Source organism: Amblyomma maculatum, chromosome 3, assembly GCF_055883805.1.
Source record: "Amblyomma maculatum isolate TAMU_Amacu chromosome 3, ASM5588380v1, whole genome shotgun sequence".
Lineage (NCBI taxonomy): Eukaryota > Metazoa > Arthropoda > Arachnida > Ixodida > Ixodidae > Amblyomma > Amblyomma maculatum.
Genome location: NC_139346.1, coordinates 212,778,686 through 212,922,864, shown reverse-complemented (window position 1 = coordinate 212,922,864; position 144,179 = coordinate 212,778,686). Strand labels below are relative to the sequence as shown.

The 144,179-nt window shown below is 45.5% G+C and overlaps 3 protein-coding genes and 1 non-coding gene across 4 annotated transcripts in view; 1 reads left to right on the top strand and 3 right to left on the bottom strand.

Annotated features, from left to right (window-relative positions):
* Positions 1 to 19,050, bottom strand: part of LOC146197644 (metabotropic glutamate receptor 2-like) — a 20,026-nt gene extending 976 nt beyond the window's left edge. The window contains exons 1-10 of the mRNA XM_084597218.1: positions 18,682 to 19,050; positions 16,322 to 16,483; positions 14,266 to 14,496; positions 13,381 to 13,749; positions 12,700 to 12,934; positions 8,509 to 8,655; positions 7,397 to 7,572; positions 3,787 to 4,202; positions 2,428 to 2,851; positions 1 to 177 (exon numbers count right to left, since the gene is read on the bottom strand). The exon at positions 1 to 177 is cut by the window's left edge and continues 976 nt beyond it. Coding sequence (XP_084453344.1) covers positions 1 to 177; positions 2,428 to 2,851; positions 3,787 to 4,202; positions 7,397 to 7,572; positions 8,509 to 8,655; positions 12,700 to 12,934; positions 13,381 to 13,749; positions 14,266 to 14,496; positions 16,322 to 16,483; positions 18,682 to 19,050 — 2,706 coding nt within the window. The remainder of the gene's footprint in view (positions 178 to 2,427; positions 2,852 to 3,786; positions 4,203 to 7,396; positions 7,573 to 8,508; positions 8,656 to 12,699; positions 12,935 to 13,380; positions 13,750 to 14,265; positions 14,497 to 16,321; positions 16,484 to 18,681) is intronic.
* Positions 19,051 to 47,625: 28,575 nt separating this feature from the next.
* Positions 47,626 to 94,481, bottom strand: LOC146197642 (Na(+)/citrate cotransporter-like). Its single transcript, XM_084597217.1, has 13 exons — positions 94,371 to 94,481; positions 70,684 to 70,833; positions 70,016 to 70,131; positions 66,416 to 66,582; positions 65,852 to 65,921; positions 63,326 to 63,511; positions 60,710 to 60,832; positions 59,225 to 59,302; positions 55,908 to 56,012; positions 52,631 to 52,811; positions 51,001 to 51,162; positions 50,558 to 50,695; positions 47,626 to 48,023 (listed from the first exon to the last, which is right to left on the bottom strand). Exons 1-13 carry the CDS (start codon positions 94,479 to 94,481, stop codon positions 47,862 to 47,864), a joined length of 1,749 nt encoding a protein of 582 aa, XP_084453343.1. The 3' UTR covers positions 47,626 to 47,861.
* TRNAL-CAA (transfer RNA leucine (anticodon CAA)) lies at positions 88,170 to 88,242 on the bottom strand. The gene has a single exon. It is a non-coding gene; the product is annotated as a tRNA-Leu (tRNA).
* A 20,365-nt stretch (positions 94,482 to 114,846) lies between the features above and the next one.
* Positions 114,847 to 134,068, top strand: pelo (pelota mRNA surveillance and ribosome rescue factor). The gene is made up of 11 exons (XM_084599548.1): positions 114,847 to 115,033; positions 116,641 to 116,733; positions 116,840 to 116,990; positions 117,990 to 118,080; positions 118,825 to 118,988; positions 124,166 to 124,226; positions 124,289 to 124,329; positions 124,519 to 124,639; positions 127,868 to 128,060; positions 131,477 to 131,583; positions 133,311 to 134,068. Exons 1-11 carry the CDS (start codon positions 114,993 to 114,995, stop codon positions 133,400 to 133,402), a joined length of 1,155 nt encoding a protein of 384 aa, XP_084455674.1. The 5' UTR covers positions 114,847 to 114,992; the 3' UTR covers positions 133,403 to 134,068.
* Positions 134,069 to 144,179: the final 10,111 nt, after the last annotated feature.

Below are 144,179 nucleotides of genomic sequence, written 5' to 3'. Positions count from 1 at the left end.
GGCAGCGGCGGCGGCAGCCTCGACGGCCATATTGTCGAGGTTGTCGGCCTTGGCGAGGTTGTTGAGCGGCAGCGACGGGTGCATGGCGCACCCGATGGCAGCGCAGCGTCCTCCGTGGTGGTGGCTCATGACGCCTTCGCGCGTGTTCTTGGCAGGCTTGCACAGCGCAATGTAAACCTGCGTATAAACGTGTGCCGTTATTATGAAAATCTGTGCATCATGGAAACCATCAGTTCAATAATACACTCAGTTGACATTATTAACATAATTAAAAATGAATTGAAAGATTTGTACCAGCCTCTGTATCCGCCATCGCGCTTGGAGGCATCGGAGCTTTGGTGGCGGAAACAGAAAGCAGACGAAGTAAAGGGAAATAAAAGAGGGCAGAAAGCGTCGACACCTGTTTTTTGCTTGTACTTCGTTCGTGAAGACAGAATTTGTCTGTGAATCGAAACGAAGAGAGGTGCCTTGAATGGAACACCTGCTAGGTTCTTTCCCAATAAGCACGCAGGGCCTTTCCTGTTTAAGTCGCAGTATTCAAAGCAACTTAGCTGCAATTATTCCCAATAGCAGGACATCGACTGCAGATACCGCACAGTTCCCACCGTGGTTCGAGCGCTCCATCTGTCTTTTTAGTGGTACTTTATTTTAGTAATTTGTGTCAAATATACAGTTTCCCGATTTTATTTCTGCGAACAGTTACTCCGTCACGTCGGCCGGCGACTTTAATATATATATATATATATGTTGGCAAACACTAACGAACAACATGAAAATGCTTATTGTATCATACGGTTGCGATAATGCAATCACATTACCGACCCGAATTACAGAAGACAACAAAACACTGCTAGACCTTTTTGTGACTAATTTTGATAACACCGACATCACAGCGGGCGTTATATCATGTGGTCTTAGCGACCATCTTCCGGTATTTGTTATGGCAAAAAAGCAGAATTTAGAGGGATGCAAAAAACGACTATCCTCCTTTTTTTTTTTTTTTTTTTTCAGCCTATTGCTATGTCAAATTTAGACAGCTTCAAGACTGAACTACAGAAGTCAGATTTTACACTGGTAATAGAGATAAATAATGCCGATAAAAGGCACGAAACGTTTATGAACCAGTTCCTGTAGATTTACTAGCAACATTTTTTAATAAAAGCTTTTAAGCTGAGACAAAAAAAAAAAAAATCCGTAAGCCTTGGATAACTCCAAAACTGCGTCGAAAAATCAACGAAAAAAATATGCTTTACCATCAGTTTATTAAAACAAAAGATCCTGATACCTTAAAGAAATTTAAGACGTACCAAAATAAATTAATGTTAAAATAAGCAGATCTCTGAATTTACTCTGAATTCCAAAGTTGCCTAAAGAAAAGTGATATCGTATGGAAAAAGTTGAACACTGTTTCTAAATGCACAAAACTTTCACCTAGAATCGAGAAGTTGTCAATAAATGACTGTGAAGTGTCTGGTTGTGCCCTAGCAGATTATTTTAATGAGTATTTACTTCATTATTCTGACCATGGTATACTTGAAGATTTTTACAATTTTATGTTGATTAGAAATAATTCCTTTGCTTTCCTAAGCCCTGTAACAGAAGATTAAGTTACATCAGTTGTTTCTTCTTTAGATAATAGTTCAAGTTGCGATGCTGAAGGAGTTCAGATACATCCGGTAAAATATGTGTTGGATGTTTTATTTCCATATTTAACCCATATTTTTAACCTTTGACTAACGAGTGCATGTTTTCCACAACGAATGCAAATCGCTAAAGTAACTGTGCTCTTTAAAAAGGGTGATCCTATTGCTATTAATAATTACCGACCCATCTCCGTTTTATCCATATTTTTGAAAGGCTTGGAGAAGCTTATCCATTATCAGCTTTGCTCTATCTTTGACCTACAGAAACTTATTTCAGATGCTCAATATAGATTTATGAATAACAAATCGACCGAGTTAGCTCTGCTGGAACGGAAAAAGTTTATTTTGTCTTCATTTAAAAAAGAATTAACAAAACAGGGACAGTATTTGGGACAAGAAAATATGTCATCTGCGAACAGTGTGAGAATTAATTTGCCTATGGCAAAAGCAAAACGTCAACGTGTTACGCAGTCAAAAATGCCTTCGAGTGTACTAAACGATGGGAAATAGAGTTCACTGCTAAATTTTTCTAAGTGAAGTGCTCCTTCTTGGGAGTTAGCGGAACAAAATCGGTGACGCTGATTGTGATGGCTTAAAATTGTTGTCAGATAGCGGCTTTCAAACAATACTTTCCTTAAACACGGCGATAATGACCCATAGTAAAGATTATTCCTTGCTCAATGGCCGGCGGTTCTGTTGGCCTACAGTGCGTATAGGTTTCGTGACTGTGAAGTTCTCGCTAAAGCTAGCGTCAGACTTCACGGCTTGGGAAGTGCATATATACCTTTGGCGCGAAGAGACAGGCGGTCTGGACGGCGCCGGACAGGCTGAGTAGGAAGCTGAGTGCCAGCGTGCGAATGGTGGGCGACCCGGAGAGCAGGAAGAGCGGCAGGAAGGCGAGCCAGATGACGCAGGTTGTGTAGTTCGCGAACGCCAGGTGGCGAGCCTCGTTGAAACCCTCGGGGCACTTGCGCGTCTTGAAAGCGTACACGGTGCAGACACCGATGAGAAGCGACGGGTACACGAGTCCCAGCAGGTAGGCGGGCCGGTCTGAGCCCTGGCAGACGAGCACGTTGCGCGCCCTGTTGGGGTACACGTGCGCCACAGACGGCGGCTCCAGCAGGAGCCAGCCCGTGGCCAGGGCGGCCTGGACGCTGACCAGCAGGCCCGCCAGCAGGAGCTGCGACCGAGGACTCGTGTAGCGCAGCCTGCGAGGGATGCGCCCCTGTTTGTTTGATACACATCTCCAGGTGATTTCGTGAACATTTCTGAAAGGAACCTATGAATCTCGGACTGAGAATCGCAAGCCTTGATGAACCCCCTTTTATCTGCATGCCACACCCTTCGCTGTCTCGCTAGCAAGTCTAAGCCCGGCGTCATGAAAACCAGTCGACGCCACTGGCCGTAGAGGGGTCTTTTGAGTGGCAAAAGACGCATTTTCCTTGAGCTGCATTGTATACCGCTTTAGTGGATATGCGCCCTCCTGTCACCATCCATATCACTGCGCATGCGTAGGAGGCATCCCGGAAGACCAGTATACGTCTATAATCTAGAACGTCTCCGTTAGAGCCTCTAATCGGGGCTCTTGGAAGCTCGAGAAGATGGAGGACGAAATTTCTCGTTACCTGCGAGATTACGAACGCCGGAGATGCGCAATGAGCATCGTTGGGCTTATGAGCAAACCCGTCGAGCTATATACATATTTCTGACCATTATTCAGTAACGTAGAACCAGATTACTGAATGCCTGCTTCGCAAGACTCGCTTCCCGCCTCACAGTGCGCCTAACCTCAGTGGCTCTCTAAAACTCACTATGTCCCCTTCCATGTAAACTAAAGTGTGACTGAGAGCAGAGCAGCTCGAAATTGATTCTAAAGTTGGCATACACGTCCCACTCGCAGGGACTCCGCACACAATGCAAGAGCACAATGCCAATTTTCCCAGCTTATATGCCTGTTCCAATGTTAGTTTAAGGAGGCTGCAAAGAGTTACCACGATCTAATTCCTCCATGGTGGCTTCGCGCCAATATCTACGTCTACATTGCGTGCCAAATAAGGTAATGCACAGACATGTACGATCGGTGTATATCTCCCCTGCCTTAGCGGAGCACTGTATTCTGGAGAGTCACTGAGAGAGCACCCACCTGCGGCGCCCTCCGCCGAAGATTCTCGCCGTGCGGATGGTCTTGCAGAGCAGCGCAGCGTAGCACACGGAGTAGCAGAGTCCCAGGAAGAAGCGCGTCAGAGCGCAGCTCCACGCGGACGGCTTAGCAACGATGACGGGCGTCAGTGCGTACGACATGAGCAGTCCGAAGAGCAGCAGGCTGCTCAGCTCGCGTCCCGACGCCTTCACCACGGGCGTGCCGGCGTACGAGCGGAACACGAGCGCCACGAAGACGACGGCCGCCGCTCCCAGTGCCGCGACTGCGAGAGCGGCCACGGCCCACGGGTCGCCGTAGCTGAGGAACTCTTCGGGCAGAGGCAGGCAGCGCGCCTTGGACTCCGGATCCGGCACTGTACCCAGGGGACAGTCTCGGCAGTGGAACTCGTCCGCAAGGTACTGAGCGCGAACGTGAACCGAAAGTTGAAACTGAAGCTCCCACTTGTAAGAGGGATTTTTTTTTATTGCGAAAGCAATACTACTCGCACTTTCAAGCCTTCGCGTGACCCGGCAGCAGTTACGTCTTACCCACGTGACGCTGTGACGTCGCACCCCACGTGACATACGGGGTGGCAGGAGCTGCCAACTTGGGTCTCTCGTTTCACATGGGGTGCTTATATGTTAGAATCAGCTAATCTACCAGGACCTTGGCATTTCGTTACCACTATAGGCCACTAAGGCACATTCATACGGCTTGGTCAAAGAAGGGCTTTATGTGTGGGCTGGGGAAGAAGAAGAAGAATGCTCGGTCACCCGCAGCTATTGCTTTCGCTCAATATTCGGTTCAGCAGTGTTGAACTTCTCTATTTTTTTTTTTGTAGCTAACTCTACACTACTGTAGGTTTTCAAGCCTTCGGCGTGGTACTGCGGCACCGTGGCAAGAGCTGTCAACTTGGGTCTTTCGTTTCACATGGGACGGTTATGTCAGAATCAGCCTGCTAGGACCCTGGAATTCACGTATCTAGTGAAGCAGCGCAACGGCACAAGGCCAGAGGAAGAAAGGAACAAACACAGCGCTGAACTGACAACAAATGTTTATTCAGGATGCTATTAGCATATATAGACTTTAGCACAATATAAAAAAATAAAAAAGAAACAGAGAGGAGCGGAAAGAATCAACCCTGTCACTATGCGCATGCAACCGCTTCGCATGTACAACGATTATTCGATATCAAATAGTTATGCTCTTTCAACGAGATGGCTATGGAAGGGATGCTGATACAATTATCACCCAGCTTCATGATTTCAGATACTTCGATAATTTCTCGTGTAATTTTATCCTTGTGCTTGGTAACTACTTGGCTGTTTTTGAAAACTGGAAAACATAAACAATCACGACAGTGAATACCTATGTGGCGGTCCGCGTTCTTAACGTTGTTTCCATGCTCCCTAAGTATATCATTTATACAACGGCCAATTTGGCCAATGTATGAACCACCACACGTCAATGGAACTGAATATACCACGTTTTCTTGGCATGACACATACTTCATCTTGTGGTTTTTCTTGCATTCATGACCAGATTCTGGTCTTTTATCTGGGCCATTTACCCTCGCACACAAGCCACTCAGTCTCACAGGTGCCGACAAAACAACATCAACTCCAGCCTTTTTACCTATTCTCTTCAAATTGTGGGATACATGGACATAGGGTATTTACTGCAACATTTGTTCCATGTTTTAACGCGGTAGCGTTAAAGGGCAACTCCGGTGGTTTTTTCATCATTTTGTGTTTTTAGTTGAATTACATTCCTCGGCATGTGCTGACTCCAACACAAAAAACCGTTTTTCGAAATTCCAGTTAGATGTATGTTTAAAAACAAAAAACAGCAAATCGAAACCGAAACTGCTTTCACGGCCAGAAACGACGTCCCAGGTGACGAAATGATGACGTCACACTCAGTATTAGAAAAACCCTCGTACTTGCGTTGGATGGTGAAAATAAAGTATAGAAATCATGACGCACTGCATAAAATGTCAGAGGTAGTTCAATATAAGCCTCACAATTTCATAATCACGCGAGAAGTGGACAGTAACGCCGGTATACTGTTTGTGACGTCAGAAACTCAGTGTTGTTCGCAGAAATAGTCTCAACTTAAGCCATGAAAACGGCATATTTTAAAGCCGTGTTGTGCGTGAACGGATTATCGTACGGCGCCCCAATTTTGTAGAATGCGTCAGGATGGAGAGGAACACCTGTGGTAGAATGTTTACTAGAATATTCGAATGTCAAAAAACCTCCGGAGTTGCCCTTTAAGGGCCTCGTGTCGCAGAAAAGTCGGTGTCGTCGTCGGCGGCCGCCGTCCCGCGTCATCCGGCATTGGCCGTGAGCGAAAAATCCCAGAAGCATTAATAAATAAAAACGTGTAGAAAGAATTGCCGACCTGAGGAATCGAGCGTGGGCCTCCGGAGTGCGAGACGAGCACGCTAACCACTCTACCACGCCAGCTATAGGGCTTGAAATGGACAAGGCGCGTCTATTGATCGCGGTGTTGTCTCAGAAATTTCCCTTAGAGAAGTGTATTGTGACGTATAATATTTATGAGCATGTAAATTACAAAATTACAGAACACGCAGTTAAGCGAGTGGCAAATTACTTTTCCGCTTCCTCTTCGCTTGGCGTGCACGTAGCGCCATCATGCGTGTGGCGCACGGAATAAGATAGACAGCGCATGGCCTCCGAGATCTTCATCGCGCCGGCTCGGATCGAACTACGACTGCAACTTGAGACCCGCGGGTTTCGGCAAGGTGGCCGGCAGCGCTTCTACGTCCCGGAAGGATTAATAAATGAAAATGAGTATAGCAAGTTGCTCTATGTAGGAATTCGAAACAGAGCCTCCCTTCTCAGTGCACGCCTCAGCCGCATTGTAAGCGAAGGAACGCTTGTACGCGCGAACTGGAGCCGAAAGGCTCTCTCGCAGAGGCCGCTAGGGGAAGCGATGGCGTCACCGCTAGGGCATGAAGCTTCGGAACAAGAGCTCGCTCTTGAGAGACGTGTAATGAAAGCGGTTGCGTCTACCAGTGCCGGGCGCACTACGGTGTCTCTTGTGCTATCGCGTTCCATTCCTAAAGGCAAAGCTTTAAGCCTCCTCCAAATTTTGATCGGAGTTTCCTTTTGTATTATGTCGTGTGCCAAATCCAGGCAATAAAAAAAAAAAAAAAAATCCGGGGCGTGGCGCAGTGGTGAAGCGCTGGGTTGGGGATCGAAGGGATGGAGGTTCGATTCCCCGGTGGGAGAAAATGTTTATTAATTTATTTTTTAAGTATCAGCACCGCCGCAAAAGCGTGACACTTCTGCTGGCGACGACGACAAGCCATTAAAGGCTTTCGCCTTAAAAGTAATCCGCCGTGCTTTCCTTGGTTTAGATTGCCAGCTAAGCCTAGGTACACCTTTTTTCCCTCCTCTAAACCGTCATCCTTGCGTATACGCCGGAAAAGGTCTTTTGCAGCTTATCTTTAAACGATGCTGGGCGTCATGGTCCACGTGACATATATGTTATGTTCATAACGCATAACTGACTAGTTCTTGGACACGGGAGCACCGCGAGAAATGTCTGATTCTTACCGCTCAAAAGCACCGTCACGCGAGCATACCTGGTATTGTGAGCAGTTGCTGCACAGCCAGCAGCAGGTGTCTCCCTCGAGCTGAAGCTTGGCCTGTCCGCGGCGGCACGGGGCGCTGCAGAATGAGTGCGGAAACCGCGGCTCGTCCGCCTTGAAGCGGAGGGCCTCCAGGTCCAGGTCCAGCTTGGCCTCGCCGTCGTCGCCCACTGCGCACATCGGAGTTGGGCTGTGGGTGACGTTTTCCTCGGTGGGGCGTGAGGCTTTATTTCTGGGCTCGGTTTTCTTGCTGTACGCTTCCTTCGTTCTTTTTAGCCTCTCGAATGAAAATGGGAACAGCGGCTGGCCAGCAGCTCTGGCTGTACGTTTTAGGCTGAGTATCTTGTTAGCCTGGGAACAGTGCTCGACGCCTTTGACAGGTCACATAAACTATGAGAGGCCACATAAACGCGATCAGGAAGGACACACGAGTTATGGAGCAGGTAAGTTACCAAGGCCACCTTAGTAGCTCAGTGCTGACCGTAATATGCAACGACAGCAAAAAAAAAAAAAAAAAAAAAAAAAACTATCTATCCTAAACTTTCAAGCGATCGCTGTAATCACTTCTTTAAATGAACAAAGCTAGGAGGAAATGTTACCAATTGCAACAAAAGCTATCTGTTATCTTAATGATCGGAGTTGACGGCGTATGTAATAGGTATAGAGGGAGATGCCAGTGAGGTGAAGTAGAGGTGAGAGTGATAGCGGGAAAAGACAAGGAAGACCTCTGTACTTACACTATACGTAGCTATAGCAAGTACAAAAACACGTATGTTTTTTTAAGTAAAAAAGAAAACATATATGTGTTGGTCGCGCGCGAGTGTCGGTACATCGCTTTGAGGCTTGAATACAGCAACGGTCGAGCGGCCGCTACAAATATTTGCAGATAATAAACATACACTGTACAGTAAAACCGCGTGGGTGTAGTGTTTTGTCATCGAAGAGTAAAGTATACAGCACAGGCGGAGCGGTCACGTCACTAGTGACGAACAATGGGGACGCCGCGAAAAGCACGAACTGCGGCAGCTGATACTGTCCTTTGGTTTCAAGTTTTGCTAAAGGTAGCCAGGATTTATAGAGCCACGATGCTTTTTGCCGCCACTCACACGAGTAGCTTCCCACGTGTCGCCAGGCGTAGCGAGGCCGGCCTCCGTCGGAGCCACTGTCGTTGTCGATGCGCTGGAAGTTGAGGATGCTGTAGCGTGGAGGGGCATCTCCGCTCGGCAGGAACCGGAACGTCTTGCCTCCTTCATCTGCGGTCACGTCGACTCAATACTAAGGCACATGACATGTAGTGAAACCTCTGTGTAGTGTATAACAAAATCCCACGCCTCTTTTAAAGGGACCATGAAAAGCTCTCTACTTAAACTAGGAAACGAGCGCGAGCAATAGGTATTCAAACAGTCCTCGCCGCGACGCGACTATTTAAGCTAGCTTCACTAACATCGAACATATCGGGAGTCGAAAATGACGTACGTCCCTCGTTTTCACACTCAGCGGACGCTGGCGATCAAGAAAAATATAAAAAAGTCGCGACAGCATCCCATCACATCCGAGGCATTTTGGAGCGTCCAATTATAGTGGGCGCACCCAGAATGCCACGTTCACGTCAAAGCGGTAGGAGGCACGCGTGGAGATCCGACTGCGAGCGGTCGCCGGAACTTTTAACATATATTTGTATATTGCAGGCTCCTTGCAGAGCATTTAAATTTGACTCGAGTACTCACAAAGACCACCTCTGTGGATTTTTTTGCATTACAGTACTACCGCAATTAACGTATCAGGGCCCTTTGAGCCCTGTACAGTAAAGTTACCCACGGAGTTTTGGAGCCCAGTCGTCTCGGGCAGTACTTCATACAGCATGTGTTACATACGAAGGGAGCCAACAGCCACTGACATCAAGAAAGCGTTGGGAGGGCGTCTTTTTTTTTTTTTTTCATTCAATCAGTGCAAAATAAAGATAATTTTTGAGGTAGCCGACCAGAACGTAGAAAAAAAAAAAAAAAAGCCCATTGCCACCAGTGGGATTCCTATGCTAGATAGGAACAGGTAGATTCCTATGCTAGGTATGATTTCATTACCTTTTCTTTTCCTTTTTATTTTTTCCAAATTCTAGTTAAACATCCATATTTATCTGAATACTCCAGTCCTTAAACGTATATATTTACAATCTACAATGCACCCTGGCCAATCCCCCGCCGTTACATCGTTACGCATCTTTTCGTTTCATTTTTTACTTAGTGGCTTATTTAAGCATAACCAAAGCTCGGTTAAACTTAGGAAAGCATAATTACAGCCAGTGTGCGTTCAGACAGCAATGTGATACTTTATTGTGACCTTATACAAACATCTAGGCATAGATAGGCATATTAGGCTTAATTATAAGCCCAACACGCTCAATTAGGCTCAGGAAGGCGTAGGCTAATTACATCAATGTGATTCAGACACGTACACATTTAATTCCCTAACCGGTGCTTGGTTAATTCCAATTGGTGTCAAGTTTAATTACCTTTGCCCTTCACCTTTGGTTATAGTCATGATAATCATGGTCACTCATTGCAAGTCATAGTATAAACATGTATAGCAAAGCTAGGTTAGTCGTTACCAGGCCCTAATTGAAGCGCATGAACTGAAAAATCACGATTTTCATGCGCCAGAACCTTCGACTGCCTTTCGACGGCCTTTCTCCTTGGGTTTGTATGCAGTCGAAGGTTTTGGCTTCCGAAAATCGCAATTTTTCGGTTCATGCGCTTCAATTAGGGTCCGAGTCATGTCTAATAACAACTGTTGTGTAGAGAGTGCCCTAACAACTATAATATCTTCCCGAGAACGCTATTCTTTGTTTCATGGCGGGCCTTACGAGCAGGAGCAAATAAAACAGTGGATTGTTACTGTGCAGAAAAAAAAAAGTTCTAATCACGTCTTGTTGCTTCTCATTCATTTTATTTATTTTTCCTTAAAGGCCCGAAGGTATTACATAGGAGAGGGGGGAGGGGGGAGGGGGTCAAACTCAATATACAATGCGAACAAAAACAGGAAAACATTGAAACAAAAGAAAACAGAAACTAGAGAAAGAATGCATGAGTTAAACGAAACAATGTTAAAAACAAAAATAGCAATATGCCATAAGTAAATGACGCCGAAAAGGCTATACAAATCTACGTGATATGCAAAACACACGCAAAAAAGAAAGCAATTATTTACTGCATTGCTGTTATGGCGCTGCTGTGAAATGTTAATTTTCCCATAATGTGTACCCCGTCAAGCATGCATCAGTTCGTTTTCACTGCTTTTTTCTCTAGTTGCATGCGAAATTACAGTTGCACTTCTTGCCACAACAGAGGCCCCCATCATGTGCACAGCAATATTTGTCAAAGTGAATGCAGCACGGAACGGATCATGTTTCAGGCGTGGCTTTGAATCGTTTCTGAACTCACGTGCCTGTGTGTTTAACTGCGCGCGAGCTGGGAAGCGCTGCTGCCGTACGCACGCTACTTGTTCGAGATTTGGCACAGCTGACGGAATTTCTCGCCCAGCTGCGGAAAGACGTGCTGTAGCTTTTTATTTGCGCAAATATTGCGGTCTCTAGCTGGCATGAAGTCGGCACATTCGTTTACGTTTAACAGCGTTGTGATTATTTCATTCTGATGCGAAACATATGCCAGGATTGTGACATTGTACTTATTTTCCCTTTTATTTAGCATCCCAATTGTAATTAGAACAGCGCCACACGTGTAGTTACACCTTTGCGATGTTGGTTACTAACTCTACGTCCAGAATGGGACTTTTACTTAGTTTCAACTCAGTCAACCTTTCTTTTTGTATCTAAATGGGACTCTTTCGGCAGGAAAATTATTTAACATCTGTGATATTTCATTGGCCGGGACTCATTTCGGAACTAACAGCTCTTGCAGCATCGTTTGCTTTGTTTTCCAATTTAGTAAAAATGGGAGTTCGTGGGAACCAACAAAAACAGCAGTCTGCAGCCAGAATTTTGTTAACGACGACTAGTAAAATGAGCTGAGGAACCCAGCATACGTATATCTACAATATTTCAACAGTTTATAGATGGCCTACTTATAGAACATATCCAAGAAGTAACAAGTGTAAATTTATACCCCCCTTCCCCCCTTTAGATTGTTTTCCAATTCTTCATTTCAACTTGGATACTGCAAGTTAGGTGACTGCATAACACAAAATTTTCAAATGAAGCTTTTCGCCTGTTACAGATAAAGCAAAAATGTTGTGATGCCAGCTTTAAAAAAAAAAAAAAAAAAAAAAAAAAAAAAAAAAAAAAAAACGCGTTTGAAATGTAAACTTTAGCATGCGAATTGAACAGGTTAGACAAATACTGTATACATTATATCTGTCTTCATGTTTGATACCAAGCGCGACTTGTGATATGTACAAGCTACGCGCGTAGGTAAAGCGAAAAATCGAGGTAAACAGCTAGCGTTGGGACATGACAACGTAAGAAGGTACCTCTGAGCGCCCAGGGCTGCCGCACTCGCGTCTTAAACTTACATTCAAAAGCAGTAACAGATAATGCCACAGTCGTGATGTCGTGCGCGATTTTAATTCGCCGTGGTGGCGGTCACTTTATGCGAAGCTCTCCACCACAGTATCTAACGGAGCTAGAGTGGGGACAACATGCGGTGAACCAGTCGCACCAAAATCTAGCACTACATAAAATATTCCTGGCTTGAGCTACGAACGGTACGCTGTTATATTTGAAGGACGCAGTAAAATCGTGTCGAATTAAATAAAGATAGTGCAAATTATTTCCGATTAGTCCAGCACGTTTTGCTGCTCTCAAGCATGCCGCCAATACGCCTGTCCCGCTCACCTCTCGATGGCCGCTTGATCGGGCGCGCCAAACAGCACCATGTTGTACTCTAGGAAAACAAGCTGGACTTATCAGGTTTTTCTTCAAAGTGCAAACGTGGTATTGATTTTAAAGCGCAAAAAGAGGGATAATGTGCAGGCGTTGCACGGGGCACTGAAAAAACAGCAGAAAAATCATTTACAGCGTCTACCGCCGGGGAAAGAAAAAAGGTCCTCTTTGGTTGGTGGGCGCATTCGGACTTCTGGTGCTAATCAGGAACGCTACGTACCACCTATACACTAGGCGCTAAATGAATAACGCGCTGCATAATGCGGGTGTAGAACGGCACATGTCCTGTTGCCTATTCTAGTCATATTCTTGTAGATTACAGCGCCATCCAGTACGATCAGGTAGTGTCGGGAGTCTGGACGTTTTAATTAACAGGCGGAGCAGCAAAGATAAGAACGTGTACCTTTAAAGGAGACTTTCTCCAGGTAGCGCTTGAGTGCGTCGCCCTGCATATCGCGCGCCATGGTGGCGCACACGCCCTGGTGCTGTGGGCCGCATCGGTCGCGCTGCATATCATGCAGTGCGTGGGCGAAGGCGTAAGCCGCGTCGCGCACGAACTGGAGACCACGGTAGCCGGGCCGGAGGCGGCGGCCGCCGCTGGGACACCACAGCCGAAACTGGCTGTTGAACGGTGTCTCCTGCGGTGCCAACAGAGACTGTTTGTGGTTTGCAGTGTTTGGCATTTCTTTTATTCAGTCATCTATCTTTGCGCGTTGCCTTCGAGCATATAACTTAGCCGTGGAAGGCGTGGAGTACGTCTCTCCGGCACGGTTGTGACTGCTGGTATCTGGAAGGACCGTACGGAAGGACATTTATTCAATGGTGTTTGTCTAAAGAAAACTGTTTCTTGTGGCTATTAGTCACTGTCTATTGATACTTTCGGAACCAGCGTGACTCAATGACTTCGTAGGCCCCCGCCAAAAGAATATACTTCCAAGTCCAGAAATTCACTTACGGTGAGAGCTAACAAGGCCAGCTGCTCGAGTGTCACCCCAACGCTTGCGTCGATTTGGTCAAATTTAGAAAAAAAAAAAAAAGACTGGCTAAACTTTGCACCTTGGAGTGTTAAAAAGGGCTCATATACCTGGAAGTCTGGCAGGCGACACTGGAATTTCTCCTCCCAGTACTCGGGGAACCACGGGTTGAGCACGTTGTTGTCAGGCGTCAGCTGGCTGAAGTGGCGCTCGAAGCCCTGCAGCGGCTGCACCATTGGGGACACGGTGATGGAGCCTTCGACCACCTCCTCGTGGCCCTGGGCGACGCTCTCGAGACCGCTCCAGGCGTCCGAGCCGATCCACACGAAGCGGGCCCGCCTCCGCCACGCGGCGCGCATCAGGCTTCGCGCGGCACCCTTGTCGGCGAACACCACCACGACCCGCGCGCTGCTGCGGTGCGTTAGGCTGCGGATCACCGCGTCGTAGTCCAGGTCCGTGTAGTGGTCCGCGGCGATGCTCTGCGGGGGCCCTCCGGTGAGCGGACGCACACAAATCACACAGCGACCACGCTGAACGGCTCTTACATTAAATCGGAGGCCACCGCGGAGAACTGCCCCGTGGGCTTCGAAGATGGGCCGCTTTAGATTTGATAACATTTGTTCGAGCTTTCGTCTCTCATGCGGGAGTGGTGTGCCTTTGCTTTTTGAATAGTGCTTTACTACATTAATCTTCTGTAGATCTATACATTTGCGCAAATGTTGGTGTCGGAGCAGCAGCTCATCCAGACCTTTAACTTTAATCGCTTAATTCCTGCCTTTTCGAGTTGCGGGCCAGGAACTGGTAGCTATACCTTCTAGCTACAAAAAGGACGGATTTGACTTACAAAGCATCTTGTCGCCATGGTTCAAATGAGTAATTTTTCTTACGCAAAAGTAAGGGCATGCATGAGCACGGTATATTCCTTTTCAGTAAGGATCGAGCTAGACTTCTGATAGTTGCGGTTAGCGAGTTATTTATTATGCATTTGACCGTACCTGTGGATTTGAGAGGCATATGCGGTAACGGGCGGCGAGCTCCTGCAGCTTATCGTATCCCTTGTTGCCATAGTCGGTGTCAGAGTAGACGACCGAGACGTACGTCCAGTGGAAAGCGCGCAGGAGCTCCAGGATGGCATGCGCCTGGTTCACGTCCGACGGCACCGTGCGGAAGAAGTAGCCGAATCGGTGCTTGTTGCTCAGCGTGGGGCTCGTAGACTGGTAGCTCACCTGCGCGTGTAGTCACAGTTTACCACTTCAGAGCGTACCAGCTGGACCTCGACGACCTCTGGCGCTGCATGGTTACACACAAACACAACACACACGCACACACAACACAGCCCGCTCGCAAGTACTACTCAGCTGGACCTGCTGGATAAGTGCCCGGGTCCGTTCTTTAAGGTAAAGAATCCACTAATCGAAAAATGACAACGCCCAAAGATGCCTGGAGAAGGCGATGTTCCGATCTATTCGCCTGAGTATTTAAAATGCTCCTTCGCTCTTCACTTAGGATGAAAGTGGCTTGAGCGCGCAAGTACGACGCAGCATGATCTACTAAGTAAAAAGGGTGATTGCTTCTAGTCAACGTCCCGAAGGAGGATCTGTGGATATAGAGATGGTGCAGCCTTGATATGCGCGAAAACAACAACAACAACAACAACAAAAAAAAAAAACCTCGCTCATAAACATCTTTTCGTCCAAACAATGCGCTTGTCTTGAATTTCTGGGTATAGGTCACCACTGATAGCGAATGCTCATGTGGAGTTTAATAATTTCAGTGGTTGGAAATATCTCTGGTCGCAATGTAACAATCCAAATCCAATGAATGCGCTTAAATTAAATGTTCATCGATTTGATGCGATGATTCTGGGGAAGAAGCACCACCCTTCCTGAGATGAGATAGAACAGGAAAGTAAAACGTAATGAATCGCGGGAAAGTGGCCCGCGGCACTTGTCGCGTAGACGCCGGTGCGGGTAACTGAGTTGTGATGACGGTGGAATATTTACTGCACCAGTTAAATGTGTCACTCAGGACTCAGCTTTACCTCTGACCCATATCTGTAATTTGGCTATATTCACAAGCATTTATCCAAGTAAAATGAAGATAGCCAACTTAATAGCTAGTTGTAAGAAAGAGGAGACAAATTAGACGAAAAATAAGTAACAGAACTATCTCTTTCTCTTACGCGTATTTTCAAATCACATCTATGCTTTAGAACACTGAACATACCCCATCTGCATCCATTGGACGAAAAAACATCGTGTTCAATGAAAGAAACATTTTAATGCAACTGCGGTAAGCAGCACTGGAGAAATGCGAAAGCATCCTTATCATATCATTTCCTCATCACTGATTTTCTTTTCACTAATTTCGTTATCACATATTTCTTTATCATTAATCTCCTTAACACTGATTTCCTTATTTACCAATTTCCTTATCACCAATTTCTCTATCAATAATTTCCTCAACACTACTTTTTTTTTTATTGTGAAGTTCAGTATCCGGAGACGCAGACGGCAGCTCAGGGTATAGACTCTATCTACAACAGAGAGTGTGAGCGTGTGATTTCGAGAGAAGAGAGAGAAAAGTGCTAATGATGGTAGCACTGAATATAGGGAAAGTGAAACCGAAACTTGTGCGAGATACAACTGTTATCACTAGTTTTTCTATCACTAATTTGATCATCATCTATTTCTTCTTGAATTTTATTGTCCAATTTCCATCGTCCTCCAATTTCATTATCACCTATTTCACCCGTAAAATTTTGTCCATGACTATACATTACCAAGTTGACCCCATGTGTACTAGTATCGGTGTGTCGGCTATAGCCTGTTCGGTTCCATGCACATGTTCAAGTTGACCTCCTGAATCATAATGCATGTGCTCCGCTGTCTCGTTTAGGACACACGTTCGAGACTACCCCCAGCAGCGAACAAGCACTGTTTGGTGACGAAGTGTGCTTGTCGCGACTACTTTGTTTTCCTAGCATGGTTGTAAGAAAAACGAACGGTAGCCTTCATCACCGCGGCCTTCGCAGCAGCATGCACGGCCTACCTGTGGCACGCGGAAGAGCCTGAGCAGGTTGGCCAGCTGAATGGAGACCGCACTCGACTGTCCGCCGATGACGCCAACGACGCGGTCGAAGGCCCCGTGCCGGTAGGCCGGAGACGATCCATCCACGCAGGCGAAGCCCAAGCTGCTTCGCGCGATGAATCCCTGCGTTCGCGCATGTCGCACATTGTTCCAACAACGGTGCGTCGTTCCTGGGCTTTCAATTCCGGGGGCCAATTAAGTGGCGCTTCCCCTGACTCGCGTCGTCTTTACTGATTGAATTTGAGCACCATGAGTTAAGCCACTCCAAATAATGCCCACAAATAGCCGCTCAATTTTTCCGAAGAAAAATGAGCAGTTTACAGGTGTATTTTTTCTGTTGTATGGCCGATATGTGCCTTTCTCGGTATGCCGTACGATGCCTTTCTGGAGCCGCGAATGCATGGTTCAGGTAAGGATCTAGCAGCATTACTTCAGTGGTCATATATTACTATACGAGCAGGTGGCACGTTATGCCACCTGCTCGAATAACACACCGTTAAATTCTAAAGTTAAAGCTCAGCTACTTTGGTCATCTGATGAGAAGAGAGGAGTCGCTGGAGAAAGATTTGATGTTGGGAAAGGTTGAGGGTCGCCGTAGAAGGGGTAGGCAGCGAACGCGATGGTTAGATGGCATCCTCGAGGCGCTGCAGATGAAGTTATGTGATGTTAGGAAGGTAGTGAGAGACCGGAAAGCGTGGCGTGACATGGTCCATAGGGTCACGAAGAGTCGGACACGACTGAACGCCTGAACTGAACTAAACTGTATACTTCATTTCGTATCGCTCGCCTTCCTCCGCTTTGCCGGTGTCCTTCGAACGTGCACGTCGTATGATATGTGTCACTAAACCAGTTCAAGAATTATAACAACAAACCATGCACCTTTTATTAAAAACATGCACATAGCCAGGAGCGCGGTGTGAGAAGAAAGAGAGGAGGGATGACAGGTTAATTGTCACTCAAGCCGGATACGAATGATGACGTTCTCCACCGACACACATGCATACGTGGTGAATATAGCGAATATAGCTAACAGCTGCATGGCATGAAATGCCCCCTGCTTATGTTGGCTAGCTTTTCATCATCGAGCTGGTACACTCTGTAATGCTTAGAGAGGTGACCTCAATGTTCATACGAATGATTACGCGGACTAGACGAGAGAAATCAGAAATAGGGAAGACAGCCGCGGCGTATGCAGAATACAGAACAGAAACACGGGAGAAGGTTGTTGAAGTTAGAGGTAACTTCCCCGTGTCCTGTTTGTTTCATCTTGTGTGCCCTCATCCAGCTTGTGCAACCATATCCTGTTCGAAATATATATATACATTTCCCGCTCCAGACAAATCCCTCACTGCCAAGCAGCTACGCATTCTTCAACGTATACATGCCTAAATACATTCCATGCATACTCTTGTTGGACCTTTCCTCCGTCGAATGAGACACTCTCTCGCATTCCCGCATCGTACTGGATCCTATGCTAATTTAGAACACTGCATTTTGTTCTGTCCTGTTGAAATCTATCCCCCTCATTTTCCAAACATTATTCCCCAACGTGGCGAGCTTGGATAGCTCAGGACCAGCTGATGGACCAGTTGGCCTTAACTGACCCTGGCTCAGGACATTCTCGGCACTTAATACTGCGTCCCAGTAAAGTTTTTTTTTTCTTCCTCTTCCTCTTACTATGTTATGAACCTTTTTACGACCCTCAGAACGCCTCATAACAACGTAATTTCTTATCGGTTGTGCGGGAAGCGCGGGGGAGCTTCATATAAAATTTTTTTCCCGTTCTACGAAGAGGCACCAGTGCCCAAAAAGGCGGTGTCCTTTGAACTATAGAATGTTAAATATAGCCTTGCTAGGGCGCATATGTGCTCGTCTGTACCGTCTGTTATGACTGTTCTCATGTCAGGTCGCCTTGAAGCCCTTAGAGTTTCATCGAATGCTTTCGGTGGATCCGGCTCTACCGGGATCTAAGCGAGCTGCTTGTCGTCAAGCCGTGACGCAGTGGTCACCCGTTTTCCGGGCTTGCTATCAAATATGTTGAACAGATATCACGAGATCTATCGCATATGCTAAATGATGTGTTAGACCCACGCTCGCGTGTAGCCACAGTGTGGCCTCGGACGCGTTGTTCTAGAAGCCTTTGTAAAAGGCAGTGCATATTTAGTTCAACACATGTAGAAGGTAATCGGCTGGTAAGTCACGCTTGTACCACCCTGCCAAAATCACCGAGGGGCGATTGCTGCATTATAAATAAAAACTAAAGACATATTCCCACTCAAGGTAGGCCTGTGTGTTCGCAAAGTGACAAGACATGGGCTTACCTTGACAAAGTCTAGGGACTGCTCGAGCGCGTACTCGGTGGAGTCACACGAGTCGAGGGCGAGCACGCCCAGAGAGACGCCCGGGAGGAGCGCCGAGTCGTTGTTGATCTTGTGCAGCGTGAAGAGCAGCGCCTCGAGCTGCTCGACGCCCTCGTCCTGGATGCGACCGCACTCGTACGTGGCGTTGCGCTCGTGCACGGGGAACAGCGCGCCCAGCAGGATGTCGCCGCTAAAGTTGGTCATGCGCTGGATGGGCCAGCCCGCCGCCACGCCGCTGCTGCCGCCGCCTCCCGAACACACGGGGCGCCACGCCAGCGCGGCGGTCACTGCGAACGCTCTTCCCCTTACGCTCTCCATTTCTCTGGCCATTCGTGCCGGAATAAAATTACATCCCGCGACCACACTTTCTGGCAGTAAGGAGGCAAAGCACGCATTCTCTATACTTTGCGAAATATAGTTTCCGCTTGTAGATGTTTTTGTATTAATAAATGGCATGTTGCCAATTTTTTAGTCATATTTCTTGAATAACTTCAAGCTTTCAACGTTGAAAGTCATGAAAACAAGTTTTCTTAGTTTGAACTATTTTTCTAGGTCACGGTCTCCTGTGGAGACCACGGCCAGCCACCTCTTGTTACAAGAAGCTTAAAAAAACGGTGTCAGCTGTTTTACGGTAGAATACGTTTAGCATGGACAGGGCAACACGCTAGGCTACGCCAGATGGGCCAGGCTCACCACCGTGTGTACGGCCGAACAGAATCAGTTACGGACACTGCGCCCGTGAAGCCCTCCCTTCATTTCAAAGAAAATCTGTCACTGAGTGGCGGCTAATGCAGCGGGCCAGCCAGTGCTTCTTTGAAGTCGAGTCTGGCGCTATGACTGTTGAACCTGTTGATAATTTAGAACGAGTTAAGATGTCCCAACCTCGCATGAGGACGGTTCCTCGCGTGCGTGTCTGCGATGCTCCGAGCACTCATCATGACGAATGCGCGTGTATCGCTTGGCCTGCTGGACTGAGCTGACTAATCGAAGGTTCCTTCGCGCCGCACGCTGGTTTCGCCTATCGCGAGACTGAGAAGACGCCATTGACGGATGTGCTGTCGCCAAATGCTCTAGCCTTGCGACCTCACTCCTGTTGCGCATTCCTGTGTTCTCACGCTCCCTTCAGTTGTCACCCTCCAGGTAGTTTCCGTTGCAACCGCTCTTCGTTGCGCATTTTTACGCTTTGGCCGTAACCCCCTTCTTCCACGGTACGGCAAGAGCGTGCCGAGAGAATTGCCCTTCCAGTTGCACGTTCATTGCATTCACCATTCTTTCCATCTTTCACATGAACCCCATTCTCCTTCTATAGTAACTCTCTCCGGCTGAGCATTCTAACGCTCTCTCCATATCGGTGACCTGCTGCCCTCTAACTCCCTCACTCATAGGTCTGTTCGCTCGTAAACCAATCAATAATCAATCAGATCGATTGATTGATTGATCTATCGGTCGCAGAAGTGCGTCAATTTTTGCAAAAAGAAGTTAAATTTGGTGTGAGGCAGTCGCATACTGTTTGCTAGGCAACAAGGACAGCACCTATGTCATTTAAGGTCTCATTTTTGCTTTCACCGAAAGTTGTCATTTAGGCTAAGCAGTATATTCGGGTCTTTGAATACTTACGGTTAGTCTTTTTTTTTGTGGGGGGGGATGCGAAGTCTTTATGCAGTCTCATGTTTGACAGACACATGAGACTGCATGTATGTATGTATGTATGTATGTATGTATGTATGTATGTATGTATGTATGTATGTATGTATGTATGTATGTATGTATGTATGTATGTATGTATGTATGTATGTATGTATGTATGTACGTATGTACGTACGTACGTACGTACGTACGTACGTACGTATGTATGTATGTATGTATGTATGTATGTATGTATGTATGTATGTATGTATGTATGTATGTATGTATGTATGTATGTATGTATGTATGTATGTATGTATGTATGTATGTATGTATGTATGTATGTATGTATGTATGTATGTATGTATGTATGTATGTATGTATGTATGTATGTATGTATGTATGTATGTATGTATGTATGTATGTATGTATGTATGTATGTATTCAGATATGTGGCGCAAACAAAGACAAACACGTGTTGTGGATCTTCTCCTGTGTTTGTCTTTGTTTGCGCCACATATCTGAATACGATGATGCACCAACTAGCCTCTCAAGCCGGTATTTTGAGGTATGTATGTATGTATGTATGTATGTATGTATGTATGTATGTATGTATGTATGTATGTATGTATGTATGTATGTATGTATGTATGTATGTATGTATGTATGTATGTATGTATGTATGTATGTATGTATTCAGATATGTGGCGCAAACAAAGACAAACACGTGTTGTGGATCTTCTCCTGTGTTTGTCTTTGTTTGCGCCACATATCTGAATACGATGATGCACCAACTAGCCTCTCAAGCCGTTATTTTGAGGTATGTATGTATGTATGTATGTATGTATGTATGTATGTATGTATGTATGTATGTATGTATGTATGTATGTATGTATGTATGTATGTATGTATGTATGTATGTATGTATGTATGTATGTATGTATGTATGTATGTATGTATGTATGTATGTATGTATGTATGTATGTATGTATGTATGTATGTATGTATGTATGTATGTATGTATGTATGTATGTATGTATGTATGTATGTATGTATGTATGTATGTATGTATGTATGTATGTATGTATGTATGTGCAGTTACAAAACACTATTTTTCTCATGAGCCTTATATAATTCCTCAGAAGAAATTATATTTGGCTCATGACTCTTTCGCTCGGTTGCACGGGTAACCACACCAGCGGCAACCGACACATCCGCCGAACGAGCGCATAAAGGCTATGAACGGGCGCATATATAATATCCGCGCTCGAAAATTTTACTATTCGTGGGAAAATATATCTGCAGAAAAATGGCTGGACGATGTGCTGCTCAGCTCAGTGTTCTGGGAAATTTTATTGACTGAGTTCGCTACATGCTATGAAAAAAAAAAAAAAAACATTAATTATGCGAAAGCATTAGTAGGATATTTTGATCCCGGAAGTGTCCGCAAAATATCAAAAGTTGGTCCCCTTGGGCCGTCGTCACAAAGTCATATCAGCAGTCAATGACCGGATGAGAGTTGATTATATGTCATGGCAGAAAGAAGTGCTGCATCATCAGCGAATCATAAGTCATTAGTCATATGTGGCATTAAAGTGCCGAGTAACGTAATTCATAAGTCACGGGTCATGACACAAAAAGTACTGAGTTATGCCGTATAAATAGATGTAGAAAATTGTCGACTAGGAGCCACCGACGTCGCGGTAGCGCTAATGCATTCGCATTCTCCCAATGTAGTTTCTGCAGTGATATCTAACTTATATACGATATCAATCGAAATTGATCTGATACACACAACTTACTTCTGGATGCATCACAGTGTTAGAAAAAAGAAGTGCGGTTAATCAATTAAGTTGGCAAAATGCGAAGTCCGTTCTCTAGCACGTCGCTTTTTATTTCGCTTTCGGTTTGGTATTGTGGTTTTAAGACCGGCGAATCCGATCACTAGGGACCTTAGTATACATTATAGCGTACCATATAGTTCTGTGACTGCTTAACGCACCTTAAGAGGGCAATGCGATAACGGTGTGTTCTGGATCCATTGCACAACGATGGCTGTTGATGAAGACGACTTGACATATATTTATTGTACAGCGCGAGAGAGCGGCAGTTTGAGCTAGTTCATAACTGCACCCGGTGTGCGGCAAGCGTGCATGGATGTCGGGCACAAGCATGCCGTTATATGCACTCCTCGACAATACTCTGTCGAGAGTGCGGTATATAAAATGTTTTTCTTGTCAAAAATGAACTCCTAAGTGGTTAAGTCTCTCGGGCCTGCTGAGTTCTAAGAAGCAATTTTAACTGCAGCGCACAAGACCGTGTCTTAGTGCTTTAGCTTCATGTAGTTTGTTATTTGAGTGTGTTGTGTTTGTGGTTGTCAAATAGGCGATAAATAAAAAATACATGTTGTGGCTTAGCTCTGCTAATCCCGGTTATGCATGCGAAAGCTTTGTTATGCTCAATGACGTTGTGTTGAAGAACCAGGTTGGGCTCACATAGATAACCCAGTTTACTGAGCTGAAGCTCTAGGGCCTACAGTGCTTTGACTTATCTGCGCCTGTTTACGAACGTCAAGGAAACACAGCCGAATCACTGGTTCCATCCAGCTCGCGACTGTCTGTATGAGAACCTCAAGGGCTCCACAACATCACGAATCACAACATCACGAGGGCATTTTGATGGAGAAGGTCCCAGAACACGATTCAGATAGGCAGCGATGGCGGTGGAGGGAAAGGGTACGCAGCGGTCTGAGAGGCAGTGTGGCATTGTGCCAAGCAATGCTGTATATTTGTGGAGATAAGTAATAAAGATTGCCAGGGACCCAATCACTCTTCACCTTGTCTAAATTGTTGTGCTCTAAATAAATGTTTTCATTATAATCATCATCGGGTGTGAAGATTATATGCAGCAGGTGTGCGAAGTAGAAGAAGCGAGCGCCGCCGGCTGCTCGCGCCACATGTGCGTAGAAGCAGAAGTGTAAAAAAAAAAAACAACCTCCCGCTTCCAACTACTCACGGTACAAATTTTTATCAGGTCGCTAGACCCGACCTCTGAAGTCATTCCACCCATTTTTGCATTCCAACCGACCTTATTCTTATCTGATCATTGGCCACGCTATAAACAGCCACAATTTGCTGTAACACAGAAGCCTTTAGCACCAATCAGTGCTGACTTGAGTTCATTGCAATGGGTTGATGGCATGCAGGCCGCAGTGGACATTATGACATTTTCCCCTTCCATGCGAAATATATGGCTGCAAACAATTTAAACGGTCTTCTTTCTGATCACTTAGAAACTTAACCCCATCACACTGTTATCTCTACAGATACCTCAATCAGCCGATAAAAAGCTGCAGTTGGCATGCTTTCACAGGATTTGACATCAAGTTATTCTGTCGGTATCCCATATTGCATTCCTATATTCTTTGCAGAATTTTCAGCTCTCGGATTGCATCTGCACAAACTTCCATGTCATGTATCACAAGTAATCATTCCTGCCAATTGTTTATCTGTGCTAATCTCGCTTGAAACCTTAAAAAATATTTTTGAGTCGATTCCTGCGTTTGTTTTTTTCGTACACTTTGAAAGAAGTCCGTCTTGTCTGGGTCCCTGGTCATGCAGGTGTTCATTCAAATGAGGCGGCTGATTACAGGACGAGGTCGTCAATGTCTGTAGTATATCCCGTCCCTAATTTTAGTATTTTGGCGATTTCCAGGTTCAGGCGATTCCAGCATATATCAGACATGCTGGGGGTCCTTTACTGAGTACCACGGATTACCAACATTTATTACATAATTGTAATGTCCGTTAATGCAAAACCAGTCAGGGCGAGGTAACATTGGCGCTGTTGCGGTGAGGAATTCCGGGCTTCAATTTATATCTATGCAGATATGGGTGGACACTAGCAAACCTATGTGCATCATGCGGAGAAGTGGAATCCATAGAACATTTTTTTTCATCTCATGCCGGTGGTTCACACTTCAGAGAAGGACATACCTGGAGTTCCCCCTCTCTAGGTTAGGGCTCCTCTTGTCACTACCTGTTTTACTGTCGTTTGGTGCGAGTGCCAAGGGAGTTAAGTTGGACACTATTTGTGAATTTATACACGACTATAATATAGCAACTGGTAGGTTAACATGTTAACCCTTTTCGAAATTCTTAGGTTTTTTTTTCTTCAAAATTACTATGAATGTTAGTTTTTTTTTTTTTTACATCCACAATTCTTATACCTGGATTCTTTTAATTCTTTACAATCTCGCTTTGCGACAAGCTTGTTCCTGTAATTGAGTTTGTGGACAACACCACACCTCAGTGAGGAGGAGATGAAGGAGTTGTGCCGCTTACTGTCTTTCGAAGAAGTTTGGAAACATTTTCGTATAAGGAGTGAACAGAACAGGAGACGTATCAGAGGTGGCGAGTATGTGCGTCAACCGCGAACAAGAGGCAAGGTTATCGAATTCCAAGAAGCCGTAACCGAATATCACTGGGGCACGAACACGTCGGATGCGTGACGTAACGCGGAGAGTTACTACGTCATAGATGTTGTGGAGTTGTAGCAATAGCAACCCGCCGCGTGACTGTGAAACAAGCAATGTGCCAACAATGCATTGGATTTATTTTCGCGTCCTGACATTGTCAGATCCTGAACAATCCGGTTCGACATGCGCATGTGTGCACTTAGCAGCTTTAATTCTCGAATCTCCGTGATGTTATATTGGGCAGTAGAAATTTGTTTGCTTTGACCATGAAGGCTGAAAACAAAATAGCCTTTTAACCATAATTCTTCTGTTAAAGAATGGTTGATTGTAGCTGTTTACTGATCTCGCAACGCAGTGCCCGTCCCTATCGTAAAATAAAAATTAAAACGATAAATTAAAATCACTTAATTCCAGGTTTACATAGAACTAGTTATACACCTTCGACTTTTATATGCAATAAGGACGTAATGTCCGCCGTATAGCCATACATGAATGCCATAATTCCTGCTCGCTCAAGCTTAAGTGATGGTGCAGTGGTTACGGCGCTCGACTACTGTGCCCGGTCGAATTCCGGTCGCGGCGGCCGCTTTTCGATGGAGGCGAAAAGCAAGGCGCCCGTGTGCTGTGCGATGTCAGTGAACGTTAAAGAATTCCAGGTGGTCGAAATTTCCGGAGCCTTCCACTACGACGTCTCTCACAGCCTGAGTCGCTTTGGGACGTTAAGCCCTACAAACCAAACCAACCAAGCTTAAGTCCGTTGAAAATGCTTGAAGAAACGCTCTTTTTCAACATATTGTGACGTAGTGGTGACGGTATAGTCCAGTAATCAGAAAATCATCTAGAGGCTTTTAAAAGAAGCCGTTTGGTTGAAATGGGGTGTGTCTGGTAAGAACTGTTCAAGTCGGCGGTGGAGATATCACCCATTATTCTCGGTGGTCTTTGAAGAACGATGTGCCTGCCATTGCCAGCCACACGTAGTTTAAAGCTGGCAAGAAAACATCACGATAAGGCATCAAAGGTAACCAAAACAGTCTGGGGGAACGTGGACGCAGTCGCACGTGGCCGCGATCTTTCAAGGTAAATCTCGGCTCATCTTGTTTTACGAATAAAGTGATGAAGCCATTTCCCGATAGCTTTGAGCGTTGACAAACAGTACAAAACTTCGCATTTATCGAAGCAAGGTTTAAGTCTCAGCTGCCAGCAATACAGAAAGCCTTCTGAAACACAATGCCACATGCAAGCAAAATATATAGCCGTGACGGAAAGACAGCCTAAAATAGACCAGGTGTTTCAAGGAAGCCGGGAGCTAATATTTTCTTTTAATATGCTTTTTGATATATGAAGAAGGTTTCTGCGATGCAGTTGTTTACGGACCATAGTTAGCGTACATCGCTAGACAAAAGAATGATGTTTACTAATAAGCCGTTCAGATAATTTCTGGCAATTAACGTTTTAAATATTATAGCTATGCCTTTTTATTTAAAAGTTTGCAGCCGGTCATTATTATTAGTCATATCAGTTTTTAAACACTTTAGCAAAGCATTAAGCGCCAAAAAGAAAGGGGTGTGAGAGAGACGGGACACAGAGTATAATTTGCAACTGAATTTTGTTTGGCCAAACATAACTCATTTGCAAGTTAGCTGTGCGTTCTGTTGACGACGCTTTTTTATTCATCTTTCTTGGCGCGCTGAAAGGAGTCATCATATGTTCACGCCATGACCATTCAGGATAGCGATTTTCTTATCAGACAGATTCACCGACGGAGTACTGACGCACACAGCTGTATTTTTGAGAATCAAACGCGCCTCGATTATTTCACTTATAACTCGATTCCTGGTCCTTCCACCAACAGTGCACTCACTGAAGAACGGCTTGCAGGTTTTATTAAGGCAGTCATAGCAGTGTTCAGACAAGTTGCCCTTCCTTGGTTGTGCCACGTTACGTTTGTGTTCTGGCAGTCTTTCATTTAAACATCTGCCAGTTTGCCCTATGTATACTCGGTCGCATGCAAAAGGAAGGCAGTTTACCGTTGTGTGAAACCCACAAATTTACTTTTATTCCTCATCCATTTGAGCGGCTTGGAACAGGGTTCTTCGTTCTGAACATTTGGGACAATTTGCCTGGGCCAGAGAAAAACAGCTCCGCATTCGCCTTCTTGGCCACCCTCTTGAGCCTGTGCAAAATTCCGTGCATGTACGAAATCACCGCGATCTTTCTACTGTATTTGATCTGCTCGGAACACATCATCTGATACTTCTTCACCAATCATTCTGCCACTGCGCGCAATAAGCGCATTTTTTTTTTGGATAACCAGCCACAGAAAGGCGAGATGATGAATATGATAGGAGTGGTTTGTTAGCCCTATAGGGTGGTAATACCAGCTCATTTGGGTAGCCGAGAATATTACCGTTAAATCAGAAAACTGCAATTTGTTGCCAACATATATGTAGCTCGTGGGTAGGCATGAGCGTGCGATGAGTCTCTTCTTACTTCTCTTTTTTGGTGCGCTTTCTCCTATGTATATGTGCTTCCGTGTTCCACATGAAATGCTCCACATGCTCCTGTGTCTCTGACACGTTCCTGTATTTTTTGTGCTTCAGGCTTCGTCAGAGTGAGAAAACTCTACCAACTAGTCCAAGAAACAGCTTTGCAGTTTCTAGAGTTGCGAAACGGCACTGCGACTTGACAAATTTTGACTACCTACAGCCTAAAGACGCGCGATGTCGAAAACCTCACGCTGTAAGCACCTCTACCGTCGATAAATGGCGCAAGTGCCAAGTCACCACCTCTGTCCCGCCTGCGGCCCTCACCACTGTTTGCTCTCCAAGGCACGCTGCACATAGAAGGCCATTTTACAGTTGCACCATTGACTGACGTCACTGTGGGTTGTGCTTAGCGTCAGTTTTACCAAAGCACGCTGTGTCTTCTGGCTCCAGGCAGTAAAAACTTCTTGACTTACAGCGCCTAAAATAATGGCGTTTTCGAAATTTTGCAAACTGATGGCGCTTTTACTAATGGCCAGTTACAAATCTTTTATGGGAACCGGAGGCCAGCTAGGGTAATTAAAAGTTAATTACTAGAAATTAGCTAAATAGCTGTTTAGCAGTATTCTTCTATTTTGCGCTGCAGAAGCCGTCTTCATATCGCTAAAAAGCCTGTTTTTAAAAATTAGTGGCCGGCTTTTTTGAAACACCTGCTATTTGATTCTAATGTTGCATAGGGAAGTGATAGTGTCATTTTGAGTTTTTATTTTGATTTACCCTATAGTTTTGCGCCTTTTCGTAACCACGTTTATGTCCCCAGACGTTTAGTAATCATCAGAATTAGTTAAATTTAATTACATTTTGACCATTTGTTAAAAGGGTGCAAGGATATAGTTTAAAAAGTGGCCGTCAAGTGCGTGCGTCACGTTGAGGCAGTTTCACTGAGAGTGCATGCCATATGCAAAAGCGAGCAGACAATATACAAAATACTTTTAAAAAATTGGGATATGAGACGTGGTGACGAGCGTCCGTCTGAGTTCGTCCCACATTACATTGTCTAGCGCAGGTCACTCGGCCCTTAAGGGTCTTTCAGGGTAAATATATGATGATGATCATGATGAGTATGTGTGTCATTTGGTGGTACCGTAATTTGTCTTTGTTTTGTACACAAGCGTCTGTTTGTCTTTTACCCATGCCTAGAGAGGGGAAGGAATCCCGTCCGTCAAGCTACTAGCACAGTAGCTTTTTATTCCTGTCCTAATATTTTTTGTGTAAAAAAAAATGTTGAATAAAGGATTTGAGTTGTTTCAAGTTTCAAGTTGTCTTTCCATAAACATACAACGATTTGGATTAAACTGCGCCTAACGGTCTATAACGTTTTTTTTTTTTAATTTTTTTTCACGGAGGCTTTACACGACAGCTAGAACTAAAATATTTGTGGTAGTATAATGGACGATTCAATATCTAGTCAGCACCATCGCCTGTCCTCACCCTGGGTGGATATTATTTCACTGCCGCTATAACAGTACTCCCAGAATTTCACCTTTGCGCAATGATCATTAGTGACGGGATCCTGGACGTCTGAACTACTATTCGGCGCTTTCAGTTGCTCAATTTAGAGTCTTAAATATTTTGACCAATTATTTCGATGCTTGGTATTGCGAATTGCCAGGTATGGTATGGCAAAATTTGCTTGCCACAAGTTAATTGGCATACTCGATACTCTAAAGTTTACTATAAACATGTCTGTTTTGTCTGCTGCAACGCTGTGTGGTGTGGTAGCTACCAGCGGCCTGACCTCGGGCTACACACCCATAAGGACGAGGGACGAGTTAAGTTCTGACCTGGGTAGCATTCTCTTCGGCCGCTGGTGCAGGAGTTTTGGGCGACAACGGACTACGACGCACTAAGATGACCCTGTCCTAACGTAGTCTACCGTGGATGAAGTGCAGCTGTCATCGCAATGCTTAGAGAGATGGGGATTATTTATGCCCGATGTGTAACACGCTGAGCGAAGTGCACGACGTGCAGCCGAGTCGTCGCACTTGCAGCACAGTTCAGAGAGGCTTGCAGCGAACTGCGCAAGTGGCGTCCATTGCAACCCATCGCGGCCGCGAATCAGATTTCCGCCCGTGTGGTTGGCGCGGCAGCCTCAGAGCTGCAAGGGCGAAAGTACTACGTGTGGGCTCTTCCAAGCATCAATCCTGCGCACCACCGTGTTCAGAGGTTCCCATCGAAGCCTTGCCCGCAATAGCCCGGTCCGATGGGGAGTTTTTAGGAAACACTGAGACCTACCCGCACAACTTATGGTCGGTAAAAATTGATTCTGTGTCATTATCTGACTATGTTGAAGTTCGTCCGGCAGCAAAAGATTCATTTATTGCCGAGAAAATTTAGAGTTGCTAATTTTATCTTTACACTAATTTCAGTGGAGCCAGGTTGGCAACCCGTAGGAAGTGGGATTGGGGGGGGGGGGGAGGGGGGGGGGACTGATAGGATACTGGTAGGATACTGCCGCCCTCTAGCGCTGCCGAAATGGTGTACAGGAGCAAATTGTCAAGTGTCTGCTGGCGAGTACTCTGACGGACAGGAGTCGTGGAGAAATGCGCATCGGTCGAGACAGAGTACCTCGGGAGAAATGACACGGATGCCGCGCCCTACGCTTTTCTAATTTTTAAGTTTCACTTTTAGTCAGTGCGTCCTTCTTGTCATCAGGATGCAGCAAGCTATCATCAATAAAAGTCAACTTCAATTTGTCTTGAATCACCCTTTAGTCTAAACCTACATTCACCTGAACAAACGAGGAGGTTGAGGTTGTATAGTTAGCGGCTAGAGGGACTTTGTGTCTGACGTCACAAAGCCCGACGACCATTCAGTGCACGACCATATCACCCGCCGACTACCACCTAGAGCCATGCACTTGAGACAGCGCCTATGCCAACGCCGACAACACTGACACCTGATTTTCTGGAGAACGGGACCGTTAACACCGTCGCGTTCAAACCTAATCTAACCATAGCGGTCGACGTTTCCCGCCCATTTCTGTATCCGGAAAGGGCGGCCTATGTACGCGAAAATCTGCTACAGAGCGCGAGAGTTAATACTGGGTGTAAATTTTGAGGTGCACTGCCGACATCGCCCACTGACAGGACGAGCATTCGAACGCCATGCAATGTTCCTAAACAAGACACAACTTGTACGACGCGGCACTTCTCTGCGTTTCGGCAGATTGCATGCAGGTTCGTAATTTCTCTGTTTAAGAATGGAACGCCAACAGTCGCTACGGGACATTCTTTCGCCCCTTAACTTTAACCCACACTGAACGAATTCGTATTCCAGCCAGAGTATGAAATTAATGGACAATCACCGACTAAGTACACTTCGTTGTCGTCCATATGCAGACAGTAAGGCAGATGAGTGTTTAAAAGTGAAAGCTTGTCCTAAGGAACGGAAAGGTGCAGTAACTATTTTACTGCCCGATGGGCACCTCAAAACGTGCGGCGTTAGAACGTTCGTGTGGAGGTGTGGCGCAAAGAAACGGAGGAGATGTACGTCATAAAAATGTACGAAACGATCAGACATCTAATGCAATAACGCTGCGAAGGCACTTTGATTCACCCTCGATGAATACCTTAGGGATTTTACTTCAATCCAAGGCTTCACAAAGGTGACAGAATTTATATGCAGGGTGAAGATGTGCACAGGTGGTTGGGTGGCGCTCCTGGAGGAATTTTATGACGCCGCTGGTCCTTGAAGGTGCAAGCTACAGTCAGACGCTAACAATATTTCTAACTGGGGCACTGGTACTGTTCTCGCAAAAAAAGGTTTGATAGAAATAATGCCTCGACGGCATAAGGCTCGCGATAAAAATTAAATAAAACGTAATGTTGGGTAAAACTACACATTTCAGCGAAAGGACCTAATGCGGGCTCCGCTACCATGAAACGTCCTTTTCTGCATGGTCTGAAAGAAGCGCTTGGTAGTCCTTTTTTTTTTTTTTATACGGCATGGCAAATATTTTTTGCCACCCCTCGCCTCTCCTTGGTGACGACTTTGCACATCAGCCGCGTCGTGATGAAAGTGAGGAAGAAAGAAATGAGGTAAGAGATAGGGTGGAGGGCTTCGGATAAATTTTAACCACCTGAGGTTTTTTACACCTTTCACTAACATCGCGCGGCACCTAACGTGTCTTTCCTTCCGCCGCTAAATAAGAGTATTGAAGTTTGTCTTCCGCGCATTAGTATCTTACGCATTAGTCTCTGTTGCTTCTTTCGAGATAGTTTTCTGCCTTTCATGTGAGGGAAGCTAAACTGTAGTGCTCGCTTCTGCCAACGGTGCCAACATACGAAGAAAAGGAGCAGCCGTCGAACATCGTGGCTCCTTTCGACTGAGTCGCGGTTCCTAACCTTTCGTACTCTCTTGCTACCGTCGGCCGAAGTTCGGTGCCTAATTTACCTCGTTGCTCCGCGCGAGCGCGTCGTCTCCGTGGGCACCATAGCCCGGCCTGGAGAATCTGCCTATCCTTTTCTCCGCAGGGCGACAACGCCAGCTGTCCAACGCGTAAACAAGTGGCGTTCGGGTCTGCCACCGGCGCGCGCGACTTCGGGGCGTCACTCGTGATTGCCGATCGTTGGAGTATCGTGTGCGGGGTTTCCCGGAAGCGGAAACCCTTCGCGACCGACGGCGCTCTCCGGCTTCTTCTTTCTCCGCCGCCAACTATTCCCTGGAGTCCTGGAAGGGCGAGGGCTCACGAAGGGCCTCGGCCCCTTTCCGGCTACGGCACGGATGGAGGCCCCACGTGTATGATGCTCATTAAAGGGCCAATAACGGATCAAGAAATAAGGGAGGAAGGCTCGTGGATAGAAGGAAGGACCACCAATTCCAGCGTTAAGAAGCCAAGGTTTGATCTGTCTGAACAGAACTTTGTTTTGTGCCGAAGAAATCGGATGAGAAATTTCTACCGAACAAGGGTATGATGTATACTGTAGAGTACACAAGACTCCTGACGCCATGCAGTAGTCGAGAACCACGTCTTCTTACTGCGAAGCTTGGTTTGCTCTGACCCTTTTAACTTCGACGGCGATGATGCTTTCCTCGACGACTTTTACACGCTGCCGTCTTTCATGGCATGTCATTAATTTGCGGCGTTTTCTAATAACAATGTTCTATATATGCTTACCACCGCCTTATTTTTTACATCAGAAGATTGTCAGAAGCGATGGTAGAAAATTGGTTGGGTGATATGAGGCACCGTTGACAGCTACGGGCGAATTTTAAGGGTCTCTTTTGCAGTACTAAAGTGCAGAAAAGGCTAAATCGCAGTACTGCCGATTTGCGGTGCAATATTTGGACCTAAACTGAACAATAAAAAGACAAAAATCATGGCATCTTGCCCTATCAAGTCCTGGAGCATCAAGGGACAAGAAGTGGAAGCTGTGACAGATTTTCTCTTCTTGGGCTCCAAGATTACCCCGGAAGGAGATTGCAGTCACGAAATTAGGAGACGCCTGCTTCTGGGAAAGAGAGCCATGGTTAGCCTTGACCGCCTAGTAAAGAGCAGAGACATTAGTCTGCCAACCAAGATCCATATAACTCGTGCTATGGTCTTTCCAGTTGTGATGTATGGATGCGAGTGTTGGACTGTGAAGAAGGCTGACCGCCGAAGAATTGACGCGTTTGAATTGTGGTACTGGCGGAGACTCTTTAGAGTTCCTTTGACTGCCAGAAAATCAAATCAGTCGATATTGTCGACCATAAACCCTGACTGCTCATTGGAGGGTCAAATTCTAAAGTTAAAGCTCAGCTACTTTGGTCATCTGGTGAGAAGAGAGGAGTCGCTGGAGAAAGGTTTGATGTTGGGAAAGGTTGAGGGTCACCGGAGAAGGGGTAGGCAGCGAACGCGATGGTTAGATGGCATCCTCGAGGCGCTGCAGATGAAGTTATGTGATGTTAGAAAGATAGTGAGAGACCGGAAAGCGTGGCGTGACATGGTCAATAGGGTCACGAAGAGTCGGACACGACTGAACGACTGAACTGAACTGAATTACAGGACGGGCACTGTGGATACGAAAAAGTACTTCGCCACTTAATTTAGAAAGAACATGTTCTCTTTCACCCCTCCCATGTCTTTCGTTGACCATAGCTATTAAATTGGACTGGTTATAGACATGATCATGCACTTTAGTGTCTGCAAATTGTTTTAATTATTAATTTTGTGATAACGTGACACGACATTACGAATAAATGGTGGGACAACTGTTCTGTATACAACGGCCTTACACCGGCATCTGGAAGTGCCAGCATAGCAACCAGGAAATCGCACTGTTCCCGCTTTTTGAAATTGATAGTATAAATTAATTCTGTTGCGTTAACATCCACCACTAGGTGGCAGTAAGTTAACTGCCATAATTGTCGGAAACATCGGATTAGGCCGAACGTTTATTTGTTGCTGTGATGTGTGAATGGAATATCCTTAATAGAAAGTAGTTAGTCTTCGGGCTTAGGCTCTCCCTGTAATTCCGAAGCTCAGAGTCTCGTGGTGATGAGAGAAAATACATTTGTCTTGTTCTAGAAATGTGAAATATGCGGCGTTCCGTAAATGTCCACCTGTACGCTGCAAAAGCAATCCTTGTGGACTCAATATCTCTTTCAGCGCTATGCATAAAAAAAGAAACTTCCCATTCAGCAGTCGTGTTGTCGTCTCACACGTGCCGCGGCGTCGATGCTTACCGGCAGCGAGTACCAGAGCTCGGCTAGCTGGAGAAAGACGGCCCGCAGCACTGCAAGAACTCCGTCGCATGTCCTCCGGGAGTCACGATGCGCGCGGCCCTGCAGTGGCCGAGTGAGCGCTTGTCAAAGTGGAAGGTGGCCCCAGAGCTGTTTTCGAACCTGAAGCAAGACTAACAAGAGGGCCTAGTTCTTTCGGTCACATACGGTCACGCTAAGAGCACTGTCACGGTCACATACGAGCAAACGGGAAAGCGTTTCATTTCTATTTTCACCCGCGACGTCGTAGAGGACTCAAGACCCTAGAAAGGAACAGACCCTTTTAGGGCCCTGGATAGTTCTAAATGGCCTAAAATGAACAATCCGATGTCCCTCTGTATATCGGCTTTAAGGGGATATCGGTACCAGATCGACATCCCATGAACGAAATGTTTGTCACGAGGACTAAAAAGGACTTCATAGCCCCTTTTACTCGTTTCCGGCTCGGAGTATGGGTTCTGTGTTTTTGGTTGTTCACCTCGGGGACTCGGGAGTAATTTTGGGAGCAGAGGTCTGAAATATATTGCGGTCGGTCGGAGGATTATACAAAAAATGCTAGTGTGTTATTACCTGGTTCTCGTTGCCGCGATCAGTGCAGAACATAAACATGAGCCGAGATCAGTTGTTAAAAGCAGTATGACTAAATTTTGGCGTTGTGGAGTCAGTATAGTCTCTAAACTCAGTGTTTGTCCGGCTAAATGGTTCAGCCGGAGTTCTCACGTAGTAATTAGACCTTTAGTGCGTTAATATACTCCGGCTGTAAGTCCGACGACAAGACGTTGTTTGCGTGCTAGTCTGAAACCAGCTAGACCCACAGAAGAATAAAATCAATATGGCCAAACTGCACCGGTTCCAGGTTTCGAACCCACGGTTTTGCAAACAGATCAACATCACTGGCCACTGCACGAGAGCAGTGTGCCACCGCTGCAGTTTTTTTCTTTACTGCATGCAAGCACAAGAACACTGAGAGTAGGGTAAAAGTGCGGGCCTGTTGGTGCTCCCTTGTGCATTAATATAAGCGAAGCACAGCAATAGACACGATAAAGACACGCGGACACGCAAGCACTGATTCATGGGATCCAGTGAAGAACAATTAAAAGCCCGAGGTTCTACAGATGAATTCAGCACGGTAAGAGTGCTGACTTGTTGGGGTTTCACTGTGTATTAATATCAACGCAACAGAGCAAAAGATACGACCAAGACTCGAGGGCACACAAGCGCCTATTCATGGGATCCAGTGAAGGACAATTAAAAGCCCGAGGTACTAGAGATGAAATTCAGTAGGCTCTGCCAACTTGGTTTGTCCGTTGAGGTGGGAGGATGACGAAAAAGACCCCTCCCCCCCCCCCCCCCCCCCTCCCTCCCTTTTACTCTTATCCCCTTCAGGGCGCACTCCTCTCCCATGACCTTAGACACCTGTCACACGGGCCCTTTTAAGGCCTTTGGAATTAGGTTCTTTGCTCTCAGGGCAGTTGACGAACAGTTGGACGACAAAGCCAGAAACCTTTGCGAAAAAGGCCCGTAGCGGGAAAGGCGGTCGTCAACGGCCTTCAAGCTGCATAAGGGAGCAGCCCAAGCATGAGCGCCTGTGACCATGCTTAGAAAACAAAAACGTTGACGCAAATATAATTTTGAATATTATATTTAGGCCTAATTATTTATATTTAGTGTTTATTTCGGATTACAATGAGCTTTAAAAGTCTATATTGTTTACGAGAAGACTTGCCTTTTTGTTGCTCGTACATTTTTTGTTTGGCACTATTTGGTCGCTGATTTACTATGTATTTCGTACTGCCACGCTTTAATTTAACTGTTTATTATATTGATTTTTTCATTTGATAGATGGCGCTCACTAAAGTTTCCTGAATAATCATCATTATTGCCATCTATCTCCTTTGCCCTTGCCGTATAGCGGCGCCGCTGCTCCTTGTTTTTGCACCTAAGAGCGATGAAGTTGCTTTGTCGTAAAGACCTCGGAGAAGTGCCGTGCGACAGGACTATTACAGCTAACGTGGTCGCATGACATAAAGCGGATACCAAAGGCGACAGGAGGCAGCCTTTTTAAACAGGTGATTTAAGTGGAATAGGTTCGGTATGGTTAGGCGTGCTAATGCCCGTATTTCGCAATTGGCCAGTTGCTGAAGCGGTTACAATGTTTTTTATCCAAAAGAAAATGCAGTGAGCCCTGAAAACCATACTCTCCGGAGTAAACAAGCACAGATATCAAGGCTTGTTCTAAAATATTCCTGAAATACGCGTTTTGATGTCGTTGACGGAAATCATATGGACATTTTCTGAGAATAGCTAGCGACTGCTTCGAAATGCTACAAAATTGAGAACAAAAAAGCAGCTTCCATATGTATAACTCACTCTTAGAAACACGAAAGCTAGTCTTTTTTTTTTCTTTTTTTTTTTTTCGCATGTAGCATGCGATTTCGCAGTTAATCAGCGCCAACGTGCACATTCTGATGTGACTTTAAGAGAACGTGGTATCTCGTTCTTGAGCAAATATGAAAACAAAGCCACAGTATATTCGCGCAAGTACATTAAGACCTATTCAGCACTAGCAGATAGAGCGAGGCGATAAAAAAAAAACATAGCTTCATTACCCACGCGAAGATCTATTTACTGTAGTAATTTATTCGCAGCTCTTTTTTACTTTACCACAGGTTGGGAATCCGAAGAGCCACGTTTTCTTGCTTTGATGTGTGAAAGAGCGCAGCGGTGCTTGCGCGAGGGGAATGAAAGTGAGGTCAACGGTATACTATATCGCTGTAGTCAGAGTAGTATATGGTTTAACAACACACAATATATGAGGTACGCCATAGTAGAGGGCCGCCGATCAACTTCGTCCACCGTGTGTTCGTCGCCGTGCACCGACACGCGGCGGTGTCCAATGAATCACGACCGGGATAAAACCCCGGTCCTCGGGTTCAGCATCCGAGTGCTGTAGCAGGCGATCCACCGCGGTGTTGTTGTGTTCGCGTACATGATGTCGAGTGGAAAAGAACGGAGCCTTTACCGCGTGTTTCGTTGCATTACCCAGTGGTTACGGCGCTAGACTACTGTTCCCAAGGACGCGGGATCGAATCCCGGCCTCGGCGGCCGCTTTTCGATGGAGGCGAAAAGCAAGGCGCCCGTGTGCTGTGCAATGTCAGTGCACGTTAAAGAACCCCTGGTGGTCGAAATTTCCGGAGTCCTCCACTACGGCGTCTCTCATAGCCTGAGTTGCTTTGGGACGTTAAACCCCACAAACCAAACCAACCAAACCAAAACGAAAAGCCGATGCACGCTATCATACAACCCATGCGAGATTCTTCGGCCGCGGCGAACACATGGGCTCGTTTTTCGCTGTGACAAGTGCACTTGGGACACTTTCCGCCGGGTTTGTTGACCATCATGCGGTACACGTGAGCGCAGAGCCTGGCGCGTGGATCTCTGCTTGTTTCTGCAGTTTTTATTTCCTTCAGTTAGCTTTCATTATTCAACGCAAATTCGGTGTATCTACAAATTATAACATTCGCGCTGTTTTTGACCCCTGTTTTAGGCACTGAGGTAAAGAGGCGCGATTCAGTTAAGGCGTTAGTTTCACAAGCTAATTCGAAGCGTGCTAAGCAGTAAAGAGCAAGACACATTTGCTGCAGCTTACTTTATTATTATTATTAATTCCGTTCGCAGAGCAATGGGAAATATGGAAGAGCGCTCAAGTTTCACTCACATGCTCATACAGCAGAGCAAAGTTTTCGGACTGCAGACCTGTGAAAAGTCTATACCTGCGACGCTTCGCCCCGGCACCGCCCTGAACTAGCAAGTTGCCATTACGATGCGATTCATGGTTGAATGATCAGAAAGTACAGACGTGATTTCTTTCGTCCCGCCTTCTCGAACTGTTAAGCGAAGGTTGCTTTTACTAGCGCGAAATAAAGAAAAATCAAGTACGTCAATGTAACACGAAGAACGAGGCAATGATATAACAAAATTTTTCTTGTTCCGTGTCTTCCTTCGAACCTGAGGTCGTTGCTACAGCCGTTAAAACGTGGTTTCATGTGCCACTTTGTTTTCCTCAAGAGAACTGCATGCAAAAAATTACAAGACACTTTGGCGACTAAAGCGGTGAAAGGCGAAAGCCTGAGTGCCGCATTCTGCTACGCATCTGTTGCGAATATGGCGGTAAATGATATTTAGTAAATAGGATGACTATTTTTTTCACATTCCTCCCTTCCTTTACGGCATGGTACCTGTGTAGGCGGAGAATTGTGACAGTTAATGCGCCTTTTCTATCCTGTAAATCAATTTCAAACGTCGCTGATGCCTGCTGTACTAACACCTCCTAGACATCTGGGTCTGCTTCTGTTTGCTTGGTGCGGCGTTCGAGGAAGTGGCAAATGAAAGGGCGCTCGGACGCCTGGATCGGACGCCCGGTGGGATCATGACCTGCCGTGACAGTACATCGCGCGCCCCTTGTTGAACACAACCAGCATTTCATTGAACGCATTAAAGTTCACCGGCGTTCTATAACTTGTCTACAGGAAAGGAAAGGCGCAGTATCTGTCACTCGCGGAATATCTCAATCATTCTCACTGTAGACAAGGGGGATTATGAAGAGCGTTTCACGATCCTTGTGTCTTTTTTCATATTTTGATGGGATTTTCCTTTTGTGTTATGTCATGGGCCAAAGCCAAGCAATAAAAAAAAAAAAGAAAATCTGGGGCGCGGCGCAGTGGTAAAGCGCTGGGCTGGGGATCCAAGGGATGGGGTTTCGATTCCTCGGTGGGAGACAAGGTTTATTAATTTATTTTTTTAAGTATCAGAGCCCCCGCAAAAGCGTGACACTTTTGCTGACGGCAACGATGAGCCATTAAAGGTCTTCGCCTTAATATTCTCAGATTAGACCGACGCGGAGATAACGACGGAGAGCAGCCTCGTCGTCACTGCGGCGACCGTGCAGCCTCGTTGTAAAAATTGCTGAGTCCGAGGACGCCGGTCCGATGCCTGCCGCATTTCGATTGAGGCGAAACGCAAGGCTCCCGTGTACTGTGCGATGTCAGCGCATGTTGAAGAGCCCTGGGTGGTAGAAATTACCGGAGCTTTATGGCGTCCCTCACAACCGATGCCGCTTTAGGACGTTAAACCCCATATGCCATGTCGTCATAAACGAAACGTCTTCGAGTCCCTCAGCCGCTCGGCAAGTCATGCCTATCAAACTTGGGCGACCGTTTTCGGTAACATCAAAGCAATCGGTCTCCTAGGACGCGGAGCCGTCACGAAATCGCTGTTCTGAAGCAGCGATCGATGGCACGTCTTCCACTTGTAACAATAACGCGAACCTTTACTGCCGGATTACTGACGTTAGCCCTTGGTACCGACAGAGCTTCGGTTGGGTATCTGCCGAGCTTTAATCGACTTTAATCGAGCGAGGATAAGTCCGTTTTGTCGCGCCTGCGTTCACCGCATGTCCTTCGGGACGAAGCGCAGAATTACGCAAGTGCGCGTGTCTCCAGTGGCGATTCTCTCTGTGCTGTCGAAGCACCAGTATGTGATGCGCCGTGGCGTAGTTGAATGTTAGGAGCTCGCAGCTTCCATTGGTCGGCCTACGAGGCATTCCGAAGTTCTTTCCGTTGTTCTTTTTGCGCTTCCCGACGTTAAGGTCCAACCTATGCATGCGACGCATCAAGCAATCTGGAAGTAAATACGGCATAATCTGCACCTGCATAAGATTCTGTCGCGTAGCGAGCAGTGTCATCTCAATTCTACAATCGAAAAGAAAATGTCCCGCAATCGAATAAATCCGGTATATAATATAGCTTCATTTGCAGAGCTAAATGCACGAAGTGCCAGTTGATGTATATCATTCTTGAGACAGGCAAACAGGTGCCTCAAGTCCCCACATACTGCTACGCCGCGTGTCTGTTACAAACGGCTCAACTAAAGAAATCCAACTGTTTCTGCGGTAGCAGGCTATAGGATTGTGAACCCTTGATTAATGGTTTCGTGTCGCTTCGCTATAAGTTCAGCTTGCCTTCCGCGTACGCAAACTTTTGGTTCGAACTGGAGGAGAATTCAATTTACCATTGCTCACTCAGTCCGTGCTCGAACTTTATTTCTAAAGAGAGGGGGATTCGCTCCTGTTCATGATTTCGAAACAGGCAAGGAAACTGCACAAGGTCTCGTTAAAATTGCTTCGTAATAAAAATAATAATGAGAAGGTCTGGTTCGAATAGCCTTGTTAACGACTGCACATTTCCTTCGTGTCTGTCCTACCGATGACGTCGTTAGCTCACCAGTCTCAGGTAATAGGGGTGCTTTTAACGTATTTCAGTGTTAGCTGAAGGATAAGTGCATCTTTAAGACATATCGTTTTTATAGTGTAATCTTTTAGTGTAACCATAAAAGATTGCACTAAAAGATTACCCGACACATGTGCTATGTCGTGCTCTATCCGTTTTTGGTTGGCGCTATACAGTCACTGATGTGAAAAGTTTTTGTCGTCCGAGTCGGTCGCTTGTCCGTGAACCACTCATCAGCGACGCGCGAGGGATGATTGACCAAAGCGGCGTACTTGCCTTGCGTGGAAGGCAGAAGTGGGCAAGATGCTTCGTCGTGGGTTCCGATTCACGCGCGGGACTACGACGCGCGTCCGAGCGGCTTCTCCTGTGGTCGCGGCGACTCTGGAGACCCGACACCCGAGGGGCGCTCGGGTCGCGTAATACATCTGTCGGTGGGCGGCTCCGCCTCCACCGGGGAGCTGCACTTGATCGAGGCGACCATGCGCGTCTCATTGACCGGAGTGCCGCGCTGCTGGACACAGTTGCCTCCGTCTTCATCCGCTCTCCGGGAAGAGGGCTTCTGCAGGCGCAGCGTTATTTCGCCGCTTTCCTGGAGCTTTTGTATCTGTAGCGGTTGCAACCGCTGGCAGCTGTCAGTGCTGAGGGAATTAGGATGCGGTCAGTAATCTCTCCTATTTGCTTTGAATCGATCAGTCAACTAGTCAGTCAATAACCTTCCCAAGCAGACAAAGCGTGAATCAAACGATCGGCTCGTTCCGTAATGAATCGGTCACTCGATCACTCGATCGATCAGTCGAGCGACCAACCAGTCAGGAGAACGACTAACAAGATTTGCATTGGTTTATACTTCGAGTTTGAACTGCGTCAACTCTTCCCTAGAAATCAGGGTACCCATTTAGAGCTTAGTTATAGAAGGTACATCTTCGAGAATTGACGTCTACAGAGCGGCCGCTAGCGCATTTTCACGCTCGCGTGCATTTTTGGCAGTTAGCGTTGCGAGAGTGACTGTTCCAACTCGTGTTTCTAAATATGAGCCGTCTGCAGTTGCAATGGCTCTTCTCATACCACTTAATAGGCGCAACCACATCAACGGGTAGATGCGGAGCGGGGTGGAGCGGAGCCGGTCGCGAGACGAGAGACAGAGATATATAGTTTAATGACAGCGGTTCTGCCTGGTGCTGAGCCTAATATGCTACTCCTGATGAGGGTGAAAAAGAAGGGAAGGGGAAAGAAAAAAACGAATGAAAGAAATCGGTGACACACGTTCACACACACATAACCATACACAGATGAATTTCAAAGGGTCTCTATCGACCCTGCGTCCTTAAGGAAAGTTATTAAAGCTTTTGTAGCTCGCACAGTCGAAGACCCATCGCACCAAGGGCCGAGAAGAGGACGTGTTCAAGGCGTAGGGCTGTGTCTTTATCTGATCCTAAATTATTACGGTATGTCCTGCGATGTGTGTAAACCTTTGGCAAGAGGTTACCAAATGTTCGAAGTCTTCACACACATCACATGTAGAACCCCGCTGGGGTGGGACCCCACCAGTAATATCCGCAGTCACCTTTCCTTCTCCTCACCTCCGTATCAACATCTGTCCGGTTGTCTCCATTCTTATTATTTTCCTTTTACTAGAGGCAAAGGTTAACCTTGTGCGGCAAACTACACAGTTACACCATTTTTGGTTATAGTCGGGATGCACAGCTGGCGTGCGCAGGACTATCTGTCGCTGTCCTGTGTGGTACCACTGCCGAACAACAGACTCACTTTGTGAATTTCCTGACCTAGCTCCTGCATAAGGTCGAAAGGAATGCTAAATATTCAAATTTAGTAAGAATTGTGTCGTTCGTATTCAACCCCATCACTCCCAAACCGATTCTTGGACATTGTCCGGGACTGTGTAATCCCCAAAAGTGGCTTTTCAGTGACAGCTGTAACAAGCTCTTTTCCTATGTCACAAGACGTTGTGGTAGTGCTAGTAATTGGTAGTAAGCAGCAGTAGAGCGTATTTGAAGGGTGGTTAGCCAGAAGGAGGAGGGTATGACGAGAGCTTGGGAAGCGACAGTTGAGATGGGTTGCCTCGGAGGATGGTTACCATGGAAGAAGGAGGCTTTAGTAGGAGCAGATAAATGCGTAACTCGTGAGCGTGTTTACCTCAGGAGGAGAAGGGCTGCCCTCGGAGGAGAGGGATACGGTGAGATCGCAGAAATCTATCAACCTTAGAGAGGTTGCCGTAGAATGCAGAGAGTGTGCCGAGAGTAGAAGGATGTGCAGTAGGAGGGTGGCTGCAATGAATTTTACCTTCCTGGTCGTAACCGTGGAAAACTCTTGCAGATAATCAATGCGATTTATGCGGAGCAGTCTGCGTAAGCATTAGAGTCCCCCCGGATGGAGCGGCCGCTGTCAATCACAGGATGACACGCTGTCCCCCCTCCCCACTCTTACTGTGTCTCGGTTATTTGAAGCCGTGGTTTCCCTCTCGCCACCACCCACACCTCTCCCCCTGTTCCCTTTCTACCTCTCTCTTTCATGTACTCTAAAGGGGAAGAGGTAATTTCCCAAAACCAATTTGCCTTGGCGAATGAAGTTTGGTTCATGGCGTTTAATGTCCCATAGCAACTCAGGCTATGGAGATGCCGAAGTGGAGGTCTCCTGCAATTATGACCATGCGGGTTCTTCAACGCGCACTGAAGTAGCACAGTTCACGGGCGCCTAGCTTTTGACCTGCATCGAAAAGCGGCAGCCACGTCCTAGATTCGATCGCGCATCTTTGGGCACAGCAGTCGAGCGCCCTAACTAATGCGCTACCGCGACGGGACTGGGAAAAAATTAAAAAGCACCGCAGAATCTGTATTGGAGTAATGCGAAAGCACGGATGCTGTTGTTGGTTGCTTCTGGTTGCTTATAGTTGCTTAATTCACTTCTTGTTTGCCCATTTTAGTCTTTGGTACTTTCAAATTGCGCGCCAATCTCTTTCTATGCCCTTTTTTTTAGGCTCTACTTTCGGTTGCGTGACGTCACATCCTTGACGTCATATACACTACAGCACCCCTTTCTGTCTTTCCGCTTTCACTTCCCCCTTCTTCCTTTCCCTTACGGCGCAGATCAGGCGTCCACAGAACGTGTGGCAGCTAGATATTGCTCCTTTCCTTTCCTGTGAACCAGTTATTGTAATTAATTACCTAATTAATTTATGACCCTAATTATTTTTTCGGCCACAACACTGCGTCACCCTCTATCAATTGACACCACTCATTAACCTCTACCACTTCTCAATTACTCACAACTGCTGCGGACACGTTCTGCGGATATGTCTGCGGACACGGTCTGCGGACAGAAATCTATATGAACAAAGCGAAGTAATGCTTTCGAATTAATAAGGCTTCACCGCCAACGCCGGATACCGGATACTTTCTGTGAAAATGACCGCTCTAATGCTAACGCATAAAACACTTCCCGATTTTTTTACCTCACATTATGTCCGTGATTCTCAGGATGTCCAGTGCGCTGTCCTTTTCCTTTGGGATCCACTTTATCTCTGTCTCTTTCACGGCAGTAATATATACTGCCGTTTCTGGGTTGGCAGCTTCTCTGGCCTCTGTTTAAGAAACGCTGGTGACACGATTGTCGATCTCCTTCCAAAGCCTGGGCCTTAACAATTCTTCAACAGTAGCCCAGTGTTCGTCTGTGAATGGCTGTCGAGTAAGGAACTTGGTATGGTGTTGCGTTAACTATGTGCTCAAGATTCTGTGAAGGATTGGGGAGTACGGAAGGGGAAGAGAAGCTTGAGCTCTTCCTGCCCCCCCCCCCTCCCCTCTCTCTGTGCCTACTCTAAATCGCTGTTCTTTGCGACAACAGTTTCTCCCATACAAAAATTTGCTATGGTAAAGCTATAGAAAATCCTTTGTATGGTCGGCTATAGAAATTTGGCCCAAATATCTATAGCCGCTTCTATGGCTGTCTTTAGGTTTTTCTATAGTCTGTTTTATAGAAGTTTTTAACCTGTTCTATGGACTTATGGCTCCCTATTTATTGCAGTCTTTAGCATTTTTTATGGTCAGGTATAAACCTTTATGGCCAGCTATAGAAAATTCTTTGTATGGTTGGCTCCAGATATTTGGACCAAAAAGCTATAGCCGTTCCTATGGTAGTCTTTAGGTTTTTCTATAATCTATTCTATAGAAGTCTTTAACCTATTCTATAGACTTATGGCTTCCATGTACTGCAGTCCTTAGCATTTTCTATGGTCGCATACAAACGTTTATGACCAGCTATAGAATATCCTGCGTATCGTCGGCTATAGATATTTGGCCAAAAAAGCTGTAGCCTGCTATAGAAGTCTATAACCTATGGACTAATTCTGGTGTCCTAATTTCAGTATTTGCAGTCTTTAGCATTTTCTAAGAACAAAGCTAGCGGAATTGATGGTATTCCAGCTGAGTTGCTTCAAAACCTCAACCACGACGCTGTTAACACACTGCTTACATTGTGTCAGAAGATTTGGACAACCCTGCAGTGGCCACAGGATTGGAGGAGGTCAGTTTACATCCCCATTCCAAAGAAAGGCAGTGCCAAAGATTGTTCCAACTACCGCACGATCGCGCTTAATTCGCATGCTAGCAAGGTGATGTTAAAAATCCTGCAAGGTAGGCTGCAGCAGTATGTGGATCGGGAGCTTCCGGACGTGCAAGCTGGGTTTCGCAAGGGCAGAGGAACTAGAGACCAAATTGCCAACCTTCGCTGGATCATGGAAAAAGCAAGATAGTTCCAGAAATCCATTTACTTCTGCTTTATTGATTATGCGAAAGCGTTTGACTGCGTAGATCACAGCAGATTGTGGCAAGCTCTCCAAGAGATGGGAGTTCCAATTCACCTCATCTGTCTCCTCAGGAACCTTTATGAAGGGCAAGAGGCCACAGTCAGAACTGGGCATGGTCTTACTGATTGGTTTCCGATTGAGAAAGGGGTGAGGCAGGGCTGCATACTGTCGCCCTGCCTATTTAACCTATATGCAGAGTGCATCATGAGGAAGGCCGGTCTGGATGGGTCTTCAGCTGGAGTGAAGATTGCTGGAAAACGTATCAACAACCTTAGATATGCGGATGATACCACTTTAATGGCAGAAAGTGAAGTGGAACTCAAGAGACTTCTGATGCGCGTACAAGAAGAGAGTGAGAAGTTTGGGCTTAAACTGAACATTAAAAAGACGAAGATCATGGCGTCTTGCCCTATCAAGTCCTGGAGCATCAATGGACAAGAAGTGGAAGCTGTGACAGATTTTCTGTTCTTGGACGCCAAGATTACCTCGGAAGGAGACTGCAGCCATGAAATTAGGAGACGCCTGCTTCTGGGAAAGAGAGCAATGGTTAGCCTTGACCGTCTAGTAAAGAGCAGAGACATTAGTCTGCCAACCAAGATCCGTATAACCCGTGGTATGGTCTTTCCAGTTGTGATGTATGGATGCGAGAGTTGGACTGTGAAAAAGGCTGACCGCCGAAGAATTGACGCGTTTGAATTGTGGTGCTGGCGAAGACTCTTAAGAGTTCCTTGGACTGCCAGAAGATCAAATCAGTCGATATTATCGACCATAAACCCTGACTGCTTATTGGAGGGTCAAATTCTAAAGTTAAAGCTCAGCTACTTTGGTCATCTGATGAGAAGAGAGGAGTCGCTGGAGAAAGATTTGATGTTGGGAAAGGTTGAGGGTCGCCGGAGAAGGGGTAGGCAGCGAACGCGATGGTTAGATGGCATTCTCGAGGCATTGCAGATGAAGCTATGTGATGTTAAGAAGATAGTGAGAGACCGGAAAGCGTGGCGTGACATGGTCCATAGGGTCACGAAGAGTCGGACACGACTGAACGCCTGAACTGAACTGATGGTCAGCTATAGAAAATTCGCGCGCGCGCGCGTGTATGTATGTGCGTGCGTGCGTTTGTGTATGCGCAAGTGTGTATGTGCATGTGTGTCATGCTCTATATCTTCGGTTTTATTTTCAATTCGATGAATAAATAACTGAAAATTGGCCAGCACTCCCCACGACTAAAACCATCATGGGTCGGAGGTACTCACTGCAGGCGTACTTCCATGCGGCGACAGTGCTCCCACCAGTTATATCAAGATTGTGACGTAATTCATTTGTCGTACAGCGTTGTAGTTGATGACATACGGCTTCTCGTTGCATACAGCACACAACTCTTAATCAAGCTAGAGTACAAGTCGCGCGAGGGATTCGAACCGACGATATATGTACTTTCATATAAGGGTGTACGCCTACTGGTCTATAGCTTTTGGTATATACAATATTCTATAGCCAGCTAAAACAGGTTATATGACTTGCAGTCTGTAGCGTTAGAAGCATTGACATTTCTATAGACGGCTAAAGATAACTGTATGGCTACTAGTCTATAGCTTCGAGAGCATGCACTTTTATATAGCCAGTTAAAGCAACTTATATGACTTGCAGTATGTAGCTTTAGAGGCATTTACATTTCTATAGACAGCTAAAGATAACTGTATGACTACTAGTCTATAGCTTCAGGAGCATACACGTGTCTATAGCCAGCTAAGCAGCTTATATGGCTTGTAGTTTGTAGCTTTAAAGACGTTCACATTTCTATAGACCGCTAGAGGTAACTGTATGACTAGTAGTTTATACATTCAGGAACATGCACTTTTCTATAACCAGCTAAAGCAGCTTATATGACTTGTAGTCTGTAGTTTTAGAGGCATTCAAATTTCTACAGACATCAAAGATATCAGTATTACTAATATTCTATAGCTTCAGGAGCATAAACTTTTCTCTATCTTGCTAAAACTGATTCTATGGCTTGCAGTCTGTAGCTTTAGAGCCATTCAAATTTCTATAGACAGCTAAAGATAACTCTATGACTAGAAGTCTATAGCTTCATGGACATATGGTTTTCTATAGTTAGCTAAAGAGATTTTGTATAATCCAGAAGCTATAGACAAAGTGGTATAGAGTTTTCTGTAGCTGCCTATAAATATTTCAATGGCACTTTATAGCAGACTATAAAAGTCTATAGATAGACATAGCTGACCATAAACTTTTCCATTGAAGTACATAGACAATTTTGGCATGGGCTAATAGGGCGTACCATTCTTTATTATTTTTCTAATGAAATCCACAAAATATATTTAAGTACGTTTATTGCTAACCATGCTTGTGACGACGGCAATATATATATATATATATATATATATATATATATATATATATATATATATATATATATATATATATATATATATATATATATATAAAAAAATGGTCATTTCTTTCGAAGACTGGCCGGTCCCTCACGAGATCATGCATTTCTTAGTTCGCACTTTCGCCATTTGTCCTGTACAACCGTTCAGCGTGTTTACGTTGATCGGACATGTACGAGACTCTCTGGGAAGCCTTTGCGCAGTATTCAAGTTCTGGTCACTTCCCCTCACATCACAGACATCGGAGTATACAGGATCCTCTGTCTCCCACGAGCACTAGAGTGCGGCAGGAGCGGCAGCGCTGCTGAAGTTGGCCTCCAACGCCGGTTTGACCCACTCTGCATCACTGAACATGCCGAAGATTGGATCTCCAAGAACGTACGTCACGCCCACGGTAGTGAACATTGTGATTGTCTTCACCAAGAGTCCAGGGACAACCTGTGAGTGAAGAAATAAGCGAATAAGCCTGCCATACTACCCCCTATGATGGTGAAAAAGAAGTGAAGGGAAAAAAAAGAATTAAGCAGAAATCAATCACACAATGTCACGCACACGACCATGCAGATGAGTTTCAAAGGCTTCCTATCAACCCCGCATTCTTTAGGAAAGTTATTAAAGTTTTAATGCTTTCGTGGCTCGTGAAACCGAAGACCGATCACACCAGGGACCAAATACATGTTCAAGACGCAGGTTTGCGTCCTGAAATAAACCTAAACTAGAACGTCATGCCCTCCGGTGAGCGATAAGCCCTTCCGGTGCGCGATAAGCCTTCGGCAGCAGCATATGAAGTGTCTAAAGCATTCACGCACCTCACATGTAGAGCACAGAGGGCTGCTGGATATATTGATTTTGTAAAGGTTTTGTGTATGACACGTCCAAGCGAATTCGGTGCAGGCAATTACGACGGCACCTATCCAAATTCTGCGTCATTCGAAAGCCGTAAGTGTGTCAGTTCGATGCAAAGGTCTGTACTGATATTCCGGATCACACCACAAAAAGCGATCGCCGGAATTCAATAGCCACAAGTCTGGTTGCAACTCTTCGTGAGAATGGAAAGGGAATAACGGGAACTAATGGATCGTCAGACACAGTTCTTGTAGCAGCGTCAGCGTGGTCGTTGCCAGCAACGCCGCAGTGAAATATGAAAAATTTGTCGATTATCAGTGGTCTTAACCAGTAGCGCTAACTAGTACTATACTGAGTAGGAGAGCTACTTTTAAGGCAAAGTCGTAGAGGCAAGTGTAGGAAGAAACAATTTTAATGAATGTCGAGAATATCCTGAGTAAGGATCACCAAGGCCAACTGGTCTGTCAGCTGGCCCGAAACTCGCCAAGCCCGCCATATTGGGGGAAAAGTGTGTGGGAAAAGACGGGACTGAATTGCAACGGGACGTGATTAAAAACAGTGTTCTGAATTAATATAGGGTTCAGGACAATTCGGGTATGCGAGAGAGTGCCTCATACGATAGAGGAAAGATTGGGCAGGATTAATGAGTGTATATAGATGTATGCGTCGAAGAATAACTGCGGGACATTGATGAATTTGTCCAGAACAGAAATTGTACAAAACGTTTTCCCTATTGTGTTCACAATGAAGATTGATCTCTTTTTGTAGTGAATAGTAGCGTCCCACGTGGGTGCATAAGGCCAGGAATATCAGGTGCCCGGTAGTTCGCGGGTAGTGGTGGTGAAAATATTTGTTACGCTATACAACTGACAGGAGGTATACTTGAATCAGCCCGTAAGGAACTGCTCCTTGCAAGCACAAGGTGAAGGTCCCTAGTTCGGGCTGTCCGGTGGCGGTAGCCGCCGCTAGGGCACGCCCGGCTACGGCTTGTTGAGCCTAGTCTTGGCAGCCGAGCTTCCTATAGGACCGCCTTCCAGTCCTCCCGGGTTGGGTTGAGGATGAGGGGGGGAAGTAGCCGGGTTGGAGGGATAGGCTCGCACCATGTAATCGGAGTCTAAAGACACCGCTCTACAGTGCGAGAAGCTGCCGCTAAATGAGGGGTCAAAACGTTTTAGGGCTGACGGGCACTGCAATGTATTGCTGATAAGGCGGAGAGGGAGCCGCTCATCGGCCTTTAAATGAGTGGAGGTAAAAACAGATGGCTATCTTAATATATTATAATGTCTTCGAAGGTATAAAACAGATTAAAATCGAGTTCTTGGTCGAGTGGGGAGGATAAAGTCTGGTGAGGGAGCGCGCAGTCGGCTGCGTCTGCTGTCTCGTTTCCTGCCAACCTCTCATGAGCAGATGTCCATGTGAGATAACTGCTGCTCCCAGTTCGATGTCTTTCCCGCCTGATCAGGCTATCCAAAAGTCGGCCCCCGAACCCGATCACATCAGAACCTTTTTCAAGGAATGAATCAATACACCCTCATCTGCATTTAAGACCGCACTATTATATGCTAATTGTCATACTAATGACGAACAAAAGTGAAAAGTGATTCGTTTTTGATGGTTATAATGGCCAAATTTTGTTGTAAAGACTGTTCATTCGTAAGAAATGCTGGTGACATGCAGCTAAAGCAACCACCTTCTATTTTATTTCGTTTTATTTTATTTTTACTGCACTCACCAGAAACCTGCTGGAAAGAGCGCGAAATTAGGCGACCAGCACCAGGGCGTCGAAAGGCATCGAGCACGGTGGCATCGAGGCACCCTAGCAGTAGTGGGATCTTGACCTTCGCGCCACTAGCGGCGACGAAGAGCATAAATCAAGGAGGAAAGCTCCCATTGCTTCCGCGGCGATTGCAAAGGCCGTAGGAAAGAGGGCACGCTTTCCCTTGAGACCGTCCGTAGTCTCAGCAAGAGAACGCCGCAGTCACTCAATCCCCTGCATAAGTTTTTGTCAAATAATTACTTTCTAGGTTATCACCGCTGAAGCTTCGATGCTGGGAATTTATTTAGTAGCCACGCTTCCCTGGTTATATCATATTTTGATCTCTTTGCGTGCCTTACGATGGGCTTACCATGTCTGAGACCTTTAGTCGTGCATGCTCGTAGACGATGGCATTCGCCGGGGTCCCCACCGGCAGTAAGAAGGCGAAGTTGCTGGTGAGCGTTGCCGGTATCATGAAAAGCAATGGGTTTATGTGCAGGTCCTCGGCCTTCAGAAACGGAGAAAGCAGAGTGGTTTTTCTCACAAACACGAGCTAGAACTAAATCCAGGCAAGTACAGTAATGGACTTTATGCGTTGCGGAAACTTGCGAAAATTGGCAGTAAAGTTCTAAACAGTTCCACCTAGAAGCATGTAAAATAGCGTGCAGCATTTGCACCATCGCGTGTCCTTGAACGTTATTCAAATGTTAAGTTGTCTACGATCACCAAGAAACCAAGGTCTGCACTCTTCACTGTCACATGTTCTATGCTGCTGACGCTTCACGAGGGGCAATGGCGAATACATCCACTCACCAGCGCCGCGAAAACTGGCAGCAGGACCGTCACAGTGCCCGCATTGCTGACCAGTTCTGACATGAACGAGCACATGATGCTGAGGCACATCATGAGGACACCTGCAGGTAGATGAGCAAGGTGGCCGAGCTGTTGGCCTAGAACCAGGGACAGACCAGAAACCTGCAAGGGGGCCTGGTCATTTAGTGTCTCTGTTCAGTGGCAACGTATCTCACAGTTAACGTCACTAATAATTTTATAGTAATAAAAATACGAGGTATAATTCCTTCAAGATTCTTGCAGCAATTACAGTGCAGTTGTACGCCAAGAAGTACAAGAAGTAACTGTTGCTTTAGACCCACTGCTAATATTATCCGGTGTACCGTGGTACCGTGTGCATCTGCAGTATCTTATTGCACTTTTTTTTTGTACTTTTAAAGGACACCTACGTTTTGTTGCATGTTTTCGTCTCTGTAATGGTGCATAAGACATTAGGTCACCACGTGCTGCTAAGCTGAGCGTGCTAAATAACTTATATATAAATTTGACTGTGTTTCGGTTTCGAATTATTCAATCTAACGATGACTGTATAGGATGTTGGTAAGTCTAGGTTGCGTGCGTCATGTGTGGCATCATTATTGGATTCGAGATGCCCGTTCGAATGTTCAAAGAACAGTTAATTACAAAAAATCCTTCTGCAGCGAATCATGACGCGTGAGGATCTTAGGCTGGCTTCCCAGCATCGCAGCGACGTGGCTTAGAAAATGAGGGCTAGAGACCAAAGGCCACTTTTACGTCGTCGCGTGATTTCTTTTGGTTTATTTCAATGTGGCCTAACGTCTCAGAGCGGCTCAGGCTATGCGGGACGTCGCTACATACCGGCTGTACCCTTTTATTGTTATTTTTTTACAAGGTCCAAACTTTTACGACAAAGGCAAGTGGCTTCAGATTTATTTCAGCCCTGGGACTATATTTGGTGATACAGCGGACATTAGGTAAGAGGCAGAGTGCTTCAATTAGTTCGCTTATTAGCTAAATACATTACTTAACTTTTTAAATTCTCATTTTATGGAACATGTAGTAGTTGCATGTTTGGAGCTCATCTTCCAAACAGTATAGCCGTAAAAAGAACAGTAGTCGAGCGCCGTAACCACTGCGCCACCCGCCGGGGTGGCACAGTGGTTACGGTGCTCGACTACAGTTCCCAAGGATGCAGGATCGAATCCCGGCCTCGGTGGCCGCTCTTCGATGGAGGCGAAAAGCAAGGCGCCCGTGTGCTGTGCGATGTCAGAACCCTAGGCGGCCGAAATTTCCAGATTTCTCCACTACGGCGTCTCTCATAGCCTGGGCCGCTTTGGGACGTTAAAGCCACCAAAAACCAGACCAATCCAAAGTCTGTCGCCTTTTAATTTTGGACTTTCTTAAAAAAAAAAAAAAAAAAAAAAAAAAAAAAAAAAAACAGAACAAAAACCCTTAATGTAGAACGACAGCCGAAACCGCAGTTCGTATGTATAGCAAGAATTTCCTGTTTTCACGTGGGACTTTTAGAAGGGTAATATGTGCGTTTGATGTGGCCAAATTTTTAAATATCAGGGTTCGATATAACTGCCTTGAATGTATTTATGACATGCATTCTCAGGCGCTGCCCTACCCGCATGGCTTCGGCGATGGCAAAACCGCTCCCAATGAGCAGAATGACACTCCACTGCAGCTTGGACTGTACCACAGGCCACGTTACGAGGCCAGGACTCCTGGCGCCGTCGAAGGGCCGAGCGGGAATCATGAACAGCAGAACCACGGGTATCATGACTGCTGTGGCATCCTTGGGCTTTCTGCATTTGGAGAAAAAGAAAAAAGCAACAATCACTTCTAATGTAGACCCCCCCCCCCCCCTTTTTTTTTTTTTTTACCCGTAATGCAGCAAATGAAGCATCCGAAGTCAACTAAAGTAACGCAAGCTGGACTAATAGGTCGACTAAATTCCACAAAGTCGACGACTGGGCGAGTTGGTCAGCATTCATTTTAAACCAGCGAAATAACGCGACACAGAGGATAGATGAAAACAAGACGAGGCTGGACTAACAACTAAAGTTTTATTGAAGGAAAGAATACAACCAAGACTCGCACTGAGGATCGCGCACAAAACCCAAACCAATGAAAGGGCAGAAACAATTCAAAGTCATGGTCCTACTATAGAGTCCTCTAAAAGAGCGAATTTCTTACTATGTAAGTTAACCGACGGCTTGGCCACACTCGTGTCCTTAGCCTTAGCGATGTTAAAAGCCTCAACTATCACCCGACAAATTTGTTTTTCATTTCCGTAAACTACAGAAATGTCGCTGAAATCAGGCATGCAGAAAGACGGGTCGTCCTCCGATTTACGCTCCCGAGGTAGCGCGTGCAACGCCAGATTAGAGTTCGCCTTCCCTCCAAGAGAGAGTTCTCCATCAGGCTCACATCTTCCTATCTGCCCGTAGTAGCGTCGACCACAAGGCAGCGGAACGCGATAAATCACGTTCTTTCTGCAAGTGGCAGCCTTGTCTTATGTGACACAGTGCACTGAAGCCGATCACCGGACGCATTGTCGAGCCTCCTTCCAGCGCTTGCGCACGAGCCTCCTATCTTGTTTTTAGCTGTGAAGACAACGTCATACTTCGCCGCAAGTTTCTTGAATCGATGCGAAACACCGTGGAGGTAATGTATAACAGCCACATTTTTTCGCCGCGCCACCACGTCAGCATCATTCGGCCCAGTGTTGCTCTTTCTCAAGCGAGTCAAAACACGTTTTAAGGCGGACGAGATGTGCAGTTCAACCCAGCTGCTAACTTCGAAACCTGATGTGAGCGAGCGTCCTCAGCGCGGTGATGGAATGACTTACGTAAAGCGGACTTGATGCACGCGACTGCCAACCCATACTTTACCAACCTCAAGTGGTCCGACTCATAGCTGAGAAGAAGCTTGCCTGACCTGTTGCTGTGCCCCACACACGTGATCATCACCAAAGCGCAGATCCAAATCAAGAAACTGTATATGATTGTATTTAGGAAATTCAGACGTAAAAGACAGGCCTCGATCACACTCCTTGAACATTCCTAAAACATATTGTGTCAATTTATCAGAGCCATCCTTGTCTAAGAAAATGAAGTAGTAATCAACACAGCGAAACGATACTATGTCAAAGGCTTCCAAACCGGGCTATAATGCAGTGTCAACTTTACGCAGAAAAATATCGCTGAGTGAAGGTGCAATCTGTGACCCTATGCATACGCCGGACTTCTGGACAGCTGCCTTGCCAAAAGACAAAAGTGGAGTTGCGGTAAAAGGACAACAGCTACATGAAGCTATAGCAACTGAAATTCTGCACGCATCACTAAAAACCTGTTCATCATTATCCACCGTGATGCAGTCTTGTACACACTTCAGAAGCCTATTCTGTGGCAATGAATAGAACGGAATGAATTGAGAATAGAACAGGTCCTCAACATCATGCTCATTGCTTTAGGAATCTGGATGTTTTAGGAATGTTCAAGGAGTGTGGTCAAGGCCTGTTTTTTACGTCTGAATTTCCTAACGATAACCATTGACAGTTTCTTGATTTGGATCTGTGCTTTCCAAACGATCACGCGTGTTTGGGTACAGCCCCAAGTCAGGCAAGCCTCTTCTTAGCTATGAGTCGGACCACTCGATGTTGCTAAAGTAGGGATTGGCAGTTGCATGCACTTAGTGCGTTTTACGTAAGCCATGCCATCACCGCGCTGAGGACACTTTCTCGCATCAGGTTTCGAAGTTAGTGGCAGCTAGGTTCGAACTGTCCATCTCGCCCGCCTGTCTGAACGCATATTGGCGTGTTTGAGAAAGAGCAACACTGGGCCGTATGATGCTGACATGGCGGTGCGGTGAAAAAGGGTGGCTGCTATACATTACCCCCACGGTGCCTCGCACCGATTCAAGAAACTTGCGGTGAAGTATGACGCTGTCTTCACAGCTAAAAATAAGATAAGCGTGTGCGCCAGCGTTAAAAGGAGGCTCGACAATGCGTCCGGTGATCGGTTTCAGTGCACAGTGTCACATAAGAGAAGACTGACCACTTACAGAAACAACGTGATTTATCGCGTTCCGCTGCCTTGTGGTCGACGCTACTGCGTGCAGATAGGAAGATGTGCGCCTGATGGAGCACTCTCTCTAGGAGGGAAGGCGAACTCTAATCTGGCGTTGCACGCGCTACCTCGGGAGCGTAAATCGGAGGACGACCCGTCTTTCTGCATGCCTGATTTCAGCGACATTTCTGTAGTTTATGAAGATGAAAACCAAATTTGTCGGGAGATGATGCTTTTTACATCGTTAAGGCTAAGGACACGTGTGTGGCCAAGCTGTCGGTTAACTTACATAGTAAGGAATTCACTCTTTTAGAGGACTCTATAGTAGGACCATGACTTTGAATTGTTTCTGCCCTTTCATTGGTTTGGGTACTGTGCGCGCGCATCTCAGTGCGAGTCTTGGTTGTATTCTTTCCTTAAATAAAACTTGAGTTCTTAGTCCAGTCTCGTCTTATTTACTTCTATCCTCTGTGTCGCGTCTTTTGTCTAGTTTAAAATTAATCGACTAAATATTTTATATTGCATTTTCAGGCAAATTCAGATAAAGTTGTTTCGATTTCAGTTTACAAATAAATGCTACCAGATTACACTCCCACATTTGTGTACTGGAAGCTAGATATCAATGTTTCTATAAACATAGCTTCTTAAAGGAACTGCATATGCGAATGCAATTCAAGGTATACCTTGAATTGCATTCGCATTGATACTAATCCAACAAGTGCCCCATGTTGTTTTACCCCCAATGTGTCATTAGATGACGTCGGTATCGTATCTCCGTGAATGCACACTCTTGCCTCTGTGATCGGCGCCCTTAAGATTGAATGAACTCACATGGAATGGAACAATGTTGCCCAACCCCTAGCGAACATAGGGTCCCGGAACAGCCATAGGAACACAAGCAGCATGAACAGGAAGAGGACGGCCAGCTCGTGGAACCTGTGGAACAAGTACGTGATCACTAAAAGAGGGATTCGTGCGCATTCGCAACTAAATCAACTAAAATTTTGTGAATAGTTATGTGTCTACGAATCTTCTAAAGCATGATCACGAATTTTCCTCATTGTCTGCTGAATCCGGTATAGGTAATTCCAAAAGCGTACAATGAGATTTCTTTAAATATCAGGCAAATAATGCCCATAAGATGTACATGCAGTGCACAACTGTGCTTTCATATATATATATATATATATATATCAGGCAAATAATGCCCATAAGATGTACATGCCGTGCACAACTGTGCTTTCATATATATATATATATATATATATATATATATATATATATATATATATATATATATATATATATATATATATATATATATATATATATATATATATATATATTTATATATATATATATATATATATATATGTATATATATATATATATTTGAAGGCCACGCATAAATAATCCCCAGCCATGTCCACCGTTGTCTTGCTCGGTGTAGCGTGCCCGAAGTAAACTTGGTGAGCGAACCATGTGGGTGCGAGGCAGTTCTTTGATGACCAAGCCTATTCCAGAGTACGAAAACAGACCCAACGGATATGAAAGGTGCACTCGACAGCAGCACCTTTGAAAGCGGTTGCACCTCCTGGCGAAGTCTACATTCGGAGGGCATGGTGTGCTTATATCTGCGGCTAGTACGTAAGCTGTCGCTGAGATTCATACGACCGAAAGGGTCCGTATGGGGTGAACTTTTCTGTCCTAAACAGATATATACCGGTTGTCCCAGCTGAATGTAAGTAAGTTTTGAAAAATACGGCGTACCAGAGCCCAATGAAACTGAGTGCTATTGAAAGTCGCCCATCCTTGTCTGCAAAATTTTTCTTTACCTAAAGTTAATGAACTAGTAGGTACTAATTTGTTAACTTTCATTCATTGGCTTAAAGAACAAAGTGTCTGTGCAAATTCTGCAGATCGCCTAAAAAAACGGCCATTGGCTTTGATTCCGTCAAGCTACGATTTACGTCGCTTTCTTATTGGCGTCCAAAAAAGCAGTCATAGCCATCTGCTAGTTAAATCCAGTGGCCCGGGCGCGCAAAGCTTCATCACAGGAGCGCTGCAGAGAAAATAGGATTTTATCTGATGCTCATCTCGAATAGCGCCGCTGTCTCCTGGAGGATTTCTTTTTCTTCGCGAATTATCGCTTGCGGCCAGTAAGAAAAATGCTTTATGTAAACGCCATAGCTTGATTGAAACAACGTAGCTAGCCGTACAAATGATGCTTTTTTGTGTACACATCATGTGTACACATGGTACACATGATGCTTTTTTAAGAAGGTCCAAATCTAAAGAAAGCAACTGGTTTTAGATTTATTTTAGCCCTAAGGATATATCGATGGCTACGACAGACACCTGGCAAGAGATACGCTGCTTTAATTAATTCGCTGATTAGCTACATACGTTATGATTTTTTTTTTCATTCTTATTTTAGGGGGTATGTTTTAATCGCTCGTCTTCCAAGCTGTATAGCAAGAAAAAAAAAGAATTAAATATTTTATCGCTTGCCTTACAAGGCCCACAAATTTCACCCTGATAGGCGGCTTCACACCACAACACAGCGCACTTGTGTGACGTAGGTCGCTACACCTAGAGATTTCCTCGCTCTGCTGGAGCCACCGGAAACCCAGACGGACGCGCGGCGGTTCGCCGTCAATTTCGCTTCGACCGCGGCCTCACTGACAGCTACCGCTTCTGTGCCCTACGCGCGCAGCAATTTCAACAAGGCAAGAGCAGGCCCAGATTGTGTTTTTTACTTTTTACTGAAAATATTGCGCTAAATAAGTACATAAAGAAATTCGCGTCTCGTCCGCCGGCGTTCACGTCATTCTGTACCACTTAGCTCAATATATTCAGCAGTCATTTCGCTCGCAATCCGGCGTCAAAGCGCCGAGATGGAGTTATCTACGCCGGATGCGATCGCTGGCGTTGCATTACAGTATGAATCCGCCTACATAGCTGACATCTGTGGTCCCTGTTACGCGGCTATGACCTTCAGCGACCTTCAGCCGCACCGGAGCTGCACTGGTTCGACCATGTGACTAGCCAAGGTGGTTCCGCTGCCGCAGCTGGAGCCCGCGCATCCGCTCTCCCGCTGTCAGATCGTGTGACTCGTCGCGCACTTGTGCGCGGTTTAAAGAGTAGCGCTCGCCTAGGAAGTGCTAGCGACACGCTTTCGCTGTGCATGACTAGGTTTAGAAGGGTAGCAATGTATTTAGTTTTTTTTTTTTTTCAACTATATAGTTTTTGGAGGACGAGCTTCAGTTCTGCGCGTGTAACGTTCCGCTGAAGATGAAAGCTTAAATAATAAGTAATGTATTCAGTTAATTATGAAACTAATTCACGCATTCTACCTCTTACGTGGTGATAGCCGTAGGCCTGGTACATCTCCAGGGGTAATATAATCTGAAGCAAGTTTTCTTCTCATAAAAAAACTAACCCTCTAGAAACACCCTCATATGCATGCAGTCCCAACGAACTTAAAATAAGATTTTAGAAATTAAATGCACTCCGGACGCGCATGGTACCGAATGCATAACGCTGTCACTAACCTATAGTTATCCAGGGTACATGTATTTCTCTATTAACGCTTTTTTTAATTGTGTATAAAACTGAACATTTAAAAAGTACTGGCCGCAGACTTCAATTGCGATACGCAAAAATGCAGGGCGCATCCAGAAACCTCCAAGTAATTTTTATACGTGCTTGACATATCTCATGCTTTTTCCGCGTTCCAAAAAAGCCCTCAATATATTAAAAAGAAGCTGAGTGACCAGACGCTTGTGCATCGCTTTCGAGCATCTCTCCAGCGTGCAACGGATGAACGAGGTACATGGATGGTCGTCCGGATCGGTGCAAGTGAATGGAGGGGGCGAGCGCTGCCGACGGCATGATTCCGCTGGACGTGCCGAAACTGTCGCTGCAAAAGTCTTCTACAGCGGTCACCTTGCCATCACAGTGCGCACCACGTCAACTTGCTTGCTGACTGGTATGCGAAAGCTTTCAACTTTGAATGTAGCTCCACATTTTTTTTTTTTTTTGATACAGACTATAAGACAGTGTCCGTTCTAGTGAATACATCGCTGTCTCCCAAGCACGAGAGCCAGCTCACTACTCTCGTGTACGGGTTGGCATCGCCGACGTACCTCATTGATCCTAGAGCCGAATAGTTGCGACGAACAGCTTCCATGGCAGAGTTTCTGCTTTCTTCCCCCAGGTCTGGCCTGTAATGTTCAAACGCTTCATTAGGTACATTAATTTGGAAAGGGTGGTGACGCTGGAGCCGAGTATCTGCGTAAACGACGTAAGAAAACAAATGTGTTTTAGGTTGAGTAGGGATTTATGGCACTGAAGCCTGCATGCCTTTATCATCATAGCCGTTGGGCACCAGAAAAAAAATATTTTATCAGACTGTCATTACGGAAATATGCGTTTTCACCACTTGTCTGTAACTCCGCTAATGCGCACATGCAAGAACACCAGTAATATTTCTACGCACTCACACTTATGCCTCCACATATCTTCGAAAGCAAAGGCTACTTCATTGTCGTAATTTGTTCCTTAGCATGCGCATGACACATGCTTCGGATGAAAACAACGCGTGAACGCTCCTTTCCAACTCCGCAACGTTCATTGCCTTTGGGTTATAATACCTGCTGCCTGAGCAAGTAAAAAGAGAATGAAAAGCGAACAGCGTTAAATACAAATTTGCTTAGTATAGCTTCTAAAATGCAATGCCCTTTCTCTACAGTGAAGTTGAAACACACTTCGCTTTTTATTCTCAGTTTAATTACGTGGTGATTGTGCGCCTCAAGCGACCTGAGCATGGGTCTGCTGTGCTGCTGCCGTTGCTCATTGGGGATCCTCCTTGGGGCCTGAGCAAGTGGAAAGGAGCCGTTATGCTGCATCTCTTCATGTGACTTGAACTTCTTCCCAGCGCCCGTATCTATCAGTTTCCCGTTCGTTCTTCCCATCTGGGCTACGCGCCTTATTGGGCTCCTTGCAATCAAGAACTGGAGAGTTGGTTTGATGCGAGGTTGCGAATTGGGAGGCTGCGACAGACCCTTCTGTTTCTTTTTTTTTTTTTTTTTTTGCTCCCCGCTGTCTTTTTTAGAATACCTATGTCGACCCAGTTAGAGGTAGGTGGGCGTGCGCACTTTGAATATTTGCTCCAGTCACGGGCCCGAGCAAAGTGTAGTCGTCCGCAAAAAGTGCGACACTGGCGCTTTAGAATGTGGAGAACGTGATATTGCTGGATCTCCGTCCTTGTTGGCCGTAGGGCGGTACGCGCTATGGTCAAAATCTGCACAGCCATCGCTTTGAGCGTGCACCTCCGCTGGTCCACGTCCGGGCGCTGCGGCAGATCTGTGGGATTAAGACAGTGTTTCTAATGCTGCTTCCTATCTGATAAGCGCATAACTAATGTCACTCTCCCTCCTTCAACTTGAGAGTGTAATGAGGCCTGTTGTGCATATATACAGCTTACTCTGACCCGTAACCGCATTACGTACGTAGGCAGGACGTACCTTACCATGCTATTGCCCACACACTGCGGTCGCATTTGAACTGACCCGTTTTGCTTATAATCTGTCATCAATGGCACAATTTAAGCAATGATGCTCAGCACCTACTTTTTGCATCGGAAGAACACGGGCAGTACGACGACAAAGATGATGGCTGTGCTGATCACGGTAGCCGGTAGGGCGAAGAACAACCAGAGGGCATAGTCCACAGGAGCCCGTTCGGCATAGAGGCTGCAAATACACAAAATATTACCAATTGGAATTCTTGTAAGCTGCTCTTATGAAGAGTGCGTCGCATAATAGCGTGCGCGTCGTCGAATGCTTCTCAGCCTCTGCTAAACCGTTGAATCCTCACAGCTCACATTTGGCACAGAAATGACATTTGGTAGGCAGCATTTTGTAATACTATATTTGTTTGGGGTACTTGCCTGATTTCATCAGAAGAAGCTGGATGTTCTTTGCGGCGGCGGCGAAGCAAGAGAAGCGCTTAAAGCTCCTCGGTCTTAGCGCTGGCATTGGTGGCGCCATCTTGTGCTGTTTGCAACAACCTTTCGTTACCTCTCCTTCAACCGCTTTAGCTGTAACAGAGACGCTGAGAACAGCATCAGATGGCGTCTCCGGCGCCAGCGCTGCGTCAGCGGCTTGTATTGCTTCGCAGTCGCCGCATACGATAGAAACATCGGACTTCTTCCGATTGAATCAGTGAAGTATCGCAAACAAATTTGGTATTAAAACATACTGCCGACCAAATGCCAACTCTGTGCGAAATTTGAGCTCGAAGATTCAGCGGTGTAGCTCAGAGAAGCATTGTGCGGGGCGCTTGTAATTCTGCAGCGCGCTGTAAATTTAAAATCACAATCGTCTGCATTTATGCACCTATAGTGTCACCTCAAGGCACTGCAATAGCGTGAGTGTTGAGTATGCAGTCTGCGCCCATATGGGCATTGGCGCTCTTTGAAGCCAACGCCTCCGGATGGCATGTGATCACTGAGGTTCAGTGGCAACAGAAACTGTCTAGCACATCCTTTTTTGTTTCTCTCTTAACTGACAACCTACATATACCAGAACTGGATACGTGCTGGAAACAGAAGCAAAGCGACATTAGGCCCCTGCATTGTCTTTCGTTGCATGTACTTAACCTTTTCTTTGGCTATATGCAATCCGCTGACCTTCTTGACACTTTTCACTTTCAATAGTAGCAGCCTAGGTTATTCACCCCAGTTTATTTTTAACTACGTTTTTCTTCCTTGCTATATTTCGCATGGGAAGCCATCCGAATTTCGCGCCATCGACATCACCGCCACCGCCAGTCCACCAGTCAGTGCCCATTTGCTGCGCAAGTTGACAGCTCCTGCAAATTCTGCATTTACATGCGATTTGGTGACGTCACACGCACAGCCGACCAATCAGTCACCCTGCCAACTGACACCTGCCAGAACCATGCTCGCGAGTACACAGACGTGCCACCTGCGAGCCTGCAGTTGATGTCACCGGCCGCCAACAGGAGGCAGGCTCGTGATTTTCTGTGCCCTCTTTTCTCGCAAAGAGGCTTGTAACGATTTCACATTAAGTTCTCCCAATTTTCATTGAAGACTTTTAACCCGATAGCGTTAAATGACACGATAAGTAGAAATCCGGTGTCGGCGTCGGCATTCTGAGCGAAACGTCATAGGCTTGGTGCTGACACATGGTAGCTCGCAGCTGCCATGGCGGATTCTTCGATGGTTTTTGCCACTTAACGAGACCACCTGAAATCAGAAAGTTGGGAGGAGCTGCCCCTCTGGTTGCTCATTTGAGGTGGAAAGGTGGAAGGTGGGATAAGAATAAACCTTTCAGTGCTCTTGGATGCCCGCTACTTCAAGGCCACACATTCACGTTCATGCGGCTCGTTTAAAGTGGGGTTTGATATGTCGGATGGTAGCCTGCGACCTGTTCCCGCATAACTTGGTAGCTTATAGTAGCGTAACGCTATCGCGTAATGCCCTTAAAGGTTTTCTCTTTCTCCTTTTTTCTCTCTCTCGTTACTCCTTTAAGTATCAGCGGGTATACTGCACGCGTGCTACGTGAATGAGCGTTTCACGTCATAGTATTCGATAGTTATCGATGGTGAAGGGCGGCTGTTCCTGGCCCTATGGGGCTGGGACAGGTAGGTCACCGCCGCTTCCGGCGAGGGCTAGCCAGCCACCGAATTTTCATCTGTTGTAGGCCGTCATTGCACCCGGTGGTGGACGACGGCTGTTGTTGCGGCACGCGTCTTACTCTCCATCTTCATTTTCTTTCTTCTCTATTTTCCCTTCTGTACGCACGAGGGTGCCCCGCCGGGCTGGTGTAGTGGTAAGACGCCCGACTACTGTGCCGGAGTTCCCGGGTTCGAACCCGACCTCGTCGGCTGCGTTTCGATGGAGGCGAAACGAAGAGGCGTCGTGTGCTGTGCGATGTCAGCGCACGTTAAAGATCCCCAGGTGGTCGAAATTACTTCGTAGCCCTCCACTACGGCTCCTCTTTCTCTCTTTCCACTTTCACTCCCATCTTCCTCCCTTCCCTTACGGCGCGGTTGCGGTGTCCACAGAAATCAAGTGAGGCAGTTACCGCGCCTTTCCCTTCCTATAAATAAATCAATAAATCAGGTAGCTGAGGTGGCTTAGCTACAGAGCCAGTAGTAGGCCCGTGCATTTTTTTTCCTTCTTCTGACAGCCACAACAACAACATGCATTACAGACTCACTCCTCGACGACAAATTTGAAGACAACATTGGAGGCGGCGCTCGTGATTGTGGTGATGGCGCCAGTGTTGGCGCCGTAGATAACGCTCAGGTAGAGCAACACTCGGATGCGTTGTCTCTGTTCCTCATCGGAGCGGCTGTTTCGGCTGCGCAGGATGACCGGTACGGTGACCATGGAGGTCTTGTCACTGCAAAGTGAAAGAAGCAAGGCGACACTGTCAGTGGGAGAATGAGCATCCATCTGACCACTAAAAAAATGACGACGATTACGGTACTTTCTAATGCGAAATTTGAGCGCAGCTCGTCAGCTGTTTCAGCTTTTCTATAGATTTAGGCAACTAATTCGAGCAAGACATATATGTACAATTACAGACAACTGGTTACGAGGGACAATGGCGACGCGAAACCCAGGAACAGGCGCCAAAGAGCTTAATGCTGGAACGATGCCATTCGAGACATATTTTGAAAAGCGAAGTTTTTGTTTTTTTTTACCGTGGTGAAGTAGGTGTATATAAGCAAGCTACATCAAAATATGATGCTTTTCTCTGTGAGTGTGTGAATTCTCGGTTACTGCACATGTTACCCTGCAGTTCGGTGTGGGCGTCGCATTATTCATGAATTATCTTTGCAGTGTGCACCATTTGTGGTCGCGTCTTCCACTTGAGCTGTGAAGCGTGCCTTTCATAATTGTTTCACACGATTGTAAAGGCGAAGTGTTGGTCACTTGTTTCTGTGGACACCTGAATCGCGCCGGAAGGGGAGGAAGGAAGGTGAGAGTGAAAGTCCACTTGAGCTCTGAAGCGTGCCTTTCAAAGTTGGTTCACATGAATGGAAAGGCGCAGTATCTGTCACACTTGTTTCTGTGGACACCTGAATCGCGCCGTAAGGGGAGGAAGGAAGGTGAGAGTGAAAGTCCACTTGAGCTGTGAAGCGTGCCTTTCATAATTGGTTCACATGAATGGAAAGGCGCAGTATCTGTCTCACTCATTTTCTGTGGACACAGCAACCGCGCCGTAAGGGAAGGAAGGAAGGTGGGAGTGAAAGTGGAGCTGGTTACGAGGGAGAACGCCGACGCCGCCGCGAAACCCAGGAACGGGCGCCAAAGAGCTGCGCTCTAAAACTGATTTGTTGGCGGGCTGTGTGCCCCACCGCGGTGGTGCAGTGGTACCGGAGTTCCCGGGTTCGATCCCGACCGCCGGTGGCTGCGTTTCGGTTGAGGCGAAACGGAGTGGCGTCCGTGTGCTATGCGATGTCAGTGCACGTCAAAGATCCCCAGGTGGTCAAAATTACTCCGGAGCTTACCACTATACGGCCCCTTTCTCACTTTCCTCTTTCACTCCCACCTTCCTCCTCCCTTATGGTGCGGGTCAGGTGTCCACAGAACAAGTGTGACAAATACTGCGCCTTTCCTTTCCTGTGAACCAATTATTATTATTATTATTATTATTATTATTATTATTATTATTATTATTATTATTATTATTATTATTATTATTATTATTATTATTATTATTATTATTATTATTATTATTATTATTATTATTATTATTATTATTATTATTGGCGGGCTGTGTGACGTCGCGAGGTCACGGAACATTCCAAGTTCGCAGGCGCTGGCAACTCAGTCTCAAGGAATGTCAATCGAACCCTCCGTGAACTTTGCATCCCAAATGAGAGACCCTACCAGCCACCATAACCCTGCTGCTAGGCCGCGCAGGCACGCTTGTACAGCTTGGCTAAAGCGCGAATTTGTCTTTGTCGGGTGGACTTTCACATAATATTGTAGCCTACGGCTGTATGGTAATGGGTAATAATAATGGTAATAGTAATAGTAATAATGGTAATAGTACTAGGTAATAAGGGTAATAATAATTAAGAAATTAGTGATCAAGTGAGTAGTTTAATTAGTTTTTTAGATTAACGCTGTTAGGCGAACTTAAGTGTCACCCAAGTTTCTTTTGTCAAAATACGTCGAAAGAGACTTTTTCTTCTAGAGCTTCCGATACGTTTCTCGTTAGAGAAACCCTTCAACCGAGGTGCAAGGATCCTCTGTAATGTAAGTATAGCTGGACAGACTCTGTAGCATTTCTGCCGAAGTATCAATTTCTCTAAGGTACTGATGCGCAAAAACGCAGTGCGCAATTTTTATACGTGTTCTTAAATATGGATCCATGACAATTCTTTTCTTTGAAAGCCTTCAAAATTCAGGCACAGATAGATCATGCAGTAGTATAAACCTGAAATTGAGTTTTCTTTCATAATACGCTGAAATTTGCTGGAAGGGAGATGGCGAGGAAGGAAGAATTGATTTCTTCATTTCTTCATCCGTGTGCTAGCATCACAGTGTTAATGCCGCATGCCGGCGGCTTTCGAAAAAGAACAAATAAAGATTTGAGCGGTTCGCGGCAGTATTTCGAATTACCTGGAGAATACTTCAGAGAGCATTGTATATATTCTGGCGTGTAAAACGCAAATCTAAACAAATCTTTGGACAGTAAGGAAAGTAAGGAAGAACAAGCTGTACGCACCTGATCTGACGCGGGAGCAGCAAGGTGTTTCCGTTAATGACAGCTGGCTTTTCACCTTGTACATTCAACCCTTCGAACAAAAGCGCATAAAAAAAAAAAGAGAGAGAACAGCAATGAACAACGTTAAAGTGCGGCAAATTAACTGTGGTAATTGCTGCATGGCAGTATACGCACTTCTCTTTCTCATCTCAAGCTTAGAATAGCGGGGGAGAATGCTGCAAACGTTTATTTAAAGCGTTGTGCCAGCAGACGATTCAGTTGAACAGCAGTACATATATACAAAGACAAAACAGACCTTCTCCAACCCTGCAAAGCAGTCTGAGTGAGCGCAGCACTTATGGAGACGCTTATTTACATGAAATCAAATTTAGCTCCGGAAAGATGGAGCCATACTGCGGCAGAACAGTCGTAGACCGTTCACGCACTGCCTGGAACTGGAACTGCGGCGGGCGCCTGACCACTCAAGCAGTATTTGATGTTATCACAACGCGTTGGCTCTGGTAAACACAATTACTTTTTGAATTTCCAATACATTAAATAAGAATAAAACAAACAAAGCCTTACCGTGTGCTTCTTCGACGTCTACTTCTTCCTTGGAAAATGCGTCTTTCCTCTCCTGCAACAGCTCTAGCAGCAGCGAGTCCACCACCGGCATCATCATGGCAGTGATGGCCACGTTGTTTATCCAGATCGACAGGAACATGGAGATGAACATGAGACCGAACACCAGCCTGCGTGTTGCATGGTCGTGTTTACATCGGAGGGTGGGGCGATTTTACGTCGCGAGGCCTGGGCATATAGTACAGGCGAACTAGTTTGCGTACCTAGACAAAACGGAAGTGAATGACACTGATACGAGAACATGAAAGAATGGTACGTCATATCCACAAGAACGGAAAGGTAAAGAGGGAAGGGGATCGTACTTCATGCTCCACGGGCGTTATTTAGGAATGAATTCATTGTGCGTCGTCGTCCTGTAATGAGTCCGCCAACAAAACGCTACAACTTGGAAAAGGCGTCTTTCCTCTCCTGCAACAGCTCTAGCAGCAGCTAACAAAGACCTTTTCTCTGTTGAACACTAAGTACTTTTGGGTTACGGTCGCTATCTTCCCTGTTTCCGTTCAGCTTTCAGGCTAGGCTACGATTACATAAGATTGCAGAAAAGATGTGCACAGACTAGCGATCGCAACGTCGACAAGAAATAAATGTGTCTCTAAGAAGTATCTACTCTTTTCAACTTTTAATTGCGGAAGCCAACGAAAAATACTTCGCAAACATATGTATATATATATACATACTTGACCGCATGCTTCGTTCCTGTAGCGGCGCAGTCACGTCTGCATAACCCAGGTAGACGAGTTTTGGCCTTTCATACAGCCTCAGAACCGGAGAAGGTCAGAAACACGAACTATATTCTACGCTGCTACGTAGAGCGCTCTATTTATGAGTGCCTACGTGGTGAAACTCCCAGCTCTCCAAGAGATGGGAGTTCCAATTAACCTCATCTGTCTCCTCAGGAACCTGTATGAAGGGCAAGAGGCCATAGTCAGAACTGGGCATGGCCTTACTGATTGGTTTCCGATTGAGAAAGGAGCGAGACAAGGCTGCATACTGTCGCCCTGCCTATTTAACCTATATGCTGAGTGCATCATGGGGAAAGCCGGTCTGGACGAGTCTTCAGCTGGAGTGCAGATTGCTGGAAAATGTAACAACCTTAGATATGCAGATGATACCACTTTAATGGCAGAAAGTGGAGTGGAACTCAAGAGACTTCTGATGCGCGTATAAGAAGAGAGTGAGAAGTTTGGGCTTAAACTGAACATTAAAAAGACAAAGATCATGGCGTCTTGCCCTATCAAGTCCTGGAGCATCAAGGAACAAGAAGTGGAAGCTGTGACAGATTTTCTCTTCTTGGGCTCCAAGATTACCCCGGAAGGAGACTGCATCCATGAAATTAGGAGACGCCTGCTTCTGGGAAAGAGACCCATGGCTAGCCTTGACCGCCTAGTAAAGAGCAGAGACATTGCACTGCCAACCAAGATCCGTATAACTCGTGTTATGGTATTTCCAGTTGTGATGTATGGATGCGAGAGTTGGTTTGTGAAGAAGGCTGACCGCCGAAGAATTGACGCGTTTGAATTGTGGTGCTGGCGGAGACACTTGAGAGTTCCTTGGACTGCCAGAAGATCGAATCAGTCGATATTGTCGATCATAAACCCTGACTGCTCATTGGAGGGTCAAATTCTAAAGTTAAAGCTCAGCTACTTTGGTCATTTGATGAGAAGAGAGGAGTCGCTGGAGAAAGATTTGATGTTAGGAAAGGTTGAGGGTAACCGGAGAAGGGGTAGGCAGCGAACGCGATGGTTAGGTGGCATCCTCGAGGCGCTGCAGATGAAGTTATGTGATGTTAGGAATATAGTGAGAGACCGGAAAGCATGGCGTGATATGGTCCATAGGGCCACGAAGAGTCGGACACGACTGGTCGCGTACCACGTGGTCGCGTACCACAGTTACATTGTGCAACTTTATTTATTTATTTATTTATTTATTTATTTATTTATTTATTTATTTATTTATTTATTTATTTATTTATTTATTTATTTATTTATTTGCAGTACCCTTAAGGCTTGGGTTGGGCGTTACTGATAGGAGCGAACATGTCACATATCAGTATGTTAAGAGGAAAACATGCAGCAGAAACGCAACTACAGTGGTTTCAACCTAAAATAATTATGCTGTGAAAGTACGTATTACTAACTTGGAACGTAAATATAACCTGTTAGAGCATTTTAAGCAAATTAATATCGTTTATTGAAACGAGCACTTAGGAAGGTAGTTCCAATCCTGAACTTAGCATGGCAGGAAAGAGCGGTAGAAGGCGTTGGTGTGGCATGTGGCAGATATAACTTCAAGAAAGTTTTCTATGGGATGGGATATGTATGTCGGTGTCGCTGGAGCAAAAGATCGAGAAGCGTATTAAGGATGCAGCTAGCACAGAACCAGGTTAATTGGAGAAATATTGGAGAGGCCTTCGCCCTGCAGTGGGTATAGTCAGGCTGATGATGATGATGATGATCATGATCTTATGAAGCAAACAGAGACAGTACGGGAAAGTGCAAAGTAGTTTTTATATTAGTGATGCTGGCTTCATGATGACAAGTGGCTCTCAGATGATTGGTCTCTCGTTTTGGTTACCTACACAGAGCACTTAAAAACGCTTCAGGTGAGACTGAGTTGCCGAACCATGACTTCAGCATGCACCTCACTATCCTGTGATGGAAGGGGCTGTTGGTGAGAGGCGTTAATTGTGTGCTGTGACGTGTTTTTGCTTCTTATATTCGTTTGTTTGCTTCCAGTCTCCGTTGTAAAGCAAATTTATGATGCCGTTCAAGGTGATAAGAATATTTTTTAAGAATGGAACAAGCGCTAACAACACATCCACATGAAAGAAGACACGGACAAGTGCTTGTCCGTGTCTTCTTTCATGTGAAGGTGTTGTTTGCGCTTCGTTCATTTTTGAAAAATGCTGCACCAACTGGCCCAACAAATAGTCCTTCTTGAGTGACAAGAATAAAAAGAAGAAAAGAGAACGTGCGCACACTATGACGTGATATTTCTGCATACAAACTAAATTGCTTTCCTGTTTCATTTCCATGTTTTCTGTAGCATTTCAGTTAATTCTGCGTACAACAGTCTTCGAAATTTCGCTATTTATTTCTATCCACACACGTTATCGGTCCACCCAGGACGAAGATAAGCGGGGGCACGAACATTAAATTGGGGTAAACACAAGTATGGGCAAAGTGAATGAAGGATGACATCTGCACTTTTATGTGGAAATGTGTGGAAAAAGGGTTCAAAATTGCTGCTGTGTTTGTGAGCTGACAATCTGATTTTAACGAATATTCCAGTCAGATTCCCGCGTGGGAGTATTTTGACGCAGCCTTTAAGAGTATTCTACCCGGACGTGTTTATTATGTTTATTACGATTTACGCGTGGCTTTGATTCATTTATTTACTGTTAATTCTTCGCCTGAACTAAACCATGCATAACTCAATAGAACAAAGTTAATCTTTTTTTTTTCGCCTGTTTACAAACAAAGGAAACTTCACTAGGACACAAATTGTAGAAGAGAGCACAAAACAAATCAGGATGGGACTTACGTCTTTATGCCGGTGCCCAACAAACACAATGTTTTGAGGGCTATTCTTTGGTGCAGGTGAGAATGCTCGATTGCGATGGCCATTATCAGTGTACCCACAAACATTATGTTAGTTTCCTAAAAACAAAGGCAAAAAAGGGGGAACAATGAGTTGTCTCCTTCACCATTTTCTCGGCATTACTGGTATCTTTAGGAACAAAACGAAATGAATACTATAACTTAATAATCTAACAATAAACACTGCTAATGATATATAGGAGTGTGCAACATTGAAGAACAAGGTTTCTTACTATCATATTTAAACTTCGTAAGAAAAATTACGGATTTAAACAACTGAAATGAATCGCCAGCCGCTGGTGCGGATGAGGTGGGTGTGCGGCTGGTGGATGCTGCTGCTTCAGAGTAAGCGCTTTCCCTTCGAGGCTACAAACATACGCTGGCATTTTCGCTTCGTGGCACTAGTTCTGTTTACTCAATAAAACGCATAGGAATTGATACGCTATAGGCAGTAAAGCGAAAGACGCAGGCAAGCATGTCATTAATAACAATGGGTTTTAAAGTGAACAGCCGGAGGCTGCAGCGCAAATAAATACAAAACGATTGTTGCATTTGCTGTAAAGTAGATACAATACAGGAAAAACTTTCAGCACTGCCTCCCCGTGTGCGTACATTCATGTAAAGCTGACAGGTCCTCTCTGTGGTGAGTACTCCGAGCATTGGGAAGAGCACAATGGGGATGAGTGATGTGGCTCCCAGAGGGATAGGCTCCACGATCCAGTACAGAGCCACGACGCCGACGACGTAGGCGCATCGGGATTTCTGCGCAAAGAGCAAACAACATGCCGCTGTTGATTTTCTGCCTTATCGGTAAGCGTTGTTATGACCGTGCATCATCCGCACTTGCGCGCTCTATTGTTCGCCTGTGGGCATGGATAAGTGCTGTGGATATGTGCTGTTGGTACAATGGCTCTAAGTGAGCCTGTTTCCATGAATCCTTTTGTGTAAGCCTGTTTTGCTATGTTAAGACCCTGCAAACGCCAAATTGGCCCTGTCAAGGGAACGTCTAGAAAAATACAAAGAAATGTCCCCCTGCGGGAAATAGCCGGAAGTGCTTACGTTCAATTGTTCACCCTTACCGTCGAGAAGCGCTATTGTCCAGTGAGGAATGCCTACTGTCCAAAGAGACGACAGAGTGACACATCCGCTGACGTACAGGACAAGAAAGGAGCAAGGTGATTACGGCCATTAGATGATTTCCCGGGAATGCAGGAAAGATTTGCAATTGTCGGAAAGGGACAATGCTGGGAGCAGTATGTGGCGCGCACGTGCACTTGGGTTTCTGAGAAGGAAATCCACTTACCGGAACCAGCCTACCGGATCTTTGCTGAAGAATAGAAATGTACCTCCTCGCCGTTCCCAAGCTCTTCCCGCCAACAAGTGACCACGCCCAACGAAACAATGCCGGACCAGTCAGTGCATCAGATCATCAGTGCAGTGATGTGTTCGATTGGATGCCGATATCTGAGGGGCGTGCCCTGGAACTGGTTGGTCAGCATCTTCAGAGAGGGGCTGGACATAGGGGGTTTTAAGGACGCTGCAGAGCACGAAATGACGCTCCGAGCCCTGGGTAAACGGCTCATCCAGACGCTTCTCGCTATGAACTCTTTACGCTTGCTATTTTGTTAATATACCCTTCTTTTTCATGTAAATAAGTTTTCTCAAAGTGCCATTAAACCTGCTTGTATATATTTTACCAACTTCGAAGATTCAATCCTTCATGAACCCGGAGTCTCTGCACGCTACCAAGTGAAGGCCGGGTCGACTTAGCCCCAGCGTCACGACAACTGGTGACCAGCGTTGGGATCTGAATCTACAAGCCACAACATCTGGTGATCGGAGGTGGCATCTGAAGCTACAAGCCACAACATCTGGTGATCGGAGGTGGCATCTCAAGCAACAAGCAGGAGCAACAATCGGCCAACAAGAAAGTAGCTCGGAACATCGATCGCATGTGTGGGTGAGTGCTTGGCTTTTCTTCTGATGTGGACCAGGTTCTAGAACAGGGTGAGATTTTAGAACTGGTAAAGAGTGTGGAAACGCCTTTAGGTTTGGTAGTTTGCACAGTTGTTTTGGAAGTAGCCGACACTCGGAGCGATCATGGACCTACAAAAGCTGCAGAAACCGGAACTGTTGCTACTGTGTGAGGAATTGGGAATTGATACAAGTGGTTTGGCACGAAAACCCTTGATTTTAAAGGCAATCACTGATTTGGGAACCGATGATGAGGAGCTCAGTGAAGCATGGAACCTCATCGGACAAAAAAAGAAAGAGCGGGAAAAAGAGGAAAAGAGGCGTGAGCGTGAAATTGAAACAGAAGCAAAAAGGCTGGAGCTAGAAATTGAGCTCCGGAAATTAGAACTAGAGTTGAGCAAGAGGTCGGGCAATTGTCCCCAGCTAGCGGTACCTCTTCTCAACAAGGAGGCAGATTTCAAGATGTCAAAGTACATGCAGCCATATGTGATATCAGGGGATATCGGTCTGTATCTGGCTAACTTTGAGCGAACCTGCGAAAAACTGTCCTTCCAGCGAGACACATTGGTCTCAGAGATTATTGACGGTTCTGCCCTGCGAGGCAGCGGAGGTTGTCGCGCGGCTAAGCAAGGAGGACGCGGACAACTACGAGAAGGTCAAAGCTTGCCTTCTGAGAAAGTATAGGCTTAGCGCCGAGGCATTCAGACAACGTTTTCGGAACGCTACTAAGTCCAGGGACGAGAGTTACCCTGAATTCCTGTACAATTTAAGAGTCAATTTGGGCGAGTGGCTAAAGAGCACAGATTCCTACAGTGATAGGGACACTGTAGTCGAGCGAATTCTTTTGGAGCAGTTTTATAACTGCCTCCCAGAAAAAGAAAGAAATTGGTTACAGGACCGAGGCGACATTAAGTCGGCAACTGAAGCTGCCGAACTCATTGAGGAGTATACTTCGCGCCGACAATTCAGCAACCCAGCAGTGGATAGGCCCCGCAATCCCAAGTTGAGTGTGAATAACCGTCAGGAAAGGCACTTTGCTAGAGTTGGAAACGAAGAAAGGAAGGTTTCTTCAGGCAAACTCCCTAGAAAGGACGGCAGTGAGAAAAGTGGGGAAGTGACCAACGCGCAGAACACAAAGAATAAGCTTGAGGCTAGGAAGCCGCTCGCATGCTTTAGGTGTAATGAGCAGGGTCACATTGCCGTCAACTGCCGGAAAGAAAAGATTGCTTTCTCGTATGTCAGTGACTGCGATGAAAATATGCAACTTTTGGAACCCTACCTGCATGACCTAGTAGTCAACGGGAAGCCTTGCAAGGTACTGCGCGATTCGGCCGCAACGATGGATGTTGTCCATCCGGCGTATGTGTCGCCTTCCGACTATACAGGACAGTGTGCGTGGATCCGCCAGGTAGTGGAGGAACAGAGTGTGTGCTTGCCAATCGCGAACGTGGTCATCGAGGGCCCTTTCGGCGAGTTAACAACCGAGGCTGCCGTTTCAGGAAAGCTTCCTAAGTGCTATCCGTATTTGTTCTCCAACAAATCGGACATGCTACTGCGAAAGAGGGGCATCCTTTTCGGAGACAGAGTTGTGCAAGCCTTAACACGTTCAAAGGCGCGAGAACTAGCTACACTGCTCATTCCAGAAAAATCCACAGCGGAGGAAACGGCAGTTAAAACAGTGGTAAATGCGGAAGATAGCAGGTCAGAAAACTTTGAGAGCGAGGCATCTCAGATAAGTCAACTTGAAAGTGAGCTTGATGAGACGCGGAATGAGGACGTTCTTGAGAGTAACCTCTTGCCGCCAGTGTCTAGTAATCTCACGAGACTTTTAAGTGGAACCCGAGAGGACTTAGCTATGGAGCAAGCCAATGATCCCAAGATACAAGAGATAAGGGAGCGCCACCGCGCCACTAAGACAGCAAACAATATTTCTTTCGAGATGAGAAAGGGAGTGCTGTATCGCTTATTCAAGGATAAGCGCGGAGTAGAGCGGGACCAATTAGTCGTTCCCCAAAAGTACCGCGAAGACTTACTGCGACTTTCCCATGGCAGCTCGTGGTCATGTCACCTTGGAATAAGGAAAACAAAGCAGAGACTGTTGCAAGAATACTATTGGCCTGGATGTTTTAAGGACACGGAAAATTTTGTACGGTCATGCGACACGTGCCAGCGGGTTGGAAAGGCGCAAGATAAGTGGAAAGCTCCGATGGTGTTAGTACCAATCATTACCGAGCCGTTTCACCGGTTAGTAATAGATGTAGTTGGGCCACTTCCTGTGACAGAGTCAGGGTACCGGTATATCCTCACTATGTTATGCCCAGCCACAAAGTTTCCAGAAGCTGTTCCGCTGCGCGAGGTGACGTCCGAGAGTGTAGTGGATTCGCTGCTGTCAGTGTTTGGTTGGTTGGTTGGTTGGTTGGTTGGTTGGTTGGTTGGTTGGTTGGTTGGTTGGTTCATAGGAAGGGAAAGGCGCAGTATCTGTCACACTTGATCTGTGGACACCTGAACCGCGCCGTAAGGGAAGGGATGAGGGTGGGAGTGAAAGTGGATAGAGAGAAAGGGGGGCCGTAGTGGAGGGCTACGGAGTAATTTCGACCACCTGGGGATCTTTAACGTGCGCTGACATCGCACAGCACACGGACGCCACTTCGTTTCGCCTCCATCGAAACGCAGCCGCCGAGGCCGGGATTCGATCCCGGGAACTCCGGCACAGTAGTCGGGCGTCTTACCACTGCACCACCCCGGCGGGGCTGTCAGTGTTTGCACGAGTTGGATTCCCTTCCGAGGTCCAAAGTGATCAGGGTAGCGTTTTCACAAGTGTCCTCACCACCTCATTTCTCGAGCGATGCGGCATTAAGAATTGGATTCCCTTCCGAGGTCCAAAGTGATCAGGGTAGCGTTTTCACAAGTGTCCTCACCACCTCATTTCTCGAGCGATGCGGCATTAAGGTCGTGCATAGCTCGATCCACCATCCGCAGAGCAACAGCGTAGAAAGATGGCATTCTGTTCTCAAACGAGTCCTGAGGGGACTGTGCTATGAAAACAAGCGCGAATGGGATACCTGCCTGCCTGCAGCACTTTTCGCTTTGCGGTCAGTGCCGCACGAATCCACTGGATTTAGCCCAGCCGAGTTGGTGTACGGAAGGTCACTGCGCTCACCTTTGCGAATGGTGCGTGAAGCCTGGGAGGGGCGCGGAGAAGACCCAACAGTAGTAGAATTCATTCTGAACCTCTTGAATCGCTTACATAACACTAAGGAACTCGTTGAGGCCAGCATGAAGTCAGCCCAGGCTCGTTCCAAAGTGTACTATGATAAGTCAGCCCGTCAAAGGACGTTTCGTATCGGGGACAAGGTGATGTTGCTGAGAGGTTCAAGGCAGAATAAGCTCGAAGTACAGTGGGAAGGACCTGCTGAAGTCGTTGCAAAGCTTTCTAACACTAACTACGCAGTGAAAATCCCCGGTAGGCGTAAAGAAGTGCGCATTTATCATTGCAATCTTATGAAGCCTTATGTGCAGAGGGAAGCCGTGGTAAATCTAACGTTAAACCTTCCCGAGGAGATGGGGGACAACTTGATTTGCCTCAGCGGAAAAGGAAGCAACGCTCAGGAGCTTCTCAAAAAGACGGAGCAGAGAGGAGAACTAAGGAAATCCCAGCTGTCCGATCTGGGCGAGATAATAACAGAGTTTGAGGCCTGCTTCGTGGACAGGCCAGGCAGGACTGATTTGACTGAGCACGATATTGAGCTGACTTCAGACGTGCCAGTGCGATCAAGGTGCTACCGATTTTCTCCAAGGCAAAGAGAAATTCTGGATAGGGAAGTAACTCGCATGCCGGAATTGGGAGTAATAAAGCCCTCGGAAAGCGATTATGCTTCGCCTATGATCTTAGTAGAAGCTCCAGGTAAAGACCCTAGGCCTGTGGTAGACTACCGAAAGCTAAATTCTCTCACCAGGGATCAAGTGTATCCTATTCCGAATATTGAGGAGAGAGTAGAACAGGTCAGTAGAGCGGCATATGTGTCTACGCTGGACCTTACTCGAGGATACTGGCAAGTACCGCTCACTGAACGCGCCAGCAGATATGCGGCTTTCGTCGCTCCGACGGGCAGCTACCAGTCAACAATGATGAGTTTCGGGCTCAAAAATGCTCCATTTTGTTTTTCCCGACTCATGGATAGGGTTTTAAAGGGGTGTGAAACATTCGCGGTGCCTTATTTAGATGACATTGCGGTTTTTTCCGACTCATGGGCGGACCATATGGTACATCTAAGAGCTGTACTGAGCCTTTTGCGTCAAGCTGGACTAACCGTAAAGGCCGAGAAATGTTGTCTGGCAAGGGCGACCGTGGACTACTTGGGTCACAATGTAGGTCAAGGTTTCAGGAAACCCAGCGAGATTAAGATTTCTGCGGTAGTAGACTACCCGCGGCCGAGCACGAAGACGGAAATTCGGGCATTCCTGGGGCTGACGGGATACTACAATCACTACATCCCTAACTATTCAGCTTTGGCCAGCCCTCTGACCGACGCTCTCCGCAAGACAGAACCGACAAATGTAGTCTGGGACGAACAAAAGGAAGCCTCTTTCCTAAACCTGAAGGCTGTGCTGATTAGCCGTCCGGTATTGCGAGCTCCAGACTATGACCGAGAATTCACGGTCCAGTGTGATGCAAGTGATCGAGGGCTAGGTGCTGTTCTCTGCCAGAGAGATGACGACGGTAATGAGCACCCCGTGCTCTACCTGAGCAGAAAACTGAGTTCTAGAGAGAGGGCTTATTGCGCGTCAGAGAAAAAGTGCGCTTGCATTGTATGGGTCATTCAAAAATTGCAGTGCTATCTTGGAGGGGCCAAATTCACCGTAGAGACGGACCATTGTCCCCTGGCTTGGCTGCAAACTGCGACATCGAAGAACAGTCGCCTTCTTAGGTGGAGCTTGATTTTACCGCAGTACAATTTTGAAATAAGATACAAAAAGGGGAAGTTAAATGGGAATGCGGACGCGCTTAGCCGCTATTTCTAAGCGGTCCGAGGTGTTCCTCATCATGTATCCAAATTGATAATCAGGTTTTTTTTTCGTGCACTTGTATATGTGTGACTATGTAAAGCAGCACGTTTGGTTTTCTAGGAATACGTGGGTCCTGAACGTCTTGAGTATGGGCTTTTCTCGAACAACGATGGCAGTTTTCTTTTAACCTGGTCTCTTCAGACGGGAGCCGAGTGCTTGCTTGGACATGTGGTTGAGTTTCAGACAGCTCAAGCAATTTGGCCTACGACAATCAAGACAACGCGACAAGCAACATCGAGCTTCAAGCATTCATGTGCAGGCCATTAAGTCGTCTCCATGCAGCAGCTGCGACTGCTGCCCTCCGTGACTCTTCTGGCTTGGGAGGAGGCTGTTATGACCGTGCATCATCCGCACTTGCGCGCTCTATTGTTCGCCTGTGGGCATGGATATGTGCTGTTGGTACAATGGCTCTAAGTGAGCCTGTTTCCATGAATCCTTTTGTGTAAGCCTGTTTTGCTATGTTAAGACCCTGCAAATGCCAAATTGGCCCTGTCAAGGGAACGTCTAGAAAAATACAAAGAAATGTCCCCCTGCGGGAAATAGCCGGAAGTGCTTACGTTCAATTGTTCACCCATCCCGTCGAGAAGCGCTATCGTCCAGTGAGGAATGCCTACTGTCCAAAGAGACGACAGAGTGACACGTCCGCTGACGTACAGGACAAGAAAGGAGCAAGGTGATTACGGCCATTAGATGATTTCCCGGGAATGCAGGAAAGATTTGCAATTGTCGGAAAGGGACAATGCTGGGAGCAGTATGTGGCGCGCACGTGCACTTGGGTTTCTGAGAAGGAAATCCACTTACCGGAACCAGCCTACCGGACCTTTGCTGAAGAATAGAAATGTACCTCCTCGCCGTTCCCAAGCTCTTCCCGCCAACAAGTGACCACGCCCAACGAAACAATGCCGGACCAGTCAGTGCATCAGATCATCAGTGCAGTGATGTGTTCGATTGGATGCCGATATCTGAGGGGCGTGCCCTGGAACTGGTTGGTCAGCATCTTCAGAGAGGGGCTGGACATAGGGGGTTTTAAGGACGCTGCAGAGCACGAAATGACGCTCTGAGCCCTGGGTAAACGGCTCATCCAGACGCTTCTCGCTATGAACTCTTTACGCTTGCTATTTTGTTAATATACCCTTCTTTTTCATGTAAATAAGTTTTCTCAAAGTGCCATTAAACCTGCTTGTATATATTTTACCAACTTCGAAGATTCAATCCTTCATGAACCCGGAGTCTCTGCACGCTACCAAGTGAAGGCCGGGTCGACTTAGCCCCAGCGTCACGACAGCGTGGTTTGGTTTTGTGGGTTCACAGTATCAAAGCGACCAGGTTATGAGGGATGCTGCAGCGAAAGGTTGCGAATACGTTATACCACCAGGAGTTCTTTAAGCTTCACTGAAAACGCACAGCGCACGGGCACCTTGCTTTTCGCCGCAATCGAAAAGCGGCCGCCATGGTTCGGAATTAAACCCGCATTGTTGGATTGAGTAGTCGAACTCCTTACACCACTGGGCCGGCGAGGGGTAAGAGTATCACTCTCCGGTAAGAGTATCATTCTCCAGAACGCCGGCGGCTTTAGTTTAAATTCGAAGTCTCGGAGAAGGGGCAAGACGAGGATGCCGGTTTATATGGCACAGAAAAATGGGGGGGGGGGGGCATTAAGTGTAATACGCGGCCATATTAATCCGTCTGTGGTTTCCCTTTCGGTTCCACGTTGGCGTCTGTGCACTTTTCTACTCACCCAATTAGTGCTACATTAATTCGTGCCTTTAGTACTGCACATATTTTTACACATACTCCTCTCGCACATCGACAGCATACAGTCGTAAGATGCCACATTGTTGAGAGGCCACCTGGCGTACAAATCCCCAAATTAACCATGCCGTTCAAACGTCACTGCGTGACCTAGGCGTTGCTTGTTTGACCGGAGGTCGAAGTGCCGATCCCGCCCAACTCGGGTAGCAGTCTGTACCACCTCCATGCCTGCAATCCATATGACCTGTCAATATTCACATACCGGAGCCATGCTCAGGATTGTTCGCTTCAACGCCCACCACCGCCGCTGTACCCCCCTTCTCCAGTTTCCCCCTTACAATTCCGCCTTTTCCTCTTCTGCCACTGGCATCCTCACCCTTCAAACAGACCCCCTTAATTTTTGCCATAGGTGGTGCCCAAGTTTTGGGGGACATTAGCGTCACGGCGAGGCTTTGTCACGTGAATTTTGACTTCCGGGTCGTTTCTATGGTTTGGTTTCCGCTGGCATTGCTTGCAGGCGGGCAGTTTCGATCTTTATTTTCATCATTTGCGCTCAATTTGCTGGAAATGTGATGTTGTGCTCGGCTTCCAACTACGGCAACTCAACTAGCTAGAACGCGATACAAGATGTTTGGAGTGCCGTCGAGTTGTGAACGGTGAGCACAGTTGGCCGTTGCGATACGCCGGCTGCGACGAGCTGCACGTGCAACACCAGGTTTTTATTTTAAGTGTTGGATAGCGCTGTGAAAGCTGGGAAATTTTGTAAAGTACATTGTTTGCTCTCGTTCAGGAGCACCAAGTTCTTGCTTGCGCTATTTTGGCTATGCGTTATAGCTGCTTTCGCATGATGACGGTAGCAGCGAGCGGTCGTTGCACGTCTTCAAAACATTCGCCAATTGTGTTGTTTGGCCTCCGTCAGAAGTACTGAACAATTTTTTTGCTCGGCCATTTCTGCTAAATGCAAGTTTCTAGAACCACGGCCAGTGCTTACCAATCAGCTGTCGATGGTTGGTCTCATTGCTTGACTAATCCAGCATGTCAACGTTTGCAGTTGTAAGATTTATACATTGCTGTGTAAGCAGTTATTTGCTGATTTAACTCCAAATAACGAAACATGCTTTCATCAGCGGAGCAATAAGCATGAGCATTCAGAAATTGCAGAGAAATATAAGTAAGATGGGTAAAGTTTCCTGCTTGTTCAGACCTAGTTACTACATGGTGCAGTGATGTTTATTCTTGTCCTGTGTAGAGAGACAGTTAGAGACGGTTGCAGGGATACAAATTAACAGCATTTTTCTATACTTTGGATCAGAGTCATGAAAATCTTCACTTCAGGACAGCACTAACATTGTCCAGCTATTTTTCATCTTTCATTGTATGGCACATAGAAAAGCTGACAGCTGATATACATGGTATAAAACAATATTTTGTTGTTCAGCAAACCAGTTTTATTATGGCCCAAGTGCTGCTAAACATGCATGCGAAAATTAGATGAATGTCTACATAGGCTACTAGGGATGCAATGCAATATGCTGCATACATGAAGTTTATGTGTTATCATTATTCGTTGCGCATCCTTCAGAAGGAAAACAAGGCGCTGGTGCCCATTAACTATCTTAAAGAAGTGCAAAATTCTGCACGGTAGACAGAGGATGGCCTAGCTATCAATTTTTATGTCCGTAATGGTAAGGAGTGTGAATCTTGCCAAGGCAAGATTTCTGTGCTCTCTGCTATGCATTTTTTTACAGCTTGCCGTTACTCACCCACAGGTCTATTGAAGCTCATTTCTACAGCCTGTACTAGGAATTTTGTCACAATTTACTATTCCTCATTCCCAACCTCGCTTGGAAGTCATTAATCGTATACTGTAAAAAATCTGCTGCAAAAGTTCTGCCGAAGAAAATAATACGAGGTGCAATTACAGTACGAGAAAGGCTTCCCATTTCCAAGAATCTTCGCTCTTTCAATGCTGTATAATAATGCATGCTTACTTTACATGCAAGTTTATGCTTACTTAATGCATGCTTACTTTACATGCTTACTTTACATGCAGGTTTACTTTTGGCAATTTTCTTGTGCCTGACTGTTTCTCTTAGTGCCCGTAGCAAAGCTGTGCTAAGCGTTGAGACCTTGCTTTCAACTGATGTTTTCAGTATGAAGAACCACAGGACAAGTTGATTTTATGCCTGGGTTTTCGTGCTTGACTCCTTTTTTAAACGCATTGCATATAGTGCAGAAGTTATACATTACCACATTTCAGTATGCGTGCATTAACAGCCGATTTGCTTACTAGAAACATCTGAATGTACACAATCTAGTTTTTCTGTCCAACCAGACCCCAAGCAAACAGTACACATTAGCAAAATAGTTACAGGCTCTTCCCAGCTTTGATTGGAAGAAATAATGGTTCGACATTCTGAAGCTTCTGGAGGTTTCAAAGAGAGGCCATTAAAACAAAGCTTTTATTTTAGTGCTTCCATTTTCTGACTGACATAATGCAGCAATCAGTATTGGGCAATCAAGCATGGGAATTTCAATCATGGAGAGCTCTGCAGTTGTATGTGAATGGCATAAAATGTCCCACACACCATGCTTGGTTAATTTTGTTTATGAGTGGGGTTTTCTCGCATGCACTGCAGCCTCGGCAAGTGGATATGTCTCTCTGACTGCCGGAATAGTACCAGCCGATCCAGGCCCTCAACATGCATTAGTAGAGGTTTTTGGCCGTATATTCTTGGCTGCATAAATGTTGGGGTATGAGGCACGCAGAATGAATACAGAAGTGCTAAAAATGCAACTTATATGTCATGCAGTTTCATTTTCGTGATACACTTCAAGAAAAATGAAACGTGTGAGAAAGATTATTTAGTTCATGATCCTGCTAATGTTTTCATTGATTGGCAGTATAATGTTAACCATGATACAGTTCTTTGGCATTCTGCATCCGACAGTTTTTAGAAGAAAAAAAAACAAACTCGCACATATATGTGAACAAAAACAGTTAGGCTGTCAAGAGCGTGTAGCTTAAAATAGCAAAGATTGTGCTCACTTCTAAAGTTTTGAAACACTGGTAAGTAAATCTAGATCTGAGAAATAGCACAACGCGCTGTTAGAATCACACGTCACAATTTTAGTTAAGCAACTAAAACGCGGTATACCGGCCGTGCTTGCAGGCAGCTGCATTACACTGCAAGACAAGAAACCCTAGCTGCTCTGACTCTATCGGGCAGTGCAGCATAAACCAAGAAATCTTTGTAAAGGCTGCAAAAAAAAATGCACAGTGTCCTCCTGGTATTTGCATGCTTTCAGCTCTTCGCCGTCGCAGCTACAACTTGCGCGACAGTCCATTCCTACGTATTGCTAAACTGGGTCTGCAAGCAGTCTAATTATAGTGGTTCTGCTAGCGAAATACCTCTAAAAATGTTTACCCTAGTATATTTTAGAGACTTATGTAGCGATTGCGTGATAACATCAACGACAAACAAACTTCAGCCGAATTAATTATGTATGCTAAACTTCAGCCAGGACAGACGACACACGTTGTAATGGTTGCACTTGCAACGATTTTTCACCAGTTTTCTTCAAATACGAAACGTTAAATAGGGTCTTAATATGTGCGCAGTTCATTATGATCTTTTCTACAACCTTAGTCTGCTTATAAAACACGTAAAAAAGTCGAATTTAAGCTTGACGATGCCGCGTTTCAAGCACAGCGCAGCAGACGCGCGTCTCGCAGATAGACCTGGAAGTCGGAATTACCCAGCGTGCTTTGCGGCTCGTTCAGATTGGACACCACCTATTCTGTGTGGACGCAATCCTGATCTCTCTCCACAATATTCTGTTTTCAAGGTAGTCGCCCTTCGGCTTCGGCTTCAAGATTGGAGCAAGGCACGCGTTGTTCCTATCTTTAAGAAAGGTGATCGCCTTTCAGTAACTAATTACCGTCCAGTGTCAATAACCAGTGCCTGCTGCAAGTTGCTGGAGCATGCTGTAGCCAATTATGTGCATGAATTTCTTGATCGAAATAATATCTTGACGAAACACCAACACGGATTTAGAAGGAACATGTCGACTGTCACCCAGCTGGTGTCTACTGTTCATGAATTCTCGCGAGTGCTTGATGTATCCGGAAAAATTGATGTGTTGTTTTTGGATTTTTGCAAAGCCTTCGATAAGGTGCCACATACAAAATTGCTGTATAAATTAGAGAAAATTGGACTGCCGCACGATATAATTCAGTGGATAAAGGCATATATTAGCAATAGAACACAGTTTGTTGACATTGGGGGTTGTTTATCTGCTGTACTGCGCGTTTCTTCTGGTGTCCCACAGGGCAGTGTGTTAGGCCCGCTTTTATTTTTAATTTATATTAATGACTTGGTTGATGTACTCAAAAACGATGTGTCTATCAGATTATTTGCTGATGATTGTGTTGTTTTTAAATAAATTTTATCCACGGATGATCATGCTCTATTGCAAAATGCACTTGTTGAGATTGACAAATGGTGCAAGGTATGGGGCATGGAACTTAACGTGGAGAAAACGGTGCTATTACGGATCACTAGAAAAAAGACGTCCAGCATTTTTTCTTATAAGCTTCAGGACAGTTTAGTTAAGGAAGTTGAGTTTTATAAGTATCTCGGTGTTACACTCGCGAACAATCTTTCATGGACCCGTCACATATCAGATATCTGCAGTTCTTCATTAAGAAAATTGTGGCTTATTAAAAGGAAACTTAAAACGGCTCCGATTGGAACAAGGTTGCTTGCCTATAATGCACTTATTAGGACAAAGCTCGAATATGCGGCAATAATTTGGGACCCTCATAACAAAAAAGATATAAATCAGTTGGAGCGGGTCAGAGAAAAGCTATTCGCTTTGTATTCAGCAAATTTAAAAGGCTAGATTCCCCATCACTTATGATGAAGCAACGCGGTATCCCTCTATTACAGACTCGTAGAAAAGTTAGCAGGTTAATATTTTTGTACAAAATTCTTACAGGTGAGGTAAGTTTAGATTCAAGTAATTGCATAAAGCGATCAACAGCACGAAAAACCAGACATAGCCACAATAATTCCTTAGTCCCAATTTTTGCGCGCACGGAGCATTCAAACAAAGTTTTTTTCCAAGAACCATTGCAGATTGGAATTCCTTGTCGGTAAAAATAACGGAATCAAATAATTTCGCAAAGGAACTCGAAGATTATCTCATGTATTTTTTTAAAATTTGTAGTCTGTAATTGTATCATTCACCATTGTTTTCTCCAAGATTTTTGTGTGTTTCTGCATGTTTTATGGTCTTGAGCAATGTGTATGATGTATCAAGCTGGCAGCTACTTTTTGCACCACTCCTGCATAGGCAGTAATGGCTTGCAGTATTTGTAAATAAATAAATATATAAAAAAATTTCGTTGCACCCCCTTAAGGTTGCGCTTTCTTTAGCCCTCGTCACAACCTTCTCTGCCCACAATGGTCAACCTGCGGTTTCTTCCCTCTGTAGCCCTATTTCAGTTTCGCATCCCTTCGCTTTCGCCGAGGAGACAAAAGTCATAAAAAGCCACCTCTCACCCGTTCTTCTCTTCCTCTACTCTGAATGCTGAAAAGAGATTTCCATCTCCCCACTTTGCCATCTGCTAACCGTGGCAGGTGGAGCTTCGCTCTGCTATGCTTTCATGGCTGACAGGTGGCTGGTTACGCCAACTACGATGATTACGGCGAATACGCAATAGAGAAAAGCTCACCTCGAGCTGCGTTCTAAATCTCACGTGACAGCTGGAACAGCTGATAGTGTTCAACACAAATGTTTAAGCACATATTTTCCCGACACATGGTCCGTTTTTTTTTTCTTCCTTGCAGAGTCAGCAGCCGCTTGTGAACGGCACTCGGTGATACTCTGAACGGAACTTTCAGAAGATCGTCTACAGCAGTGAAAGTTAACCTGAAAGCCTGTTTAGAACGGATGAATTTGATCCTGTGAACACGGCAACACAAACCATTTTTTTCAAGCTGAGGTGCTCGAAACAATTGTTGTCCCCGAAAAGGCGCCGCGATGATTTAGAGGAGCACACGCGCCTATTAAAGTCGGGCGTTAAGCCGGGGGAAGAGAGGGAAATTCAACGAGTGCCTTAGTAGCAGTCACCACACAAAGTTGCCGGATGCTACAGATCCAAAATCATCAACGCATCGCTAGACTTAAAACGCCGTGATGTCAGCCGGCAACAGCGCACAATGTTTTATTTTTATTAATGCGAAAGCATTACTTCGCTATGTTCACAGATTTCTGTCCGCGGACCGCGTCCGCAGAACGTATCCTCAAAATCGTGTCCGCAGCAGTTGTGAAACATTGAGTTGCGGTGGAGGTTAAGGAGTGGTGTCAATCGCTATAGGGTAACGTAATGTTGTGTCTGTCAAAATAATTAGGCCAATAAGTTAATTAGGTAATTAATTAAAAGCAAAACACGCAACATTGTGACCGCAGCAGTTGAGTAATTGAGAAGCGGTAGAGGCCAATGAGTGGTGTCAATCGATAGAGGTTAACGCAATGTTGTTCCCGAAAAAATAATTAGGCCAATAAGTTAATTAGGTAATTATTTAGAGGCAAAGAAATGTAAAAGTAAAGGTGAAAATTGTCTCAATAGCCAATGACTTGGCGCCACATTTGAATTATCAAATACTAAAATGGTTAATTAAATCAGGCAATTAAGGCGACGTCAAGGATGTGACGCCACACCACCTGAAGTCGAGCCAGAAAAGGGTATAGGAAGGGATTGGCGCGCAATTTGAAAGTACCAAAGACTAAAGTATGTAATTAAGGCAGTCAAGTAGGGTGACGTTAAAGATGGGACGTCATACAACCGGAAGTAAAGCCGATAAAGGGCATAGGAAGAAATTGGCGCGCAATTTGAAAGTACCAAAGACTAAAATGGGTAAGCAAGAAGGAATTATTGTGACGTAGAGGATGTGACGTCACGCAACCAGAAGTAGAGCCGAAAAAGGGCATAGGTAGGGACTGGCGTGCGATTTTAAAGTACCAAAGACTAAAATGGGTAAACAAAAAGAGAACTAAGCAAGCAACTAGAAGCAACCATACTGCAGCATCCGTGCTTTTGCATTACTCCAATGCAGATTCTGCAGTACTCTTTACTTTTCAAATGAGAGGAGCTTACCTAAACCTACAAGCAATCTAAAAACTGCACGGAGGCTCACACGATTGGTTACCGAGGGGACACATCTAGGCCAGCGGTCCCATTAACAAGCGCGCGTGCTTATGCTATGTTCTTGTCCGCAGTCGTCGTTTGTAATCTTTTTCGTGCCGCTTGCTTTCTCGCAACTCTACGAACCACAAAGATAACAACTTTAGTGCCCCTCCACGTGTCTAGGCAGCGTTATCGAGGCAGCCGTTATCACTATTTCAGGCGACTTATTTGTCTAGCAATTCGGTGATATACAAAAAATAATCCAGTGGGTTGCACTCCACTTCTTAAATTTAATTGATATTCTTAATGTAATTGTATGAGAAATAGAATGAGGAGATCTGCAACAAATTATATCCCTACATATGTTTATGTTTTCCAAAGCAAAACAATTTGTCATCGCGAGCAGATGGAGTGCTAAGCTCACGTACTGGCCTATTCTGGCCAAATTTGTTTGGGAATAAATCAAACCTTATTAACGATTTTTACCTGAAAATAATTACGTTAAATTATGGATGCTTTCCTCTGCGCCCTATAATTTGTTTACTGTTTCAAAAGCTTAGTATTTTCCCCAGAACCTGTCGAACTTGCCCAACGCAATGGTTTTTTTTCTGTTTCTACTTTGAAAGCCTTTATCTCAAGGAACAATATGCCAGATCTGGCATAGTATACATGGTGTTCTACTCAGGAGTATATATAAACTGAAGAAATTTATGTTGATGTAACTTACAGGTTACAGACAGACGCGCGCGCGAATTTGAAAAATGCCTAGAACAAGACAATATTCTGGTGAATAATATAACTAGCCATATGTTCTTCCATGTATACACCCCCCCCCCCCCCCCCCCCCCCCCCCCATTCAAAGGCGTCAAAATATTTCACATAATACCGACGCTGTAGTTATATAGACCCTCGACAGCCTTGTGCAACTATCGGCACACCCGATAGCACCGAGATGTCTACAGCATGTGTGAAATGCTTTCAGATTTGCTACGTTGTAGTCAGTGTCCCTATCGATGTACCTCATGGGCTACTAGAGACATCATAATGAAGGGCTCCGGATTAATTCAGACCGCCTGGGGAAAAGTGCACTGACATCGCACAGCACATGGCATTTTTCGCATTTCGCCACAACAAGGCACAAAGTAGCATTCAAATTTCTGTTTAAAACCTTTCAGGTAGCAATTTTTTCATACTCTAATTGGTTCGGAACCTAAGTTGACCAAAGCAGTAAGGTGCAAGCATGGCGCACCTCTTTGTGATGCAAACTTGGGTGTGCTGTAAAAACAGAAACGGGCAGAAAAGCTTAAATTTAAATAAAGCGATAGTAAATAAATGTACGGTTATGCTAAACAATCCATCTATTGTTTCAAATATGCTGTTACACTCCCATTCTTAAGTTATGGGCTTATGTGCGTCTTGGTACTGCTAGGAAATCTGTAGTTCGAACTTGAAATTTGTCACAGAGCCGAGAGAGTGTGAATATTTCAGTTTCCATCACAGAAAGGCGATATTGAATCGGAACGTGGCGCACCCGGCGTTACGGAATAGAGTCACACATTATGTGTGAAATTTGTTCACAGTGTGACTCTGAATGCTTAATTGCAGTTTATGACGAATAAAATTGAGAGAAAGCTGACAGAAGAAGAAACAGGAAGCGTTCGAGGACAGTTAGCTTTGATTTCTTCCTGAACGATCGTAGGTAGTCGATGACATATAGCGGATGCATAAAATCGATCTGAAGCACATTTGACGTGCTGACAGCAATGCGAAAGCAGTTGTTAAATAATAGAAGCCAGGATGTTCTGAAATATAAATCCGTGATACTCCAACATTTGCATGAATTCATAACGCCAAGGTGCTGGAAAGTAAATCCTTTTCAGTGAAACGCCAAGCTAGTTCGAACTGCAAATAAGTTTTCTTAAGAGGGCTACTTTGTGTGTGCTAATGCTTATATGAAGGAAAGAAGCAAACAGTCGTCGAGGCCAAGGAAAGCATTGGGGATTGTACTTTGTCTTTTTTTTTTAATTCTTTCTTCGGTAATCACATAAATTAGTAATGTAATCTGTTTAGGGGAAAGATAAATAAACACAAAGTAGGAGAAAAATCAACGTGCCGATGGTGGGAACCGAACCCACGACCTCCGAATATTGCGTCCGGTGCTCTTCCAACTGAGCTACATCGGCCGCTGTCCCCCCTGCTACTTTCTTGGGTATTAATGTTGTCTGTATACGAACCTTGAGAGTGTTCACCAGAGCCACCCTCAACCATAACGGTGGACGTGGAACGTCGTGTGTTACCGCCAGCGTCACGTAGAACGTGATCAAGAGCGAGGGCGAAAGCTGTGCTAGAACCCTCTTATGCTACCTATAGCTTCAAGATTGCCACAACCGAAACCCCCGTAAACTACAAGCAGATACATGAAGGGGAAATGAGGGTGCTCGTTATAATATATGAAGGAAAGAAGCCAACAGTCGGCGAGGCCAAGGAAGCATTGCGGATTGTACTTTGTCTTTTTTTTTATTTTTACTTCGGTAATCACATAAATTAGTAATGCACACACACACACACACACACACACACACACACACACACACACACACACACACACACACACACACACACACACACACACACACACACACACACACACACACACACACACACACACACACACACACACACACACACACACACACACACACACACACACACACACACGCACACACACGCGCACACACACACACACACACACACACACACACACACACACACACACACACACACACACACACACACACACACACACACACACACACACACACACACACACACACACACACACACATATATATATATATATATATATATATATATATATATATATATATATATATTGCTACGAGTCCTTATTGAAGAAAGATGAGGTTTGGCGGAATAAGCAGAAAAGGACGAGGAAGCTGGGTCTGTCTGCTGTGGTGTGCTAATCTCCAGCGCATACTAACATCTGTGTAAATAAACCTTATCTCCCTTCAATAAGGACCGCGAGAAGTGCGTGACACTGCCCACTTCGCAGACGATGCCCGCTGGGCGAGTCGAGGTTCGTCACGTTGATAGAAGGGCTTCATGCGGGCCACGTGGACTACTTGAGTCTTCCGAGAACGACGCCCTCGGGTGGTCAGGCGAGAGACTAAAAAGTTTACTGCGCTGATGCGTTCCAGTACAACGAAAGGGCCAGTGTAGTGGTGCAACAGTTTCTTGGACAGGCCGCGCTTACGCAACGGCGTCCAAAGCCACTCCAAGTCACCAGGGGCATACTTAACATCTTAATGACGCTTGTCGTAGCGTTGCTTGTAGCCATCCTGGGAGGTTAGAGTGCGAAGTCTAGCGAGTCGACGAGCTTCTTCAGCCAAAGAGAGAGTATGCGCAAGTGAAGTTTCAGCAGGGAGTGAGAAAGGCAGAAACGTGTGCAAAGTGCTTCTTGGAGGTCGTGCATAAAGAAGAAAAAACGGACTGTAGCCTGTCGTTTCGTGCTTAGGAGTGTTAAATGCGTATGTTATAAACGGAAGGACTTCAACCCAGTTTTTATGGCGGGAGTCGACATACATTGCGAGCATATTGCTAAGCGTCCGGTTGGTGCGTCCGGTAAGACCATTTGTTTGTGGGTGGTAAGGAGTTGAATGGCGAAAATGGGATGAGCAGAGGCGAAGAAGTTCTTCTACATTTTCTGCCGTAAACTGTCGACCACGATCGCTTATTAACACACGAGGAGGCCCATGTCGAAGAATGATGGACCGTAGGAGGAACGCCGAGACATCAGAAGCAGTGGCTGACGGTATAGCAGCGGTTTTACAGTACCGCGTAAGGTAGTCTACGCACACTATGACTCAGTGGTTTCCGTTGGAGGAACGGGGAAACGGTCCTAGAAGGTCAATTCCCGCCTGTTCGAATGGGGTTCATGGTGGCGTTATAGGCTGAAGATGACCCGGGGGTGAGCAGGTTGGGTGCTTGAAACGCTGGCACTGGAGGCAGCTGGCCACATAGCGTTGAGTAGTTTTACGCATCTTCGGCCAATAAAAACGTTCCTTAGTCCTGCGCAATGTCCTCGCGAAACCCAAAAGTGTCCAGCTGTGGCATCGTCGTGCATTACCCGAAGAACCTGACACCTAAGACTTGTAGGGACTACCAGAAGAAGCCGCGCACCTACTGACGAGCACTTCCTGTATAGTACACCGTCACGAATGCGGAATGAGGTCGTAGGGTTCCGGGAATTTGCTGCATCAAAAAGCGGCGCCAACTCGTTGTCGTTCCGCTGCGCAATTTTGAATTCACCAATATCGGGGAAACTTGTAGAGAAAGCAGCTATATATTTATACAAGACGTCATTGTCGCAATCAGTAGTTTCAAGTGGCAACCGTGACAGGCAGTCAGCATCACCGTGCTTACGACCACTCTTAAAAGACACAGTAAAATTGAATTCTTGAAGGCGCAAAGCCCACCGCGCAAGGCGTCCACAGGGGTCACGAAGGTTTACAAGCCAACATAAGGAATGATGGTCCGTCACAATTTTAAATGCACATCCATAAAGATATGACCTAAACCGTTGCACACCAAATACAACAGCTAAGCATTTCTGCTCAGTTATGGTACTGTGTAATTACGCTCAGCCTTGCTCAAAGAACGGCTTGCATATGCAACGACATGTTCATCGCCATTGTGGCGCTGTATGAGCACAGCACCAACTCCAACTGCTCTGGCGTCAGTGTGAAGTTCTATTGGAGCTGATGGACAGAAGTGGCGTAGTACTGGTCCTGATGTCAAAATAAATTTTAACTGACGAAAGGCGGAGTCACAATCGGCAGTCCACTTGAAAGGCACATCTTTTTGCAGCAGACAAGTAAGGGGATATGCTAGGTCAGCAAACTTCGGAACAAAACGCCGAAAATAGAAGCAAAGCCCCAAAAAACTCCTGAGCTGTTTTAACGATTTCGGCGGTTTAAAACAGGTGACAGCTTCGATTTTTTTCGGATCAGGCCTGATTCCATCCTTGTCTATGAGATGTCCAAGCACAACAGTCTGGCGTTCTCCAAAACGACATTTCTTGGAATTGAGTACCAGACCAGCTTTCTCATACACTCCAAGACAATCTCTAATCGACTATTGTGTTCACGAAAAGTAGTCCCGAATATCACTACATCGTCCAAATAACACATACAAATGTGCCACGCAAAAAGTCCGCGCAAAACTGTATCCATGAATCTTTCGAACGTTGCTGGAGCGTTACATAATCCAAGCGGCATCACATTCAATTCATACAGCCCTTCTGGGATGATGAATGCCGTCTTTATCTTCCGGGTGCATGGGGATCTGCCAATAGCCTGATCGCAAGTCAACTGAGGAAAAATAGGAGGCGGAATGTAAGCAATCAATGGCGTCATCAATACGTGGCAGGGGATACAAGTCCTTCTTGGTAACAGTATTCAGCCGTCGATAATCAACACAAAATCGCCATGTTCCATCTTTCTTTTTGACTAGGGTCACAGGGGCAGCCCACGGACTAGACGATTCCTGAATGATGCCCTTATGCAGCATAGCACGAAATTGTTCTTCGATGGTTTGGCGCTCTGATGGGGATACACGATAAGGCTTCTGACGGATTGGATCAGCAGTCCCAGTATTAATTCAGTGCTGAGTACGGGAAATGGGAATCCGTGGTGGCAAGTCCACAGAGAAATCGAAAGCCGCAGTATGTTTCGCCAGAACTTCCACTAAACTGTGACGGTCACTTGTTGGCAGGGATTTGTTAATCATGGCAAGACATTTTGTCTCATCTGCTTCTGAGCATGCGGTAGGCTGAGTGTTGTCTGTGCTGAGCACGGGCACTGATTTAAAAGTGTCTTCGTCAGAGTTGGGCAAGTTTTAGACCACATGGTAATACAACAGGTTCGTTAGAGCAGTTAGTCGTCCACAAGAAGAATGGCCATTCATGGCTGAGATGATGCAGCGGGGAATCAGAATACTTTTTTTCGCGCAGTTGAGGGTGAGTGGCTCAACCACAGCGTCGAACGCATCACTGACACAGCTTGAACTAACAACTTGTATAAACTCTGCTGACATTGCAGGAATGACTATGTCGTCTGAAACCGAAAGCGTGCTAGGATTGGTCCGCGAATTTTCACGCAAAGCAGATTCAATTCGAGTGCTCACAGAATTGTCTCCGTTGCGAAAGTCGAGAGTGGCCCCACATTGTTTCAGGAAAATCGAGTCCAAGAATTACATCATGCGTTGGTCGAGCAAGTACAGCGAATTCAATTCGGAATGTGTGGCCGGCGATAACAAGATTCACGGAACAGACTCCAAGTGGGCTAAGCGGTTCGCCACCAACACCACACAATGTTGGCACACTATTCCAAGCAAACATAATTTTACGACCAATGCAGTTTTTAAAAGCGAGACTTATAACAGAAATGGTTGCACCTGTGTCCAACAACGCCATAGTACGTACACTTTCCACAAACACTTCAATTCGGTTCTTTAACGTCGAAACGGGCAGAGGCATGGGTAAGGGGGGGTGGCCCAGCAATTCTTCTGCTTCGGCGAAGTAGGAGAGGTTCCGTGGTGATCTGTACCCAGCACCTCCACCACACTTGTTACGGGGTTTATTTACACAGATGTTAGTATGCGCTGGAGATTAGCACACCACAGTGGACAGTCCCAGCTTCCTCGTCCTCTTCTGCTTATTCCGCCAAATCTCATCTTCCTTCAATAAGAACCGCGAGCAGTGCGTGACAATATATATATATATATATATATATATATATATATATATATATATATATATATATATATATATATATATATATATATATATATATATATATATATATATATATATATATATATATATATATATATATATATATATATATATATATATATATATATAAGGGGAAATGAGGGTGCTCGTTATAATACATGAAGGAAAGAAGCCAACAGTCGGCGAGGCCAAGGAAAGCGTTGGGGATGGTACTTTATGTCTTTTTTTATGTTTACTTGGATAATCACAGAGATTAGTAATGTAATCTGTTTAGGGGAAATAGAATTAAACACAAAGTAGAAGAAAAAACAACGTGCCGATGGTGGGAACCGAACCCACGACCTCCGAATAACGCGTCCGGTGCTCTTCCAACTAAGCTACATCGGCCGCTGTCCCCCCTGCTACTTTCTTGGGTATTAATGTTGTCTGTATACGAACCTTGAGGGCGGCGCTGTTGAACACTCTCAAGGTTCGTATACAGACAACATAAATACCCAAGAAAGTAGCAGGGGGGACAGCGGCCGATGTAGCTCAGTTGGAAGAGCACCGGACGCGTTATTCGGAGGTCGTGGGTTCGGTTCCCATCATCGGCACGTTGTTTTTTCTTCTACTTTGTGTTTAATTCTATTTCCCCTAAACAGATTACATTACTAATCTCTGTGATTATCCAAGTAAACATAAAAAAAAGACATAAAGTACCATCCCCAACGCTTTCCTTGGCCTCGCCGACTGTTGGCTTCTTTCCTTCATATATATATATATTTATGTGTGTGTGTGTGTGTGTGTGTGTGTGTGTGTGTGTGTGTGTGTGTGTGTGTGTGTGTGTGTGTGTGTGTGTGTGTGTGTGTGTGTGTGTGTGTGTGTGTGTGTGTGTGTGTGTGTGTGTGTGTGTGTGTGTGTGTGTGTGTGTGTGTGTGTGTGTGTGTGTGTGTGTGTGTGTGTGTGTGTGTGTGTGTGTGTGTGTGTGTGTGTGTGTGTGTGTGTGTGTGTGTGTGTGTGTGTGTGTGTGTGTGTGTGTGTGTGTGTTGTTTGAAGCCTGGGTTCCCCTAGACGTACCGTATACGAGATCCTGCGTATCCTAGCAGTGGAGTGCCTGGAAACCTGCTATCTCCCATCTCAAAGCAGCTGCCCTATACAGTTGGCAGCTCCTTGTCCCACGTCATCACACACCCTATCCACCAGTCAGTGCCCGGCCATCACCTGGCAACTGCCACTTACCACCTGCCAAAAGCATGTTCATGATTTCTCGCTCATAATACCGATGGAGGATTTTCTGGAGAGCAGGACGTTTCAAGCTGTCGCGTCGCGAATTAACCTTTCCACGAAGTTTCCGAACAGTGATATAACCTAGCAAATGCGGAAACTTACCCTAAGCCTGTTCATACAACTTAGTTTTCTGTGCTTAAATTTACCTCATCATATTCGACATTGTAAAACTCAAAGGTTTAAAAAAATATAATAATTGTTCCAGCTAAGTAGAAGATACGCTGCACTCACCATGTAGTCTTCCATCGACAGTAACGGAAGCAGCAGCAATGGGATGGCGATCATGAGGACTCTTCTCCAATGTCGCAGTACCAGGATCACATTCTTCTGCAAGGTCGCCATCGTCGCCCTGTGACGAGTTCTGCGGGCCCGAAAGAATCGCCGTGAGCGTCTGGCCTCTGCATGCGCTATACTGCATGGGGCTAACAGGAGTGTTCAGTTGCGAGCTGCACACCAAATTTGGTGGTGTGCAAACGTTCCTCGGGTTATAGCGCCCGAAGACGCTGATGTCAGGAGAGGGAGCCGACGTGATCCCGTTGGTGATAGAAACAGTCGCGACCATAACCGTAAAGAAAGGTGCTTTGACCGAACGACGAGCTCCGTGGCACTGATACGGATAAAAGGTGCACGTGCCCTAGCGTACTTACTTTACTGGTATTTGCGAGCTCTAACATCACCAACCGGCACACGTGCAAATGAAAGGCGGCTTTCTTGTTGTGAACCGCTGGGCAAAGGGCGAATTAGAAGTGTTCGTAGCTGTCATCGCCCTGCTCGCATCTTTTAGTTGTGACTCACCTTTTTTGCTACCTTCTCGGCGAATGAAGAAGGGTTACCAAATACAAGGAATGTCACCAACTGTGGTACGATCTTTCGTGCGCGAAGAAATGTGTTACAGTCAAAACAAATGCACTTGGAATGCATGCATTTGGTGGTGAGATTGCACTGATTTATCGTCATTTTATTCCAGTGACATGATTATTCGCTTAACAAAACGCGTTGCTGGGCTAGTTGCTGAAGCATGACAGCGCCCGTCTTGTGTTTTCTTCCAGTGTCCGTGTCTTTGTGCAGCGCTGAATATCTATTTACGAAGACCATGACTATATCCGTAAAAATAAAGAAGAAAATGCAGTCTGAAATACAGACACCACCATGCTCCAGCAAAGTACTAAGGACAATGCCAATGCCAAAACGCTGGCCGTTCTACACTGGTTATACTGGTTGCCTCATCTCTCTCTGACAAAGATGACAGTGGAGCCGATGCTTTGAAAGCACGATATTAGCAAATTATTAAGTTTTGGTTCTGTTTGGTACGTGGCGCGCGCTGCGTAAAAAGAAATAATGAAACACGACGCCCAAATACATTCGATAAACATAGAGAGAAAAATATAAAACCAATGATTGAACTGTCGCCCACAAGCTAATTTTTTTTTTTATTTTTTTACGCAAGCTTCCAAAGTACAAGCTTATTTAGGCGTAGAGAACTTACCGAGACAGTTTCTTCAGTCCTCACTTAGGCGTTGAAGGCTCGGGAGATGCGGTATGTCCTTGAATGGAGCTAAATTGCTTTATACCTGCTTAGTCCTGACCATCATACGTATCATCCAGTAAATGACGTCAATAGCACGCAACTGGTGGCTCCGAGTGCGGTTAAATCACCTGCGGAAGAGCTGTCTTCCTATACCATGTCTGAAATAAATAAACCACACCTTCACTCCAGCCTCACACCTGCTTGCTCTGAAACGACAAAAGACGCATGGTGTTGCGGCTAGCTCAACCGCAGCCCCTGAAGGCTCCACACAGGTGTTCACCGCTGCATGTTTGCTCATTGGAGAATCGGCGCTGGATGTCGCGCATCACGACGTTCTAGCTCCGAGTTACCTATCATCCTGTATTGATGTTCGTTTCAAAGTTCGCGTTTGAAGTTGCAGAACTATCTTGTATTTCTACTCATTCCTCTCCAAAAGCAGCTCAGACTGAACCACCTGGCTGTCTGCATCGTCTCCATTTCTGAATAATAATAATAATAATAATAATAATAATAATAATAATAATAATAATAATAATAATAATAATAATAATAATAATAATAATAATAATAATAATAATAATAATAATAATAATAATAATAATAATAATAATAATAATAATAATGTTGGTTCACAGGAAAGGAAAGACGCAGTATCCGTCACAATTGTTCTGCGGACCCAAGCTACGATGCCGAGCATTGCTTGAGTACAGGTGGGTGCCACTCCACGGTTTCAGTGCAAGATTACGTTGGAGCGGCGCAGGCGACGTTTTAAAAGCCGACAAGTATTCATTAAAATTGGCCTTCTGGGAGTTTTTGGGAGCACAATAAACGCGTGCATTAAGGCGACAGGGATTTGTAAGTACTGAAAACGTCCCTCAGCGGATGTGAAATAAGTCATATTTGAACAGCGATGAGCAATAACGCTCTTCGGGATGAAAGTGTTTTCCTTCAATTTACATGTCGCTATACGATGAGGAAGCTGGTCAAGTTCTTATATTTACTTCATATTTTATATGCTGTTGCTTGATCGTCGGAATAAAGTGGTGTAATTATTCCCTCCGCATTCAACGTCATGCGTAGTAGCAATATACATCCGATTTTTGTTTATTGGGAAACTACAGACTCTACTTCGCACCCCTTAATTTTTTATTCTTTCAAAATATTGTTTTCAGTCTTGTAATGTCAGTAAATCTTGCCTAATTGGGACCTTTTTTAGAGCGTTTTAGAGCTGCCATAATTTTAATAATTTTATATTGTGATCTTTGCTAGCTCCTGTGTCAAACTGCAGGAGGCCGCTTTATACGCTCTGGGTTGTCTTTCGTCCTTTAGGGAATAATGGTGGCCATAAGTATCCGAAGACACAAGTCTGCTGGCAAAACGACTGGAGCCGATGCGAGGCTGCCGATGTACACATTTGCGCGAATGTAAGCATTTAAAAAATATAAGCCAGACATTTTGCAGGTTTATAAATATGTCTGCGTGAAACGCAGTGTAAAATTATGGCTGCTCTGGCTTGCTGCTTTTTGATAAACGGACTAGCTGACTAAGGAGAGAAGCGGCCCTAAGTCTGATCAAATGTAAAATATTATTTTCAACTAGAAAAAAAATGGCTATGAGTACGCTAAATTATTCGCGTTTATTCTTGTAATTTTCAGGCACCTATTGTTAACGCATTTTGTTTATTAATCTAGCGGTTTGTTCCTCTTACAGGCCACCTGGAACCTGCAGCTAATCTAATTAGAATTATATAAAACAATAGAAACCATCAGTACAGAGTGCCTGAAAGGTCGTTTTCAAAAGCATTTTGCGAATATTCCAGTGTCTGCACAAGTGCCCTCAGTTTTTGTCTCCTCTCTCTTACGGCCTCAATGCTCTTGAGAAAAGGCAAAATCCGGCAGAAGTGTCTTCCGGTGCAACTAAAAGCCTGAAAAAGGAGCCATCATGGAGAGGTCTGTAAAAAAGGGCTGTTTGTTTAGGACCTAACAAGTTAAACAGAAGTGTCTTCCGGTGTAACTAAAAGCCTGAAAAAGGAGCCAGCATGGAGAGCTCTGTAAATAAGGTTGTTTGTTTAGGACCTAATAAGTTATACTGTTTAACTTGTGCCGCAGTTCTTCACAGCTCCTCGTGAGAGTCGTACAGTAATTTCCGCTAAAAAGGCCAATCCTTTTGTCCGTGAGCTTCGCCGAATCCGAGATTTTTATAATGATTCTACGTACCAACCAGTAAAACTGGCTACTAATGACACAAACATTTCTAGAATCAAGTATAGGTGGTCGGCAATACCACAGTGCTTTTTGAAAGAGAAAGAAAAGCCATGCGGAAATATTGCCGTCGACTTGAATTTAAAATACCGCCTTGTTATGATTGCCTTCTGAACGCTTGAAATGAAAGGGAGAGGCAAGTTTTGCGACCTGAATTTCGACTTTAACTGATTCAATATTTTTTTTCCAGGCGTATGCTTGCAGATATTTTTCTGTTAAATTCCGGAAAGTATAAAGTCTGTGCATGACGCCACATACTCTTAAAAATCATTTCCTTGCATAAGCACACATCTAAATGCTGAAGTTCACCTAGCAGGATTACAAGAGGTTTATACATAGTGTAGAGTTTGTTTCAATAAATTACTCGTCCTATTAATGTCTTCGAAAATTATGACTTAAGATAAGAAAATCATGCCGCGCACTAATAAAATTATTAGTGCGGCAGCGTTCAAGTCCCCATAGTTCAGAAAATCCGACGTTTACTGCTGGCATCGGCACTGACGCTGTGAACGAAAAGTTGAGCTTGTCATTGAGTTCCATGACCGATCATTGATTGGTCGGCAGCTGTGTGACGCCACGAGGTCACAATACAGGGCCGCACTGGCAGCAGCTGCTGAACCTGGTAGCTCCTTTAGAAGAGGAAGTACGATCAGACACATTACTCATATATATATACATTTTCTGCTCCCTCTTGCAGATACCCACCGTCATCGCGGAGTGTGTTTGGCTGCAGTGTGCGACCAAGGCTTCAGGTCTGCAATAAAACCTGATTCCCCAAGTCCGACCTTCGCGTTACCTTACACGTGGTGGAGGTGCGCCTTGATTTCCCCGCTGCTTCGTCACCTGCATCCACCTGGAGCTCCGTTCTGGCCGCCGTTTGACCCCGACCACCATCGTCATGACTCAAGAGGGCCGCTCCGCTATTCCGGCTTCTACCAACTCGGTCCAGCTCCCCTTGCCACTTGGACTGTCAGTAGCCGTCAGCATGACCCGCAGATATTCGCCGGTCTCCGCGGCGACGACGCTGATGACTGGCTCGACAGCTACGACCGGGTCAGTGCTTTCAACCGGTGGGGCGATTCTCTTAAACTAATTAATGTGTATTTTCATTTGACGGATGTGGCCAAAACGTGGTTCCTAAATCATGAATCGACGATTCCGGACTGGGCTATACCTTTAAACAAAAGTTACGCCAGATATTCTGCGCTCCTACTGTTCGCACGGAGTCCGCTAAGAAGAAGCTAGAAGCCCGACTTCAGCGGTCCAATGAGACCTATACCTCTTATATAGAAGATGTTCTTGCACTTTGTCGGCGCATAAATGACACCATGCCAGAGGCCGAGCGGGTTCGGCACGTCCTTAAAGGTAATGGGCCACTCGCCTATAACGCCCTGGCCGTGCAGAACCCTACCGCGATCGACGCCTTCGCGTAGTTCGTCAACGCCTTGACGAACTACAGTCAATACGCCTGCAGCCTGATTCCCCTTCATTTGGTTTCACTGCCGACGCTGACCTCCGTGCGCTTATATGCGGATTAATTCGTGAAGAGCTCTCGGCTCAAGGTAATTTGTGCCGCCCTGCATCTGAGCCACATCCTCCAAGTGCCGGCCTGCGTAGCATTGTCAAAGAAGAGCTGGCCTCAATGACCTTTTCCTCCCCAACACCGGTCGCTCTTACCATCTGGCATGTGCCAACGTACGCCCAAGTCACGTCCTTGCCGCCTGCAGTTGGAGCGCCTACGTCACTGGCGCCTACCACTGCTCATGTTGCCGCATTGGCACCACCTACCGCGGCGCCGACATACTACCCCATCTGGCGCCCAGCCCGCCCTGTTTGTTATTACTGCGGGTACCGAGGCCATATTTCCCGCTTCTGTCGCCGCAGGCTCCAGAATGAACGCCGCGGCTACGACTCATTTGAAGCAGACTACCCTCCTCGCTTCTCCGGTTCTAACCACCGTTCATTCCCTGATTATCCCCGACGTTCATCACCCCCGCCAGAAAGCTCCGCTCTACCTGGGGGTTACAGGCCTTCAAGACGCCGTTCTCCTTCGCCTTTTCTCCGCTCAACCTCGCCTCTCCGTCAAGCTTCTCTGACGACCCCCCGCCTATCGGAAAACTGACCACTGCAGTTTTAGGAGGGAAAACTGCACTCTTCGGCCATCCCGAAAATCCTCCGGAACGTCCCTGGAATATTATTTTAGTTTGGGTTGAAGGTTTATTTGTTGAGGCTTTGGTTGACATGGGCGCCGCTGTTTCTGTGATACACACTGACTTGCGCTCCCGCTTGCGAAAAGTGAAAACGCCTTACGATGGACCTGAACTCCGTGGAGCTAATGGTGCAATAATTCGGCCTTTTGCTAAGTGTACTGTGCGATTTTTGTTGACGGCGTCCGCCACCATGTACAATGTGCCGTGATGTCACCGTGCGCTCACCCAATTATTTTAGGCTGGAATTTTCTGTCTGCCGCATCAGCCAGCATTTCGTGTCGTGACAGCTAGGGTCATTTACATGAACGAGAGCGATCTGTCTTCTGAACCTCCCGAGCCCCGTCATCGCCTGCTTGCCGCTACTGACTCAGTGTTGCCCCCTGGATGCGAACAACTTCTTCTACTGACATTGATAACGGAGATGTGCTAATCATGCCTTCTGATCGCCATCTAACCAGTGGAATCGCGCTACCACCAAGTCTTGTTCGGATTGAGCATGGCACAGCGTTTGCCACTGCTTCGAACACCTCCCCAGAGCCCATTGTGCTGACTAAAGCGACATGTTTTCCTTGTGCCCTGGATATTCACCCGGTGTCCCTCACCACCCTCACCACCCTTACCACCCCCTCTTCCTCACCAGCAACTTCTTCCGATGCCTCTCTCTGTGTTCTCTTTGGCACAATCAATCCTGACCTTCCTGCGACTCATCGCCAAGTTTTGCAGGAATTACTTCGAAAACACCAAGCCTCCTTTGATGTCACTTCTCCGACCTTGGGCCGAACTTCTTCTGCACAGCACCGCATTATCACAGAAGGTACTTCTATTGTTAGCCGCCGCCCTTACCGTGTTTCCTTATCAGAACGTAAAATCATAGAAGATAATGTGAATGATATGCTCCGACGAGACATTATTCGACCCTCAGCTAGCCCATGGTCATCTCCGGTCGTCTTGGTAAAAAAGAAAGGATGGGTCCGTGCGTTTTTGCGTTGATTACCGCGCACTTAACAAAGTCACTCGCAAAGATGTTTACCCTATGCCACGAATTGACGACTCCCTCGACTGTCTTCAGGGCGCCGAATATTTCTCCACGTTGAATTTGCGTTCCGGTTACTGGCAGATTCGGATGCACGAAGCCGACAAAGGAAAAACCGCAGTCGCTACTCCCGACGGGCTTTACGAATTCGAAAAGATTGTCTAGCGCTCAGTTCAAGCTCACTGTGACATCCGAATTTAAGTTATGGCCACGTACACTACTGAAACTTTTAAAAGATTACTGAACAGTGAAAATTGTTTGCGCAATAAGCACGTTTCTCTCTTTCATATGAACGCAAGAAGTCTCCGAAACAAACATGTGGAAATCGAAGCATATCTATCGGTTTTGGATTGTGCGTTTGACTTTTTGGTTTTTTCAGAAACCTGGTTTTGCGATAGCTCAGAAGTAGTCAGTTTTTGTGATTATAGACACGTTTCTGTTTATCGTGCGGAAAGGCGCGGTGGGGGCGTATCTATTTATGTACGGAAGCATCATCAGTTTGAATGCTTGCCAGATTTCACATGCGTGACCAATGATTTTGAAACAGTTGCGATTGTGTGTCACAATGTACTAGTTCTTGCACTCTACCGGCCTCCCCATGGCATTCTTCAAAACTTTCTTAGCTTTGTTGAGAGAATATTGGTTTTAGTAAACGCCAAAAAATGGAACGTTGTTGTCATTGGTGATTTCAATGTTGACCTTTTTTCAGCTGAGCAACCAAAATACCAACTTCTAGAAGTCATGCTTGCAAATGGTTGTGAAAATTTAATCACCGAAGCCACTAGGGTAACAATGCATTCAAGCACGCTGATTGATCTTTGTTTCACAAACGTTCCTAAGGAGACAACTTAATCCGGTGTCCTGTGTTCGGATATAAGTGATCATTTATCCATATTTGCAGCACTTCCCATAGAAAGCAACTCTCAAAGTATAAAACACACTAAAAGACACATTAACAACCATAGTGTTAGTTTATTCATGTCTTTGGTGGCTACTTCAAAATGGACAAACGTGTACGCTGAAAGCGATCCCTCTAAGTCATATGATGCATTCATTTCTACACTACAGCATTTCTATAATATTGCCTTTCCGTTATCAACGATACTTCAGCACAAAAAAGCCCGGAAACCATGGATAACTAAGGATCTTTATAAGCGCATCAAACAGAAGGAAAAAATGTTCAGCCTTTTTCTAAAAACGCGTGAAGTCGAACTACTGCATGAATTCAAACGCTTCAGGAATAGGTTAAATTCAGATTTAAAAAAAGCCAAATTTGCATTTTTTCAACGTAAGTTTGAGAACTCTACCCAAAGTAGTAGCAGAACATGGAAAGTTTTTCGTGAGTTGACCAACGCCCCGACGGCTGACTTACCATTAGAACTGGAAATTAATGGAAGAACATACTCCCGCGAATCGTTAGCCAGTCTGTTTAACAATTATTTCATAAATGTCGGAGCTTCAATGATCGTGCCAGGTAACCAACCAGAGTGTAACCCTTTAAGTTATATTAATAATGTCGTAAAGGACAGTCTATTTCTTGTTCCTACATCTGAGGATGAAGTTATTTCTATTTTGAATTCCCTTGACAACAAATCGGCTGCTGGTGAAGATGATATTAAAGCCCTACCGATTAAGGCAGTTGCAGATGACATAGCAAAGCCCCTATCTCATATTTTCAATCAAATGCTAGCCCTTGGTATCTTCCCACAACAACTGAAAATTGCTCGCGTTACTCTAATACACAAAGGTGGTAAATACAATCAGCTAAACAATTACAGGCCAATCTCAGTGTTGTCACTGTTCTCCAAAGTTGCAGAGCGAATCCTATATAAACGATTTAGCACTTTTTTATCGTCAAGGAAAGTGATAGTTGAACAGCAGTACGGATTTCAGAAGGGGAAATCGACCGAAATGGCCCTGCTGCATATTAAAGATAAAATCATCCGTAACATCGAAGCCAAGTTATTTACAGTTGGAATCTACCTAGACTTTCGTAAGGCATTTGATTCTATACAACACCATATCTTGTTCAGTAAGCTTGAGGCATACGGTTTTAGAGGCACAGCACAAAGTCTTATACGGAGTTATTTACACTCGAGGGCTCAGTTTATTTCCATACATGGTATTACGTCAGGAAAAGAAAACATTAAATACGGCGTCCCTCAGGGCTCTATACTCGGCCCGTTGTTATTCATACTGTATATAAATGATATAATTAACATTTCAACTGCGGGTGAGGTGTTGCTGTACGCTGACGACACAAGTGTCTTTTTTTCTGGGCAGAGCCTTGAGGAACTTGAGACCACGTCGAACGCATGGCTGAATGACCTTGGTTTATGGGTACATACAAACAAGCTTCAAATAAATACTAGCAAAACAAAATATATGATATTTTCTGCAAAAAACAAGCCCATTCTCAACAATGTGAACCTGTACTATAATGATGCTTTGCTTGAGCGTGTAGATTGTCATACATTCTTAGGTGTTACTTTCCAGTCAAACCTAACATGGTCCCACCATGTGGGAAATGTAAGAATGAAAGTAGCAAGATGTATTGGAATGTTAAGCCGCCTTCGAAATCTTATCCCTGTCAGGCTCAAAAAGCAGCTCTATTTCTCACTAATACACTCTCTCTTTAATTACTGTTGTTTAGTATGGGGTACCGGAGTTAAGACTGATAATGACAGACTATTTGCCCTGCAGCGGAGGGCCATTAGAGCATTATATAAGGAAAGTTTAGACACCGTAACGTTCATGGCAACACATAATATCCTACCTTTCCACGATATATACAAGCAGAAATTATCTGTGTACGTATTTTCTGAAGTGTCGAGCAATTATAATAGATTTTCTAGTCATTATCTAAATAGGGATACTGGTCACAATCTGCGGAGGACTTTCATTGTTGTAGATAAACCGCGGACTAATTATGCTAAACAGACAATTGATCATCAAATCATGAAACTATGTAATAATTACCCAGACATACTTGATATCGCAAGAACAAGTAGAAGTCTGCCAACTTTCAAACGGAGAATAAAACCTCTTTTCACTTCAATAGAAAACCAAATACATGACTAAAGTAGATGCGAAATCGAAATGTATTGTGCTATTCCTTTACATTGTTCCAGAGTTTCATAACTGTTGTTACATTTCTTTATGTTTTGTTATTGGCACGTGTCTGAATGCGTATTTTGTACTGCGGTGATAGTTTTTAACTCGGTGTTTTTGTTTCATGTGTTTTTGTTTCATATACGGTGAAGATTGTTATATGTAGTTGCATGTGCATTGCCGGTACTTTGTACCTGCTGCTGTTGTGCCCAGTGGGGCCAGGACCTCGTCAGGAGACTAATTACCTCCTTTTGTCCTGCCCCACGGGCAGTACCATGTATTGCCCACACAATCACTGAATAAAACTGAATAAAATAAATGTCATGCCTTTTGGACTTTGTAATGCCCCCGCTACGTTTGAGCGCATGATTGACACTGTTCTTAGAGGACTTAAGTGGAAAACATGCTTGTGCTACCTGGACGACATAGTTATTTTCTCTGCGACTTTTTCTGATCATTTATGCCGCCTTGATCAAGTATTAGCGTGCCTGACATTCGCCGGTCTCCAGCTGAACACAAAAAAGTGTAATTTCTCCAAGAAAGAAATCAAGATCCTGGGCCACCTCGTCAGCCGCGATGGCATTCGGCCCGACCCTGACAAGCTTGCTGCAGTTTTGAACTTTGCACGCCCTCAGCGGACTAAGGATCTACGCAGTTTCCTTGGCCTATCTTCATACTTTCGCCGTTTCATTCGCAATTTCGCTACCATTGCTGCACCGCTCTACCGCCTCCTTACCGACTGTACTACTTTCAATTGGTCCGAAGAATGCGAAAAAGTTTTTCAAACCCTGAAGAATGCCCTCACTTCGGACCCTGTTCTCGCTCAATTCGACGACACTGCTGCTACCATTCTCCACACCGATGCCAGCAGCCTCGGTATCGGCGCCGTACTTCTGCAACGTGATACCGCTACTCGGGAAAAGGTAATTGCTTTTGCCAGTAGAACTCTAACACCAGCGGAACGCAACTACACCATCACTGAGCAAGAGTGCCTCGCCGTCGTTTGGGGAGTTCAGAAATTCCGCCCCTACCTCTACGGCCGCCATTTCACGATCGTTACCGATCACCACGCTCTGTGTTGGTTATCAACCCTCAAAAATTTGACTGGACGCCTGGGCCGTCGGATTCTGCGTTTGCAGGAATACCACTTCGATGTCACATACAAATCGGGTCGCAAACATCGAGATGCCGATGCTTTTTCCCGTTGCCCGCTCCCAGAATCACCACCTATAGTGCTTCTTCGCGCCTTCCTGCGTGCATCCTCGACGTCCCAATGTCGTCCAGAGCTCCAAACATCACCTGTGCTACTCCTACCGCTGCTCCAAATCGCTACGCCATTATTTCACACCAGCTAGCAGATCCCTATTGTCTTTCCCTAATCAACCTTCTCACCGGTGCTTCTCACCCTCCTACCGCTATAGGATGCGCAGACAACTCCAAAAGTTCAAACTTGACAACGGCGTGCTCTCCTGTTATATTTATTGCTCTGAAGGCACCCGTTGGGTCCCCGTTATTCCGAGAGCGCTTTGCACCCGTATCCTAGCGGCTTTCCACGATGATGCTACAGCCGGTCACTTAGGCTTTCTTAAAACTTACCACCGCGTGAAAACCCGTTTCTTCTGGCCAGGCCTCGCCTCAAGCGTGGCAAAATACGTCGCCTCTTGTCTGCCATGCCAGCGCCGCAAACGGCCCACTTCTCCTGCTGGCCTACTACAGCCGCTACCTTGCCCTGCTACTCCTTTCGCTTTTGTTGGCATAGACTTATACGTGCCTCCTCCATTGTCCGCACGAGGTAATCGCTGGATCGTCACCGCCGTCGACCACCTAACACGCTACGCTGAGACCACTGCCCTGCCTAATAGCTCAGCACATGAAGTTGCGACCTTCTTTTTGGAATCGCTCGTACTGCGCCTGGGGGCCCTCAAGTGCTTCTCAGCGATCGTGGTCGGACATTTCTGTCGACGGTTGTAGCCGAAGTTCTTGAGGCCTCAACCGCACATCACTTGACCTCCAGCTATCACCCGCAGACCAATGGGTTGACTGAGCGGTTCCACCGCACGCTTTCTGACATGTCTATGTACGTCGACCAGGACCATCGAAACTAGGATGCAATACTTCCTTTTGTTACGTTCGCCTACAATACGGCTGTACAGCGGACCACGCGTTACACCCCGTTTTTCCTTGTTTACGGCCGTTCTCCCGCTACCTTTCTTGATGCCTCTTTCCTTTCTACACATGCCAGTTCCTCATCCTCTCTTCCTGACCAGTTCCTTTCCCGAGTGGCCAAATCTCGCCGGCTCAGCTCGCGTCAACACGGAAGCTAGCCAGGAAGACCGCAAGTGCCGCTATGATGCAACCCATCGCCAAGTTTCGTTCCGTCCCTGCGACGAGGTGTTACTTTGGACCCCATTACGCACTCCTGGCCTTTGTGACAAGTTACAACACCGTTACATTGGTCCTTACACAGTTCTTGCAAAAACCTCCCCTGTCAACTATCGCGTCTCCCCTGTTTACCCTCCTCCGTACAGTCGTTACCGTGGCACTGAAGTTATCCATGTTTCACGTATGAAGCCTTTTATTCGGCGCAATCCTGCGGACTAATTGCGGCCAGGCTGGCCGCTTCAACTGCGCGAGCGAAATAGAGTGAGCACTGTATGGCGCTTCATCTTCCACACGGCTGAACGTGCTGCTTCATCTTCATCCTGCTCCCTCTTGTAGATACCCATCGTCATCGCGGTGTGTGTTTGGCTGTAGTGTGTGACCAAGGCTTCAGGTCTGCAATAAAACCTGATCCCCCAAGTCCGACCTTCGCGTTACCTTACAATTATATATATATATATATATATATATATATATATATATATATATATATATATATATATATATATATATATATATATATATATATATATATATATATATATATATATTAACGGAGCCAACACGCTACAAACCGAAGGCAAGCGTTGGGGATATTTCCGTTTTTGTTTTTAATGTTTTGTTGTTGGTATTGATAAGAATTAGTTTTATGATTACTTTTAGGGATAGAAAATCCTAAATGCAAAGCGGAAGGAAATACAACGCGCCGATGGTGGTTTTGTTTACTTATTTTATGCAACCATTACTTTTATAAAAACTATTATAAGCCCGTTTTGTTGTGGCAGTTAATTTGATGAGAAATTGCAAAGTTTGTTTCATGAGCGGCGCGCTGACAAAAAGTTAATCTTCAACCTTACATACTGGCATGATGCCTTAAGTTGTTTCCACTAAAACCTTTTCCCTTATTCTGTGCGTTACGTTCTTAATTTGACACAAAATTAGGAGCTCTAGATTGCTAGGTGCGTTCTCCACAACACATCAAAATCGCCCGAAATTTGAAAACAGCAAAAAAGGGGCAACTTTGATTACAGATTAAAAAGCAACCATCATCTTCAATTTTGTTTAAGATCCCTCTAAAGAATCCTCAGTACCTCAGAAATATTGTGGACTAAGAAAGTGTCGCATTATATAGTCTAAAATTATAAAAATACATATAAAAACGAGTGCTTGTCCTGAAAATTGCCGATTCAGCCCAACATTCTTGCATGACTCAACAAAGTGTTGCCACTGGAACTGTTTTGTATATATTATCCAGGCCTTGTTTTTCTTTTTTATTTTCAGAAAGATTTGAAACTCTAGAGTTGTCCGTTCTTTCATCATAATATTTTAAAATCGACCAGAATTCCAAAATATAAAAATATTAACAACTTTCATTCGAATTCGAAAACCTACCTCAACTTCGACCTTTAGGAAAATATTCTTAAAGCAATCCTAATTACTTTACAAATATCAGGAAAACTATTACATTGCGTAAACAAAAATACAGAAATAAATAGAAAACTGAACGCATGTTTTGAATTTATGGAAATGCTTATGGCTTCCCCTTAAGGAGTAAGCGTCAAAACTTGTATTTATTATTTTCTGGATTCAACTAAATCGTCTTATTCAATATCCAAGGCCTTTTCAATGCTTATAAAGTCTTTTTATGCTTGTTGGCAGGGTTGAAGATAGCCTAAGATAGAATAGATTCGCTGTTTCTGGCAATTCCACGGGAGAACGTAAGTGGTGGTTGAAATTACTCTCTATATCCTGCTTTTTTTTTTTATTGCGAGTTCTTAATTACATTATTTCAATTCTCGATTATGAGAAAATAACAATACTCTAGTCTTTAAAATCATTTTTCCAATGTGAACAAAAATACAATCATAAGCAAACCAACAAGGTTGACGACTGGGCACGTTGGTAAGGGTTCATACTTAACCAGCCAAAGGACGAGACACAGGAAAGAAGAGGACAGGACAAGACTGGACTAGCAACTGAATGTTTATTGATCAGAAGAAAACAACGAAGACTCCTTCCGAAAAGCACTCGCACAACCCAACCGGTGGAATGGCAGAAAATTGGGAAGAAGATGAAGAAGAAAATTCAAAGCCAATTCAAAGTCAAGGCCTACGTAACGACTTTTCTAATAGATCAAATTCCTTACAATGAAGGCTAACCGACGCCTTAGCCACACACTTGTCCTCGGCTTTAGCAATGTAAAATGCTTCAGCCAACTCTCTGCAGAGTTGATTACCATTGTTGTAAACTACACCCGCATTATTGAAATCAGACGCACAAAGGGACGGGTCATGCTCCGACTTACACTCTCGGGATTGCACATGTAGCGCCAGATTAGAACTCGCCTTCCCTCCCAGAGAAAGAGTGCTCCGTCAGGCGCACATTTAGACATCTGCCTGTCTCTGAGGGAAGGCGAGTTCTAATCTGGCGCTACATGTGCAATCCCGAGAGTGTAAGTCGGAGCATGACCCGTCCCTTTGTGCGTCTGATTTCAATAATGCGGGTGTAGTTTACAACAATGGTAATCAACTCTGCAGAGAGTTGGCTGAAGCATTTTACATTGCTAAAGCCGAGGACAAGTGTGTGGCTAAGGCGTCGGTTAGCCTTCATTGTAAGGAATTTTATCTATTAGAAAAGTCGTTACGTAGGCCTTGACTTTGAATTGGCTTTGAATTTTCTTCTTCATCTTCTTCCCAATTTTCTGCCATTCACAGCGGAAGTGACGGCGATCGTGCTGGCCATTACCTACGGAGACGCGACCAATCGAGAGCTTCACTCACAAGCGGCGTGTCGGCTCCTTCTTGCAGGCAGAATACCTAAAAAATTAGCTCGCTTCACAACTAACCCATTGGCTACAACCTCACAGCTCAAGCATCAGATCACTTGGGTTCCGGGGCACTCTGGATTGGAAGGTAATAAGGTCGCGGATAGGCTAGCTCGAAGTCACACAAACCGAGCGGCCACCAATCTCGATCTCACAACCAGCATTCCTGTCCCAGCGACTTACGGCGCGCGACTTAAGTACCTACGGGAACAACGTAGGATTTATCCCCCTCCACACAAGGGTCTTAATGCACAAGAAATGCGGGAATGGAGACAGCTCCAAACCGATACTTACCCCAACCTACATCAATATAACATAATGTTCCCAGAACACTACACAGACATATGCCCTTGGTGCAATGAACAGCCCACCGCCTACCACGTCACATGGGGGTGCACAGGCCCCAAACCTCCACACATAAACATGCACCATTCGGAGGCGCAGTGGGAGGCCACTCTGCAATGCTATGATCTAGAGACCCAGCGTAGGCTGGTAACTCAGGCAAGAGCGGCAGCCCAGGCCACTGGGGTCTTGAAATGAAGACTCCACTCACTGCGCCCCCCCCCCCTTTTTTTTTCCTTTTTTCCTTTTTCTTTTCTTTTTGTTTTTGAAATAAAGTTTTCTCTCTCTCTCTCTCTCTCTCTTCACCGGTTGGGTTGTGCGCGTGCTTTTCGGAAGGAGTCTTCGTTGTTTTCTTCTGATCAATAAACATTCAGTTGCTAGTCCAGCCTTGTCCTGTCCTCTTCTTTCCTGTGTCTCGTCCTTTGGCTGGTTAAGTATGAACCCATAAGCAAACCGCTTTACAGCATGATATTTTTGGTGGAATTTTATATTTCTTTATGGCAGGAGCACGAATGAGCCGAGGTCACCATATATATTGTCACGCACGTCCCGCGGTCCTGCATTGGAGGAAGATGAGGTGTTGCAGGAGAAGCTGAGGAGGAAGAGGAAGCTGGTTTGGTTAGCTCTGGGTGTTCTAACGTCCAGCACATCTAACACCCGCCGTGTAAATAAACCACGTAACAACTGTGGTGGAGTTCGCGGGTATTTATCCCCGCGTGGAACCTCTCCTACTCCGTCGAAGCAGAAGAATAGCTGGGCGACCCTCTCTACTGACGGAGATGGCGCAAGCAGATATTCCAACGCAGCCAATGCCAGCAGCTCAACCGACCAACACACAGCCCTATCGGGAACCTCGGCCCTCCTATGGCAAGCCGTGGATGACTGGCTCACCCTACAATCGGGTGAGCAAGTACTACCGCTACGATACGAAGACCAAGTTGGCGAACGTAGTATTCTTTCTTGAAGAAACGACGCTAACATGGTTTGACAATCGTGAAGCATCCCTTATCACCTGGGATTGTTTCATGGAAGAAATGACAGCGGGATTTGACAATGCCGATGCTCGAAAAAAGAGCGCCGAACAGACTCTGGCTAAGCCGCCAACAACTCACGTCGTGGTTCGGCTAGCGTGCCGCAGTGCAGTAGATGTTTGAGAGTTTCTACCGCGCCACAGCCGTCACACACGTCACTGGTGGCAAGTCCGTGGCGCATCCGTCGTTCCCCAGGCCACACACATCCAATGCGTGCATGGAGGATCATTGCGCGGTGCAGCCGAGTCAGCGTGCGGCCGCTGACACTGTGAATGCGCTCACCTCTTACGATGCGTGGGTCGGGGTGCTGTGTCCGGAGGTGTCGTCGATTACAGCACGCACGTCCTCCAAAGCGAGTTGCTCGTCGCTAGGAGGGAGTTCATGTGCTGCGGTCGCTAGCTCGTCGGCACGTTCGCAGCCCTCTATGCCGCAGTGCCCGGGGATCCACTGTGCCCGTATAGCGCAGCCGCGCTCCGACAAACGCTCGAGACGCGCGCGAATCTGACACAGCAGCGGAGTTCCCCGGCCGGCGGTTCGAAGGCGGCTGAGGGCAGCGCGGGAGTCACATAGCACGGCACACCTGGATGGCGGCGGAGTCAGTTCAAGCAGTAGATCCAGGCCTAGGCGTAGGGCCAGCAGCTCCGCCGTGGTGGAAGAACCCAGGAATGACAGGTGCAGCTGTCTGTGCAGTTGCAGGGCGGGGATGGTAGCCGCCGCTGCTAGCGAGCAACTATCTCTGGCCACGGAGCCGTCGGTGTAAACGAGGAGGTGGTGTTGGAGTTCCTCGTAAATGACGGCTCTGGTCAGCTGCTGCACTGCACAGAGCGGTGTGATGCGTTTCCCTGTGATGCCGACAATCTCTTGCTGAACCTCCGTAGCAACGGGCTAGGGCGAGAAGAGGTCGTAGGGGGGCGTTGCATTTATTTCAAACTGTTTTTTCTTTTTATTCTTATTATGCTTAGAATACAGTGTGTCTTATAATCACTATCGTTCCAATGTATATTGAATTCATTGTTTTCAAGTGCAGTGTTTCTGTTCTGTAATATGTTGATATCTGTATATGAAGTGTTGTGTACAAATTTAACTCAGTATGATGTTTTATGTATTATGCCAGAACTGCTGCCGAACTGTACATAGAGGGGGCCGGGCTTTGCCAAGTCGCGCCTAAGCGACTTTTACCCGTCACCTCCTTTTCTCCTTGAGAGAACAAATAAAATTTGATTCCTGTGCGCAGTATTAGACGCCCTTCGGTGAGATGACTTAATGCTCAAGCCAAAGAAATGCCACTTTGGCTACAAAGAATTGAAATTTCTCGGTCATCTCGTGAGCGCCGCTGGCGTAAGGCCAGACCCCGAAAAGACTACAACTGTAATCAAATTTTCCGTTGCCGCCACCAAGAAAAGTCGAAAACGCTTCATTGGTCTCTGCGCGTACTACCGCCGCTTCATCGCCGATTTTTCCAAGGTTGCCGCCTCTCTGCCCCGCCTCATGCGCGATGATACGCAGTTCGTGTGGGCCGCCAAGCAACATGAGGCTTTTGCGGGGCTGATCAGACGACTGCAAACAACCCCTGTTCTTGCGCACATTCATGAAGACGCTGAAACCGAAGTCCACACCGACGCCAGCAATATCGGCCTCGGCATTGTACTCGTTCAACACCAAGCTGGCGTGGAAATGTTCATCGCGTATGCCAGCCGCATGCATGCTCTCCCGCGCTGAGACAAACTATTCCACTACGGAAAAGGAATGTCTTGCGTTTGTATGGGCAACCATTAAATTTAGGCGTTATCTCTATGGCTGCCCGTTTAAAGCGGTTACTGTGGTTACTGACCATCATTGTTTGGGCTGGCTGGCCCATCTCCGCGACCCATCGGGGCGCCTAGCAAGATGGAGCTTTCGCCTCCAAGAATTTGATTACATCATTGTGTATAAATCTGGCCAGAAGCACGAAGATGCTGATGCGGTATCGCGCGCACCCGTCGGGTTAGCTGATGAGAGCACGGATAATAATTGGTTCGCGGGAAAGGAAAGGCATTGTATCTGTCACACTCGTTCCGTGGACACCATACCCATGCCGTAAGGGAAGGGAGGAAAGGAGAGTGAAAGTGGAGAGAGAGGAAGAGGAGACGTAGTGGAGGGCTGCGGAGTAATTTCGACCACCTGGGGATCTTTATCGTGCGCTGACATCGCACAGCACAAGGACGCCTCTTCGTTCCACCTCCATCGAAACGCAGCCGCCGGCGGTCGGGATCGAGCACGGATGACAAGAGCGGCTTTATTGGACTGGTGAGTGTCTCATGCGTAATGACCCGATAGCTAGCTAGCTTACCCAGACCTTCGACCTGTCATTGACCGCCTGGAAGGTCGCGCTGCTCACATCCCTCGCCAATTTGCTCGGAACCTGTCTGATTTCTGTCTCCGGAATGGCGTTCTTTATATATATATATAAAAAAAATTACAAGGGTTCAACGCTGCTGAACCAAATATTGGGCGAAAGCATTAGCTGCGGGTGACCGAGCGTTCTTCTTCTCTTTTTCTTCTCCCTCAGCCCACATATAAAGCACCGCTTTAACCAAGCCTAGCAAGGCTGATTCTGACATAACCGCCCATGTGAAACGAGAGACCCAAGTTGGCAGCTCCTGCCAGCCCACGTGGGGTGTGACGTCACAGCGTCACGTGGGTAAGACGGCTACCGGCCGCGCTACGCTGAAGGCTCGAAACCTTGAAATAAAAAATAATAATAAACTTCAACACTGTTGACCGAGCGCACCTCCTCCTAGTGCCAGCAGACCTCCGCGTCGATATCCGTTTTGCTTGCCTTGATGAGCTCACCTCTGCCCACTTGGGATTTTCTCGCACACTCGCCCGAGTTCGTCAAGCCGATTATTGGCCTCAATTTGCTCACGCCGTCCATCGTTACGTCAGAGGCTGCCGCGAGCGCTAACATCGAAAGGCGCCACATCTCAAGCCCGCAGATTCGCTCCTAACTATTGCGCCGCCTCGGACGCCGTTTGACCAAATCAAACAACCATTTTGTTGTTAGTCAGTGCGTATGTGTCTGTCTCGCCTTCCCACTCGTCCCGTCTGTTAGCTGTTTCTTCGTTTCGTTCAACAGTGGATGTGAGCCTATTCACTCTGTTATCAGGTACTCCCGGCTTTTGACAATGAAAATATATTATTTTCGATTCGTATTCATGCATATTCTGGCTTTCGCCTGGTTCCCTCGCCCGGCCCCTAAACGGAGCTGTTTTGTAGGCGTATCACAAAGGCCGCGAGGAGGATTTCTGCGTAAAATGCCGTGCCATTCTTTTTTTTTTTTTTTTTTTTTTTTTTTTTTTTTTTTTTTTTTTTTTTTACAGAGAGTTAGTGAGTGAGTGAGTGAGTGAGAAGACTTTACTTACACCGACGTGGACCCCGGGGCAGGGGCTCAGCCAGGGGGAGGGTCTCTTTGCCAGCTCTCCTGTGCCGTGGCCGCAGAGAAGGTCTTGAAGTAAGCCTCCTCCGCCAGGCGTAGGACGATCTTTTGTTCATCCACATTTGGGCTGCAGATGTAGGACTCCCAAGTAATTTGATCAAGGGGATCAATTTCTTTAGCTCCGGGAGAATCGGGGCATTGCCAGATTGTGTTAACTCAGAGGTACGTTGCAGGGATTGCAAGCCTCTGGGTCCCCTGTCAACTCATTATGCAGAGTAACATGAGGAAAGAAACGACTGGCCTGAATTTTTCGCCAGGCCCTGCATTCTGAGGGTATTAGGGACCTATGTGGTGGTTTTTCAGAGACACACGTACGGTGTTCAGTATTCAAATTTACCGCGTTTAATAACGTTTTTTATTTGTTGCGCAACGTTACATACGTTTTAAACAAATGCGCACTTTACAGGACTCTTATTGATTTTATTTTTCACTTTAAGCAGCTGGTAGGTATAAAATAAATAGCACGAGTTGAATACATTTATACTATAGTTACACCAGTTATACGTTTGCCACGAGGCGGCTACGTGGAGCATTATGCATAATCATGGATGTCGTTGAGCTCCGGAAACTCGTAAAGTTCGGCTGTGATTTTATCTATTTCCCATTCATTAGATTCAACCATTTATTTATAGAGTGACGAAGGTCTCAGAGCTACAAAGATGAAGCTTGTTCACAAGTACATTGAAAAGGATGGCAGTGGGTAAGCAATTCCAAAAATGGCCATCGGATTGGCAGCTTGTAATTCATGGCAATGGGAGTTTGAGTACGCAATGGGAGTTTAAGTACGGTAGTGTACACTGATAGGCAGTAAATTCTAACCCGATTTTGCTTTATTCCATCTGGTAGTACTCGTAACGAGCGTGAGTGGATAGCTGAATGTAAATCGAACGAGTGTATGTAAAGATGTCTCATCCAAGCCGGTTCTAAAATTTACTTGGTAGAGGGTTTGGATTACCGCGCAGTCGTCAGGGTTCGCATATCTTGCGTAAAAATACTGCTTTATGCGTGTATGTACCGCATTCTCCTTTTAAATACAGCATAGCGAACACCTAGAGATTAACAAGCAGCTGAAGTTTTCGGCCATGGTTGGTAGCCGTTGGTATACTCGCGGTTAGGCACTTCATTCATTGTGACCATGAGCCTGAACTTTCCACCGCGTGAAGTGCTGATCTCTCACCGTTCAGATTTTCCCCTGAATAGCTGTGCTTAATGTCATTATGGCAGTTATTGTGGCGGTTTGCCTCAGAACTGACTTATTGAGACAGTGCTGTAGGGGGTAAGAAACTTCATGTTGGATTAGGAAAACTGATGGCGCTCGTTGTACAGCCATGATAGACAATGATTGTCCCTTGACATGTGAAGGCAACTATGGTTTGCCGTAATTTCTGCAGGAATCATGTTTGAACGTTAGCACTGCACGTTGAAACAGCCACTACCTCGGATTGCCTTGTAGTGCATAACAATGGCGTTAGTTCATCTTTTTAATCATATTCATTTTAATCAGAGTTGTGCTGTGGCTGCACTTATTTTATGCTACCATCTTTATGCCTTCTTTCTAACTGGTCTTCCCCTTGCCTAGGCCACCTATCACATTGTGTTATTTGGGAAATATCTGTGTATGGTTAGGTGAAAAGAGTTCTTGTGTTGCACACTACCATCCACAAAGTTAATGTTGCTTGGCAGCCTCTTGCATGCAGCTTTGAGAGTGTGTAAACTCTGTGTACTCACCTTGCTTTGGCTGTATTGTCCACAGACTAGATTTAATAAGTGCACCAAAGGGTTTATGGTGCATGATGTTTAACATCCCAAAGCAGCTTCGTCTATGAACAATGCCATTGCAAAGGGTTCTAGTAATAGGCAGGCTTTAGCAGTTACCTTATGTCGAATGCGCTGCAGTGTATCCTTACTGTGTGAAGGGTATGCATTACTTAGAGTAGGGTTTTTCATTTATGTCATCACGTTGCTGGTGGTTGTGGCTCATCGTATATGCAGTGATAAACACCTCAGAGGTAAACAGCTTTTGGTAGCCTTTAACCTCTCAAAGAAAAGATACTGGACTATCAAAATGGTTCCACGATAATAAAGTAAGTTCCTTCAGCAGCTGTCCTAGGCTGCATTAAGTGGTGGTTAAATAACTTGTTCTTGCACTTATGTCCTTCTGCCAGCTATAATTGAAATGCGCATCAAAAACTCTTCAGCTGTATTTATTATTTTATAGAGTATTTTAAATAACACTGAGGTGATTAAAGCACATAATAACAGTCTTCTATTCCTGTACTTGCAATGAAAAAATGATTATTGTTTCAGGAATGTTACTCTCATTCCGGAGGAAGCCGAGGACATGTGGCATGCTTACAACTTGATGTCTCAGGGTGACAGCCTGAAGGCATCCACAATCAGGTCGGTGACTGCTGCAGATGCACTGGACTTTGGGCTGTTAAATTTGCAAAGCATGTCTTTGTGTTAGATGGATGTATTCACCATTTGTCTCTTTTCACTTTTGCAGAAAAGTTACCACTGAATCAGCGACAGGAAGCACAGGAAGCAACCGTGTTCGAACTATGCTTGTCATCTGCATAGAAAGCATTGATTTTGACACTCAAGCATGTATGTTGCGTGTCAAGGGTCGTAACATTGCTGAGAACCAATACGTCAAGGTATTTTGATTTTGTGGGCATGTGTGTGTGCGCACGTGCATGTGTGCATAAATTTGCCTACTATCTTGAGCTCCTTAACAAGTAGTCACTAGGTTCTTGTAATGGTAGCACCAACAGTTTGGTCACAGCTTGAACATTTCTAAAGCCTGGGAGTATCCAGAACATAACCCGAAATCTAAAAATATTTTTAGCTGACTGCTTCAGGAAGGGTGAAAAATATACATTACTATTTCGGTATACCAAAAATTCTTTATAATTTTTGTTTCAGGCTAGCCAGGTTCTCTGGCACCAATTCTATTTAGATTTGTCAAAGATTACTGTGTTTTTTTGTCATTAAATATGTCGTCAGTTTGCTGGTACAAGGGCTGGAATTTTTGGCCCTAGTAGTAGGACCTTGGAGTTGTGCGTGCAATTTAGTACAGATACGAGTATTGCACTTGCCCCGCATTCATATTGACTTGCCACTAAGTAGCGTCCCAGGAGCCATGTGGTAGGACCAGTAGCAAGAAGAAATTTAAAAGAGGATACCTCCTAGCATGCTGAAGAATCTAGGTGCAACTGATGTCGAGCTTCGATTCTTTTTTTCCCCCTTTTTTTTTCTAGGCTTATGGAATCCAGGTAACAAACTGGATTCCAAGGGAAGGAAAGCGTAGCAGAGGGCGACAGAGAGTTAGGTGGGCGGATGAGATTAAGAAGTTCGCAGGGGTCAAGTGGATGCAGCTAGCACAGAACCGGGTTAAGTGGAGAAATATGGGAGAGGCCTTCGCCCTGCAGTGGGTATAATCAGGCTGATGATGATGATGATGATAGAATCCTGCTTCCTGCATCTTACCATTCATATTTCAGTTACCCAATTTGGCAGACTTAACAGCTTGAATTAAGTGTCTCCTATCCACTGCTTGCATAGCATTCTCCATTTGTCCCACAAGTAGCACAATATGGTGGCAAAAAATGTGCTAAAAAATCTGGCTTTGTAATCTTCACTCTCTGCTCTCACAGATGGGTGCTTATCATACGCTGGACTTGGAGATGAACAGAAAGTTCACTCTGGCAAAACAGCACTGGGACAGTGTGCATCTGGAGAGGCTCGGTAAGTTGAAGTTTACTGCAGGCTTCACACGGGCTGGGTGATGCAGAGTAGAATTTTTCTGCTAGCTTGTGAGAGTGTTAGTGGATCAAAATACTATTCATGGGCTAAATTTGTTTTTGCCTATTTTTGTGCCTCTTCATCTTTTGATATGTTTCCCTTGATCTTACTTTTTTATTTCAGGATATTACATATCTGCAGAATGATGTTGAAGCTTTGTTAAAGCTAGCATTTTGCAAGAGGAAGAGCACATACTATGTTGCAAAAGCATACCACCATCTGCTTGGAACAAATTGAAATTTTGGGGGGAAGACTGACAAGATAAACACACAATTGTTTAATAACAAGCATTGTGCATCAATCTAAAAGGCACTTTTTGTTCAATATGACAGTGTTCGCTATCTTGAAAGGCATTCATTCTGATGTTGGTGTTTGTGGGGCTTGCAACATTGTGAATAATTTAACCTACTGGAAAATGTAGTTCCTTCCTGTTGCTCTGGCCTTCACCCTTATCAAATTTTGTTCCTGAGGATGAGCGCTCCCATTTTAGTTAGCCAGCCTGAGTTTCTTCTGTAAAGGCATTAGCATGCCTGCTTGAAAATATGCCCGCTGCTATTTGTACATAGCTTAAATACTGAGCAGAAGTCTGTGAAGTGTTTCTTGTACATTCTTTGAGTGCTGATAGATTTGTGGCCTGTGATTTTTGTCTTCTTTTCTTTTGCTGACATTGATTTCATCTGTCCCCAGACATGGCATGTGATGTGACCCAGCATGCTGACCTGGCAGCAGTGGTTATGCAAGAGGGACTTGCTCACGTCTGCCTTGTCACCTCTTCGATGACTCTGGTACGAGCCAAGATTGATGTCAGCATTCCTCGGAAGCGTAAGGGCAGCTGTTCACAGCATGACAAGGTAAGGCAGTGACATTTATGCAGAGTTTCCATTAACTATGACTATTTGCTGTCGTACAAGATGTAAAGTGCTTTTATAATGAATCACCAGGCGGAAATTTTTTAGCTTACAAGCAGTAAATGTTTCTAAGCGTGGCATGAGTAATATGGAGCACCTTACATTTGAAGGCAAAAAGACTTGCATGTAGCATTATTCTTGCAAGGTAGGTGTCCCTGGTAGCAGTGTTTAAGCATTTGTAAACTGCTGTTAAGAGGAAGCTATTCTTGAGAAAAAAAGACATTTTAGAGTGCAGCTTTTACGCCCATTCCTGGTTTGAGTAGCAACAGCGTAACTGTTCGGCAGCTATAGGATGTCTTCGCACAGTTGGCACCGGCCAACATTGGGTTCAAGATTCTGCTTGGCCTTCCACAGTCCGCCATGGTTATCTGGGACACAGACAGTCTGGAGAATTTGGGTGAATGTCAGCATTGGGTTAACTGGAATCATTTTATAGCGGTAAAAAACACATGGACACAGAGAACACAACACACAAGGAACACCTGTTAGCATCGTGATCTTGAGAGAGTCTGTCGCATACCACACTAAAGGCAAGGCTTAAGCATGCTCAGGATAGGGTGCCTCAGATGTCCACCCTATTGTGATGCAGGAGAACTTGAGGCACAAGATTCTGCTCGGTCTCGGGCAACCTTCCATGGTCATATGGCACGCTCGGACTGTCTGATGAAAGGCAGCGTAGGCATCCCTTAATGTGGTTTAATAGGCCTCTCAAAATTATAGGCTGCCAGTGCTGCTGTCCACAGCAAAGACCATGACAGAGCAGTGGGAGTGGCTGTCTATCTGCTTAAAATTGTGTCTGCAGTACCCTTTGAACTGTTTGGTATTTCCGATAAAATTAGGGAACTGTGGGCTGCAAAGCTGGGCACCAACTTGCTGGTATGTAGTTGCTATCTACTTCTTATCTACCATGCTCGCCAAAGACATACACTTCCTGCACTAAGCATTAACCACACATAGATCCACGCCAATGTTAGTAACTTCAGTCGAGATGTCAAGACAAACAAGAACTTCATACCACTCATACATGAAAAAATCCCGTTCTTCGTCCTCATAACTTCCATACTGTGAATATGTCTCTCTCTCTCGAAACACATAGACATCGTCTTTCAGAACCAGTTGTGGCGCAGCAAGCACTAGAACATTTTTCTTTCCGTTTCTGGAACCACAAGACTTCTTTTTTTCCAATGAAGGACTTGGAAAGGAGTGCTATTTGAAGATTGAGTGTAATAATCGTCGGTGCTTTATTAATGCGGCCATATAGCTGCTAAAGTCATCAATGATTGTGTATATTTGAGTACTGACTCTAACTATGTCATTTAATATCATGTAAAACAAGTCTTTAATCACATATGTACTATGCTGTGCAGCTTCTAAGAGCTTGCAAAAAGTTTTGCCGCAGGTTACTTGCTGAAATGCGTTGCCGTCGGTTTATCTTGCCATCAAAGGTACAATTATCATTCCACCTATCGTAGAACTTGAGTTGTCTGTGTAATAAAGTCGCTTGGGTCAGAAAAATCCTTTAATATATCAGGTGTTTTTGATTGCATAGCTCCGAGGGTGTTAATTGTCCAGTAATTGGCTATTTCCTGAACAGATATTGTTGGTTAATACAAGAGACACTCAGAAATACTTCCTATCCACCGCTTACTGTTCCTTTACGTGACTTCTTTTTTTTTTTGTTTCAGTTATCACATTTTGTTCTCACGTTTTCAATGTCATTCATGTCTCGTGCAAGTGCTACATTTGCACAAATATAACGAGAGTTTGATTTCATGTGAAAACTGGAGCTTTGCATCCTTAATCCTTAATGTCACTTAGGAGTTACTAGTTTAGAAATGCGCTAAAGGATCGAGCACGGCAGACCTGCCCACGCAGTGCTGCTGCTGCCTCATACTTCACGCTGCACAGTAAGGCGAATATGCGCATTTTTTTTCCCCCATGCTTTATGGGCTTTGTCTCGTTCCCAAGGACATCAAAAAGCTGGCTTCTCCTCACAGCTTCAGTGCCTGGTGGTTAAACTAACTTAAAGAGCACCGTTTTATCATCTTCAGTATCCGTTTGCTTCCATGTGTTGGCCTTGCGATCCTAGACTGTGTGCAGACTGCATAAAAAATGTCTTTACTGTAAATAAAAAAACATTGTATGGTCATCAATGGAAGGCTAAATGGGACCTTTGTTTCACTTTAGTACAATATCCTTTGTTTCACTTTAATGCAATATCCAAATTTACTATAACAGCTTTCCATAGAGTTTGAAATTTGCCACTTGGCAAATAGGAAGAACTCCTATTTGTATGTACTTTGAACATTTATTAGGCTATTCCACCTGCATTTGTTTTAATGCTACTGCATAAAAGTCCCTGTTCTCCAGTAAATTAGGTGTTGGCATTGGCATTGTCAGCAAAAAATAATGAAGATTCCTCAGGAACGTGGTAGATGGCTGGAGACATGTCTGGGCACCGGCTGGTTTGTAGCTGGTCTTACTCCATGACACCACATACCGTATATCGCCGTGTGTAAGTCGACTTTTTTTTAAAATGTCCTTCCAAAAGTTGGAGGGTCGACTTATAATCGGGGTCGACATATATGCGGAGTCTTAAAGTCAGCTTATATGCGGGTTCAAAAGTAATTTCGACCGAGTCGCAGATAATATCACGCATTCTATAAAAGTTGTCAGACACAATGCGAAAGTGGATCTGCTTTAAAAAAAAAAAAAAAAAAAAAAAACAAATTTTAATCGAGATTTGCACCAAAGGCTTGTTTTAATGTGATAACAACTTGTTATCGACAAACCGTGGGCGTTCCATGGAAAAACAGCCAAAGCCGGGCGGGCTGGCAATGTTTGATGCAAATGGGACAGCTACAAATCCAACCCAATCCAAAACGACCACACGCGACCAGTCATATGAGCCGAAAAGAATTTTAGCATGCTGTGCAACGTTGTGTGCATTTCGCCATTTCTTCTCGTTGCACCACCTGGACTCTAGCCGACGTGACAGATAATAGCAGTGTACGTGGTTTGTGTCACTCGACGGACGTCTTGCAAAATGCCACCGCAACCTCGGCAACAGTAAGCGCTGCTTTCATGTGGCAAATCATCCTTTACGCCGAGTCTGAAAACACTGTCAAAGCAGGGCGGAAGTTCGACGCCTCAGAAAAGTGAGTGAGAGGCTGGAGAAAACAAAGAAGTAGGCTTTTTGCATGCACTGCTACACGCCGTTCCTTTCGCGTCTTTACAACGATAGCTTTATCGCCATCCGGTAGATGTTTACCACAAAACTTTGTCTGAATGTTTAATAAAAAATAAAATACTAAGAAGAGAATGAAGACTGCTGATGGGATTTACTTGCGCTATCATCAGATGATGACGGCACTTCATCTCTGATTGCGAAACCAGCGTGGCGGAAGTAATTCCACAGTGTCTCCTCAGTCGCCACCTTCCATACATCGGAAAGCATGCTGAGTGTAAACAAGTAGACACTAGGTTTTGTCGCTGTCCACACATGACACGATGCGACTAAGCACGCGTGACAGATAGAGGTGCTTGATGGTTTTGTTGAAGAGGCGGATGAGGACGGTGGTGTTGGCGCCATCGGTAACTGCCTGTAGTTGACGTGGCGATGTAAACAGCACAACACACAACACGTGAATGGCGACTGCGGCGACGGACGACTGTGCACGATGGCAGCATGGCAGAGCTGGCACTGGTGGGACGGTGCAGTAAGCGGTGCCTGCTATCGAGGCTATACCGGGTATGCAAATTTCCGATGGCGCGATCAGCGGACGATATGACATTTGGGTTCGAGGTTGCAGAAAACCAAAATGGCAGCGGCCAGAAAAGAAAAATGGCACAGGCATTGTTTGTGTTTTCGGTAGCTCTTGAGTTGCGAATTGAAAGAAGTCCGGAAAATCGAACGAGAAGGATTTCAAACGTCTGAAATTTTGGTCAGTGTTATACATTGACTCTGATTATACCCACTGCAGGGCGAAGGCCTCTCCCATATTTCTCCACTTAACCCGGTTCTGTGCTAGCTGCATCCACTTGACCCCTGCGAACTTCTTAATCTCATCCGCCCACCTAACTTTCTGCCGCCCCCTGCTATGCTTTCCTTCCCTTGGAATCCAGTTTGTTACCCTCAGCGACCATCGGTTATCCTCTCTTCGCACTACATGTCCTGCCCAGGTCCATTTCTTCTTCTTAATTTCTACTAGAATGTCGGTAACTTGAGTTATTTCTCTGACCCACTCTGCACGCTTTCTATCTCTTAATGTTACCCCTACCATTTTTCGTTCCAAAGCCCTGTCTCAAATTTTGAATAGTTAAGATTCTTGTTTGATTTGAGTTGTGCAGGGGTTTCCTTTCGAAGTCCCAAACAAACATTTAGAATTTACACACTTTCCTGCTGCCCAAAACTTATGGTCAAAATTACGGTGTTTCTAAATAGAACTCACTAACTTAATGTGCACAGTCTTCTGCACTTGGAAAAGGATTTTCGTAAGCCGTCTATATTGCATTGTGATTGCGAATCACCGTGACTGCTCCATGCTTGTGGTTTGGAAAATGAAAGTACTGTTTTGCTCGGCATGGGGTTGCATCTGGTGAGCAATTGTTCGCCATGAACACTGGGAACATGTTAACAAAGGATGTCAGAAGGCTCCTGTGCTCGTGCCGTTTTCTCTTCCCATGTGGGTTGCATTTAAGGGCATATTCCTAGCACACCTGCCAGTTTTAAACGTTTAAAGTCCAAGAAAGTTTTTTTTTTTCTACAAGAGATATACCTGGTATATCTGGTAACATGAGGCTTCTGTAGATTATGCCATCTTCCACAATGGTGGTGGGAAGGTACCATGGAGAGATTGATACACTAGGCAGCCAGGCACACCATAGTGTGGCTGAACTATTTAGCAGCGTGAGACAGTTACAGGCGCTCCACTTCTCTGTTCTTCCATTCATTGCCAAGAAAAGTTACTGGCAGTATAATTACCAGCTTGCTTTCAACTGCTTTCTAATATGCTGCTTTTAATTGTACTCTGTAATCTGTGAGGCTTTGTGGGGTTTCACTAAAGGTAAAAGACATGCAGTGAAGTAATTGGTAATTGTTTGTTGTTTTCTTATTTTAGGGCCTGCAGAGGTTTTATGAGGCAGTGATGCAAGCAATTTTGCGGCATGTGAACTTTGATGGTGAGTAGCTGGAATTTTACGCGTCTTTCTGCACCTTTTTCACTCTGCATTTCTCTTTTCAGTGGTGAAGTGTGTCTTGGTTGCTAGCCCTGGATTCGTCAAAGTGAGTAATGGATTCTCTGATTGGCATGGGGTATGGAAGTAAAGGTTTATTTTGTTGTGCGAAAGTAAACTAAACAGCCTCTGTAGTTTGTACTCTCCATATGCTGTCTGTGCTCATTGCTGTTGCACGTTGCATGCATGCACCATTGTGTGTGACAGGGTTATAACTTTCTTTTTCTTGCTTGTTCAGGACCAGTTCTACGAGTACATGTTCCAGGCTGCCACAAAGCTTGACCTGAAAGTACTTCTAGAGAACAAGGGAAAATTTGTGCTTACCCATGCATCATCAGGCTTCAAACACTCACTGAAAGGTAGACGCATTTGATTGCCATAATTTGCGTCTCTCTATTTTTATGTCAAGCCTACTGGCTCAAAACAGTGCGGTGTGTAAGCAGGCAACATTAGCCTACTGGAGCCCTTTATAATCTGGCTTTCACTTCTGTATTTGGCTCGTGTCAGTTGATCGAGTAACAGTAAATACTAATTATTGGCATTCTGGGAAGATTTGAACTTCGATTGATGTTTAGTAAGGCATCTTAGCACACCACTTCCGCAGCTTTGTACACTTTACATGAAACAAGGAACCAATTACAATTACTCAAATTGAAATGTAGCGGATTTTGACGTCAGTTACCACCCAGGGAAACATAATGGAACTATTAGAGAAAAGTAATCTATTACCCTTTCATTATCTTTTATTCATTTTTTATTAGCATGCTTCAAATATACACTGTTGAGAATGAGCTGGTGCTTGATCTAATTAGTCTGTTGCAGTATGTATGCTGTTGGATCCACCTTGGGCTCTTCAACATTTTTTTCACGCTTCCTTGTGAACACATTGCTTTAGCCTGCAAATACCTTGAGCTCCACCTCGTAGTTATGCAAAGTGCTGCACTTTGCTGTTGTTTACACTCTGAGGGTTCAAAGCCAAGCTCATCATATGTGATATGGCATTCTGCTGTCAGGGTGAACTTAGGACTACACAGCCCATTTGGGCTTGCATTTGAGGGCACCCTTATGTTACCTTAGCACGGGGATCATTTGTGCTGCAGCAGTGTTTACTATTGAGATCAAGGTCTTGAAAATAGACACTAGCTTCTTGAAGAAGAAAATGTAGCAGGTTACTAATACTCAATTGCCAAAAGGAACTGAATAGTACTAAAATTCTACACCTTAACAAAAGCATTCAGTGCATTACAAAATTTAAAAGAAGAGTAATTGCAAATCTTCAGTTATTGTTATGGTTTACTTACAAATCTGTATTGCACGCACTGTTTTTAGTCACTGCAGCATATACTTGATGACATCTGCACTTGCTTCAATGAGCAGCTTGCAGAATAAATGGGAACCATGTAAAAAATAACACATCCAAAACAGATTGTGACTCAACATACTAGTATTTAGTGTGCAAGAAGTAAAATGAATCAAGTGTGCTATCCCTGGAACTGAGTAAGAGACAGTGGCATTTTTTTTTTCTTATGCAGGATGTTGTCAATTCATGGTGCACGGCTCAATTTTGGCATTCATCTGGGAACATCCCTAGGAGCTAGATGGCAGACTTGTCTTCTCCATTTGAAAAATATGATAATTACTCTTAAAATGTTCTTTTTATTGCAAAATTTTATTTATACTTTTTTTCAAAAGCTGGCATTATTTTATTTTTTTGCATCTTCACTCTACTTGTAGTTTTGGTGCTGTAGTTTAATGTATAATTCATCCACTTAGTGTCACTGAGATGCATGTTTCCTGTTCTTATTCTACAGCAATAGTAGTTGTAACTACTACTACATGATAATAACAAAAAGCTGGCAGCTTGCCATCCGTGCTGTTCACATCAGCTGTGTCAACTGAGAACTACCTGACTTCACAGTGAACACCCTGACGATGCCATGAGGGAAAGGACAAAAGGGGCAGTGTTTTAAAGACTTAGAGAAGGAAGTGCAATAGTGACGATGGAGGAGGAGAAATTCTTTGTTTATACCACGAAGCCATGTGGATGATGCCCTCACTTCAATACCTCTACCCTCTACCTCTCATTTTCTCTCTCACATTCTTTTGATTTTAGAAACTAAGGAGAGTCGACGCACCTGGCTGCCTCGGCAGCTTCTACGCTCGATGACTGGTTGCCAAACTGCTAGTGGCAACTTGAGTCAGCTATGAATCGGCAGCCAGTTCTTATTTACATGGCACGCAATGCCGTGTGTGGCCCTCTGCAGATGAACGCACATCCTTTAGAGCTTCAGTGCTCCTCTTTGAAACGATGAGACAAACATCTCGCACGAACACCTGAAAGGACAGTGCAACCGGGCATAGTTCGTGCATCGGTCACTCTAGACAACTAGCACTTTGGTGCAGCTACATATGCCTTGCTGCCTGTGCCACTGTTTGCCTCCTCTCTTTCTCTTTGCTTTGCATTGAGCACATGCTAGAGAATTTGCTTTTTTCTGCATGGTGCCATTGATTGGTCGCAGTACTTGAACCCTTTAACTTCAAAATAAATTCTTTAATAGTGTACCAGTATTGCCAAACTTTGTCAGTAATGAAACTGTGCTACTACTTGGTTCTGATCTGAATTAACAGAAGATTTTTATGAGGACAAAGCTGCTCTTGAGGTGGTTTCTGGAACTCAGTGCTAAAATTGCTCTGGTGTTGAAAATGGAACCAAGACAATTATTGGCTGTAACTTGTCTTTGGTAGTGCTAGCATTGCAACAGCAGGCCAAACGAGCGTGACCCATCATTGTCAGTATTGCTCCAATCGTCTGTGAGGAGTGCATTTCAGGGTTGGCAGCTAAAGGGCTAAAGAAGGGCATGAAATTGTCGTCGGCAAGGTGATCGCTGCTGAGAGCCAATGTCATGGACGTGGGATATTGTGAACAGCTGGATTGAAGAAACTTGGGGCAGCCTAACAGGAATGGTGCCACATATTTTCAATGCAGATAGCACTCCCTTATTTTGGCGGATGTTTCTGGAGATGTTGGCAGGTGGTGCAAGTCCCTTTTGGGAAAATGAACAAGTGGTTGTCACCAATATAGATGGGTCTACGAAGCTTTGACAACTGATGATTGGGAGAAGCAAGTTTCTGGGGTGCTGCAAAATGCACTTTTGGTTCCATTTGGAAAGCATGGATGATCTATTTATTTTCTCCCAAGTGGTTGATGTCTTGGAACAAGAACTGAAGCAGCAGATGGAAGCCATTGAAGCTGTTGCATCATACCCTTAAAGGCGTAGCTTAGGTGCCCGTCTTGTCTTTTAGTGTCGCTTTGCTTATACATTGTTACTGCTACTTTTGCATCGAATTATAACTTATAAGAAACTTGCAGGAGTTTGATTTAAAATGTGCAGATTCTACTGTATTTTATTTCTTGCGCTTTTCTAGGCTACATAAGGCCTCCGCTTTAAGTAAATGTGGCCTGTTTCTCATTGATGATTTTCTGTGCAGGCCAGCTTGAGTTTATTCTCAGTTTCCCTTTAGGTTTGCTCATGCGGTGAGGGGAGTCTCAAAACAGGGCCATGCTGATTGTAGATGCATCTGTGCAGAGATTCTGCAGGACCCTTCGGTGCAGTCCAAGTTGAGTGACACCAAGGCAGCTGGGGAAGTGAAGGCTTTGGAGCAGTTCTACCAGATTCTGCAGACAGAACCTAGCCGGGCTTTCTATGGCACCAAGCATGTGGAGAGGGCCAATGAGGGGCAGGCTATTGAGACCCTGCTGATTTCGGACAACCAGTTTCGGTGAGTTCTCCGTGATGACGAAATTTTCACAGCAGACATGGTTGCTCAGTGTGCGGTCATTCGCACATATACAAAGGTGTTTGTTTAGAGACAAAAGTGTCTTGTAGTCCTTACGTTACCCAAATGGTCAATGAAGCCATTTCATTTAGTTTGACCAGTCTGACATGTCAGTCAGTTGGCACAGTTGAACCTCGATATAATGAACCTCAGTGTAATGAAATTTGTGATGCAACAAACCTTTTTCTTATGTAGGTTATGCTGCTGGGCCAGTTGATGGTTTTCGAGCATTATGTGGTGTCGCAGCACTGGCAGATGAGGACAAAATAACGAGAGACACGCAGCTAGAGACACACACAGAGACGACAATGCAGCTGTCTGTGTGTCTCTGGTCCTTTTGTCCTCGTCGGCCAGTTCTGTGACACCATAATGCTTGAAAACCTTTTCCGTTTCAGTTGCTTCCTTTGAAATGCACATATTTAAAAAAAAAAGAAAATTTTTTGTTGTAGTTTCGTGCGGAAGTTACGATACAATAATTGCAGTTTTTGCGAGTATAAAAAACGAATTTCGGCAAGCTCTACCATCCGGAAACTAAGAAAAAAGAAATGTTTTTACTTGTCGCAAAAGCATGCAGCATGTGTCTAAGGCAACACAGTTAAGGAAACGGGGAAATTTTTTATTCACTGGCATGGGGGGGGGGGGGGGCAAAGGCACATTAAGACAGTCATTTCATTCTCTTGTAATTGAGGCATTTGTACATATGTGCTTGAGATAAGCCCATCTCGCCCCGCTGCTGTGGCTGATGGTCAGAGTGCGCGACTGCTGATCCCAAAAGGGCATCGACTTGATCTCAACCATGGAAGATGCTTTTCGTTGGAAGCGAAACACAAGATGCCCATGTACTTGTAAGACATCACTGCACGCTAAGAACGCCATGAGTCGAAATTTCTGGAACCCTCCACTGCGGTATTCTTCACAGCTGATGTTAGTTTGCGACGTAGAATGTCATAAACAAAACTAAGCCCTCTTATTGTGATGCTATAGTCCCGTGAAGTGTGTTCACAATTGATGGGGGTTAAAGTTATGTCTGGTGCTCGCAGCAGTGGTGCTCACAGTCACCATTAGCCCACAGTCTACAAAGCTAGATGAAGCAAACCAAATCAGCTGCTCTACTTTTTGGCGACCCGCTGCTTGCACGTCTCATTCCCATCCATCCACGAGAGCAAGTGACAGGTCGCAGGTTTCATCATCATCATCATCATCATCAGCCTGATTATACCCACTGCAGGGCGAAGGCCTCTCCCATATTTCTCCACTTAACCCGGTTCTGTGCTAGCTGCATCCACTTGACCCCTGCGAACTTCTTAATCTCCTCCGCCCACCTAACTTTCTGCCGCTCCCTGCTACGCTTTCCTTCCCTTGGAATCCAGTTTGTTACCCTCAGCGACCATCGGTTATCCTCTCTTCGCACTACATGTCCTGCCCATGTCCATTTCTTCTTAATTTCCACTAGAATGTCGGTAACTTGAGCTATTTCTCTGACCCACTCTGCACGTTTTCTATTTCTTAATGTTACCCCTACCATTTTTCGTTCCATAGCCCTCTGGGTTGTCCTCAACTTAAGTAGAACTCTCTTGGTTAGCCTCCACGTTTCAGCCCCATAGGTGAGTACAGGCAAGATGCAACTGTTGTATACTTTCCTCTTGAGCGATACCGGTAAGCTGCTAGTCATAATCTGCGAGTGCTTGCCAAATGCGCTCCATCCCAATCTTATTCTTCTTGTTATTCCCTTTTCATGGTCCGGATCCGCGGTTACTACCTGCCCTAACCGCGGATCCGGACCATGAAAAGGAAATAACAAGAAGAATAAGATTGGGATGACGTCGCAGGTTTGTTGACGCCTTAATGGACTCCTGCAGCACCACTTAGTTTTGTATTCGGTGAAAGTGCCCACTCCGGGGCAGCTGCTGCTTTTATACATCCAGCCATCAATCGAAGATTTCGTGATTTATAATTTGGTCAGGAAATACTTCGAAGGTTATACGTATCTCTAAAAGCACAGCGCCAGTAGCGAGCTGTTAGGCTCTGCAGAAAAGCTGGACTGATGCAATATTTCAAGGTATGCGATTTCGAGCTAATGAAGCTTTATTGTAGTACTTTGGTCGCTTGCCTTGCTCGGTGTTTCTTCTAAAATTGCCTGTATCAGCCTCGCGAATGCATATAGGCAAAATAAAATTGAACAGGGAGGTTTCAAGCATACGCTATATCATTTGCGCCACTGGAAGACAAAAACCTCAGTGCAGCTAAGTTTGCGATATAACAAAGTGTTTTTTCTGGAAAGTGTGACTTTATTATATGGAGGTTCAAATGTATGCATGCAGTATTGTCCATTTAAGACTGGAAGATGAGTTAGGAGATCTATGGCAGGAGAGAGTACAGCAGAAGGGTAACAATGAAACTGGAGCAGGCAGGCACAGTGGGAGAGATTTTCACCAGCTTATGATTAACAGGCTGCGGTGAAATATGACATATCACTTGAGACTAGGCATGGTGCGCTCATGGCAGGTGTCATGCCATTTCTTCGTTATAACAATCAAGGACTAAACGAATTGTTGGTTGTGCGCGGGAAAATAACTGGTAGGCTTTAACTGGCATTATGCAAGTCTCTCACATATTCTTTACCTTAGCATATCAGAAAATCAAAGCACTTGAAGAGCTGAGCACGAACAACCCAATGCCGTTTTCTGTTATGCCAAGGAAGCAGAGGTGCTCTATTTCTGCTGCTCACCGGGAGGAAGGTATAGTCATACTCAGAGGTGACCTGTAGACATGAGTTTGCACAATAATGATGAGTGCTTCAGGCATTGGTCAAAGAACAAGCATTGGTGTGATGAGTGACCTGTGACATGTAGTGCGCCTTTACAAGCATATATTATCTCCATTTACTGTTTGCTGTGAAACCAGCCATCCACCTTTCTTCACGTCTCATCCCCTGAAAAGCTTTCAGAGTTTTATAGATTCTTTAAAAGTACCATAATTTAATCATGGTTGTTTTGTTCTTTTACATAGAAGGTGGCAGCATTGAGGACTTAGGGAGGTAGGAAAAGGGAGATGAACATCCACCATTCCCACGTAAACAAAAACTCAAGTGCGCCACGAAGCAGATGATGCAGCCATGAAGGGACAGTGATTAGTCGGGTCATCTCCACGGAGGGCGCTAGCTCACGGGCGGCGCAACTCCCTGCCCCTTGCTGAGGTTGTCTCCTGTACAAAATTAGAAAATCTTCTTATTCTGCATGCCCGCTTTTTTCTTTCTTGGCGTTCATACTTGCTATAAGCATTGTTTGGGACTGTCTTTTTCGTTCCAGAGAAGAGTAATTGAACTAAGAATAAATGGTTGATTTGGTTCCTTTCTCTAGGTGTCAGGACGTGAACAAAAGGAAACGTTACGTCGCACTTGTAGACTCAGTGAGGGAAAATGGCGGCGATGTGAAGATTTTCTCCAGCCTGCACATCTCTGGAGAACGTAAGTGACCTTACCTGCCTTTTCTTTGGCTTTAAAGAAACCAAGCTTTCGTTGTTAAGTGGTCACAGGAAAGGTTTAGCAACGGGCATATGCTTGTATATCTTCTTCACACCTTTGTTGTTATACTAGTATGGTTTTGCCTTTTGATGTGCGCTCGACCATGGAGCCACACGTCAAGTTGCGCCCAGTGTGCTGTAAAAGTGTGCTCAGAAGCACTTTAAAATTTAATATTTATTTATATAGACCATGACAAAAAGAGCCGTTTGTGTCATGACTGTTAGGCGCAGTCCTCATTCTGTGCATTTAAAATTTTCCACTCTCAGAAGGAGAAGTGCACAAAACATCAGCGATGGGAAATGTTGTGCCTGCAGCTGGGTTGAATGACTTCACAAACTTCAGCGCAAAGAACAGGAATGTGTTTGTTCATGCATCGTGTCACGAGCATACTTTTGATGCTGAGAGCATTTATAGATTAGGGAGGGAAAATTCAGAACAAGGGTGCAATGAAGTGTAAGTAGAAAACTCGATTGGGTAGGCAAGTCATTTTGAGATCTTTTATGTCCAGGACCCTCATTTTGAGAAGGTTGTGATATAGCTGTAATGCTTGTTCTATAGTGTAAGTTTAATGCTTATTTCTCATATTTAACTCAGATTAGCTGCTTTGCTTTAATTGCGGCTGGCCTCAACCACACAGCTCTGAAGTTAGGGAGATATTTCTTGTTTTGTTTAGGTTTATGGGGTAAACGCACCAAAGTGACTTGGGCTATGAGAGATACTGTAGTGGAGGGCTGCAGATAATTTCAACCACTTGAGGTTCCTTAACATGCACTAGAATCGCACAGTACACGGGTGCCTTGCACCTTGCCTCTGTTGAAATGCAATTGTCTGTTTCTAATTTTGGCAGTTAACCATTTCAGTTTTGGGCAGCTACATAAGATATGTGAGGAAGAGGGCAAATGGTGGCAAAATTTATGTTTGTGGCTTTGTCTCTGCATGGAACCGTGCATTGCGTGGTGCTTTGATGGTATGTGTGTAAGGTTCTTGTTTATGTCGATCAAAGGAGGATTCTTGTTCCCTGGTGAGGGAGGGATCATTATGAAAACTAAGTTATTTGTATTTCTTTCAAAGCTACTTACCTTCCTTGGTTCAGATTTTTCCTATAGCTCCAGTAAAATAAAGGCATAGTTATAAATTTAACTGAATAATTATTTGTGCATGACATTAATGTGGCTAAATGGTATGTCCTAATCAATTGCTAGGAATAGCTATATGGTTTTGTACCCACTGAAGGACCAATTTATTTTCTATATAAAGCTTTACCACCCCCCCCTAGCAGACATCAGAGCCATGCTCATAATAAGCCTTTGGTCACTTTTGGCCCGTAATACTTTTTATGGCACTCTGTGTCCAGTTTAAGGCAAGCAGGGTTCATCGAGCACAGTTTTTTTTTTCTTTTCCAGCCAAAGCTATCTCTATTGGCAAAAAAAAAATGGAATTTTTTTAGTCTTAGACGAGACATAATGCCTCAGCGTTTGAGGGTATGGAAAATAAATAAATATTAGTGCCATTTCTTGGAATAAATAAAGTGCCCATTTGGTGTGGTTTAAAAAAGACACACTTATATTGTTAACTCTCATCCCTCATCAGTGACAGCATGCTGTATTTTCTTATCGATAAGCGATAACATTTCGTCTGATGTGACAATGCTTGTGCTTTCTGACTTTTAGAACTGGACCAACTGACGGGTGTGGCAGCCATCCTAAGGTACCCAATTCCTGAGCTTGAGGATGAAGAGCTGAGCTCTGACGAAGAATCCTGAAAGGAGAACTTTGTCTAGCATTCTAATTTAAGTATCTTGACTTCGATGGTGTATATATGATGTGTATGATACAAAAAAGGGCATAAGTTCAGTAAAGTTTTCACTGAATATCTGAAAACGGCTGTCTTGATGGGAGAAAAAAAGTGTGTGATGCCACCAAAAATATTTGCACTAAAACCTAGTTTCCTTGCATTTACCGTTATACATTTTGTGATGCAAAGAAAAGCGTAGAAATGCTGCATAAAACCTGTGCTGTTGTTGCACCACTAGGAAGTTGAGGTTGCATTGTGAGGCATATTGCTTGAAATTGTCCCAATAATTTGCACTTGCTGTATCATATATTGTTTTTGGCTGAATTGCAAAGCTATTTGGTTGAAGCTGGCGTGTTTGGGGTAAACCCCGTTTCATGCTATGAGTAAATGGGTTAAACCTGATTGCAACCTAATATTTTGTATTAGGAAAATCTACACTTGAGTGAAACAAAGAGCCCAACAAAACACGAATGTGGCATAGCTATGTCTTTATCTTTTTTTGCATTTTTATTTTCTTTTCGATGCAGCTATGAATTACGAACTAGCTCAATCATTCTTGCAGGAAAACCTCATTTATAATCGACTTACAATTGAAACTAAAGCATTGTGCCAACAATAAATGTGCGATAAATGAGATTTATGAGAGTCTCTTCCTCTAACATTTAGTGATTCCGGGTGCCAATCAACAGGCGTAAAAAAATTTGCACGCCTTTTTATCGGGTCCGGCTCAGCCACCACCAATGCCACATGTGGACGAAGGAGAGATGTGGGAGAAAAGATTGCACTCCACAACATCTGCGTCTGCTCAAGCAGCAAGAGCGGTGGCATCAACAGATAGCAACATGGAGCTTTGCCTCTGCCACGATCGGCGAAGCCCTTGGAACGCATAAATGTGTGAGACACCTTAAGGCATTGATCCCAGGGCAGGGAAGGCAGGAACGCTCTGAAGTTAGCCCATGCTTTTGTTACCAGCTGGATACTATACTCAGCCCCATGTCTGAAACTGGATAAACATAACGAGGAGTGTCTAGATGCGGCTATCAGGAAGGCGACCAAGCACGCACTCGACCTTCCAAGATTCATGTCGAATTGCCTACTTAAAGAGCTCTGAGTCCTCAAAACCCTGGAAAGGCTACAGGAAGCACACCATGCATCAATACACAAGAGACCAGACCCTTTCGGGCTAAAGACTCCTTGACGGACCACCTCTGAGAACAAGCGTGACTATGAGAATTCTGGCACAGTGGCAGAGAGCCCTTTGGTTTCAGCCTTTGTTGAAGATTAGGATGCAGGACATGCATTGCTGGTTGCTCGAACGCCATTATGGGGACAAAATAGGCGTCAATTACGTAAATGTAGCTAGTCCTTACCGCAGGGCGTGGTATGCAGCTACAGTCATTCACAGAGGAACACAGGTGGTCAGGCTTACCCTTAAAGCACCAAATGTAACACAAGCCTAGAAAACTGCTATCACACTTGCAGCCATAGACCCGAATTTGCATGTGGTCATTACGGACTTAGGAGAGCCTTCAAGAGCTGCGTCTCTTTTGTCCTATAGAATTTTGGAAAATAGGCCGAGGGATGAGGACCCCCCACCCAAACTCATAGTCTGGGCTCAAGGGCATCAGGGACTCGGAGGGAATGAGGTTGTCAATATCGCTGCCCGAGTGCTCATTTTCTGGAACCGCTAACTGATTCCATGGATTCATACCTCTTCCTCAATACAGAGTAACCAACGCGAAACCTTTCTGGCTAACACTCCCGCCTTCATCCCTCCTCTCTATCTATCTGGAACAGAGGAGGGACAACCCCTCTTCAATTTTCGTGAAATATTGAACTATTATTGCGATATTCACTACACTTACTGGGCCCCTGCCAAGGGACTGAGTGGGGCTGACGAGAAAATTCAGAGATAACTCCAGACAACCACTCTTTAGACAAGAGCACGGAGGGTAAATTGAACGCCGCCATTTTGGGAGCGCGCGCCTTCTATAAAGGGGGGACTCCAAAGCACTTTTCACGCGCCACGACGCCAACGCTGGCATCACGGCAGGCGTCGCAGAAAGGGAATGCCCCTCCATGTTCCTGGTATTGGCTCGCTCACCCTCTTGCGCGGACTATGAAAATTGAAAACCGTGAAGAAAATGTGAAGAAAAGGAGCAGGGGGAGCTAAGTGGACCTCAGGACGATGATGGCGCAGCAGCACATGACGCATGGGTGTTTGATGCTGCTGCGAAACGATGGTTCTGAACTGCCAAACGAAGCGGCCATACGAATAGGCGTTTGCAACGAGAGCCCCCTGGGCATCACCATATTGCTCGCTGGGCTGTTGTGTGCGCCTGATGTCAGCATGGCGGAAGCGGCAGCGTGACCTGTTTGCAACAGCCTAGTGAGGAGGTGTTTCGACATCCCATCTATATGTAGCGCTGGTGCTTTTACGTTTCTTTGAAGTTTTTGTGATTAGCTGCTCGTCAAATTGTTGAAAGTGGATTTCAGCCTTATGGCAAGTCTGTTTTGCACATCTCGCGATGGCAAGGTCAAGCACAGCGTCCAAAATTATAGCGAATGACTCAGCTATGTGCATGGTGCCTTTGTATGCAAAGGTACTGCGGATTTGACTTTTCCGAATTGGTTTGCATGCCCAATAATATGGCATGCACTACCAAAACATTGGAGTAGCAGTACCGTATTTACTCGCATAATGATCGCACTCGCGTAATGATTGCACCCCTGAATTTTGAGGTCAAAATTCCATTTTTTAAATTCCCCGCGTAATGATCGCACCCCGAACATGGAGCCGCCTGGTGGTTGATCTGCAGTCATCCCGCAGCGAATGCATTCCGACGAGTTCCCAACCTAGTCTAGTAACGTTGGAGTTCCCATGATTCCATGCTTTGCGGCGTTCGCCAGTTTGCAATTCGGCAGCGTCGTAGCGTGCTTTGTGTTTTTGTGCGAGTTTACGCCATTTCACCATGGGGCGGTATGCCAGTTACACCGCCGCGTTCAAGCTCAAGGCTGTCGACTATGCACTGGAGCATGGCAACCGCGCTGCTGGTAGGCATTTCGGCATGGACGAAATGAGGATACGCTATTGGAAGAAGCAGCGCGAGAAGCTGATGGCTATGAACAAGACACGGCGGGCTTTCCGTGGACCCAAAACGGTCAAGTTCCCTCATGTTGAGGAGGCGGACCTAGAATATGTGAGGGACCTGCGCAAGGATGGTTGTGCAGTGTCATTAGAAATGATACAGACGCAGGCGCGCACAACTGCCAGGAAGCTCGGAATCGCCGCAAAGGATTTCCGCACTAGCTCCGATTGGACGTCTCGCTTTATGCGACGGAATGGACTTTCCCTGAGGCGGCGGACGTCGTTGTGCCAGCGGCTCCCAGCCGCGTATGAAAGCAAAGTGATAGACTTCCATCACTTCGTCACTAGGCTTCGCGAAAAATGCGGTTACCTCATGTCGCAAATTGGAAACGCCGATCAAACTCCACTGACGTTCGACATGCCCCGGAATACAACTGTGAACGAGAAGGGTGCTCGGAGCGTCCTCGTGAAGACGTCTGGCGCAGAAAAACAGCGATGCACAGTCATGCTTGCTGTGACGGCCGACGGGCGGAAGCTGCCACCATACGTGATCTTCAAACGGAAGACTATTCCGAAGGGAAACTTTCCCCGTGGCATCCATATACGTGCACAGATGAAAGGGTGGATGACTGCAGACCTGATGGTCGACTGGATCAAGACTGTTTGGGGAAGAAGACCAGGAGCATTTCTGCTTCCCTCGCTTCTGGTTTTGGACAGTTTTAGGGGTCACCTTGTGGACAGCGTGCGTGCCAAGCTGAAAGAGCTGCGCACGGACATTGCAGTCATTCCTGGCGGCCTGACTTCGCTGCTGCAGCCTCTCGACGTGTCTTTGAACAAACCGTTCAAGGACAACGTTCGACGACTTTATGCTGAGTGGATGGCGATGGGCCAGCATGATTTGACACCGAGCGGAAAGATTAGAAGGCCATCCGTGGAGATGCTGTGCTCGTGGATCACAGAAGCGTGGAGCAGTATCCCCGACGAGTTAGTGGCTAAGAGTTTTAAGAAGACAGGCATATCTAACGCTTTGGATAGAAAGGAAGATGACTTCCTGTGGGATTGTGAAGATGCTCCCAGCGACGACACTGCCGTTTCCGATGAGTCGTGCAGCAGTGAAAGCGAGGATGGCGAGGATTCAGACTTTGATTAGAGTACTGACGAAAAAAAATAAATGGGCATTGTGCACTCCATGTGATGCTTAATGTGCGTGTTTATTGCGAAGGTAAGCCTTACTCAGCTTTTATTTTTGATTGTAATCGAGATATATGTTCTAAGACGTCTGACCTGCAACTTGTTTGCGTTTTCGGTGCTCAAAAATTTTTTGTAGAAAATTTACCCCGCGTAATGATCGCACCCCGAAATCTGCGTCAGTATTTAAAAAAAAAAAGTGTGATCATTATGCGAGTAAATACGGTATATTTCACCTTCGCGTGGTGTCTGCAAAAGTATGTCTCATCCCGCACCTCACAAACAGGCCCACTGCCTCAAGTGTGAGTAGGCATGTCGCACTTGCGGTGATTCTCTGATGTCTTCGTTTTTGTCTCGGCAGGACAATTAGCATCAAGACAGCTGAGCTGTAGTTAAGAGGAAGAGTAATTTTTTTAAACAACCGTCATTGGCTGGCATTGCAACACCAACCTGTCACATGAAATTAGAACAAAAATGTCACGCCGGTGACTGTAAAAATAAAAAAAAAATAAAAAAAAACTTCCTCGCCCGCTCCAGCTCAGCTGATGTAATGCCAAATTCTTGTTCTGCCCTGCGAAAAGAAAACCCTAAGCAGACAAAGCGAAAACGCACGATTCCTCCATGGGTCCCTGCGAATCTCAAGGACACCATTTGAAGTAGGGTAGGAGGTCCCTGGAGGCAAGCCAAATGGGCAGTGGGGCAGTGGAGGGACGGGGTAAGGCATTGGACTGGAAGGCTGTGTGTCATTATGTCAGGCAATGTTGTATATTTGTGGAGATATATGCCGGTACGAATGAAGTTTTCCAGGTATGTGAAGATGAAGGAGGTGTGCAATGTAGAAAAAGCGAGCACCGCTGGCACCATGCGGCACATGTTCGAAGAAGCGGGCTATGCACGTTCAAAACCACGTGAAACACGCCGACCAAGCTACACATCTTCATGCTACAGAAGCACGTAGTGAAGCTTTCACTTTGAAACGCAGACGTCACGGAATCAGTGCAAATACGTGTTTACTCGAACTTGCGGCATTGCGTCTGTTTTTGAGGTGCGGGCTGCGGCATATTTTCGCAGACACCATGCGAAGTTAATATTGCGTACTGCAATGTTTTGGTAGTACATGGCATATTATTGGTCATGCAATCAATTTGAAAAAGTCACAGCCGGAGTAGTTTTGCACACAAAGGAACCATGCACATAAGTGATCCATTCGTTCCAATTGTGGACGTTGTGACTGCCCCTGCCATCGCGAGATGTACAGAACAGACTTGCCAAGAGACTTAAATTTACTTGTGACTGTGATGATTTACGAGCAGCCAGTCGCAAAAACCTTAAAGAAACCTCAAGCGCAAGCGCTACGTATACACATAGATGCCTCGTTTGGCAGTCCAGAGCCGCCGTTTTGCTTCGGCGCCTATAGATGACGCTACAGCGTTGTCAAAATAGTGGCGTTAATTTACCCTTTGTGATAAGGTCAGTGGGTACTGCATAGCGCCCATTGTGTGTTTGTGTAGGGGGGGGGGCTATACTTATGCCATGGGGTATACCTGGCACCCCATATGATGTGGGCTTGCCAAAGAAGTCTGGCTCTTAGCCCTTACCTCAATCATACTACTCTGTTAACTAGCCCCACACTGTCATTTTGCGAGACCGGAAACTCTCCCAACCTTGGCAACCACTTTCTCTCCTGCTGTGGGCTCATTCCCCTCACCGGCACCGACTTCATCTGCATTGCATTTGATCACAGATCTGAACAGAGCTTACCTCCTCTCTCTGGCCCATTTTATCCTCTTCACTTTGCTACACCTGACTGGCAGACGGCAGCCATGACCAAAAAGAAAAACAACATTCATTAAAGTGCATGCCATTGCATTAATGCAGTGTGTGCAGTTAAAGTTAAATTCGTTTAAGTCTGTGGCTGTGTCTATCGAAACCAAACAAATTGCAGGGAAACATTCCGGAACGTTACGTGAGACTTCTTTCTCTGGTTCACAGGCGCTCACACAGGTTGAAAACAGCTAGCATTGGTAGCCACGTAGTGCTGTGAAACTATAATTTCAAATAGTGGATTGTAGAGCACTGCACGGGCTTGATATTGCGGCCTGGGCCCATCGTTTGATGCCCGAGCACAGTCCGGGCCCATAGCTAAAAGCCCGGCTCGGGCCCTCGCTGACATGAAGCAGGCCCGAACCGGGCCTGCGCTACAACGACTCAGCCTGGCAGTCAGTCTGCGCGAACTCCTTAAAAATGTACAGCTAAGGCAAAAAAAAGCAAAACGCTTAACTCTCTTTATTCCATCATAAATGACCTAGTCCATATTGACATCCAACAGTACATAAGAGTCCACATACCGAATAACGCGGAACAAAAATTCCAAGCACATGGAAAAAAAAAAAGATTTTCAAAAGACTGCATGAATTATTCCTTTTTTATCGAAAGAGCGCGAGACTGCGCTACCAAAGCTCTTATTTGGGCTTGTTGATTGCTAGAGACGGATGTAGTGGCAATCGCATGAGGAACTGTCCACCTACCTTCTGTATGCGTTTTCTACGTGTGCTAGCCAATATATGTCCGAAGAGAGGTTGTAATAAACTTACCAAAAATATTGTAATATGCTAAGAGCCATGATCTCTGTTGTCTCATTTGCTGGATTCGCGATGGTAGGTATATATAATAATTGGTTAGCAGGAAAGGAAAGGCGCAGTATCTGTCACACTTGTGCTGTGGACACTTGAACCGCGCTGTAAGGGAGGGGAGAAAGGTGGGAGTGAAAGCGGAAATATTGTTATGGAGACGAAAAAAAGAAACGCCTGTTTATTGTGCATCATTATATGTTCGAATACCCGAAGATTTGTAATGCAATACGCTCTTATTAAATGGCGTCTCTCGTAGCGTAGATGGCTTTTTATTCAGAAAGGGGGGCATTGTTACTTATAGCCATTTACATCAAGGTGAAGAAAAAAGTCGGGCATGAAAAGGGGTGCGTGAGTCATTGAGCTTTCCGTTAGTTCGTTCCACTGTGAATTTCACAGCCTTTTCAGGTGTTTTCCGGGCCACGTTGCAGTCGGTTACCACTACTTGCGGAGTCAGGCCTCAGCTGTCGCCACCGCCGTACTCTGTGCGTTTTCGTCAGAAGCTGCAATGGGAGCGGCAGAGAAGCAGGGTTGACTTTGCCGCGCGCCACTTGGTCGCCTCGTCCCACACGTGCTTCTACACCAAAGACCACTTCAGCTCGGTTTTCCTCCTTAGGGGTCGTCTCAGCAGGTGAAACTTGCGGCTCAACGTGTGTAAGCGCGCGGTTCACGTTGTCACGGCACCTTTGAGGAGTAGGTATTGGAACACTCGGCGTGCCAACCCGCTGTCAGGCTTAGTCGGCAGGCGGCCTTCATATTGGCAAGCTTACTGCATGTTACGAATGAAGACCAGACAATGTCACCTTGTATGTCCTCGACAGTTATTCGTACTGGCAGCCTCTGCCCACTTCGTGCTGGCCGCGCTCTAACCAAGGCCATGTTTTGGTCAATAGGCAGAGCACATCGTCTGCAGACGTCAAGGCAAGCACATGCACCGCTTTTAAGAGTTCTTCGACCTGCAAGTCCCTGCTGCAGCATGACGGGCAGCGCCTGCACCACATATTTCCGACCCTCCGGCTGGCCAACCAATGTGCTCTTGTGCGCCTCCAGCAGCCCATGAGCGGAGCTGCGCGTACACAGCCGTACCTGTACACGGTAGCCCAAGTTATGGTGTCACCGTTGGGCAGATTCTCAGCACCGCTCCGTGGGCTCGAGAACTGCAGCACTGCGGACTTTTTGCCATTGAACTGCAATCCCAGCCGATGTACGTAGCTGGTGGCCAGAGTGACCAGATGCTGGAGAGTTTCTTTGCAAGCTGCACCAAGTCATCGGCGTACGCAAGGTCCGGCAGGACCCGAACTAACAGTGTTCCCTTATAGAAAATGAAGTGCGAGCGTTTTGAGAAGAAAAGACGCTGGTGCGGGTGGTCCTTGCGGCGTTTCTTGGACTCCCCGCCGTCGCGCTGGTTCCCGCTGCTGCCCTGCTGACCATCGGTCGCTGTTGTCCTGTCCTCAGACTAGGACGTGATTGCTGCCACGGCGGTTACGATCCTAAGTAGGCAAGTACTGGACATGTCAGAAACGAGTTTACATCATAATTACCATCATTTTAAAGCACTTTCACGCCAGATTTTCATCAACTTCTGACGAAAACTGTCGTCCTTACATATTTTTGGAATAGTAAATATACTAGACTCTGCGTGTTATTCCGGCGCAGCCCCTTCGACCTAAGCAAAGATACTGCAGGCCTTGACAGTCTACAAGGTATGGGAAAAGCTTCAGAGATTATTACGTTCTATTTTTCTTTAACAAGTTAATGCCTAGCATTCTCCAGGCTAAAACAAATATAAACTGAAAAAGATGTTGAAATACGCGATCGAATAATATGTTAATGTCATTCGTACATTTTTATAAGTTTTCCACGTAAAATATTGGCGATTCATGTGTCATACAGCGATACTAATGCGAAGAAATGCATATACAGCACGAATTGGCACGCTACAGAGGTTTGGATATGTTGGAAAATATATTTCATTTATATGTATGAAATGCGATCTGTGATTTTCTTGCGCACACTAATACATGAAAAAACATTCACTCTGAAATGTAGTTTTGTGCAATTTGTGTATCTCTATGTATTGCTTCTCAAAGTTATGATACATATCTTATCCTTTTACATTATGTAAATATTTAATTATGCCTCGCTTATATGTGTGTCTCCGCTAAAGTAGCTCACTTTATCTCCGCTGCCTGTCAGGCTCTGCCGCTCAAACCCTATGAGGGTTTGGCACGCCAGTTATTTGCACTCACTCGATGTTGATGAAATTATTAATAATAATAATAATAATAATAATAATAATAATAATAATAATAATAATAATAATTGTTATTATTATTATTATCATCAATGCCATTAGTGCTTTTGCATGCTGGACCTACCTTTTGGTGTAAACTTCACACTCCGCAAACTACCCTGCAAGTGCAGACGGCGCAACTCAGGCAGGCCACCTTAGCTCAAAACCAACACCAGTGATTTATTTGCTGCTTCAACTTTGGTTAGCGCATCTGTACAGGCACGCAGAGCAGCTCAACCTGTGGAGCAGGGTCACCATGGCGCACTGCACTCACTCGGCGACGCGGCAAGAAGAGAGAGCGCTCAGCTCTGCTGTGGTGCTTGTTCGATCACGTCGGTTGCACCGGGCGTCGCTCGCTTGAGTCTTCTTGCTCAGAGGAGATGGGGATCCAGCATGAAGATGTCCAGGAAAATGCTGACAACGCAACGTCGAAGAATCGCATAACTGGCGTCACCGAGACATGATCAGAAATTTCTCTGACTAGTGATGTAACGTAGTAAGAAGGGGAACTTCACTAGGCGACAGGATTGCGGTTTACGATGAGAGCATATCTGGCATGAGATTATTCTTGTCTATACCAACCAGTGGAGTGGCTAGATTCGCCAAAAACACAGTTGCAACGAGCCAAAATTTATCATCCAGTTGCATTCTCTTTGTACACGCGTACATTGTCTACACCTGCATCATCTTCGGTCGGCGCACCGCTACGAGATGTCCTCAACCGAGGCTTGTTGCAATATCTACACAAATAAATAAATAAATAAATTAATTAATATTGGGAGGGAGGGGGAGGGGGGGGGGATGCCTTAGGCACATGGCACGAGTGAAGAATTCATGCGCAAAGAAAACAAGGCGCACGGGGGCCGTGCATCAGCGAAGCTTGGAAATATTGCGATATACTACAAAGCGACGATGTCTTGAAAAAGGAATAATCCCAAATTGAGGTTTTCCTGAGATCCAGTCCCGAAAAGAAGTTACGTGCGCCGTCTCCTTTCTTTCTTTCATTTTTTTTTTTTTTTTTCACGAGCACGACGGTCGTGTTGAGGTTCTGTGTCCATTTCTTTCTTTCTTTCTTTCCACTGACTGTGCATTGTTGCGAGAACTTGTTCAAAACATGGAGCGAAGTTTCCATAAACTGAAAGGACCCCCTTAGCACAGCTGCCGCTGCTCACTAAATTCAGTGCGACTGTCGATGTGTCCAAAAGCACGTACCTCGTGTTGGTAGATTACTCGGTACGCGCATATCTCATCCGTCACTGCTTGAGATCATGCTTTGCGATGTAACCATGTTGACTAAATGTCAAAATGTTATCATCACCCAAATACATAGCTTGAACTTGCTTCGAGCTTTCGTCAGCCACGATAAATTCAATATTGGCTACAGCTTCATTCCATTTTTACACATCTTGGAAAGTAAAGGATAAAAACGCGTTTCTAGCTCTTCAATTTTCATTGTTATAGTTTTCCATCAATTGTGACCTCCGGGAGGCTGCGGCCACCCTCAGAAGTGAATTTAGTCATTCTTCTTTCTTTTAGAGAAGTACTG

What these genes read in the sequence shown, in the direction of transcription:
- pelo (XM_084599548.1), top strand. Translation starts at nt 114,993, where the DNA reads ATGAAGCTTGTTCACAAGTACATTGAAAAGGATGGCAGTGG. An exon ending in GCTGTTCACAGCATGACAAG is followed by an intron (nt 118,989 to 124,165) that starts GTAAGGCAGTGA and finishes TTCTTATTTTAG; the next exon opens with GGCCTGCAGAGGTTTTATGA. An exon ending in CTTCAAACACTCACTGAAAG is followed by an intron (nt 124,640 to 127,867) that starts GTAGACGCATTT and finishes GCATCTGTGCAG; the next exon opens with AGATTCTGCAGGACCCTTCG.
- LOC146197642 (XM_084597217.1), bottom strand. Translation starts at nt 94,481, where the DNA reads ATGGCGACCTTGCAGAAGAATGTGATCCTGGTACTGCGACATTGGAGA. An exon ending in TGTCGATGGAAGACTACATG is followed by an intron (nt 70,834 to 94,370) that starts GTGAGTGCAGCG and finishes CTCTTTGCGCAG; the next exon opens with AAATCCCGATGCGCCTACGT. An exon ending in CTGCTCCCGCGTCAGATCAG is followed by an intron (nt 63,512 to 65,851) that starts GTGCGTACAGCT and finishes TTCACTTTGCAG; the next exon opens with TGACAAGACCTCCATGGTCA.